We start from the raw sequence: 110,799 nt of genomic DNA, 5'->3' as shown, positions 1-110,799 counted from the left end.
GGGGGGGGGAGGGGAAAGAAAGGCTCTACACGGCTCCCCTGCTACTGACACAGCAAGACCAAGCTACAATGACCAGCGAGAGGGAGGCATAGCAAGGGTGTCAGAAGTAAGCAGGACAGGCAGGGAGTGAGCCCTCGCTGCATGAAATAGGAAGGGAGGAGAGTACGAAACAGACAGTAGCCTGTCGTTGGAAGGATTAAAACAAGTCTCAGCTTCCCCGGCCACCCATTCATAGAGTTACTATGTTTCAGGTTCCCAAAAAAAGGGGAGGGGAGAAGAGCTGGGGAGAGGAGGAGGGGTACAGTTGGGGGAGCTGGAGTGGGTACCTGTGGTGGTGGGTACTCACTGGGGGGCATTGTCACTCACTCTTACAGTGGCAGGGGAGGTGGCACAAGCCTAGGACACAGCCCCAGCCACCAATCAGTGTAACCCTACAGAACCTGCTCCACAGGGCTGAGAGCCTGGGCCTGGGTGGGCAGGATCCTGCAGCTGTGGCTTGCAGGGGACTGGACCAATCAATTGTGGATGTAGGGTCAGGACCAATCAGGAAGCAGACCAATTGGGGGTCTGGCTGAGCTGCAGCTTGTCTGCTCTATAAAAACCCTGGACATTGCCTGTTATTTGGACAGAGAAAGGCAGCTCAAAAAAAGAGACTATGTCTGGGAAAAGCCGGACATATGGGAACATGCCCCATTCAGAGCCGGAGTGAGGCAAAACAGGGCTATAGACCCACCATGACATGGGCCTCCATGTGGTCCCGCTCAACCCATTGCCCCAACCCTGCCTAAGTTATGGTTGCCAGATGTTCAGGTTTTGACCGGACCCCCCAGTCAAAAAGGGACCCTGGCGGCTCGGGTTAGCACCACCTACCTGGCGGTTAAAAGCCCAGTCAGTGGTGCTGCGGGTCTAAGGCAGGCTAGTCCCTACCTGTCCTGGCACTGCGCTGTGCCTCGGCAGCTGCCAGCAGGCCTGGCTCCTAGGCTGGGGGGGCCCATGGGGGCCCTGAGCACCAGCTCTGCACTCCCATTGGCCAGGAATCAGGACCAATGGGAGCAAGGGGGTGGTGCCTGCGTGCAAGAGCACAGTGCGAAGCCTCCTGCCTTCCCCCCCGCCCAACTAGGAGCTGGACCTGCTGGCCGCTTCTGGGGCGCAGCGCGGAGCCAGGACAGGCAGGAGGCCTGCCTTAGACCCGCTGCACCACTGACTGGGAGCCGCCTCAGGTACGTTCACGCCCCCCAAACCCCAGCCTCGAGCCCCACACCTGGAGCACCCTCCTACACCCAAACCCTTCATCCGTGGCCTCACCCCAGAACCCGTACCCCCCCTTCACCCCCAACCTGCAGCCTCCTGCAGCATGAATCCCTCGGCTCCACCCCCCCCAACCCGGAGCCCCCTCCTGAACCCCCAACTCCCTGCCCCACCCCAGAATACCCCTCCTGCACGCTGAACCCTGATTTCTGGTCCCACCCCGTTACAGCTCTCACCCCTTTGTGCATCCCAACCCCCTGCCCCAGCCCAGTGAAAGTGAGTGAGGGTGGGGGAGAGCGAGCCGGCGAGGGCGAGGGAACTTAGTGAGCGGCGGCCGGGAAGGGGGTGGAGGCTAGGGTGTTCAGTTTGGGGCAATTAGAATGTTGGCAACTCCCGCTGAAGTGGCGATGGCAGATGGCTGGCCCCCTTCTCAGAGGGGCAGGGGCAGCAGCATGGGTCCCCTTAGAATCCTGGAGCACTAACACAGGCCTTCCTCCTCTTCAGAGCATGTGGGGAGCCCCTTTTTCACTGCACAGAGGCAGAGTGGGCACCAGGAGAGGCCCCGCCCCTTACCCCACAGCTGGAGTGTCGCTGTTTTGGGCTGAGCCCACTGCACTCCCTCCCGCCACCCACACAACTCTCTGTTGGGTGGGGTTTCCCCACCCTACACAATGGGGCTGGATCTTAACACTCCCTTGAGATGCATGGGGCAGCTCACACCTGCCCACACTAGTGTTTCAGGCTCTCTGCAGACTCAGGCAGACATCAATGCCTTGCTTATGATAGCTTTACATTCCCAAGCTTCTCGCTGCAACCCTGGGGGCTAGTTTTCATTTTTACAAGGTTAGTTTCTGAGCTACTGAGCTTATCACACTACTGCAGGGGCTGGAACGCAAGCACAAACCTATACCATCTGCATATTAATCTTCTGCCTTCCTCCCCTGCCCCACCACTTCATCAGTTCTTGCCCCATTCCAGCTCAGACAATTTAGTTTTCAGCCCCCCCTTCTTCCAAACCTTCCCCCTTCTCATCCTCTACCACCAATTCTCATCCTGACCCTTCCCCAGCATTTCATTTTCTACACCTCATGCCCCTTGCATTAATTCTCAGACTCACAGACACTTAGAAGAAGTCTGCTACTCTCCTCCTCGCAGGGCTGAGGAGTTTCTGGTAGTGGCTTTTCTTCCCCAGCCCAGTGCCCAAATCTTCACTGCACTCTTCAGATTTGAGAGCAGCAGCGAGCCAGCAGGGGCAGCCTCAACCCTCAGGGTAGGAGAGAGGGTCCTGCTGGGAGCCAGACCAGGTGCTTCAGACCCAGCAAAAACAGCTGCTCCTCAGCTAGCTGCACCACCAAGAAGAGCTTCCAGCTCATGAGCAGGGGGCCGTGGAGAGAGCATTAGCTGCTCCTTGTGCTGAGGGACCAGGATGGTACACAGAACCTGGAGCAGCTCTGATTAGCTGCCCTTCCCCAGCCTTCAGCTATGCTTCATTATTGCACTAGTGTGACTCAGAAACGTACACACCGAAGTTTGTCTACCGTGCCAAAAAATAAAAATCTGGGCTTGGAGGGACTTTGTTTGCCAATGGGGAGGAGATGAAAGTAGTTTTTTATATAAAACAGAATATGCCCATCTTACACTGTTAGCATGTCACCAGAGCAGTATGATATGCAAAGCCAGTCAGACACCAGAACAATGCACAAGTCTGGGCCCCCAGCCCCTCTCTGCCCCGTATGGCTTGCTGCACTATCCTCTTACTCATTAAGGACGCCAGTTGTACAGCTGCTCCACCTGCAGAATGGCTGCAGCATTGGTCCCATAACCAGAGTAGAAGGCTTTTTGTCCCTTCTGCTTGGCTTTCCAGCTTCCCTGACTCCTTAAGGATCAGCTCCCTTTCCAACAGGTACAGGGAAATAGAACATTCTGGTCAGACACCTTCCCTGGGCCACTGCCCACCAACAGCACAACTGTTCCCTGGCCTGGCTCAGGAACTGAACTGAAATCATTCGGCTCATTACACCTAAGCTGCTGCTCCAAACTTGGGCAGAGAAGAGGAATATGTGCAGTTCCAATAGCTCCTTCCTTTTCTCCAGTAGCCACGCTGCCCTTTGGCAAGCCACGTGGAGGCCAATGGGAGCTGCGGGGGTGGTGCTTCCAGAGCCTGCACCCCTTTCCGCACTCCCAACCCCCTGCCCCAGCCCGGAGCCCCTCCCACACCCTGAACCCCTCATTTCTGGTCCCACCCCTAGTTGGAGCCCTCACCCTCACCCTCTCCCACACCCCAACCCTCTGCCCCAGCCTGGTGAAAGTGAGTGAGGGTGGGGGACAGCAAATGATGGAGGAAGGGGGAAATGGAGTGAGTGGGGAGCAGGACAAGGGTGTTCGGGTTTCTGCAATTAGGAAGTTGGCAATCCTACCCGTGGACCTACAGCCAGGACCTTATTCTGCTGCTCTGACTGCACTGCAGCGTCCCAGCTCAACAGGGAGTGAGCCACTCATCTACACTGGCCCTTATCTCACGCTCACACTGGTGGTACCTGAGTGCCTCTATACTACATGCAGTGTCCACAGCACAGCCATCGCATTTCACAGCCCAAAGTGAGTCTCCACCTGCCCTCTCTTTCCCTCCCGCCTTGCCCTCACTGTGAGCCACCTCCCAGTGTTGCCAAATCACATCCCAGGAAGCTTGCTTAGCACAATCACCGTGACAAACCTGGCACTCAATCAAAAAGATGTCTGGAGGCTCCTCTAGATCTGAAATGACTTGTTGGCGACTCCAGTTTCCTGCTCCTGGAACTCACTGAGGGTAAATTTGAGAGTTACAAGGTAATCCAGACTGCCTTGAAGTTTTTTGTAGAAATATATATCAAATAAATGTTCTGGGATTCTCTTAAAAAAAACCAAACCTGTCATGGAACCCAGAGCAACTTCCTATTAGCTATAGCTGCTGGGGTGGAGCTGCATGCTCACCATTCTGTCTGAGATAGGGGGACAAAGCCTGCTCAGGAGAGTGTGTTTGTTTTATTAATAATCTAGCTGTAGCCAGAAGGCTAAGTATAGTTGTCATGATCGGTGCTAGCGGTAACATTGAGCTTCGTTCATAAAAACCCTGGCTTGCAGTGGCTGAAAGCTACCTAGAAAAATGAAGAAATGTGTGTGATACTTCCTTTATGTGCAGAGTCCCGGACACAAATATAACTGGATCAGAGCTGTTCCTAGAGAATGATGACAGCTAAATGTGTCTAGTATGGAAACCCCATCACCATGAAACGGGATGAAGAATCTTGTTCGCTAAATGTCTGGAATGTTAAAAGGCATCAGAAGACAGAAACAATAACATAGCCAGATGGAAAAGGTTGCTCATATAATGACCAGGTTTATCTGTTTGGAAAACAGCTACTCAAAGACTTCAGAAGAGATTGCTGCTGTCTGAGATAACTGAGGTAGATTATTGCCTCCAGCAGCATCCGCCGCAACAGCTTTTCTATCAGTTCATGGAGCATGGAACAAATCCTCACAGAAAGCTCTACACAATTGCCACCAAGGTTAATCAACAGCAGGACAAAATCTCAGTGTAAAGTCATAAAGGTGCTAGCTCTTCAGTCAGACGACTGAACTGGGATCTGCTTCCTCTGCAGTAGCTTCTAAAGAAACAAGACTATTTTCCCTCTGCCAGTGCAGTATTTCCACGGAGACCAGACAAAGCTTTTTGATTCTTATGAAAACAACAAGAGCACAAGTTTAGAGCCTCCTTTTGAAAATGTGGTCCCTGAGCCTTAAACAGACAGAGACCTAACTACCACAGGGGCCTGCTCTGGCTTGATCTGCTGGTACTCCTTGGTGATACAATTATAGAATCATAGAATATCAGGGTTGGAGGGACCTCAGGAGGTCATCTAGTCCAACCCCCTGCTCAAAGCAGGACCGATCCCCAATTAAATCATCCCAGCCAGGGCTTTGTCAAGCCTGACCTTAAAAACCTCAAAGGAAGGAGATTCCACCATCTTCTTAGGTAACGCATTCCAGTGTTTCACCACCCTCCTAGTGAAAAAGTTTTTTCTAATATCCAACCTAAACCGCCCGCACTGCAACTTGAGACCATTACTCCTTCTATCATCTGCTACCACTGAGACCAGTCTAGATCCATCCTCTTTGGAACCCCCTTTCAGGTAGTTGAAAGCAGCTATCAAATCCCCCCTCATTCTTCTCTTCCGCAGACTAAACAATCCCAGTTCCCTCAGTCTCTCCTCATAAGTCATGTGTTCCAGTCCCCTAATCATTTTTGTGGTCCTCTGCTGGACGTTTTCCAATTTTTCCACATCCTTCTTTTAGTGTGGGGCCCAAAACTGGACACAGTACTCCAGATGAGGCCTCACCAATGTCGAATAGAGGGGAATGATCACGTCCCTTGATCTGCTAGCAATGCCCCTACTTATACAGCCCAAAATGCTGTTAGCCTTCCTGGCAACAAGGGCACACTGTTGACTCATATCCAGCTTCTCATCCACTGTAACCCCTAGGTCCTTTTCTGCAGAACTGCTGCCTAACCACTCAGTCCCTAGTCTGTAGCAGTGCATGGGATTTTTCCGTCCTAAGTGCAGGACTCTGCACTTGTCCTTGTTGAACCTCATCAGATTTCTTTTGGCCCAATCCTCTAATTTGTCCAGGTCCCTCTGTATCCTATCCTTACCCTGCAGCGTATCTACCACTCCTCCCAGTTGAGTGACACCTGCAAACTTGCTGAGGGTGCAATCCACGCCATCCTCCAGATCATTAATGAAGATATTGAACAAAACCAGCCACAGAACTGACTCTTGGGGCACTCCGCTAGATACCGGCTGCCAACTAGACATGGAGCCATTGTTCACTACCTGTTGAGCCCGATGATCTAGCCAGCTTTCTATCCACCTCATAGTCCATTCATCCAGCCTATACTTCTTTACCTCGCTGGCAAGAATACTGTGGGAGACCGTATCAAAAGCCTTGCTAAAGTCAAGGAATAACACGTTCACTGCTTTCCTCTCATCCACAGAGCCATTTATCTCGTCATAGTAGGCAATTAGATTAGTCAGGCATGACTTGCCCTTGGTGAATCCATGCTGACTGTTCCTGATCACTTTCTTCTCCTCTAAGTGCTTCAGAATTGATTCCTTGAGGACCTGCTCCATGATTTTTCCAGGGACTGAGGTGAGGCTGACTGGCCTGTAGTTCCCAGGATCCTCCTTCTTCCCTTTTTTAAAGATGGGCACTACATTAGCCTTTTTCCAGTTATCTGGGACTTCCCCCGAGCGCCATGAGTTTTCAAAGATAATAGCCAATGGCTCTGCAATCACATCCGCCAACTCCTTTAGCACTCTCGGATGCAGCGCATCCGGCCCCATGGACTTGTGCTTGTCCAGCTTCTCTAAATAGTCCCAAACCACTTCTTTCTCCACAGAGGGCTGGTCACCTCCTCCCCATGCTGTGCTGCCCAGTGCAGTAGTCTGGGAGCTGACCTTGTTCGTGAAGACAGAGGCAAAAAAAATCATTGAGTACATTAGCTTTTTCCATATCCTCTGTCACTAGGTTGCCTCCCTCATTCAATAAGGGGTCCACACTTTCCTTGACTTTCTTCGTGTTGCTAACATACCTGAAGAAACCCTTCTTGTTACTCTTAACATCTCTTGCTATCTGCAACTCCAAGTGTCAAAGAATCAGCTTCCCTTCGACAAACCTGTATTTACAGTGGTGGCCACAAGAGGGTGGAATGAGACACCATGGGTGTTTTGTTTTAATCAGGCCATCCCCATCTCCCTGAATAGGAAAGCTGCAAAGAGTTTTTTCCGTGGCCACTCTGGTGCCCTAAGGAATTGCACAGCTTGTGGGCCTATGTTCGTTTTTAATGATTTTATGTTTTGGGATTAATGTTATTCTAGCGTAGTGTATGGCTCCCTGAGCATTTTGGCAGGGGAACATGGGCTGTCTGGGGACAAGATTATGCCATGGCTAAGGAACAGGGAGTAGTCAGCAGCTGACGGTGCTGTTCCCAGCTCCATCCTTGGTTCTCCATGTGCCCTTGGACAAGTCACAAACTTTCTGCACTGTATTTATCCCAGCTGTAACAGGTTGGATAAATGACGCATCCTACTTGTTAGATCATTTTGATATCTACAGCTGAAAAGCACTATTGCAAGTGTTCGCTGCTGTTACCAATATAAATAATTATTGCAAATAGGCAGCGGGTTTAAAACAAAGATGAGGAAGTATTTCTTCACACAATACAGCGTCAGCCTGTGGAACTTGTTGCCAGGGGACGTTGTGAAGGTCAAAAGTATAACTGAGTTCAAAAAAGTATTAAAGTCAATGGAGGATATGTCCATCAAGGGCAAGTAGCCAAGACAATCGGGTGTAACCCCATGATCTGGGTGTCCCTAAACCTCTGACTGCCAGAAGCTGGAACTAGACAATAGGGGAGGAATCACTCAATAATTGCCCTGTTCTATTCATTCCCTCTAAAGCCTCTGGCAGCGGCCACTATCAGAAGACATTGGCTTAGATGGACTATTGGTCTAACTCCAAATGGCCATTCTTAAGTTCTTATAAGTAAAAGAAAATTAAACAGCCAACACTGGGATAAACTAAAATAAACGTAAACTCTAAAATACCTCCCCCTGCCATCACTGTAAATTTTGCCTGAATCTTTTTCAGCAATCGCTCCATTGATTAGAATAGAAATACACAGATTACTTGATTCTTTGAAAAAACCATGCAATTTAATCTTTTCAGTGCCTCATAAATCGCACCCTGTAATTAGAGATAGGAGATAAATAGCAGAGGTACAGGAGTACTGTAGTACTTTTAAATTAAGTGTGTCCTTGACAGTGTCACCTGTGCATTTATATAATGATTATGCAGCATTAATATGAGCAAGCAGATACAAGGAGAAAATAATAAAAGCTAGGTTGTATTTTTTCTTTCTATCCCATAATAATATGTCAACAGAGGAATGTGCATGTGAATAGCAAACAGAATCAAATGTATGCTGAGCAGTGCAAGATCCATCTAGCTTACTGTATTAAAAGTAAGGGAAGGCAATATCCGGTCACATATCCTGCAGCAATGTGACCGATAAATGAGTTACAAGTGTGTAAAAAAAATTCACAAACCTCCATTAGGAATAGATTTAAAGGCTCAGTTAGTCCTGTCAGGGATCACAACGCTGGCAGTTACTTCATGGGTATTTATTTTCTTAGCTTTCAGAAATAAGAAACATTCACTCCCAACTGGAAGAATGACTGGGGGAGGAGAGAGAGTACCCTGCAAGATTAACTAGCAACAACTACTCACACTTAACTGTAGCTAGCGCTTTAACTTCTAAAATAACCCTTGTGACATTCCTGCAAGATGGGTAGGGATTATTTCATAGCTGGGGAAGCTGAAGACTTGCCCAAAGGCAAAAGAGGAAATAGGAGTCCGTGTCAGGTTGGAATTAGAACTCCAGCATTCCTCATTCATAGCTCAGACCATTAGGCTACACCTCTCCCAAAGGATGTTGAAAAACTGGAGAGACTGCAGAAGAGAGCCACAAAAATGGCTCAAGGGCAGAAAAATGCCTAGTAGTAAGAGACTGCTCAATTTGTTTAGTTTTTCAAAAGAATATTGAGAGGTCACTTGATTGCAGCGTATAAATACCTCCACAGGGAACAAATACTAGATATTAAAGGGCCCTTCAATCCAGTGGAGAAAGGCATAACAAGAACCAATGGCTTGAACATAAAGCCAGACACATTTAAATGAGAAAGTAGGCATGAATTATTAATAGTGAGAGTGATTAACCAACTGGAACAAACTACCAAGGGAAGGGGTGGATTCTCCATCTCTTGGAGTCTTCAAATCCAGTTTGGATGTGCTTTTCTGGAAAAAATGCTTTAGTCAGACAAGTTGTTGGCTCAGTATAGGGGTAAATGGGTAAAATTTAATGGCCTGTATTATACAGAGAGTCAAACTAGATGACCTCATCATCTCTTCAGGCCTTAAGCTTTATAATCTAAGAAGGGTCTCTAGGAGACGTGCACTGCCTGTGAATGGTAGAGCACTAAGCCCATTCCAGAAGACAGAATATTGTTCCTGATCATTCACAACACTCTGTAGTTTGGGAGAACCCGATCATTTTGCCAGAATTCACTGAGCTTTGGCGGGATTTAAGGTGGCCTCCAATAAGCGTTTGACTCTTGCACTGTTAGAGAAAAGAATTTTGTTAGTCTATACAAAACTTTAAAGCTCAATTCCTACAGTTCCCCCTTTTGACACAAGCAGTTAGAAATATTCAGGGTCTTGTGGGTTGTTTCTGTTAGGAGGAGAAACTGATGACGGAGTCTGATTGCCCCAAAGAAATACCTAAAAATGTACATAAAATCCTGTTTCCCCAAACACAGTAGGAATCAAACAACAGGAGAGAATTTCTCTGTGTGTTTCTGTGGTGTTTGTCTCTCGCTCTTGTGTACACACACAAACACACTTGCTCAAACAATAACCAGCCTCATGCATGTGCATTCAGCCCCCAATTTATCCCTTCCACTTACATAGCTCAGATTCTTAACTAGCCTTACGTGTGGTCTGTGTTTTGGGTGATTGTTTCAGCTCTCTAGACTATTCCATAAAAGAAGCTTAGCTGCTTTTTATATTTATCCTAAATAATGGTTGGCTCTTGTGCCCACTCGTTTCAACACGGTTTCACCCAACCCCCATGATAACACCACAAATATGTTTATAGTGATCTTTCCCTTCCACTTTTTTAAAGGAAGCACTAGTTTTTAGTACTAGACTGGAAATAGATTCTAAGCTGCAATGGTGTGAATTTGCTAGTCAAGAATCACTTAAAACAGCATCCCCATTTTTAGAGACTAGGTGGGGACTGTCCCAGGAAAGTGATGCAGCAGTCTGACATACTCCACAATAGTAACCATACAGTTGTCCACAGCAAGAATTCACATTTTGGAAGCCAAACCAAACTAATTCAAGAAATGTATTTCCAGACTAAATTTCACCACATTCCCAGAGAAGATGGCTCCATCCAACCCTGGGTAGCTTACTTAATGCAGCAAAAAAAACTTCGGACAGCTTTATCAGCCCCATATCAACCAGCACCCACCATCACAGCTGCCACCACACCAACATGCTAGCACACAGGTATTTACTATTACACCATTAGTCTCCTTTGTCCTGAAAGACTTTTTGACAGGACCAGATGGGGATTTGAGACTAGATGATGCTGTCACTGCTGTGGCTGGGTTCTGAGCAATTCCTGAGATATGAAATTAAGGTTTCTGATATATTCTGATATGTCCATTTCCTCCCATCTTATTACTCCTCTTTCTTTTCATCCTCTGTTTTGGTTAAGCCAGTTGGCACAAATCTAGACTTGCAATGCTTTGCTCTGTCCAGGCTGGCAAGCTAATATGTTTGCAGTGTGTTGTGCCTGTGGTTTACCAACAGTTTACCAACTACACACATCAAAGAAAAAAGCAACTTTTCCCTTTCTTCCCCTCTTCCTCTCATCTGTGCTACACCTCAGCTTTGTGTGCCTGAAGAAACCAGATAGAACTGTCTCAGATGAAGCTGAGCACTATCACCTAAAACTGACATTTTCTTCTCCTCAGGAAAGGCACTTGTCACCGGAGAGACTTCAGACAAAATGGATCCCCTTTGAAAGATTCCATGCCACTAAAGAGAAGAATACGGCAGTTTGATAAAATTAAGATTTATTAATTTTTTTGTTTTAAATATGTTGACTCTTCCACTGCCACTGTCTCCATTTCCTAACCTTCCTGCTGCTCTCCTTATCCTGAGCTGTTTGGGAATGTTTTCTCTCTCTCTTTATATATATATATATATATACACATACACACAGAGAGAGAAACTATATTGCCAAAAGCACTTTTATGCAGACAACAGTATATCTACAGTTACTCTAAGGCTTATACCAGCATAGACATGTCATAGAAAGGTAGGGCTGGAAGGGATCTCGAGAGGTCATCTAGTCCAGGTCCTTGCACTGAGGCAGGACCAAGTAAACCTAGACCATCCCTGATAGATGTTTGTCCATTTTGTTTTTAATCTCCAACAATGGGAATTCCACAACCTCCTTTGGAAACCTATTCCAGAGCTTAAATACCCTTATAGTTGGAAGGTTTTCCTAATATCTAAACTAATTCGCCCTTGCTGTGTATTAGACCAATGACTTCTAGTCCTACCTTCCATGAACATGGAAAACAATTGACCATCATCCTCTTTATAATAGCCCTTAACATATTTGAAGACTTATCAGGTCCCCTCTCAGTCTTCTTTTATCAAGACTAAACATGCCCCGGTTATTGTTTTGTTTTTTACATTTCCTCATACGTCAGGTTTTCTAAACCTTTTATCATTGCCATTGCTCTCCTATGGACTCTCTCCAGTTGTCCACAACCTTCCTAAAATGTGGTGCCCAGAACTGAATACTTTGTACTCCAGCTGAGGCTTCTCCAGTGCTGAGTACAGGAGGACAATTACCTCCCTTGTCTTAAATACAACATTCCTGTTTATACTCACCAGAATTACATTAGCCTTTTTTGCAACTGCATCACATTGTTGACACGTTTTCACTTTCTGATCCCCTATAACCCCCAATCCTTTTCAGCAGTACTACTGCCTAGCCAGTTATTCCCCATTTTGTAGTTGTGCATTTGCTTTTTCCTTCCTGAGTGTAGCACTTTGCACTTGTTTTTATTGAATTTCCTCTCGTTGATTTCAGACCAATGCTCCAATTTGTCAGTTATTTTGAATTCTAATCCTGTCCTCCAAAATGCTAGCAACCCCTTCCAGCTTGATATCATCCACAAATTTTAAAAGCATACTCTCCACTCTATTATCCAACTCATTATTGAAAATATTGAATAGCACCGGACCCAGAACAGATTCATGCAGGACCCCACTAGGTACATCCTACCAGTTTGACAGCATTCTGGGGAATAAATCACAGCCCTAATCAGCAGAGCTATGCTGGTATAAGTTTTAAGTGTAGACGAGACCTAGTGTAGAGGCAGCTATGCTGGCAAAAAAGTGCTTTTGCCAGTATAGATTATTCCAGTCTGACAAGCAAAATAAGCAAAAGTACTTATATGTCAGTATAACTGTATCTACACTACGGCTTTTGCTGCCAGAGCTATGTAGCAAATAAATAAATAAATAAATAAATAAATAAATAAAAGCATTATAATGCATCTGACATAGCTATGCCAGCAAAATTTAAGGTTAGATCTGGTCTTAGTCATTGGCAATAACCCCCAAAATGCAAATTACTATTAATGTTGTTTCAGAGTAGCAGCCGTGTTTTCTTTCTTTATCCACAAAAAGAAAAGGAGTACTTGTGGCACCTTAGAGACTAACAAATTTATTTGAGCATAAGCTTTCGTGAGCTACAGCTCACTTCATCGGATGCATGCAGTGAAAAATACAGTGGGGAGATTTTATATACACAGAGAACATGAAACAACGGGTGTTACCATACACACTGTAACAAGAGTGATCAGGTAAGGTGAGATATTACCAGGAGAGAAAAAAACCGTTTTGCAGTGATAATAAGGTGGGCCATTTCCAGCAATTAACAAGAATGTGTGAGGAACAGTAAGGGGGGGAAATAAACATGGGGAAATAGTTTTACTTTGTGTAATGACACATTCACTCCCAGTCTTTATTCAAGCCTAAGTTAATGGTGTCCAGTTTGCAAATTAATTCCAATTCAGCAGTCTCTTGTTGGAGTCTGTTTTTGAAGTTTTTTTGTTGAAGAATTGTCACTTTTGGGTCTGATAGTGTGGCTGATGTGATTAGGTCCTATGATGGTGTCCCCTGAAGAGATATGTGGACACAGTTGGCAACGGGCTTTGTTGCAAGGATAGGTTCCTAGGTTAGTGTTTTTGTTGTGTGGTGTGTGGTTGCTGGTGAGTATTTGCTTCAGGTTTGGGGGCTGTCTGTAAGCAAGGACTGGCCTGTCTCCCAAGGTCTAAGAGAGTGATGGGTCGTCCTTCAGGATAGGTTGTAGATCCTTGATGATGCGTTGGAGAGGTTTTAGTTGGGGGCTGAAGGTGATGGCTAGTGGCGTTCTGTTATTTTCTTTGTTGGGCCTGTCCTGTAGTAGGTAACTTCTGGGTACTCTTCTGGCTCTGTCAATGTGTTTCTCCACTTCTGCAGGTGGGTATTGTAGTTGTAAGAATGCTTGATAGAGATCTTGTAGGTGTTTGTCTCTGTCTGAGGGGTGGGAGCAAATGCAGTTGTATCGTAGAGCTTGGCTGTAGACAATGGATCATGTGGTGTGGTCTGGATGGAAGCTGGAGGCATGTAGATACGTATAGCTGTCAGTAGGATTCCGGTATAGGGTGGTGTTTATGTGACCATGGCTTATTAGCACTGTAGTGTCCAGGAAGTGGATCTCTTGTGTGGACTGGTCCAGGCTGAGGTTGATGGTGGGATGGAAATTGTTGAAATCATGGTGGAATTCCTCAAGGGCTTCTTTTCCATGGGTCCAGATGATGAAGATGTCATCAATGTAGTGCAAGTAGAGTAGGGGCATTAGGGGACAAGAGCTGAGGAAGCATTGTTCTAAGTCAGCCATAAAATGTTGGCATACTGTGGGGCCATGCGGGTACCCATAGCAGTGCCGCTGATTTGAAGGTATACATTGTCCCCAAATGTGAAATAGTTGTGGGTGAGGACAAAGTCACAAAGTTCAGCCACCAGGTTTGCCGTGACATTAACGGGAATACTGTTTCTGATGGCTTGTAGTCCATCTTTGTGTGGAATGTTGGTGTAGAGGGCTTCTACATCCATAGTGGCTAGGATGGTGTTTTCAGGAAGATCACCGAGGGACTGTAGTTTCCTCAGGAAGTCAGTGGTGTCTTGAAGATAGCTGGGAGTGCTGAAAGCGTAGGGCCTGAGGAGGGAGTCTACATAGCCAGACAATCCTGCTGTCAGGGTGCCAATGCCTGAGATGATGGAACGTCTAGGATTTCCAGGTTTATGGATATTGGGTAGGAGATAGAATACCCCTTATCGGAGTTATAGGGGTGTGTCTGTGTGGATTTGTTTTGTGCTTTTTCAGGGAGTTTCTGGAGCAGATGATGTAGTTTCTTTTGGTAACCCTCAGTGGGATCAGAGGGTAATGGCTTGTAGAATGTGGTGTTGGAGAGCTGCCTAGCAGCCTCTTGTTCATATTCCGACCTATTCATGATGAGGACAGCACCTCCTTTGTCAGTCTTTTTGATTATGATGTCAGAGTTGTTTTTGAGGCTGTGGATGGCATTGTGTTCTGCACAGCTGAGGTTATGGGGCAAGTGATGCTGCTTTTCAAAAAAAAACTTCAAAAACAGACTCCAACAAGAGACTGCTGAATTGGAATTAATTTGCAAACTGGACACCATTAACTTAGGCTTGAATAAAGACTGGGAGTGGATGTGTCATTACACAAAGTAAAACTATTTCCCCATGTTTATCCCCCCCACTGTTCCTCACACGTTCTTGTCAACTGCTGGAAATGGCCCACCTTGATTATCACTACAAAAGCTTTTTTTTCTCTCCTGCTGGTAATAGCTCACCTTACCTGATCACTCTCATTACAGTGTGTATGGTAACACCCATTGTTTCATGTTCTCTGTGTATATAAAATCTCCCCACTGTATTTTCCATGCATCCGATGAAGTGAGCTGTAGCTCACGAAAGCTTATGCTCAAATAAATTTGTTAGTCTCTAAGGTGCCACAAGTCCTCCTTTTCTTTTTGTTAATGTTGTGGCAGTAGAAAACTAACTAACAGGGTTAATTAAAAATTATCCTAAAAATCCTGCCACTAAAGCTTTACATAGAGCACTAAAAGGCCCGTACTCTTTTTGTTGTAAACAGGAAACTGGCAGATGTACAATTAAAATAAAGTTTGCAGTGTGTGATGTACAGTAAGTTTGATTCCATTTCTAAGTGAGGGCATTGTCCCCCCTCCTGGAGCTGCAAAGCAGGGGACTACAACTGCCATCAGGCCCTTCCCCACTGCACTTTCCTTTCCCCTGGTCGGGTAAGAAGGGGAAAGATCCTCTTGAACTTCCAAAGCCAGAGCCTTGGAAGTTTAAACAGCAGCCACATGACAAGCAGAGAACTGGAAAGAAACTGGAAGCAGGAACAGATGCAGAGCTGCACGTGGAACAGGCTGTGACTGCCGGACATTACAACTAGGCAGGTCTGTGTGGGACTTACAGGGGCCCAGCAACTGCTGGGCAGGGAGCCAGAGCCGAGAGGCCCCAGTGAGAGACAATACATGAGCCTGGCCTGGAAACCTGCAAGCACTTATTTGCTAGAAATAAAGACTGAGCTGGAGATGGCACCCCAGGCACTAGGGCTGAAGAGCCCTGACTCTGGATTGGACTGGCCCTGTCACCAAACGAGAGCTGCTATTGCTCACTTTGAACTGCAATTGTTGAAGCCTCTGTACCTAGGGTATCTGCAATCTGTCCCTTTCCTGCCATCCTTAGTAAAAACCTTTCCCTTAGCCATGAGTTTGGGTGGTTATTGGGACTCACCAGGTCTACCTCTTACAAGGCCTCGCTGCTGAAGCACCCACAGTGCTTGCCTCTGAGACGTGGTACACTGGGAATGCTACTGGCACCCTAGGGGCTTGGGGTACAGAGTAACTCCAATAATAGCAACAACATAAATACAACATATACTGCATACATTTTGAAAACACTTTCTATTAGCATTCATTCTTTACAGCCTGCCCCAGGAAACAAAAACAGCAGATTTCTACCTGTATCACAAAAATATTTTGGATCAAAATATAATTTCATATTTTACAACAGTGTTTGTTTGAGCTGTAACTTTCAGTAAATTGGCAATAATGTACATTCTATTAGCACAATTAAAAACATTAGCATATGCATTTCACACAGCCTATCAACACCAACTATCTCAGGTGCAAAAGCTTGTTAATTTTCAAAACTAAAGTATTATGCTATGTTTAGATCTCACTCTATTTTTATAATAGTGTTCTGTTTGTTTAAAAATTAAAATCTGGTTGCTGTCCCGTCATGGCACAAGATACTATAGATGCTCTCTTCACAGAAGAGTGCTAAATCACCATTTACAAATAAATATCAAAAGCAAAAAAATTCCATCTGTACTATACCCTGATTACAGAGGAGGAGCTGAATCAGTCTGCAGGAGCACAGTGCAGATGTTGCGCAAGACTTAGGGGAGAGGTGTCCAATCTTGGACCATTGAAGGGCCATTTGGGCAATTTTCAAGAAGTCTGAGAGCTGCTCCTAATGTCCATAAAATGAAGTAGACTGCTGAGTCTATACCCTGGCACGTGCTCTACCAAATCAACCTGTAGTTTGCCTGGGCCACCGCTCCATGTTAAAGGTGCGGAATTAATTCACTCAGATTTGTACAGTGTTCTGAAAAGGTAAAGCACTTTATAAGTGCTTATTTGGTCTTATTTGGCCAAGAACTTCCCTTTGGTCACTCCTATCTTATTTAAAAAGAGATTGCTCAGTTTTAAAACAGCCTGTACATGTACTGAAGTAGATAGGATATTGTGGAAAATATTTCTGCACATATTTATATTGAATCCATGAGGTCAGTGTTCTTCAGGGGTATTTAAAGTCAGTTTTGAAAGTAAGAGCACAAAAGGCTGTATTATTTCCACAGGTGCTAGCAGCATTATTGTATGGGATAATGTTTCTCTTACGTCACTGTAATGAATCCCTGATTTACTTACCCTAGATAATCAGTAAGCACCATTAGAAAACTCAACATTTGCCACTCACCAACTACAATATCTCCTAATCTAAGTATTGGAAGAACCTGCAATGGTTGCAGATATTTGATCAGCTCATTTGGTTTAATGGTGCTCAGCCTCTACTGATTTCAGGGGTGCAAATTTTCACTATGGTGATTTTTAAAATGGTCATCACAGCATGGTCATCTGGCAAAACGCCAACCTAACCATGGAACTCTAAACAATCCTATGCTTAGAATCATAGAATATCAGGGTTGGAAGGGACCTCAGGAGGTCATCTAGTCCAACTCCCAGCTCATATCCACCTTATAGTCCATTCATCCAGCCCATACTTCTTTAACTTGCTGGCAAGAATACTGTGGGAGACCGTGTCAAAAGCTTTGCTAAAGTCAAGGAACAACACATCCACTGCTTTCCCTTCATCCACAGAACCAGTTATCTCGTCATAGAAGGCAATTAGATTAGTCAGGCATGACATGCCCTTGGTGAATCCATGCTGACTGTTCCTGATCACTTTCCTCCCCAATAAGTGCTTCAGAATTGATTCCTTGAGGACCTGCTCCATGATTTTTCCAGGGACTGAGGTGAGGCTGACTGGCCTGTAATTCCCAGGATCCTCCTTCTTCCCTTTTTTAAAGATGAGCAGGACATTAGCCTTTTTCCAGTCGTCCGGGACTTCCCCCGATGGCCATGAGTTTTGAAAGATAATGGCCAATGGCTCTGCAATCACATCCGCCAACTCCTTTAGCACTCTCAGATGCAACGCATCCGGCTCCATGGACTTGTGCATGTCCAGCTTTTCTAAATAGTCCCGAACCACTTCTTTCTCCACAGAGGGCTGGTTACCTCCTCCCCATGCTGTGCTGCCCAGTGCAATAGTCTGGGAGCTGACCTTGTTCGTGAAGACAGAGGGGAAAAAAACATTGAGTACATTAGCTTTTTCCACATCCTCTGTCACTAGGTAGCCTCCCTCATTCAGTAAGGGGCCCACACTTTCCTTGACTTTCTTCCTGTTGCTAACATACCTAAAGAAACCCTTCTTGTTTCTCTTAACATCTCTTGTTAGCTGCAACTGCAGGTGTGATTTGGCCTTCCTGATTTCACTCCTGCATCCCTGAGCAATATTTTTATACTCATCCTTGGTCATTTGTCCAATCTTCCACTTCTTGTAAGCTGGACTTAGTCCAGTCCACACCAAACACATTTATCCTATCACTACTTGTGAGAAGACTTTATACATTCTTACTATGTCTAGTCCATCCTAAATGTCTTGCTCTGTATAAATGCAGTTTAGGAATTAGGTTGTTTTTTTTTATAGTGCAGGTGTTATTACACTTTGGTGCAATCAGTGACGCAGATAAGGGGAACAGACATGTCCCCTGCCATCTTTTTGCGACTCTGTTTATGTCCCCCTCGATGTGAATGCAGCTTTCATGCCTTCTCACTTCTGGCCTCCCACTGCCCCCAACATTTCAAAATGTGGCTTCACAAATGACTAGCTCAAGATAGTAACGCATTGATCATTCCTAGGTAGTGAAATAGCTGCATGATAAATACACATTTTAAATAGCCACCCAATGGGGAAGAGAGTAAGAATATAAAATACTTGTTTTGGATTAGGATTTTCAGAGGTACTCAGCATACGCACACACACAATGCAGTCAGTGAGAGCTGCACGTGCTCATCGACTCTAAAAATCAGGCCCAGTATTTATTATTCTAGCATAGTTATAGAAAGGAAAATTAGCACATCGATATATTTGGCCATGTATATATTAAATATTGTCCTTCTCACCATCAGCTGAGTTTTCCACCTGACACCATGAAATAAGCTATATGTTAAATATGTAAATAGGTGACTCTTTACAATGACATGGAGAAATCTATATAGCTCTCCATATATTCAGCAAGAACCATCTCTTTGTATTGCAGTCCATGCAGTGCCATATGGCAGCAGGTAAACGTAGAAACAACACACAGTAAAATTTTAAAATATATTCTCCTTCAGCAAACTTTTCCAAGCTAATATACATTTTCTATACTTTATCACCTACACAGAATTTGTCACCTGAATCCTCATAGCAAAATATATATATATATATAAGTGCAAATGGAGACTATTGTAAGTCTGAAACTAAAATACAAACATATTAATCACTATGATTGAACAATAACTATTTTCTATTTCTGTACATAACCTAAATAGGAAAGAAATGTAATCTAGTTTGCAAATGAAAGTAGGCATGTTTCACATATAAATTTACAGTAGATAAACATTCACATTCAATACAGCAACATCAGCTTCTGCTAGATAAACTACTTATAATTGACACAGAGCATATTAGATTAAAAAATACTCCAGTGATGAACATAACTCATGTGGCAAAACGGAAATAGAAGCATAAACGCATCTGACGACAATGCAAACACGGAGATAGAGAAAACAATCACTGTTCTGCATTATGCACAGTGGGCTCCTAATATACTGATTCATAAGTCAGATAGGCAAAATTACCTTAGGGCTTTTCCAGTCTCTAATTTCTATGATTCTATTAAGAAACAATGTTGCTTTTTGTGTGTGTGTGTACTAATTTATTCCATTGAAAGAGAAGGGAAAGTCGCTCATTTCTAGATCTGAGTGCTATCAACACCTGATCCAATTCCCATTACAATCCATGGAAAAGACTCCAATGGGAGTTGGGTCAAGCTCTTAGAGAATAGATAAGTGAGCTTCAAAAGCAAGGGGTGCAAGACTTAAATCCTTGGCAAACAAGGCAGCAGGTTGCCAGGGTAGAAGTGTGAAATTTAAAGGCTTAAAGCCTCCAGACCCAACATAATTCAAACTCAAACAAAGCCCTTCCTCAAATCATTCCACAGTTTGCTAACCAATGGGAACCTGGGAAATGGTTAATTGCCAGTTTTGTTTTTTAACGTTGGGGGAAGGCGCACAAGTAGGAGGAAAAGGTTCTTGTTACTAGGTGGTGGCATGGGAACATACTGCATTTGCCCCCTGCACCCCCAAAAGACATACCTTTGCTGTGCTTGATAACAGGAAAATGTAAGTGCAGTTCTCCCATTTGTCAACTGGGAGCACCCCATAGCCTTCACAGTTACTACTCTCCCACTTCACCAAACAAAAGACCCTTTAATCCTCTTTAACTCTCCCTTATCTCCAAGGCATGAACCCTACCCCCAGTGCTTAATTTGTAATGGAAGAGGTGCGGGGGCTCAAGCAATTAGGTGCCAGGGTTCAAGCAATTTTTTTTACTTTCATAACTGACGCAGCAAGCCAAGAGCTGGCGGGGCTATGAACTGCCACACCTAGAGGTGCTGAGGCTCAGCCCTGGCATAAATTAAACACTGCCTATCCTCTTGCCAGGAACCACCTTTACGGCCCTCTAGACATGAGTCAATTCCCCTTGCTGCTGTTTCCCGTTGGATTCTTCAGGTTAGACACAGCAAGGCGGAGCTGGATCATGCTCCACAGCTTGGAGCCAGGGCAGTAGACTGGCAAGGTGACAGCACCAATGGAGACAGAGCAGGCAGGGAGTGTGGGTCCAGCAGCCTCCTTTGCAGTTAAGTGATTTACCCAAAGTCACCAGCACAGCAGGGGAAAAAATCCCAATCTCTTCACTCCCTGTCCTCTGCTTTAACAAGAAGACTCTCCTTTCCCTTTTGGTACAAATAGTTGTTGAGTCTCTACTTTCCTGATCATTTAAATTATGTGTTTGTTTTGTATCAGGTGCCATAACACCTGGTTTGGGGAGATAGTTTCTTTTGTTTCCCATCAATCTTTCACCCTGAGAACTCCACACCTGTATTTTTCCACTACTCTAGGTCTTAAAATAAAACCAAAACCAATTTACATCTAAGTTAACACCTTTGTTTGTGTCTCCACCATCAGGCTAATTGTAGGCCTTTTTTAAAAATACCCTTAGAATCATAGAATCTCAGGGTTGAAAGGGACCTCAGGAGGTCATCTAGTCCAACCCCCTGCTCAAAGCAGGACCAAACCCCAATTTTTGCCCCAGATCCCTAAATGGCCCCCTCAAGGATTGAACTCACAACCCTGGGTTTAGCAGGCCAATGCTCAAACCACTGAGCTAACCCTCCCCCCCAAAGTGGAAAATATCTGCCCAAATAAAGGGCCTCAATCAAAGTCCTGAGATAAATTTGATGACAACAATCAAGGATCTGTCATAAACCAAAGGTATTAAAACACAGAGAAGGATTTCAGGGCCCTATGTTCACAATCCATTTTCAACTTCAGTGCTTCACAGTATTACACAGTGCAAATGGTTCCCTAGTATTGAAGTGATTACAACCTTGTGTGCCATTATTTCAGAATTCCCAAGGGAATGCAGACGGAGCAGTAGCGAGTGCCGTATGCGAAGGGGCAGCACTATTTATACCTTCTTTCAACCCTCCTAGAGTAGTAAATAATGAAGAATACAGTAACAATAAAAGCAAAAAATATAAAAGATATAAAAGCTAATAAAGATTTTCTGGTTTGGAAAAAGTTGCATTCAGGGCACAAGACAAGCATTTCTGGACACAGTCTATCAGGAGTTTCTGAACTGGGAAAACCATTATTGTCAATTATCTCTCTGTAATGTTTCATGGAAGGCTTCGGCTCATACTGATTAGCAATGTAACGATAGAGGCCATATTTGGGAGCAGTCCTGTCATTGAAAGAATAGACAAAATATCCCCGTAGATTGACATTATCCAGGGTGTATGCTGCAAAAGAAAACAAAGGGGAGGGGAAAGGAAAATAAATCAGTTATTAATTTATTTAAGAACAATGCTGTGTTCTACTGTATGTTGCTGAGGAAGTTCAAAGCCAAACCCAGATTTGAACTCATCTTCATAGAGAGGGAAGATAGATATGCATACGTACATTAAGAGGTTATCATTAAAAAGTGAGCATTTGATGACAATTACCATACAGCGTGATCACCACACAATTTTTCCTTTTAATTAAAATATATATGGTCACTCTGGGGTAATGGTTGGCCTATTAATGCAGGTATGGATCTGTTTGTATAAAACAAACAGTAGTATACCCATGCACAGACATAAACTTATAGTATAAAATATAATTTGTATGGTCAATGAATACATCTTCATTCAAGGGAGTGAAACCTAGGACATGGAATCCATCACAGAATGCAGCCAGTGAAATTATCTTTTTAAAGGCATGACAAAAGCAGTTTTCATAATTTTCTGCCTGATATGTTGTTTGGGGGTTGGGATTTTTAAAATTTTCTCTGCTTACCCATGCCCCCAGCAGTGAAGATAAATATGGTGAACACAATCAAGCTCTTTACACAGTGCTTCCAAATGGCAAAAGGGGAGCGTCACATTAATCACTCCTGCTTGTGGCACCAGGAGAGCATACACACTAACATGACAGGTTTCGGAGTAGCAGCCGTGTTAGTCTGTATTCGCAAAAAGAACAGGAGTACTTGTGGCACCTTAGAGACTAACCGATTTATTTGAGCATGAGTTTTCGTGAGCTACAGCTCACTTCATCGGATGCAACATGAGGGGAAGGGTGGAGTTGGAATAGTCAATGTAACCTTCCTCAACTGGTATATCCTGCTCCATAACATCAGAAATCATTCCAGGACATGCTATGTGTATCAACCCCATCTCCTCATATTGCCCTGTGATTTTGGACTGAGGTGACCTGAGTCATTAACTGAGTCAGTAAGGTACTTAAGCACAAGTCTAGCTTTAAACACATGAGCAGACCCACTGAAGTCAAGTTAGGCATGTGCTTAAGTACCCTGCTGAATCAGGACCTGACACACATGGACTATTCAGCTGACATCATCTCACAGTGTATCTCAACTCTCAGAAGTAAAGTTATGCATGTGCACAAGTGTTTGCAGGACAAGGCTCTTACTGAAACATACAGGCTTCTTGGCAGCAGGCTGTGCAGCTGGCAAGGAGAGTCAGACTGGAGTGAGGCAATTAGTAAGGCTGGTATGTAACGCTGGCAGTAAATTGCCCCTTAGCACAGGCCCCATAAACCCCTAATCTGCCTCTGGCCTCCTTGACCCTGGTTCCAGCCCCCCTGACCTCCTACCAACCAGTGGGGAATTCACTTGGCAGCTTCCCTATACCCAGCGTGTGGCTCCCACTCTGCATTTTGCATCCCAATGACGATGGATCTCAAAGGCGGGGAAGCAGCTGGCTGCAGCTCATAACCTATGAGTCACATAGGCTATGAGCTGCAGACCGCTGCTTCCCCACCTTTGAGATCCTACTTCCACAGAAGGTGGAACTTGAGTACAAACCTCTCGTGCCTTATGTGATGCCTGCGGTATCTCCATATAACTCTGCAAGGGGGAACATACAACCTAGAAACCCATATAATACAGTAACCACAACACCACATCTCATCTGCCTAAGGGAAATGAAATCCACTGGAAATACCTCAGGCATGTAGCTCTTGGAGGCATGATCTGGTGCAATATTTAACATAAGAACAGCTGTACTGGGTCAGACCAAAGGTCCATCCAGCCCAGTAGCCTGTCTACCGACAGTGGCCAATGCCAGGTACCCCAGAGGGAGTGAAACCTAACAAATAATGATCAAGTGATCTCTCTCCTGCAGTCCATCTCCACCCTCTGACAAACAGAGGCTAAGGACACCATTCCTTACTCATCCTGGCTAATAGCCATTAATGCACTTAACCTCCATGAATTTTATCCAGTTCTCTTTTAAACCCTGTTATAGTCCTAGCCTTCACAACCTCCTCAGGCAAGGAGTTCCACAGGTTGACTGTGCACTGAGTGAAGAAGAACTTCCTTTTATTTGTTTTAAACCTGCTACCCATTATCTTCATTTGGTGGCCCCTAGTTCTTATATTATGGGAACAAGTAAATAACTTTTCCTTATTCACTTTCTCCACACCACTCATGATTTTATATTACCTCTATCATATCCCCCCTTAGTCTCCTCTTTGCCAAGCTGAAAAGTCCTAGCCTCTTTAATCTCTCCGCATATGGGACCCGTTCCAAACCCCAATCATTTTAGTTGCCCTTTTCTGAACCTTTTCTAATGCCAGTATATCTTTTTTGAGATAAGGGGACCACATCTGTACGCAGTATTCAAGATGTGGGAGTACCATGGATTTATATAAGGGTAATAAGTTATTCTCCGTCTTATTCTCGATCCCTTTTTTAATGATTCCTAACATCCCGTTTCCATTTTTGACTGCCGCTGCACACTGCGTGGACGTCTTCAGAGAACTATCCACGATGACTCCAAGATCTTTCTCCTGATTAGTTGTAGCTAAATTAGCCCCCATCATATTGTATGTATAGTTGGGGTTACTTTTTCCAATGTGCATTACTTTACATTTATCCACATTAAATTTCATTTGCCATTTTGTTGCCCAATCACTTAGTTTTGTGAGAACTAAGTTTTGTTATGTTTTGTGCTGTTTGTACGAGAGTATTCTCCATCCCGATGTGCTGTTCACAGGCTGCACTGTGTCACTCCTTACAAACACAGCCGTGTCCTTCAGTGATCACCGGGAGGAGCTTGCCCATTTACAGTGGCAAGCCTCTGATATAGGCCTGTGGGAGGACGGCAGGGGGGTCAAGCAATCCACTGGAAATAGTAGAGGTTTAGCTGTGGTGGGGCAACTTAGAACAACATATAAAAGCAGGACAAATGGAGCAGTATTTAATTTAGCTGGGAGAGGAAAAAGCTATTCCTGAAACACTGCGCCGATTGTCTGATGAATTTGGTTACTTTACCTGAAGCAGATATTTTAGAATACTGTGTCTCAAATAAAAAATATTTTGCTTTTTATTCAGATCAACAGTAAGAATATTATTTTCTACTTGATACAGCAAGATCAAACCCAAGGCCGATTTGGCAGCTCCCTAGGAACCAGAACCCGTGGTGCGTAGAAAGGGAGAAAATGCAGTCTCCCTCACTATTGATACGGGAGCGTGGCCAACAGACCCTACAAATCCCCATATGCAATCTATTGTGAGCCATGCTTCTTCACAGACCACACCTGCTTATTTAAAAGGAGGTTAGTCACAGACTGTCTATTAGAAATCTATGGGCTGAATTTGGATCATGAGATGTATCTTGTCCACCCTGCGATACAAAGGCAGTAATTTAGCCGAAAAAAAAATGCTTAGTAGATAGATGACTAGTTTCTGGATTGATTTGTATCATCAAGCCCATTCAATCATGCTAAATTTAGCCCTGTAAATATATTCCCAGGTGACAGACTGATTTCCAGGCTCACTAGACTAAGCAATCCAAACATATGGAAGAAAACAATAAACACTACAAAACCTCAAAAATCACAATTTAAATTTAAGAAGCATCTTCTAGTTTTCTGAACACATGACTGAGAGCTAGTAACTCCTGAATTCTCTTCCTGGCTCTGAGAATAACACTCTCTGTGGCCTTGGGCAAGGTGCTTAACCCCTTTGTCCTAGTTTCCCCATCTGTAAAATAAGGTAGCAATATTTACCTGAGGGCTGTTATAAGAATTAATTAGCTCTGTTTGTAAACCTCTGAGGATTAAATAATGCTACACAAGTGGTAAGTATTATTATTTATCTCACAGAGATGTGCTTACACATAGTACAAGACACAGAAAAACATAGCCCCCACCTCAAGAATCTTAGGGCCAGATTTTAAAAAGTATTTAGATGCCTAGCAGGCTTTTCAAAATCATCTATAGGCTAAATGCACAAAAGGAATCATAGAATCATAGAATATCAGGGTTGGAAGGGACCCCAGAAGGTCATCTAGTCCAACCCCCTGCTCAAAGCAGGACCAATTCCCAGTTAAATCATCCCAGCCAGGGCTTTGTCAAGCCTGACCTTAAAAACCTCTAAGGAAGGAGATTCTACCACCTCCCTATGTAACGCATTCCAGTGTTTCACCACCCTCTTAGTGAAAAAGTTTTTCCTAATATCCAATCTAAACCTCCCCCACCGCAACTTGAGACCATTACTCCTCGTTCTGTCATCTGCTACCATTGAGAACAGTCTAGAGCCATCCTCTTTGGAACCCCCTTTCAGGTAGTTGAAAGCAGCTATCAAAGCCCCCCTCATTCTTCTCTTCTGCAGGCTAAACAATCCCAGCTCCCTCAGCCTCTCCTCATAAGTCATGTGTTCCAGTCCCCTAATCATTTTTGTTGCCCTTCGCTGGACTCTGTCCAATTTATCCACATCCTTCTTGAAGTGTGGGGCCCAAAACTGGACACAGTACTCTAGATGAGGCCTCACCAATGTCGAATAGAGGGGAACGATCACGTCCCTCGATCTGCTCGCTATGCCCCTACTTATACATCCCAAAATGCCATTGGCCTTCTTGGCAACAAGGGCACACTGCTGACTCATATCCAGCTTCTCGTCCACTGTCACCCCTAGGTCCTTTTCCGCAGGAGTTAGACACTAGAACAGGGACTTAGGCACTTAGGTCCTTTTGTGCATTCATGACTAGGTGCCTAAAACTCATGATTTCAATGGATATTAAGTGCGTAGATGCTTTTAAAAATCCCACTATGCCAGGGGTGGGCAAACTTTTGGCCTGAGGGCCACATCGGGGTGCGAAACTATATGTAGGGAAGCCTGTGCCTCCGAAACAGCATGGCCCCACCCCCCTATTTGCCCCCTCCCACTTCCCGTCCCCTGACTGCCCCCTCCTGGGACCCCCCGCCCCAAACTGAGCCCCCCCCCCCCGGGATTCCACCCCCTATCCAACCCCCCCCCCCCGCTCTCTGTCCCCTGACTTCCCTGACCTATCCAACCCTGCCCTGTTCCCCGACCCCTGACCATCCCAGAACCACCGCCGCCCCTAACAGCCCCCTGTCCCCTGACTGCCCCCCGGGACCTGCTACCCAACCCTCCCGCCCCACCGCTGCATGCACCACCACTGCCCCCTTACCATGCCCCTCAGAGCAGTAATAGCTTGTAGCCCCGCTGCCCATGTGACGTCATAACTGCGTGGGAGGGGAAACAACAGAGGAGGGGCGGATGGTGAGCCTCCTCAACTGGGAGCTCAGGGTCTGGGCAGGACAGTCCCATGGGCCAGATGTGGCCCGCGGGCCGTAGTTTGCCCACCTCTGCAGTAGGCACCTAAATACCTTTAAAAATCTGGTTCCTACCTCATGGAAGCACCACGAGTTTTGGAGGGCTCTGAATGAGGAAGAGTAAGGGAATGTCTACACTGCAATCAGCATGGTACCAAAGCCACAACAACACGAACTTCAGTGTGGTCTAGCTGTCCAAATAAGTACCCAGGGTCCCAGGCAGGATCCTACAGCCCACGCTGCTATGGCTTCACTGCAGCTAGTACACACACTTGCTACATTAAAAGCTAGCTCAGGTATGTCTAAACATGGTGCAATCACATCTCCTCCTGTAGTGCAAACATACGCTGAGAACTCATTTCAAGCGTATGGACAGTGTGGAAGAAAACATGAGATTCATAGGCTTTATGGTCAGAAGGGATCATCATTCTCATCTAGTCTGATCTCCTGTACATTGCAGGCCACAGAACCTCACCCACCCACTCCTGAAATAGACCCCCTAACCTCTGGCTTAGTGAGAGAAGTCCTCAGATCATGATTGAAAGACTTCAAGCTACAGAGAATTCACCATTTACACTAGTTTAAACCTGCACTGGACCCGTGCCCCTATGGTGACCAGGTGTCCCTATTTTATAGGGACAATCCCGATTTTTGGGTCTTTTTCTTATATAGGCTCCTATTACCCCCACCCCCATCCCGATTTTTCACACTTGCTGTCTGGTCACCCTACGTGCCCCATACTGCAGAGGAAGGCGAAAAAAACCCAGGGTCTCTGCCAGTTTGACTGGGGGTGGGGAGGAAATTCCTTCCCAACCCCAAATATGGCAATCAATTAAGACCCTGAAGTGTGGGCAAGACCCACCAAGCAGATACCTGGGAAAGAATTCTCTGCAGTAACTCAGAGCTCTCCAAACCTAGTGTCCCATCTCTGGCCGTTGAGGATTTTTGCTACTGGCAGCCATTGATGGGCCACATGCTATTGTAGGCAGTCCCATCATATCATCTCCTCCATAAACTTATCAAGCTCAATCTTGAAGCCAGTTAGGTTTTTTGCCTCCACTTCTCTCTTAGGGTGGATGTGTGAAAGCAAGTGTAAGGTATTTATGGCAAGGGCAAGTTTTAACTTAATACAGAGAGCAAGGGGAGCTAATACAGAGATGTGAAAATGGGGCTTCTGTGTTGTGACTGGAAAGATAATGTGTGTTCTGGAGGGACAGTGGGAGTGATACCCTACATGACACAATCACATGAAGAGATAAGGGAATGCGCAAGTGTTTTAGCCAGCAGCAAAGACAGGACAGACCGAATTTTTATAAATTGTGGAAGATGTCGTGGCAAGACTTGGTGATGGCCTAAATAGGCAGGGAGAAGGAGGAGGAGGAATTAAAAGTGACCCCAAGATTGAAAGCATGAATGACAGGCAGGATGATGGTGTTGTCAGCAATCACAGAGAAAGTATTAAGAGTTTGGTTTTGGCCATGCTTAGCTTGAATTGAAGACAGGCCACCCAAGATGGTGTGCTGGAGAGACAGTCAGATATGTAGCACTGGTCAGAAATAGTACGCAGAGGTAGACTGGTGAATTGGTGTGAGGAGAGGACATCACCCATGAATAAGGTGCAGGGAGAAAAGGAAGGGACTGTGGACTGAGGCCCGTGGTACTCAAACACAGAGGGGAAAGAGGAAGAAGCACCAAAAGAGATGATGAAAGGAGTAGTCGAGGGGTGGGGAGGAGGGTAGGAATCTCATGAGCAGATTTTGAAGCTATTCACACCAGTTATTTAAAGATATATTTTTCCTCTTCTGCTTTATTAAGAACATGTGGAAGTAGTTCTGTCTTCCTACTGCTTAACAACAACAGTAGATTTATGTACCATAGAATAAGTTATCCATTATAAACTACAGCATAACTACATGTTAGATGCTGTTAGATGCCAATTTTTTTTCCCAGTCATATGCTTTGCCAAAATTTATGCTAGTACTTTCAGTGTATAAACTTTTCATGGATTCCTTACCTTTTAAAGCTTCATTGATATAATTTTGTATATAATATACTCTCAGTTTATCTTGAACCATATTCTGATCATCATCAATTCCATTGGCTATAATATAAACTGGGACATCCCCATACTTGGATTTAACCCACTTGAGCATTTTGCGCAATCCCCAGGGCACCACTGCAGCTCTGCTTGGGGAGTTCAGCCATGTGATGTCTTTTATCATTTGAACTTGAAGATAGTGATCATACTTCAGTGCATCTTCTTTTTCCCAGTCCACAAGAACAGTAGTGTAATGACTTAAGGCAAAAAAATCAAATGAGCCTTGGATTAATTTCTTTTCTTCTTCAGAGAAATAAGGCAAGTGAAAATTGTATAAATCAATGCTGTTTCTTTGGTGAAGCCATTCTCTCATCACATGTGGATAGTCACCATTCCCAAAGATGGGCTCAGCAAGCCAGCCAATGTCAAATTCTAGAACTCTATCAGCAACTTCTTGGTCATTTTTGGAAAAAGGACAGGCTGGCTCTACCCAATCAGCTTGCAGAGCTATAGATATTTTACCTTTCTGAAATCTTCTAAATTCTTTGTCATACAGGTGCCAGGCTTTAGCATGGGCTTTCAACAGATTATGCCCTGCAGAATATGTCAGGTTCCTCACATAGGGTTCATTCATTGTAATCCAAAATTTGACATGGTGGCCAAGAGTTTTGAAGCAGAGCTTGGCATATTCAACAAAGGCTTGAACTGTCTCTGGGTTCTCCCAGGCTCCATATTTGGCTAGCACAACCGGAAGCCCTTGGTTCTCAGCCATAGGTTGCCATAAAGCTACAACAGGAGTTATATTAACTCTGAGAAGTTCACTAACAAAACACTGATAATAGTGCAGGAATGTGTGGTTGATTTGAGACAGGTTACCCAAAGGGAGAATCAAAGACCATTTCAAAGAAAAATGAAAATGTGTGACATGCATTTCCTGCAGCAACGAGATCTGGAGTCTGATGGCAGCAAAGTCAACACAGTGACGCTTACGTTTTGGGGTAACAACTCCATCAACTTTAATAAGCTTCTTCGTGTGGTGAACATCCCACACATATACATTAGTGTCAAGGAATTGGGAGGGGGTTGTGTCTACCTAAGAAGGGAAAAGAAACACACAAGATTCAAATTGTCAGTTCTGATTATACAGAAAATTCATAACCATCAGACAAGGTTTATGAAAAGATAATTATAAGTAGACTATTTCTTTTAATTGATGCTGCCTCCTAAGATGAACACATTTTTCCTTTCAGCATCTCCCTCATACATCTCTAATTAGGGTGACTAGGTGTCCCATTTTTAAAGGGACAGTCCAGTTTTAGGGGACTATTTCTTATATAGGCGCCTATTACCCCTCACCCCGTCCCGTTTTTTTACAGTGGCTATTTGGTAACCCTATCTCTGATGCCATCTCTGACTCATATGAATGAATGCATCTTAATATTGTAAGGTCAGAAAATGCCAAATATATGTAGCACCTTCACCCTACTTTTATAAAAGGCAGTGTACTAGTGTATGCCTTCTGTTTACACTCTCCCCACAACACTCAGTTCTGTGAGGGAAATCAGGGGCTGCTTAGGGACAAAAAAGCAAATCCAGAGAAGCAAAAATACAGCAAAGTGTGTATTTTTAAAATTTTTTTAAAATTTTTCATTTTTAAAATAATTTCTTTAAAGTTTAAAAGGCTATATTTTAGGGCTACTTGTACACTATAAATTACCATAAATAAGCCTTCCTTTTTCCTCTAAAGCGGAACAAAATAAGTAATAAATGAAACATGAAGAATTAAACAGTTTCCTTATTGGAACCTGTGATAAAAGAGAAATATGTCTCTGAGCTTGATTTTCAGCATGAATACAATTGATGGGAAAGAATTTTGCTTCTTGCTAAAGAAATGTCCTTTAACTGCACTAGCATATTGAACTAAAAAGTGTCATTCCTTCGCTTTGATGACATGAAATTGGTTAAGATAGCATGCTGTTTATTTCTGAGTCATATTTTTGCTCTGATATCAGAGTCATACCAACGTGCATCTCTCCAACAATAAGCAAATTTTCAACAAATCTTTTGGGCTTGAGAGCTAGAGAATACCTGTATTACCCACTGAAATCAATGAGAGATATAGATGCTCAGAGTCTCGCAACATCACATCTTTATTTTTTAATAAATACCATGATAATACAAAGGACTCTAAAGGGAGGGAAAGAGTTACTTAGAAGGTTTTATGATGTGTATTATTTTTTTCTCCTTCCTAGTCCAGTTTGCCTTTCAAAGGAAAGACCCAAACTATTGGACACAGTTCCTACATATACATCTGTCTATGTCCACTATTTTTCTTCTTAAATTAAGCCTCTGAGCCTAAGTTTCCCTGTTGGACCTTTTGTTTCAAAAGCAGGGTCAGCCTAAACCCACTGTTGAGCCTGTAACTGAGACTGTAAAATTGTGCAGAGCAGCTGCAGATCACTTGCTGTTTTCTCTGGAGAGGTCAGTGTTGTGCTTACAGAGGAAAGCAATAAAAAACAGCATGTCAGAGGGAAATTGCTTTTCTGGAGAATTGTTCCTTGTAGATTACTAAAGCATGCATTTCCACTAATACTGTGGGAATGCTATCAGAAATGTTTTTCCACTGTGATACATCTACAAATCATTCTACCTCAGCCTTACAGCACAAAATGTTTGAATATCCTTTTGAAGTGAAAATATCCAGAGTCTGAAGGGTTTTTTTAAGTGTCTTGAACTAACAGACTCAGTAACTTGACAGCTGTTATTGATCCCAAAGGTAGCAGTGCCATTTCCAGTCTCAATTTATTTGAGACCAGAAGGACAAGGATTGCTGAATTTTCTTAAAAATCAATGCATCAGGTAAGGAGGTTGTAATGTTTCTCAATAGTGTGAAGTTAGAGCTTACTTTTAGGATAAGAAACAAAAAAAAGCTATGCTCCAGCTCATAGGTGCTGGAACTAGGGGTGCTGCTGCACCCCCTGGCTTGAAGTGGGTTCCATTATACACAGGGTTTACAGTTGGTCCAATGGCTCTTAGTACTCCCACTATAAAAATTGTTCCAGAACCCCTGCTCCAGCCTTCAGAAAGTTTCTGTCTTTGTGGAAAATCTAAATTAAAAATTTTGCTCTTGGATCCAATCGGAGAGCTGAATTTTACATTACATCTTTATTGTGGCTACAGGAGCCCTGAAGACAAAACAGTATCTGAGAATTATACAGTCACATTTTCAAAGACACCACAACCTGTCTATAATTTTTGCATGTGAAATGAAGGCTTTAATCATGAAGGGTTGTCAGAGGAAACAGATCTAGCTGGAGAAAAGAAGTGAAAGCTAAGAAGAGGGACTCAGGTTGGTTGCTACAAGTGGGCAGTGATGCCGCAGAGACAGAGGCAACACTGCACTGCCTGGCAAATGAGGAGCAGAGCAGAATTGTCCATTCCTGTTTCAAAGGTATTTTCCTGTACACTCTCTGCTTTTTTTTAGCACATAATGTCACTAACAATGATGCTGTAATGCACATGCAGAAAACATGAACACATTGGGAACAGAACTGAGCAAATAACAGACTTTTCAGTTTGGGGGCTAACCAAAAAAACCCAACCTATCGGGCCGGGGGGAGGGGGAAGCCTGGTTCAATTAAAATCAAAACAATTTTTTTTCAAAATTAAAAAAAAAATCCAACCTCCCACCCCCCCAAAAACCTCTTAAGTTGACTTTAAACAATTTATTTTTGTTTTTTCAATTTGTTTTGGTCATTTTCAGGTGTGGTTTTTTTAACTGGGCAAATTTGAAAACAAGATTCCACTTTGAAACAAAAAGTTAAAATGAAATGATTCAATGTTATTGAACCAAAAGATTTTCACTTTTTAATTTTTTTTCCCATTTTTGGGGTGTGTGTGTGCGGGCAAACTATTCACCAGATTTGACCAAGATTTGCAAATAGTTAGTTTCACAGCCCTGAAAAATGCATTTTTCTGTAAAATTCCTAATTGCCAAAAAAAAGTGAGCGCAGCTCTAATTAGGAATGGCCTTTAGAAAACATGCGTAATGATGGTTTCATGACTTTTAGCATTTCCAAATGCAAGGGTATATTTAAATAAATTTCTTGCCATTAAAAGGAATCGATTTGGATCACAACAACCGCATATGCTGCTGTTAAAACTATGGAGATAAAAATGCCACTTGCAATATTTGCCATTTTCATATATTAGTACCTTTGTGTGGAAGTGTTGAATTTAGTAGATAATTATCTTCCAAAATGAATTTGAAAAAGAATGTATTTTTGTTAACTGAACACATAGTAAGTGATCTAGGAAGATGTACATTAGATCACATTTTCTGTTTTTTGTTTATGTGGTGTTTGTTTTTAGAAAGTCTGTTATTTATGATATTTAAATTTGGATCCACTTTCATGGTCACATTTAGGATGCCTGGTGAAAGCTGGGAAGATATTCTGTAAAATGTGCAGCTTTAATAAATTGGTGTTCCCACTACATCATTATGGTAACAGACCTTATATCACCCAAGTTACAATGATTATATACTTGCATAATACAATTATTATATACTTAAAGAACAGTTTGGTTGGAGCATCTATTGACTTTGTCATCAGCCTTACCTGAATGTAGTTATCAACAATTCCCCAAGCAAAGTCGCAGGGAAATTTCCCATCTATGGGTTCATTCTCAGGCAAAGGCGGGAAGCCATTTTTCTCTATTAGCTTTTGGTAGAACAAAGCTGAAGACTTTGGCAAAAACTTCTTGTCATGGCTTTGAAAATCAACATAAAATAATCCACGTCTAATGCTGTATCCTCTATGCCATTCAAAGCCATCCATGAGGGACCAAACGGTGTACCCAAAGACATCAACTTCATCATATCTGATGGCTGAGAAGAAAAAAAACCAAGATGACCTCATATTGTTCATTTTTTCCAGATAGAGTATACCATTTAAAAAAACGATTCTAGTATTTGAGCAATGCAGCAGGATAAATAAATGTCTTAAGGCTTGATTCAAATTCCATTCAGTGGAACTCCTTCAATTTACTTCAATGGGCTTTGGATCCAACTCTTACAGTTTACATCCAAGAAGTTATATAGAAACAAAAAAGTTACTCTGAAGCAATTATCATGAAAAATTTAACACAACTTTTTGGTGTTTTTAGGGATTTGCATTAACTATCCAAGCAATGCAGGTGGCAGTGATAATGCTGATGAGACTTTATTCATTTGATTTTGCACACCCCCTCACATCTGTGATGAGAATACTATTTTCTGGTATAAATATCTGGCACTTATTAACCCTCATACCTAAAGTAGGTGGAAAGCCTGTTACAGATGTAAGGGTCGTACCAGCATTACTATTGTTGTGACAAGTTCCACTGTGTGATTTAATCTGAGGTTTACAAATGGTTTGCATTTCTATAGATATTAAACACTTAGAATCAGCAAAATGTTCTTAGAGAGGGTCCCGATTCAACAAAGTTCTTAAGTGTGTGTGTTTAATTTTAAGCACATAGTTAAATCTATTCCTTTTTAGCAAAGCATTTAAGCACATTTTAAAGTGCTTTGTTAAACTGGGGCCTGTATCAGTATCCAGCACAATTTAGCTTCATCACTCACCACCTTATGTAAACACAAATTGGATACCTATTGAACTTAACATTACACAGCCTAGTTACACTGCCAACATTTAGAATCATAGAATCATAGAATATCAGGGTTGGAAGGGACCCCAGAAGGTCATCTAGTCCAACCCCCTGCTCAAAGCAGGACCAATTCCCAGTTAAATACTCCCAGCCAGGGCTTTGTCAAGCCTGACCTTAAAAACCTCTAAGGAAGGAGATTCTACCACCTCCCTAGGTACACATTGATTTTACACAATCAAATGTCAAAGTGTTCATATTTCCTAGTTTTACAAATGTATCTCACTACAATCAGATATGAGGGGCCAAACTGATTCCTGATGTAGCACCGTTTGAACCAATTAAACCAATGGAATTATAAAAGAGATTAATTCAGCTGTCTCTTTAATTTGCCATGATAAACTCACAAAGAAACTAGAATATTTCTTTCCCTAAAGATTAGTTCTTTTCTGTTTGACAAACACTGATTTTTTTTAAAAAGCCCTCCACATTTACACAACACTTGCTGCTCTAACAGAGTAAAGAATGACCTTGAGCGGATCACTGCGGACTACGTGGCTCTGGGAAGAAGGATAAAGGAGTTGGAGGCGCAAGTGGTGTTCTCGTCCATCCTTCCCATGGAAGGAAAAGGCCTGGGTAGGGACCGTCGAATCGTCGAAGTCAATGAATGGCTACGCAGGTGGTGTCGGAGAGAAGGCTTTGGATTCTTTGACCATGGGATGGTGTTCCATGAAGGAGGAGTGCTGGGCAGAGACGGGCTCCATCTTACGAAGAGAGGGAAGAGCATCTTTGCCAGCAGGCTGGCTAACCTAGTGAGGAGGGCTTTAAACTAGGTTCACCGGGGGAAGGAGACCAAAGCCCTGAGGTAAGTGGGAAAGCAGGATACCGGGAGGAAGCACAGGCAGGAATGTCTGTGAGGGGAGGGCTCCTGCCTCATACTGGGAATGAGGGGCGATCAACAGGTTATCTCAAGTGCTTATATATGAATGCACAAAGCCTTGGAAACAAGCAGGGAGAACTGGAGGTCCTGGTGATGTCAAGGAACTATGACGTGATTGGAATAACAGAGACTTGGTGGGATAACTCACATGACTGGAGTACTGTCATGGATGGTTATAAACTGTTCAGGAAGGACAGGCAGGGCAGAAAAGGTGGGGGAGCAGCACTGTATGTAAGGGAGCAGTATGACTGCTCAGAGCTCCGGTACGAAACTGTAGAAAAACCTGAGTGTCTCTGGATTAAGTTTAGAAGTGTGTGCAACAAGAGTGATGTAGTGGTGGGAGTCTGCTATAGACCACCGGACCAGGGGGATGAGGTAGATGAGGCTTTCTTCCGGCAGCTCACGGAAGCTACTAGATCGCATGCCCTGATTCTCATGGGTGACTTTAATTTTCCTGATATCTGCTGGGAGAGCAATACAGCGGTGCATAGACAATCCAGGAAGTTTTTGGAAAGCGTAGGGGACAATTTCCTGGCGCAAGTGCTACAGGAGCCAACTAGGGGGGGCACTTTTCTTGACCTGCTGCTCACAAACCGGGTAGAATTAGTGGGGGAAGCAAAAGTGGATGGGAATCTGGGAGGCAGTGACCATGAGTTGGTTGAGTTCAGGATCCTGACGCAGGGAAGAAAGGTAAGCAGCAGGATACGGACCCTGGACTTCAGGAAAGCAGACTTCGACTCCCTCAGGGAACGGATGGCCAGGATCCCCTGGGGGACTAACATGAAGGGGAAAGGAGTCCAGGAGAGCTGGCTGTATTTCAAGGAATCCCTGTTGAGGTTACAGGGACAAACCATCCCGATGAGTCAAAAGAATAGTAAATATGGCAGGCGACCAGCTTGGCTTAATGGTGAAATCCTAGCAGATCTTAAACATAAAAAAGAAGCTTACAAGAAGTGGAAGGTTGGACATATGACCAGGGAAGAGTATAAAAATATTGCTCGGGCATGTAGGAATGATATCAGGAGGGCCAAATCGCACCTGGAGCTGCAGCTAGCAAGAGATGTCAAGAGTAACAAGAAGGGTTTCTTCAGGTATGTTGGCAACAAGAAGAAAGCCAAGGAAAGCGTGGGCCCCTTACTGAATGAGGGAGGCAACCTAGTGACAGAGGATGTGGAAAAAGCTAATGTACTCAATGCTTTTTTTGCCTCTGTCTTCACTAACAAGGTCAGCTCCTAGACTGCTGCGCTGGGCATCACAAAATGGGGAAGAGATGGCCAGCCCTCTGTGGAGATAGAGGTGGTTAGGGACTATTTAGAAAAGCTGGACGTGCACAAGTCCATGGGGCCAGACGAGTTGCATCCGAGAGTGCTGAAGGAATTGGCGGCTGTGATTGCAGAGCCATTGGCCATTATCTTTGAAAACTCGTGGCGAACGGGGGAAGTCCCGGATGACTGGAAAAAGGCTAATGTAGTGCCCATCTTTAAAAAAGGGAAGGAGGAGGATCCTGGGAACTACAGGCCAGTCAGCCTCACCTCAGTCCCTGGAAAAATCATGGAGCAGGTCCTCAAAGAATCAATCCTGAAGCACTTGCATGAGAGGAAAGTGATCAGGAACAGCCAGCATGGATTCACCAAGGGAAGGTCATGCCTGACTAATCTAATCGCCTTTTATGATGAGATTACTGGTTCTGTGGATGAAGGGAAAGCAGTGGATGTATTGTTTCTTGACTTTAGCAAAGCTTTTGACACGGTCTCCCACAGTATTCTTGTCAGCAAGTTAAGGAAGTATGGGCTGGATGAATGCACTATAAGGTGGGTAGAAAGCTGGCTAGATTGTTGGGCTCAACGGATAGTGATCAATGGCTCCATGTCTAATTGGCAGCCGGTGTCAAGTGGAGTGCCCCAGGGGTCGGTCCTGGGGCCGGTTTTGTTCAATATCTTCATAAATGATCTGGAGGATGGTGTAGATTGCACTCTCAGCAAATTTGCGGATGATACTAAACTGGGAGGAGTGGTAGATACGCTGGAGGGCAGGGATAGGATACAGAAGGACCTAGACAAATTGGAGGATTGGGCCAAAAGAAATCAGATGAGGTTCAATAAGGATAAGTGCAGGGTCCTGCACTTAGGACGGAAGAATCCAATGCACCGCTACAGACTAGGGACCGAATGGCTAGGCAGCAGTTCTGCGGAAAAGGACCTAGGGGTGACAGTGGACGAGAAGCTGGATATGAGTCAGCAGTGTGCCCTTGTTGCCAAGAAGGCCAATGGCATTTTGGGATGTATAAGTAGGGCAATAGCGAGCAGATCGAGGGACGTGATCGTTCCCCTCTATTCGACATTGGTGAGGCCTCATCTGGAGTACTGTGTCCAGTTTTGGGCCCCACACTACAAGAAGGATGTGGATAAATTGGAGAGAGTCCAGCGAAGGGCAACAAAAATGATTAGGGGACTGGAACACATGAGTTATGAGGAGAGGCTGAGGGAGCTGGGATTGTTTAGCCTGCAGAAGAGAAGAATGAGGGGGGCTTTGATAGCTGCTTTCAACTACCTGAAAGGGGGTTCCAAAGAGGATGGCTCTAGACTGTTCTCAATGGTAGCAGATGACAGAACGAGGAGTAATGGTCTCAAGTTGCAGTGGGGGAGGTTTAGATTGGATATTAGGAAAAACTTTTTCACTATGAGGGTGGTGAAACACTGGAATGCGTTACATAGGGAGGTGGTAGAATCTCCTTCCTTAGAGGTTTTTAAGGTCAGGCTTGACAAAGCCCTGGCTGGGATGATTTAACTGGGAATTGGTCCTGCTTCGAGCAGGGGGTTGGACTAGATGACCTTCTGGGGTCCCTTCCAACCCTGATATTCTATGATTCTATGATTCTATAAAAGTCAGGGTGGAGTCACGTTAACTAGCATCAGCAAAAATTTCTCTTAGACTAGCATTACACTCCTGCTGCATGTCAGCAGAGAGAGCTTCTACATTGCTTTTCCGGCACACCAAAAATTCTCCTAAAATCCCTCCTTAAAAGTTTGGTGACTTGTGCCATGTTCCCTGTGAGAAGTGAGTTAAAAAAATTTGGAAGCAGGAAGAAATTCTCAAATACAATGTAAGCATCAAGCAGTGCACATGCCTTATCGAGTAACCACATGACTTATTTGTATTACTTTTATCTTCTTTCATACTTTCCCCTGCCCCCATGTACAATCTTCAGGGCAGGAACTATATCTTTACTTGTTTCTGTAAAGGGTTGAGCAAATTTTTGGCATTCCAAAATAATAATACTTCTTGTTATTTATTATGGATTTCTTGGTGACCGAGTGGCAAATTGAAAGGGAAAATATAGTCTATAATTTAATATGTTGCCAGTAAGCCCTAGTCACACTGAGAGTGCAGATCTATGTATATATATCAATAATTTTATTAAACTGAATAAACAACACCTTTTTGTTAACAAGAATATGACTATGTAGTTTCCATATAATGCCACATACACCTCTAACACATTGTACATGCAATAATTAATAACTCTAGTACACACTATCCCCCAGATTTTAGATACAACATTGGCTTGCATGTTAATTCAACTTTTAGTTTAGATGTAATAGTGAGGTGTTTGCAAAAGCAGCTGAAACAAATGTAGTAATTCCAGGATCTTTTATCCCGGTTGAGAGGCAAATTGAAATCATCTGCACTATACCATTAAAGGAAAATTCCATTGTAACATGAAAGTTATTTAACCTGAATGAATAGTTTAATTCAGCTACTAATATTGTAAAAACCCTTGAAGCATATAACAGAGAAATAAACCAATTATGACAAGTTTTGTAGTAATAGAAAGTACAGTATAATAAAAATAATCATTAAGGAGGAAACAGGGAACAGTTATCCCAAAAACTTGTTGTTGAGAAGCCGGACTGAAAAAACCTACAGTACTTTGCCATTAAAGAAGTATTAGAAAATGGGACGGGTCAATGTTATAAAGTAAGTTGGGGGGGGGTGTCATTTTTTTAATTCTAGGTTAACAATTGGTAAAAAAAATTAGTTAAAATAAAATAATTTTACTTAAAACTTCAAAGGCCTGATTCTCAGACCAGTGTAAATCAGGATTAATTCCACTGAAGTCCACAGAATTAAACTTATGTAAGAGCAGAATCAGGCTCTAAAACTACAGGAGAACCCCATTTATCCAAGCCTCCATTATTTGGCTTTCCATATTAAGCAAACAACCAGCACACACACAGGATCATTGCAAAGCATTAAAATGTAGCCTCCTTCTTTATTTATAGCGTACACAAACTGTTACTTCTAGGAAACAGTACAATACCAGCTTTTTAAAATGCAAAAACGATAAACTGAAGCAACTCAAAAATAGTACAGTATTGCTGTTGTTGCAACTTAAAACTATCATTTCTGCATTCTTAGAAACTGGATCTTTTTACTAGAAGTAACGGTTCATGTACGCTGTAAATAAAGAAGGGGGATATGTTTTAATGCTTTTCCAGGAGGGGTCAGCTAGTTTAAAGCAACTCTGCATTTTAAAATAATGGTTAGAAAGCTCTTTGCCCATTCTCTGGATTATCCAAATTTTTGATTATCCGGGGTGTGTGTGTGTATATGTGTGTGTGTGTGTGTACACAGGTTTCAGAGTAACAGCCGTGTTAGTCTGTATTCGCAAAAAGAAAAGGAGTACTTGTGGCACCTTAGAGACTAACCAATTTATTAGAGCATAAGCTTTCGTGAGCTACAGCTCACTTCCTCAGATGTACACACACTCTTATTCAGCTAACATATTAAAACTCATCACTGGAGTTTTCCTGTAATGATTCCAAGCAAATCCCATTGATAACTAAACAAACAGCACTTCCTCTTACTGAAATCAATACAAGTTTTGCCACTGGCTTCAAGGAGAGCAGGACCAGACGAACAAAATCCCATCCATATCTCACTCATTAAAAGACTCTTGTCAACCAGTGATAAAAATGAACCTAACTAACTGATTTGAAGTCTCATTTCATAGCAAAAGTCTAGGTAAACATTAAAGACCAAAATTAAGTTTTGGAGCATTTGTTTAATGAGCTTTAGTGGGATAATTTCCATAAGTTTTGTCAGGAGAATAATATTAATTTGTCAACAGAGCTACCTTTTAAAGTTTCCATAATGAACTTCTTGAGATAATAAATATATTTGGCATCATCTCGCTTGGTACTACCAGACACAAACCAGCTGTTCTCCACAATGAATATTTTGGGCTTGTTATATTCACGGCTTATCCAATAAAGGAGCTGCCTCAGGCTTAGTGATTCCACCTGATGGAACTTCATCTGAGAATCCAAGAGCTGGAAACTCAGTGTTGCTCCAAAAGAAAGAGCAAAAAAGTCAGCTGTTCCCTTGATGTACTTCTTCTCTGCGTCACTGAATTCAGGCAGCAGAGATGAGAGGTTATTTTTCATGCTCTGAGGGTAATCACCATCAATAAATATGGGTTTAGCAAACCAGCCCAGCACAAAGTCAAGGGATTTTTGACATTCTTGTATGTCTTGTTCAGTCATAGCTTGAGGTTTTATCCAGTGGGAGCTGAGGGCAATGGACACTTGGCCTCCTTGAGTTGGACGAAAATGATCATTGTAGAGATGCCAGACTTTGGCGTGGGCCTGTTGAGAAGAAAGACTACAATGAATGCATCAGAAATTCTGTCTTGAATAACAGAAATGCAATAGCATATTCACTCACTAATGTTCCGATTTGACTAGCATTGCCTTATCCTCACATCCTTTGGCTAAGTCTTATTCCCTTCTCAGTGATTTATGATTGCTAACTTCTATTATGCTAATCAGAGTAGATAATATTACACTGATCCAAGAAGAGCTTGTTTTAGAAAAGCAGCAAGATCTGCTTAATTTGGTGTATATTCCATGCACTGAATATAATGCTGGTTTTTCTGATCTTTTGAAAAATAGTGTTTTAATTTTACAGTGAAACCTGGCTTTGTACTTACCTACTGGTATGAGTGAAACTTAGGCTTTTGGTTTGAACACACATAAAAGAGAAAGATCATTTTCTCTGATATCATTACTTTTTAAAGTTTTGCTGGTTTTAAATTTTATTAAATTGGTAACAAATTACACCTTACAGTATTATTGGCATCATGAGATTTCAAATAGTTAAAAAGTAAGAGCACATTTTAAAAATGTATTTGAAAAAACATGTTTCAGATTGTATTTTACATTACAGGAGTCTTAGCTTGTTTATCACTGTTTTAGATTAGATGTGTAGAAATTGTCAAAAATTACATTATTACGTTTTTAGACAGTTACAAAGAAAGGCAAAACTAGAAAAAAAGCTATGGTAACTTCTTATCTGGAACTGCGGAAAAAATCTGGAGGTCATACATTTAGCGGTTAGAGCTGGGACTGGTGGTCAAGAGAATGACTTCAAAACTCTGCCATCTCTGTCCTGTATAAAATCTTTTAAAATCTTTTATTTCTTTAATTTATAAATGAATGAATAAATTAAATCTGACTTTTCTTGTTCAAAATAAACTGGAGTTTTCAAACAGATTCTGAATCATAAGGTCTGATTTAAAACTACGCATAGAATCACGAGGATTTGGAAGAAGGATAGACATGAGCAGGAAGAGAAGCCAGTGCCCCTTCACACCGATTATAAATGGGTTTAAGGCTACTAAATCCAGATTGTCAGGAATCTCATAACCCCCACATCTCAACCCCAGCCCTCAAACACACACAGAGACACACCCATTCTCTCTCTGCACCAACCTATTCAAAGCCAAGTAGGAGCCCCATTCTACAACATGCAGGAAATGCAGAGACATCCACGTATAGCCACTGTTTCCAGCCCTTCCTCAAGATTTAAATGATACAGAAGGCCTTGCATCTCCATCCTGATAAATGTATCACTGATACATTGATAATTGCTTCTCAGTTTCATTTTAATCCAGAATTATCATTCACAGCTTCCAGTTGCAATGAAATGCCAGATTTATTAAGAATTAATTGTTTACATGTCAGATTGTCATCTCTATTGCCGTAAGAGATAAATTTATAAAACATGATTAACTACTGAGGAAAAATTGAAAATTGAGAAATAGTAACTCTACTTCAAAACCTCACATACAGACATGATATCTGAATTGCAGACTCACAAGACAATTTTGCCATATTTTGTAACCCCATCCTGCTGACAAAAGGAGAAAACAAAGAAAATACCATGGTGTCCCGCTGTCTGGAGTGGCTCACTACCATGAGCCTCTCAGGGTAGACTGTCAAAAACTGGGCAGACACCCCATACTGATGGTATGTTCTATAATTAGATTTCCCCAACCCAGTAACAAATGTGAACTCCTGGATCACTATAATAGTCTTAACACGGAGTTCCACACAGTCCCTTTAGGCTCTCCAGTCTATTTTGCCACCCAGGCAAGATGGACTATGTGATAAATGGCCACTTACATCAAAAATGATAAAATATTCAGGTTACACCTGTTCCAAGTGACCAGTCACTCACCCGGGTTGATTTGCATCCTAGATCTCACACCAAAGACAATGCTAGGAGCCAAGTCTATAGTAAACTAACTAAAGGTTTATTAGCTAAGAAAAACAAATGAGAGTTACTGAGAGGTTAAAGCAGGTAAAATATATATGTACATGTGAGTCACAGTCTATAACAGTGGTTCTCAACCTGTAGCCCCCAGGCTGCTTGCAGCCCAATGAGCACACAGCTGTGGCCCATGTGACATCCTAAGGGTCACAAAGATCCTATATGTATTGTGTAGATACGACCCACATAACACAGAGGACAGCCCACAATGTAAACAGGTTGAGAACCACTGGTTTATAATTTCAAAAGGCAGCAGAGATGTAATCTGCCAGTTTCCCAAAAGTCTTTTAGGGCTACCCAGAGTAACTCCAGGGATCTCCATCTTCTTTTCTGTCATTTTTCCCTGTTAGAATCCAAACAAAATAATTTTTCATGTGTCCATATTTATAGCTTCTTTTCACAGAAACTAAGCTGACAGGACAGCCTCCAGTGTGTCCTTTCTTTCATGATGGGGAAAGAGGAATGTACTTAGAGACTTTGATCTCACACACAATGACCATATGCTTTCCATGCACAGGAATTTGTACCTTCCTGTTAAAGTTCTTCATTTGCATTACACAAGGGTTTTTTCTCATTTGATGGGTTACTTAGTTACAGGGGTATATACAATGCAAATGTTTGCTATTACATTGTAACAGGGTACAGATAAGAGAAAACAATGCTTGCAACATTCCCCCAGTTTTTCATGAAGTTTAAACACAAAACACATTCTTATACATTTTAACATCTACTTTGAATTATACTAACACACAAGCAAACTGGCTTGTATTACCTCCTCCATAAATCCCCCTACGTTTCCTCATAATAGTGGTATCTATTCTCCCCATGTGACTCATGACCCCCATCCCACATCCCTGACCAGACACCTGGAGACACTCACCATGCATGCTCCCAAAGATACATGACTTCTCTATGTCAACGGAGACCCATTTCACAATCCATGTTCAAAATACCTGTATCCCCGTACGTGCTGTCCTTCTGTGTAACACTGTCCCCTCCAAGGTTGTACAGGGAGTGACCCAATATGTCCTGATCCTTTCCCTCTAGGGGAGCAAAACAAATGCCTCCTTCAGATAAGCACCAATTCCAGAGGTGCTCCAAGGCTCAAGCTCCCAACAGAAAAAAATAGGGGGTGCTCTGAACCCACAGAGCCAGATTAATCTTTTGTGGGCCCCAGCCTCACCCCCCCCACTCCACTTGTGTTCTGCTCCAAGGCCCCACACCCACTCGGCTTCTTCTCCCCGAGGCCCAGTCCCCACTCAGCCTCTTCTCCTCCAGGCCCTGCCCACACTGCACCCCAAGGCTCAGGCCCCAACCCTGCTCAGACCCTTCCCCAAAGGCCCTGCCCACCACTTGCATGGGGGAGGGAGGGGCAGAGAGGAGGTACTGGCAAAACCAAAAGTCAGCACCTGTGGTCCTGCATCTTCATATCCACCTATCTCAAAACAAAGCCAAAGAGGTAGGGACTTCTTCCAGCTCAATCCTTTCTTCATAGTAAAGAGGGGAAACAGGCGCTGGACAGTTCACCACTGGTGAAAAAGAAAGTACAACAATGGCCAGCCACTAACATTTTGAAAAAGTTGCATTTATACAACAAATGCCTGCCTTCCACAGTTTGCCTGGGTAAAAGGAATGAGACTGTTTTTGTGGCCAAAAATCCTGACACAGAAAATAACATGCCATACATTCATTCTAATGATTATGGACGGAGTGCCAATCAACATTACTGGAGTATTTGGGAATAGTTTGGTGTATGGAACTTTGGAATTTCTGTAATTAAAGGCTTCTGGAGATAAAGCTGCAGGAGGCCAGCCACAGAGCAGAGACAGCTGGTAGTAAATGTCTATTTGTTCCTTTGTCCTTATTTGACCTCTGAACTCCTGATAGTGTAGCAATGGCAAGCAAAAACTAACCTATGGTTCATGCAATTCAGTTCACGGTTGAATGCAATTAAGACCACCAAAAGCCACTATTTACTTGTATTAACTGATACTTCTACTGAGCCTGGTTTGCCTAGGCATTTTCGAGCTGGTTGCGCAGCTTGGCATGAGCTTGGGTTGATCTGGAATGGGCAGTGATCACACCTTTTATATTTTGGCTTGGAAGGAGGTGCCTCACTAAAATGGACTTGTTACAAACTGGCCCCCTGACCCCCTGTACAGTCACCAGTCTGTTGCAAGTGGACCCAATCGCTGGGTTCCATATGCTTTCAAGCCACCTGAGTCTGGATGTAGTCTAGTCACCATTTCTTGCTCTTGGACTCTAAGGCTCACTCCCAGGTCCAAGCCTCTAGTCTGATACCTTTTTTGAGGGATGTGAAACATTCCATCCAGCCGCCCTAGACCCTGAAACCTCTGAGCCCTCCAGTTACTTTCAAACACTCCCTCAGCACCCCATCTACACTGAGGGCACTCTGAGCTTAGTAGTTTACCTCCTTCAGGGACAACATGGCAGGGCAGCAAGGAATATGGGGTTAGCAGGGGAATTTCTTAACTACAGTCACTTTACTCTTAAAGTAGTTGAGAGTTACAGCTCTTTGAAAATAACAAAAGCCCTGAGACACACCCTCCCTTAATCTGAGCTCACCCCTTCTTGTGCACCTGTGGTTCATCAGTGTTTCAGGCATGGCAGAGCCCCTCCTGTCCTCTCTCTCCATCTCCTGCCAGTCCTTACATAGAATCAGAAACGTAGGGCTGGAAGGAATCTCAAGAAGTCATCAAGTCCAGCCCCCCTGCACTGTGGCAGTATCAAGCTTAACTACCTTTATAGTAGTAAGGAAGTTTTTCCTAATATTTAATCTAAATCTAAATCTCCCTTGCTGCAGATTCATCCCATTACTTCCTATCCTACCTTCAGTGGACATAGACAACAATTGATCACAGTCTTCTTTATAACAGCCCTTAACATATTTGAAGACTTATCAGGTCCTCCCGCTCAAGTCTTCTTTTCTCAAGACTAAACATGCCCAATTTTATTAACCTTTCCTCGTGGGTCTGGTTTTCTAAAAAATTTTCATTTTTGTTGCTTTCTGATGGACTCTGTCCAATCTTATCCACATTTGTGGTGCTGAGAACTGAACACAGTACTCCAGCTGAGGCCTCACCAATGCCAAGTACAGCAGGATAATTACCTCCCTTATCTTACATACAACACCCCTGATAATATATTCTAGAATGATATTAGCCCTTTTTGTAACTGCATCACACTGTTCTCTCATTCAGTTTGTGACCCACTGTAACCCCTATATCTTTTTCAGCAGTACTACCACCTAGCTAGTTATTTCCCATTTTGTATTTGTGCATTGATTTTTCTATAGCAGTTTTAGCTTGAGGAGACACCCGGTAAGGTTGGGCTTTAATTGGGTGAGCATTCCCTGTGTCAATGGAGTGGTATGCCGTTCAGTCAGTCCTGGGGTGGCTGAGAACATTGGTGCGTAGCTAGTGCATTGCTCCTGGATCTGCTGTCGCTGCATACGCCCAAGGGTCATGGAGAGGTTCACCTCTTCCACACCACCAGCAGTTTTTCCTTTGTAGTAGACACTTTTAGGCTACTTAGCGTTATCTCCTCCCTGGGCTGTAAACTGATAAACCTTTAAATTTTTGGAATAAAAGGGCTTTAGAGAATTAATATGGTACACCTTAGGCTTTTGGTTTGAGGTGGGGAATACTATGAGATAATTAACAGCTTCCAGGAGCTTTTGGACCATGAATCACCCTTTTCACGACGCTTTCATTTTATGGGCCTGGAGCGCCTTTAAGACCATGACCCGGTTTCCTACTTTGAAGGAACGCTCTCTGGCATGTTTATCATACCAGGCTTTTTGCTTTTTTAGAGCATTTTTTAGGCTTTCTTTAGCAAGGGCTAAAGAGGTTCGGAGGGTGTTTTGTAGGTTGGTTACAAAGTTCAGAATGTTAGTTCCTGGAGAAGGTGTAAACCCCTCCCATTGCTGCTTCACCAACTGTAATGGCCCCTTAACCTTGGGGCCATATACAAGTTTAAATGGTGAAAACCTTAAAATGGGATGTGGTACAGCTTTGTAGGCAAAGAGCAACTGCTGCAACACTAGATCCCAATCATTGGAGTGCTCATTTACGAATTTACATATCATGGCCCCCAAAGTTTTATTAAACTTTTTTTACCAGGCCATTTGTTTGATGGTGGTAAGGGGTGGCAACCAAGTGATTTACCCCATGAGCTTCCCAAAGGCTTTTCATGGTTCCCACCAGGAAATTAGTTCCTGCATTTGTAAGGATGTCGGAGGGCCAACCTACCCTGGCAAAAATGTTTGTTAGTGCCTGGCACACACTTTTAGCCCTGGTGTTGCTTAGAGCTACTGCTTTTGGCCATCAAGTGGCAAAATTCATGAAAGTCAGTATGTACTGCTTTTCTCTGGGTGTCTTTTTCTGAAAAGGACCCAGAATATCCACAGCTACTTGCTGAAATGGAAGCTTAATGATGGGGAGTGGCTGGAGAGGGGTTTTGACCTGGTCTTGGGTTTTTTTACTCTTTGGCACAACTTAAAAGACCAGACATAGGTAGAAACATCCTTGCCCATTCCCTCCCAGTGGAATGACTTTTCCAAATGGTTTTTGGCTTTGTTCACCCCAGCATGGCCACTAGGATGATTGTGGGCTAAGCTCAAGAGCTTTACCCAGTACTTAGTTGGAACTACCAGCTGTCTCTGAGAATGCCAGTCTTCCTGGTGTCCCCCAGAAAGAGTTTTTTGTATAAAAGTTCCCTGCCCGGGCTGCAGGGACATGGCGCCGGCCACTTCTGAGAGCGGCGCGGGGCCTGCAGCAACATGGGGGACAATCCCGCAGGCTGGATCCAAAGCCCTGAGAGACTGGATCTGGCCTGCGGGCCATAGTTTGCCCACCCCTGGTATAAAACATACTTCAGAATTTGATACAGCCATATCACACTCTATCAGAGAGTTCAGCAGAGTTATGAGATAAAATTAATTTAAGAATATATACCAGCCTGCCTACTCCCCAAGATTCCTGCCCCAAATAACCGAGACTTCCTAAGGTTTGGCATTGGCAATACACATCATTCTGTGCAATTTTGGTGTCAATCTCTAGGATTATCCTAACAATATCTATGTTATCCTTACATGGCAGATCCAGAATAAGAGTTTAGGGCCTCCTGACTCCCAGGACCATGCTTATTCCTCTAGACCAGTTGTTTCTCAACCTGGGGATAGCGATCCCCAGCGGACACGTGGGGCAGGTTCAGGGGAGTCACAAACAGGGCTGGCGTTATGGGTTAGGAAGCGGGGCAATTCCCTGGAGCCCCATGCCACAGGGGTCCCGTGAAGCTAATTTACATGTTTCAGCTCAGTGCCAGAGAGGGCTGAAGCGCAGAATCCCAAACTTAAGGTGAGGTAGGGTTGAAATTTTTTCTATTGTGGTGGGGGGGAGGTTCCACGATTTTTTTTAAAGTCCAAAGGGGGACACCAGCACAAAAAACTGGAGAAACACCTGCTCTAAGACCATGTTGTATCAATTTTAATGGTGTTTTCTGAACAAGGAACAGTGTGCTCTTCATTTCACAAATAAACTGTGCTTGCCATGCCCAAGTGACATATCTGTATTTACTCTCTATTTGCATGTTAATGAAACTCTGCATAGTAAAGTGTTACCAAAATTCATTTAGCAATACAAAGAAAAAAGATAACTGGAAAAGACATGCAAAGGATTTTGATTACTGTAAGTACATAAGGTGGGTGAAATTCTGTAGCCTGCGTTGTGCAGGAGATCAGACTAGAGGATCATAATGGTCCCTTCTGACCTAAATATCTATGAATCTTTGAATCTATATCTAAAAAAAAATTCATTATCCAATCCTAGATCAGAAGCCCCTTTGAAACGCATATACTTATCAGTATGGCTTGGGAAGGAAGAAGAAAAATGTAATCTGTGTTTTTCCTTACCATCAAAAGGAAGGATGTGCCATCTTTAGACCCAGAGTGAAGTAGGTTTTATCTATACAATCTCTGAGCTGACATAACATTCCCTCTCAGGAGAAGATGACAGCCCTAGCACAGTATAAGGGACAGATATGGCTATTAAAAAGCTACACTATTTCTTCATATTTGGAAACTGCCAACATAAAATATTCTATATGTAAATTTTAGTACCAATTTGTGAGCCCTTGTTATGGACAACATGTCAGGCATTTAAGATTTTTATTTTTCTTCTCTCTCCTATTACTTCCCATAAATATCTCTAGGTCTACTTCTTTATTAGAACAAGGTGAAGTACTTTGCACCAAACAATTACCAAACAAAATGTAGTCCCTTCTTCTAATTGCAAATATCGGAGACCAGAATTAGTTTTTTACAAGTATGTTTGGTATTTGATGAGTGTTTTATGTGAACCTATTTCAGCCTCTGACAGGGTTCTTGCAACACGTTTTTTAGTGGCCTCAGAGTGCAGCCACCAACTCTTGCTCTGACATTGACACTTTTTCCTAAAATACTTGATTAACTTTAGGAAAAACAAATAAATAGCACATAGACACATCCAAATCATTGTAATTTATTTATGTAGATTTTTTTTTGCAGACTCAATAAAAATATTACCGTGAAAAGTGGTATTTGTATGTTTGTTAATATCACTTTTCTCAGCAAGTCCCAGGACAAATTAAGCCCTTGATGGGGTCGGGGAATGGAGGCAAAGGCAATTGGGGTCCGGGGCACTGGAGGGGTGGGGATCAGCACCCAGCGTTGGTGCCTGTTGCTGTGCAGCTTGGACTACAAATCAGCACCCGGGGTCAGTGGCCAGGACTGGGGGTTGGAGCCCGCAGCAGGGGGTTGGTGCCCAGGGCCAGTGACTGCCGCTGGAGTCGGGGATCAGTGCCTGGGGCCAGCAGCTGCTGCCGGGGTCGGGCTAGAGATGGGGATTGGAGCCTGCTGCCAGGTGGCCAGGGGTTGGAGCCTATACTGAAACCCCATGGCCAAAAGCTGGGGCTGCCTGAAGCCTGCCTCCCAACCACCCCACGGCTGAAGCATGGAAGTGTTGGCTCTTCCCACTACACAGATCAGGGTTCTAGTCCCTGAAGAAGCTCACACCTGCTTTTATAAACCCCCAATGACAGAGATTCCACAACTTCCCTTGGTAACTTATTTCAACACTTCGCTATCCTTAGAGTTAGAAAGTTTTTCCTAATATTTAACCTAAATATCCCTAGCTGCAGACTAAGCCCATTACTCTTTGCCCTACCTTCATTAGACATAGAGAAGTGATCACCATCTTCTTTATAACATCCCTTTGCGTATCTGAAGACTTATCAGGTACCCTCTCAATCTTCTTTTCTCATGACTAAACATGCCCAGTTTCTTTTGTTTTTTTTAACATGCCCTCATAGATCTTGTTCTCTAAACCTCGTATCATTTTTTTGCTCTCCACTCGTCTCCAATTTGTCCATATTTTTCTTGAAGAGCGGTGCTCAAAACCAGACACAGTCACAGTACTCCAGCTGAGGCCTCACCAGTGCCAAACAGAGTGAAACAATTATCATTCATGTCTTAGATACGCCACTCCTATAAATACAACTCAGAATGGTATTTGCCTTTTTTGAAACTGAATCACATTGTTGGCTCATATGCAACATGTGATCTACAATGACCCCCAGAACCTTTTCTGTAATATTACTGCCTAGCAAGTTATTCCCCATTTTATAGTTGTCCATTTGATTTTTACTTCCTAAGCATAGTACTTTACACTGTCTTTACTGACTATGGTTAAACAGCAAAAAATAAAGATCATATAGTCCCTACTTTGTAAATGTTAATGTTTGTATTGTATATATGTGTCATGACAACATGGATTCTTCTGTTTGTATACAAAGGACTTGTTGAAATGTTCTGATTATTAAACTACCAGGTCCTTTTTAATGTAGTTGATACGAGGAAGCCAAGTTTTCAAAGAGCTGGTGTAGGAGTCGCTCCTAGAGTTATTATTTTTCCTGCACTGCAAGTACTTTCCAATTTTTTTTATTTATTAATCCAGCAGAAGTGTATTAGTGTTGCACCACTATACTGCAACAACAGCTTGAGCAGCCAAGAAAAGAAACTGTAGTAAAGTTTGACCTTAATTTGGAACAGTTTTCATCCAAATCGAGAAGTGCATACAGTGGGGCAGGACAAATGATTCGTTGGCCATATGATGGCAATAATTTTTTTTTCGAGATTTGATTCCAAAGCATACAGATTTGAAGACACTCCCGTCCTATACAAATAAAACCAAAAGCTAGTTAGCCATTTCTCTATCACCAAGCCTTGCTTAGGTTGCCAGTTTATTTATCCTAAATAGTGTTTCAAAGGTTCTGAATGGAAACTGATATTGTTTTAGGAGATGGGAACTCTTCTTAGAAATATTGTTAATTGGCTGAGGTTCAGACGTGCTGAGTCTATCCACCTATGCCACTGAACTCAATGAGAGGTAGAGGTGCTCAGCGCTTTTGAAAAATCAGACATGTGGCTTATAACTAAGGCTACGTTTTAGTCACAGGGATTTTAAATAAAAGTCATGGACAGGTCATGGGCCGTAAAGAAAAATTCATGACCCATGAGCTGTCCATGACTTTTACTAAAAATACCAGTGAATAAAACTTGGGGGGGGGGCTGCCCAGGGGCCCCACAGGTGCTGGGGGAGGGTGGCCCAGCTGCTTGGGGGGTGGGGGAGGGTGGTGGTGAATGGCAAGGACCCCCACTGGTGCTGGGGTGGGGGTTGGCAGGGCCAGCAAGCTCCCTATCTCCCCAACAGCAACAGAGCTTGGGTGTGGGAGGGGGCAGAGGGCGGCGCTTACCTGGGGGGGCTCCCTGGAAGCAGCGACATCCCTCTCGCTTAGCTGCCAGCCAATGGGAGCTGCGAAGCCAGCACTCTGGGCTGAGGCAGCGCGCAGAGCTGCCTGGCCATGCCTCTCCCTAGCAGCTGAGCAAGGGGGATGTTGTCACTTCTGGGGAGCCCCCCTGGGTAAGCACCACCCAGAGCCTACCTCACCCCATGCAGGACCCCAACCCCCGTCCCCTCCCACACCCAAACTCTGCTGCTGGGGAGCGCGGTGGCCCAAGACTGCCCCAGGAGTGGACAGTGTGACTGGCACAGAGGCTGCCTGAGCTGCCCCTCAGCCAGGCACACGGGCCGCTGCAGAAGTCACAGAAAGTCACAGAATCCATGACTTCCCTGACCTGTGACCAAGTCCTGCCTTATTTATAATACAGCAGGCCAACATGTTTCAGGTTTCCTTCTTTACTAGTCCTCCATATATGTAATCTCTTTTGGAGTTGAGTAGGCATTTATGAGAAGAGAGTGTACCTCTGCCACGAAGCCTTTACCACCAAAGAAGTTACAAAATATTATTTCAATTTTGGCTAACACTCAGAGGAATAAGTCTTTTTTTATGAAGCACGTATTGTCTGAACTCAAGGAATTGGCCGGGGGGAAAGCCTATGTTATCTGTTTAATTTACTTGAGTGGCACAATTTGTCTTTTGTGCACTTGTACAAAGTACAGTACTACGTTTTGAATTAATCAGAAAAACAGTGTGCTCCATTTGTACCTAGTAATGTGAATGGCTTTCTGTGTAAGAGTGCATATGTGCGTATACATATATCTAGTCAAAATTGGACTGTGCAGCTAAAAACTAAATATTAAACTAAGTCTGAGAGATCCCAATCCTGTCCCCATTTTCTTTCTCCTGCTGAAGCCACACAGGGCTAGCTTTAGGGCACACTCTGTTCCAGATAAGTGTTGTGATTGTTTTTTGGAGATCTTCTAAAACAGAATGAGGAAACATAAGGGGGAATGAAGATCTGAAACAAGTAGATTTTTCACAGTTTTATAGTTTATAAGGTCCTTGGCCAGCGAGTGGGGGCCATGTTGTACTCTCAGTTACACCAATGGAAATTTGACGTGAAGGAAGGCAGTAGTTTGTTGTGTATTCATGCAGCCTGAAAAACATCATGGATGCATACTGCTATGGTGCAACATGCAAATATTAAATCACACAGTACAATTATAATTTGAATAATGATAATAGAAGTTATTCAAGGATGAAGCATGGCCTAGTGAATAAAGCCCTGCACTGAAACTCCTAGCTCTGCAACAGATTTCCTGTGTGACTTTGGTTGAGTCATTTAACTTTCCTGTGTCTCTGCTCCCCATTGCATAATAGGGATAATAATGCTTCTCTACCTATATGATGCCATGAAGATAAATTCATTGAAAATATAGCACTATAGTGATGGCAGCCATATTGATACCTAGCTGGATAGGGATCTATGAATTAGCGGATGTATTAAAGGGGTAGGGTTTAAAGTGAACAATGAGATGTCTCTAATTTATGCTCAAATAAATGTGTTAGTCTCTAAGGTGCCACAAGTACTCCTTTTCTTTTTGCGGATACAGACTAACATGGCTGCTACTCTGAAACCTCTAATTTCTCAGTAATTGATTGAACTACATATCCAATAGTAACAGAAATTTTCAATGAGATTTCCTTATAAAGCAACAGCAATGTGACAGCAAGACAGTATCTGTTTTTTCCATAATTTATCTCAAAACCTAGATGTAAGCACATTTTTGGTACCTCCATGAAACTCCTTCCACAGCTGAAAGACTACTCAAGGACATCTCTGGTCTAAATACTAGAGAACAAATATCAGGGGGTAGCCGTGTTAGTCTGTATCCGCAAAAACAACAAGGAGTCTGGTGGCACCTTAAAGACTAACAGATTTATTTGGGCATAAGCTTTCGTGGGTAAAACACCACTTCTTCAGATGCATGGAGTGAAAATTACAAATGCAGGCATTATATAATGATACATGAAGGGAAGGGAGTTACCTCACAAGTGGAGAACCAGTGTTGACAGGGCCTGACATCTGAATAAATTCCTCAAGGATTCCCTAGTTGAAACAAAACTTTAGTTGCAGCAGTGATGCTGCAGCAAGCTGTTCAGCTGGTAACTCAATAACTACCTACGTGTCCATATGCCAATAAAAACCAATAGGAAGATCCGTATGGGTCAGGGCCCTGAGGGCTTAAGCAGGCAGACATGGTGCTGATCACCCCACAACAAAGCATAAAATTCACACCCCTGAGAGACATAGTTAAGGCAACCTAAGCCCTGGTACAGACACTGCTACATCAACAGAAACATTCTTCAGTTGACCTAGCTACCACCTCTCAAGGGGGTGGATTTAATACTACAGTGATGGAAAACCCATCCCGTCACTGCAGCAAGAGTCTACGCTACAGCACTAGAGCAGTCTAGCTGCAGCACTGCAGCCGTGCTGCTATAGCGTTTGCAGTGTAGACATACCCAGAGGTTTGAGCTAACAGGGAGATTAGCACTTCCACACCCATCACTCTAGAGAACCATCTGGCACCAGTTATACACTTTTCCAACAGTACACGGTCAGCCTTCTATAGACACTGTTTTGCACAGGAATCTAACTTTTATAGAAGCTAAATGCATAGGGAACAAGAAAACTAGAACTCATTTATTTCCATATTTTCTTACAGTCTTACTGGCAAGAAGGGATCCCTGGAGAAGAGGCACTTTGAAAGAGAGGACAGGCAACCTCGATTTGTAGCACAAAAATGTCTTTAAAATTCTGTTTCAATAGTATCTCACACCAGCAAGGTTCAAATGCATCTCTCTCACACACCCAAGTGGGGATAAATATTGGAGAAATAGTTGTGATTTTATGTGTATATTGTGGAAGTCTAATTTTAAAGACAGTATTGGGATGTGATTTGTAACCAAATATTACAAATATATTGGACATTTATTACCAAATGATCCACTGGTAAGCCTTTGGGGGTTTCCTACAGAAATTAATCTCTCATCCGTTAGTAGCCTCGTAGATTATTGGAAGAGAAAAAATAAACCCCCAAATTAGGGAGGAGTCACAAAATATATGGGATGTTATGGAAAAATAAATGTATCAAGTGCATTTACATAGCAAAATAAAGGATATCCTTAGCTATTTGGTTAACATTTATTAAATATTTAGGATATAATTACCAACAAAAAATAAATTTAACACATTTCTTTAAAATAATGAATATAATAGGCTAGAACTTTGGTCTGCTAATATGAGTGAAGACAACTATCTATCTATTTATATGTCAATTTAAACAAACAAACGTGTCATAGGCTGTATAGAGAGGATTGTCTTGTAACTTATAGAACCCAGTCAAACAGAAAAAATTCACAACTGTGTTGTTGCATAATAGTTCTCTAATCAAAACAGTGATAGGTTCATTTTCAATCAGTTAATATTTGTATTTCTTCTATTTGTATGGTAAATTTCTCATACTTCCTAAATAAACAGCTTTTAAATAAAAACAATGCATATGGAAAAATAATTGCTACAGACCCTGAGTGAGAAAGGGACGGTGTCTCCAACTCTCACCCACAGTCAAGGAACTGGAGTACTTGTGGCACCTTAGAGACTAACCAATTTATTTGAGCATAAGCTTTCCTGAGCTACAGCTCACTTCATCGGATGCATACTGTGGAAAGTACAGAAGATCTTTTTATACACACAGACCATGAAAAAATGGGTGTTTACCACTACAAAAGGTTTTCTCTCCCCCCACAAACCCACTCTCCTGCTGGTAATAGTTTATCTAAAGTGATCACTCTCCTTACAATGTGTATGATAATCAAGGTGGGCCATTTCCAGCACAAATCCAGGGTTTAACAAGAACGTCGGGGGGGGGGGGGTAGGAAAAAACAAGGGGAAATAGGTTACCTTGCAAAATGACTTAGCCACTCCCAGTCTCTATTCAAGCCTAAGTTAATTGTATCCAATTTGCAAATGAATTCCAATTCAACAGTCTCTCGCTGGAGTCTGGTTTTGAAGTTTTTCTGTTGTAATATTGCAACTTTCATGTCTGTAATCGCGTGACCAGAGAGATTGAAGTGTTCTCCGACTGGTTTATGAACGTTATAATTCTTGACATCTGATTTGTGTCCATTTATTCTTTTACATAGAGACTATCCAGTTTGACCAACTTACATGGCAGAGGGGCATTGCTGGCACATGATGGCATATATCACATTGGTGGATGTAGTGATAAACACCCATTTTTTCATGGTTTGTGTGTATAAAAAGATCTTCTGTACTTTCCACAGTATGCATCCGATGAAGTGAGCTGTAGCTCATGAAAGCTTATGCTCAAATAAATTGGTTAGTCTCTAAGGTGCCACAAGTACTCCTTTTCTTTTTGCGAATACAGACTAACACGGCTGTTACTCTGAAACCAGTCAAGGAACTGTGTCTTAGAATTTGTTAGCAATTAAAAATTGTGTTTGAATCAAAGTCAAACTTACTGGTTAGGGAGAGCATGATGCTTTAAACCCTGAAAGACCTTCTGCAGTGTGGGCCCGTCATCCCACTAGCAGGCCAGGAAAATAATCTAAAAGGACAAAGCACACTAACTGCATGCTAGCCTATGGCACATTACCACTCTTGCTGAAGCTAAAGTGTAATTGTACCTGGGAAAGAGAATCTCTTAGTTACTTTAATCCAGATTTTAAGGGGATCCCAACAGAAAGAATTAATCTGATAGTGTCCATATAAGAACAGCAAGAAGAATCACATCAATGACCCGATCCACAGGCTGCTGGAGCTGGTTTGGCCTCTGCAGTGAGTAGTTATCTACACACGAACTTGAACCAGTTTAGCAAGTGCAAGCAAGTGCAAACTCTCTTGTGCACACTCTTGTTTTGGTTTACCTTGAAACTGATCCGTGTCAACTTTAACTAAACTGAAATAAGATTGGAATGGAAATAAGAAAAGTGGGAGGAAAGGACAAAACTGACACATGCCAGCCTGACTGAAGGCCATGATTTAGCCCTACTAGTTATGCATTTCCTTAAATTCAAGCAAGAGGATGTTTAATCAAAAGCTAAATTTTCAGTGTTACAACAAAGGATGTCACATACCTTATGTCAACTTTAGTTCAAAGGCAACAGCACTCTGAGCAGGGTTAAAGGCTTAAGGCTTTACCAAAGGCTATTACCTTTCAGAAGCATTTTACATACTATCTTAATACAAAGGGAGTGATCTGGCTGTTAGAAGACTAAGGTAATTTTATTACATTGTGCAAACACATATCATGAAATATTCCGTATTTAAAATGTAATACCAGCTTGCAGAATCTTGTTACAGACCACATGCCAGGCACTTGAGATTTAAAACCTTTTTAATTTTCTGTTTTCTCCTTTATAACTTCCAAAATACATCTATTGCAATATCTAAGATGAATTAGATTTGAATATTCTATCTAGGAAAGGAACTGATGTGCTGAAGAAAAAAAATATTTATCTTCTAACAAAGAGAAATTGTGACAATTTGCATACTGCTTATGCTACAGAGAGGAGTGTAGTAGTCATTGATCCAAACAAAGGCCTCAGCAGGACCTGGGAGTTACTGATGATGGCACAAAAAGGACAAGAGGTTCCAGGCAGTGGTGAGCTGGAGCCGGTTCTCACCGGTTTGCTAGAATCGCTTGTTAAATTTAGAAGCCCTTTTAGAACCGGTTGTTCCACGAGGGACAACCGGTTCTAAAAGGGCTTCTAAATTTAACCGGCCAAAAGTGGCGCCTTAGGTGCCGACACCATGGGTGCTCAAGCCCTGGAGTACCGAAGGGGAAAATTTGGTGGGTGCAGAGCACCCACCGGCAGCTCCCTGGCCCACCCCAGCCCCAGCTCATCTCCACTCCACCTCCTCCCCTGAACGTGCCACCCTGCCCTGCTTCTCACGAATCAGCTGTTCGCGCAGGAAGCCAGGGCGGGCTGAGAAGCAGGCTGCAGCTTCCTGCTCAGGCCCAGGGAGGCGGAGGTGAGCTGGGGGGGGCGCGTGGAGGGCTGCCCGCGCCGCAGCAGGTGACCCGGGGGGCGGAGGGGGCGCGCAGGGGAACTGCTCCCCACCCCAGCTCACCTCCGCCACCCTCGGCCTGAGCGCGAAGCTGCCACCTGCTTCTCAGCCCTGCCCGGCTTCCTGCCGAACAGCTGATTTGCGGGAAGCCGGGGGAGGGGGTGGAGAAGCAGAGCGGGGGGGTGCATTCATCGGAGGAGGTGGAGGCAGAGTGGAGGTGATCTGGGGCCGGGCACAGGGTGGGGAGCTGCTGGTGGGTGCTCTGGACCCACCAAATTTTCCCTGTGGGTGCTCCAGCCTTGGATCACCCAGGGAGTTGGCGCCTAAGGCGCCACTTTTGATGTGATCAGTGGGGGGAGTGGCTGCTCCCCCCTAGCTACGCTCCCCCGCCCCAGGAGCCAGAGGGACCTGCCGAATGCTTCCTGGGAGCTGCCCCAGGTAAGCACCGCTGGAACTCCCCACCTCGCCCCCCGGCAGGTCCCTCTGGCTCTTAGGGGTGGGCACCCACTAGGGGTGCCCACGAGACCCTCCTACCCAATTCTGGGGGCAGTCAGGGGACAGGGGAGGGGGGTTAGATGGGGCAGGAGTCCCAGAGGGTGGGGGTGGGCAACAACCCCCTTGTGGGGTGAGGAGGGAACCCATTGTTAAGATTTTGGCAGCTCATCACTGGTTCCAGGCAATATTACTATTATAAAGTGTGCTCTCTTTTAACTGTGGGGTGAGAACAAAAGTAATCAACTGTCAATTTTTTGACTGCATTTGTTAATTTTCTTTTATGTTTAGTAAATACTTAGCACATTTTGGGCACATCTGGAAGCTGCGCCAAGTGCTTGGCACATGTGGTGGAGGGGAATCAGTAGGACAGTAGGCTACTGGAGTCCAATTATTGAACAGCGCTCTATAACTCCTCACCCATCACACTGTCACCTCTGACATCACAGGAGGAGGGAAGGATGGAAGGATCCACCCTACCTACTCACACCCTTATGCAGAGCACCCCGTAGAGCTGAGCTACACACAGCAGAAAGTTTATGCACCCCAAGGAGGTCTTCTGGAATCCTGTCCCCCTTGCAGATTGGGGCTTCACCAGCCACACGGCCCGCAGAGGACATGATTTTATTTGGGATAGTTGTGCCTACATAGCATGGGCAGAGTCTGGAGGGAGGAGCATTGCATCCCCAAACTGCAAGCCTCAGGCAGGCAGGCAGCCTGAGTGTGCAATGTAATGAGTTCTGCAGAGGAGACAAGAGACTTCTCCCAGCTTGTACCCCCTGAGGCAGGGAGTCAGAATTTTGTTTTGACAGGTTTCAGAGTAACAGCCCGGTTAGTCTGTATTCGCAAAAAGAAAAGGAGTACTTGTGGCACCTTAGAGACTAACCAATTTATTTGAGCATGAGCTTTCGTGAGCTACAGCTCACTTCATCGGATGCATATCGTGGAAACTGCAGCAGACTTTATATACACACAGAGAATATGAAACAATACCTCCTCCCACCCCACTGTCCTGCTGGTAATAGCTTATCTAAAGTGATCATCAAGTTGGGCCATTTCCAGCACAAATCCAGGTTTTCTCACCCTCCACCCCCCCCACACACAAACTCACTCTCCTGCTGGTAATAGCCCATCGTTGTCACTTTGGATGGGCTATTACCAGCAGGACAGTGAGTTTGGGGGGGGGGGTGGAGGGTGAGAAAACCTGGATTTGTGCTGGAAATGGCCCAACTTGATGATCACTTTAGATAAGCTATTACCAGCAGGACAGTGGGGTGGGAGGAGGTATTGTTTCATATTCTCTGTGTGTATATAAAGTCTGCTGCAGTTTCCACGATATGCATCCGATGAAGTGAGCTGTAGCTCACGAAAGCTCATGCTCAAATAAATTGGTTAGTCTCTAATTTTGTTTTGAGTGATTAACAAGTGATTAAGATAAGAAAGGGCTATGAGAATATTTCCTTAAGTTAAATGATCTGTTCCAAGCTTGGTGAACTGCAAAAAGTAAATACCCTAAATGACAGAAAGTAACTGTAGATTTTTCTACAATTGTTAGATTCAAGAGGTAGTAACAAAGTTACTAATATCTTTTTTGAGAAGATAACTGATTTTTTAGACAAAGGAAATGCAGCAGATCGAATCTACCTGGATGTCAGTAAGGCATCTGATACAGTTCCACATGAGAAATTATTAGTTAAATTGGAGAAGATGTGATGAATATGTGAGAACTGACAAGGAACTGGCTGAAGGGGAAACTACAATGGGTCATACTGAAAGGTGAACCGTCAGGCTGGAGGGAGGTTACTAGTGGAGTTCCTCAGGAACCAGTCTTGGGACCAATCTTATTTAACATTTTTATTACTGACCTTGGCACAAAAATTGGGAGTGTGCTGATAAAATTTGCAGATGACACAAAGTTGGGAGGTACTGCCAATACGGAGGAGGACCAGAATATCATACAAGAAGATCTGGATAACCTTGTAAACTGGAGTAATAGAAATGGGATGATATTTAATAGTGCAAAGCGAAATGTCATGCATTTAGGGACTAACAAGAATTTTTGGGATAAGCTGGGGACTTATCAGATGGAAGTGACAGAGGAAAAGAAAGACCTGGGTGTATTTGTTGATCACAGGATGACTATGAGCCATCAATGTGATGCAGCCATGAAAAAGACTAACATGGTCCTGGGGTGCATCAGTAGAGACATTTCAGGTAGAGACAGGGAAGTGTTAATATCATCTTACAAGGCACTGGTGAGACCTCATCTGGAGTACTGTGTGCACTTCTGGTCTCCCATGTTTAAAAAAGATGAATTCAAACAAACAGGTGCAGAGAAGGGCTACTATGATGTCTGAGGAATGGAAAACCTACCTTATGAGAGGAGACAAAGAGCTTGGCATGTTTAGCCTAACCAAAAATGGCTATGAGGAGATGATATTGCTCTCTATAAATACCTCAGAGGGATAAATACCAGGAAGGGAGAGGAGTTATTTAAGATAAGCACCAGTGTAGACCCCAGAACAAATGGTTATAAATTGGCCATCAACAAGTTTAGGCTTGAAATTAGGTGAAGGTTTCTAACTATCAGAGGAGTGAAGTTCTGGAGTAGCCTCCCAAGGTGAGCAGTGAGGGCAAAAAACCTAACTGGCTTCAAGACTGAGGTTGATAAGTTTATGGAGAGGATGGTATGACAGGACTGCCTACAATAGTGTGTGGCCCATCGGCGACTGCCTGTAGCAAAATCCCCAATGGCTGGAGATGGGACACTAGATGGGGAGGGCTCTGAGTTACTACAGAGAATTCTTTTCCAGGTATCTTCCTGGTGGATCTTGCCCACATGCCCAGGGTCTAACTGATCATACTAGTGGTCAGGAAGGAATTTTCCCCAGGTCAGATTGGCAGAGACCCTGGTGGGTTTTTTGCTTCCTCTGCAGCATGGGTCATGGGTCACTTGCAGGTTTAAAATAGTGTAAATGGTGAATTCTCTGTAACTTTAAGTCTTTAAACCATGAGTTGAGGACTTCAGTAACTCAGCCAGAGGCTAGTGTCTTAACAGGGCTGGCCCTGCGGGTGGGCGGTCTGGGAGGTGGCCCAGGGTGGCCCGCTAAAGGAGGGTTGGGTGCAGAGTTTGCCTGATTCCTACCTGACCTGCTGAGAGCCAGCTTGGCTGGCAGAGGCAGGGAGGTGGAGCAGCAGTATGTGGAGTGGAAGGAGGGACACGAGCTGAAGGGGGGCAGTTGGACAAAAAGCCAAACCAGGTGACTTCTCCAGAGCAGGGTTGCCCCTCCTTCCCATTGCTCCACTGCCGTCTGCAGCCACCGCTGCTCCTGTCCCCGCCCCCTGTTCCTCCCCGGAGTCCCTGGCTACTCCACTGTAGGTGTGGGTGATCGCCACATGCACCAGTGCCGGAAGTTTTTCCCTCAGTGGTATCTGGAGCGGTGCTTGCATGGCGCAGTATGAGGGGCGCTCCGACAGTAGGGAAGGAGGGGCAGGTCATGAAATGGACATGAGCAACACATCTCGAAGAACACCAGTTACCAAAAAAGGTAACTGTCTTTTCTTCTTCGAGTGTTTGCTCGTGTCCATTCCATTGTAGGGGACTCCCAAGCAGTACCACCAGAGGCAGGTAGGAGTTCATGGACATGCTGATTGCAACACAGCTCTGCCAAATCCAGCATCATCTCTTCCTTGCTGGGTGATGGCATACTGCTCATGAATGTGTGTACCGAAGACCACATCCCAGCCCTGCAGATACCCTGGATAGGGACATGCGCCAGGAAGGTCGCTGAGGACACTTGAGCCCTAGTCTGGTGGGCCTTCACTATATGTGGTGGCTCGGCCTGAGCCAGCTCATAACAGGTCCGGATGCAGGTAGTGATCCAATTTGAGATCCTCTGTGAGGACACTGGGAGACCTTTTATCCTGTCCACTGTTGCAATAAAGAGCTGGGTCGACCTGTGGAAGGGCCTAGTGCACTCCAGGTAGAACGCTAGGGTGCGCTAGACATCCAAAGTGTGTAGCCACCTCTCCTCATTGGTTGAGTGCGGCTTCAGACAGAACATCAGGAGGAAGATATCCTGATTGACATGAAAAGGGGACACCACCTTAGGCAGGAAAACCGGATGAGGTGGCAGCTGGACCTTGTCGTTGTAAAATACCATATACAGAGTCTTCAAAGCGAGGACCTTAATCTCGGATACATGCCTCGCCAAGGTAATGGCTACAAGGAAAGCAACTTTCCACGACAGATGGGAAATGGAACAAGAAGCCAGAGGCTCAAAGGGCAGGCCTGTGAACTTAGAGAGGACCAGGTTGAGGTCCCATTGGGGAACTGGTTCCCAGACCAGCGGGAAGAGCCTTTCGAGGCCCTTTAGGAACCGGATAGACATCTCTTGCGAGAACACCGATTTGCCCTGGACACACGGGTGGAAGGCTGATATGGCTGAGAAGTGCCCATTGATGGAAGAAAGCGCGAGGCCTTGGTGCTTTAGGTGGAGCAGGTAATTCAGGATGGACTGTAGAGATAACTGGGTCAGGGAGATTCTACACTCAGACGCCCAGCAAGAGAACTGCTTCCACTTTGCCCGGTAAGTCACTCTGGTGGAGGGTTTTCTGCTTTCCAAGAGAACCTGCTGTACCTGACTAGAGCAGGCCTGTTCCCTCTGGGTTTAGCCACTCAGCAGCCAAGCTGTGAGGTGACAAGAGGGAAGGTTCAGGTGCAGGACCTGACCATAGTCCTGAGAGAGTAGGTCCAGGCGGCTGGGCAGTGGCCAGCCATGGGGCAGCCATGGCCAGATCCATGAACATGCGAAACCAATGCTGGTGAGGCCACACCGGGGACTCATGCCTTATCCCTTTTGATTTTTGATGGGACCCTGCTGATCAGTGGAATCGGCAGGAACACATACATCAAATCCCCTACCCATGATAGGAGAAAGGCATCAGAGGGGGCACCGCTGCCAAGGCCTTGGAGAGAGCAGAACTGATGACACTTCCTGTTCAGTCTGGTGGCGAACAGGTACACTTGGGGAGACCCCCGCTTCTGGAAGAGTGCCCAGGCAACCTCCAAGTGGAGCAATCACTTGTGGTGAGAAAGAAAAAGGACCTGCTGAGTGTGTTCCAGACGCCGGGGAGATGCAAAGCTTCCAGGTGGATCACGTGCTGGATGCAAAAGTCCCACAGGCGGAGTGCTTCCTGACAGAGAGCCAACAAGCACGCTCCCCCTTGCCTATGGACATAGGACATCGAGGCCATGTTGTCTATCAACACCTACAGCACTTGACTGGACAACTGTGGAAGGAAGACACAGCAGGCTAGGCAGATGGCCCTGAGCTCTCTGATGTTTATATGCAGTGCCAGCTCCTCTGAAGATCATGTCCCCTGAGTCCGCAGTGTACCGAGATGTGCCCCCCAACCGAGGCCTGAGGCATCCGATATCAGGGAGACCATGGGTTGTGGACTCTCAAACGGCACTCCTTCCAGCACCCACCTTGGGTTGGTCCTACCTTTGGCAGGATTGTGACGACCTTGTCCAGGTGATCCCTAGATGGGGAATACTGTTGCTAGCCACAGTTGAAAAGGCCGCCATCTGAGCCTCACACGGTGAATGATGTAAGTGCACATTGCCATGTGACCCAGAACCAGGCCATGGTGAGTGGGTGCGTGGAAACACTGGCAATGAGATCTGACATCGTCCTGAATCTGTCCTGCAGCAGAAAAGCCCTGGCTCGGGTAGAGTCAAATACCACTCTGATAAACACTATCCTTTGGCCCTGGATCAACATTGACTTTTGTTCATTTATCAACAGGCCCAGAGCATGGCACGTGGCTTGTAGCATGGTGACGCTGCGCTGGACTTGGGTCCTAGAGCTGCCCTTGAGGAGCCAATCGCCGAGGTACGGATAAATATGCATACCCCAATGTCTGAGATAAACCGTCACCACAGACATGCACTTGGTGCTGTTGCTAGGCCAAACGGGAGCACTGCAAACTGATAGTGGGTGATCTCCACTGTGAAACGCAGAAAATGTCTGTGTGAATACTGGTGTGTGAAAGTAGGTGTCCTTCAAATCGAGAGCAGTATACCAGTGTCCCGGATCCAAAGAATGAATGATGGAGGACGTGCTCCATGAGGAGCGCTCTTAATCTTATGTCCTGCTCCTTTTTTGTCTTGAGCTTGAAGAGCTTACAAATGTGACACTTATTGCTGATGTGGGCTTCTCCCAAACACTTCAAGCAACTTTGATGAGGGTCGCTAATCAGTATAGGCTTCCGACAGCGATCACAAGGCTTAAAGCCTGGGGAGCGGGTAATGCCTCATCCCAAGTCCCGGAGGGGACTATCTAAGCTATCTACAACAACACTAACACTCTAACTGTTAAGAAGACAAAGCATTACTTATCTAACTATTTACAATACTAAGATAAAACCACTGGGTAAGTAAGTGCTTGCTGAAGCAAGGAGACATTCTAGCACCATCACTGGTGATAAGAAGGAACTGAGGGTGGGGGGAGCCGGCAGCGCCCCTTATACTGAGGCATACGTGTCACTCCAGAGGGCACCAGAGCCGGACCCCTACGGATACCACTGAGGGGGAAACTTCTGGCACTGGTTCATGTGGAGAGCACACATACCTACAATGGTACGGACATGAGCAAGCACTTGAAAAACTGTGTTTAGTTGGAAGTTTAGGTTGCAACAGGACACATTTCATCCAGCCAAAATCTTAAAAGCACAGAAATAAGAAGGTTTGTGCATTCTATAGGCCTTGCTAGAGCCCTTGGCATTAACTATATGTATGAACCAAAGGCTGTGAACCAAAGTAGTCTTGGCCTTGTCAGAACAGTAAAACACCAGGTATTGGCTAACCAAGGGAAGCACATTCCTGATGGAGAGGATGGTACAAGAACACGCACAAGTAACTACATAAACAAATTCCCAAGATATTGTACAGGAATGCATTGACCCCAACACAGAAGTAAGGGTGGCATGGTATGGTACTGCCTCCCTTACTTCTGCACTGCTGCTGGCTGGGTCTCCGGCCGCCCAGCTCTGAAGGCAGCGCAGAAGTAAGGGTGGCAATACCATGACCCCCACCCTAACATAACCTTGTGACCCCCCCTGCAACTCCCTTTTGGGTCAGGACCCCCCATTTGAGAAATGCTGGTCTCCCCCAAGAAAACTATATAATATAGGGTAAAAAGCACACAAAAGACCAGATTTCACAGGGGGAGACCAGATTTCACAGTCCGTGACGCATTTTTCATGGCTGTAAATTTGGTACAGCCCTACACATATGGCTTTTACTTCAATATCCGTCAGGTACGAAAAAAGCAATATGCACCCCTACTTCATCAAACTAGCACTCTAATGCAAAACCTTAACAATTACCTCATATGCTTTTACACCAACAGATCAGCACATCTGACTGCCACACATGCTATGCATCTGAGAAGTTATTCTCTCTTTATGGTACTGACGTCACCCAATTTGCCATCAAATCTGGCAGGTTCACTTAAGTGCACATCTTTACTGTTATGGCTAAAATACTATAAAATGTTCCATAGACAAAGACTCCCAATATTCTGGGAATCAGCAAGCGAGAAGCAACAATGTAAACAAAGGATTGGTCCCCAAGCATTGTAGACTTCTTTTTGGCAACGGGAGACAATACAGTGAAAAACTGCCAAAAGGCATGATTGTTAAATGTATTGTTTTCTCTGTAGCAATTCTTTTCTCAAACTACTTAAAGGGAATAGGACTGACCTATTTACTGCTGTTGAAAAGTGGATGGGGAGGACAGCCAGCACTGGTAAATATGGTAAGAAGTCAGGGGGTTCTAGTCCTAGGAGGAGAAAACAGTACTATGATGGAAGGGTTGTTGGTTGGTGGAGGGTAGTGGCATGTTAGCCAGGTAATGGAAAGTTGGCAGAAAGAGCATTGAGCTTGGGCTGATGCAGGAGCCAGTTGTCATTGTACATTACTGCTAGAAATGGGCAGAGAATGGTGATTCCATTTCACAGATTATTTCTAAATTAATTTTTGTACCAATTTTGAATGAATTTGAAAGTTTCAAAATTCTCTGCAAAACAAAAATTTGAAAAAAATTGCATTTCAATAATGGGAACATAGGACTGGAGAAAACCTCATGGGTCATCAAGTCCAGTTCCCTGGTGTCACAGGCAACCCCATCAGATAACCCCATTCAAATGTATCAAGCTCCATTTTAAAACCAATTAGGTTCTTTGCCCCGACTACTTCTATTGAAAGGTTGTTCTAGAAATTCATTTCTTTGATGGTAGATACATCCTTCTAATTTCCATCTTAAATTTACTCATGGCCACTTTATACCCATTTATTCTTGTGCCAGCACTGTCTTTTAGTTTAAATAGCTCTTCTCCATCCCTTTTGTTCAGCCCCATGTTTCATGTTGAAATGAAACAGTTCAACCTTTTTCAGCCCAGTACAGAAAAAACCAGTAGCAGCTAGTTTGATTGGAATTTTCACTGCATCACTTAGTCCAGGCAGGGAGAGGCCAGAGAAGGATAGGAGTACTAGTGACTGACAGATGTAAATAAAGGCCAAATAAATAAATAAATAAATAACTCCCCATAGCAGAGATGGAAGAAAGAGTGGTGGGGAGGGGGAAGGTGAAGGGGAGGTAGCTGCTTGCCACGCAACGAGGTGATGCTCAAGTATATGGGAGAACTTTGCAATAGTGACAGGTCAGTCAAAGGTGGCTGCCTGCCACCACTGTGAAGGGGGCTCCCAAGTGCACAGGGGAAAGACCCCGGAATCAGTGCCTCTGGTCCCACCTGCAAAAGAGGCACCCAGAGGTACCGTGGAATCATAGAATCATAGAATATCAGGGTTGGAAGGGACCTCAGGAGGTCATCTAGTCCAACCCCCTGCTCAAAAGCAGGACCAATTCCCAATTAAATCATCCCTGCCAGGTCTTTGTCAAGCCTGACCTTAAAAACTTCTAAGGAAGGAGATTCCACCACCTCCCTAGGCAACGCATTCCAGTGTTTCACCACCCTCCTAGTGAAAAAGTTTTTCCTAATATCCAACCTAAACCTCCCCCACCACAACTTGAGACCATTACTCCTTGTTCTGTCCTCTTCTACCACTGAGAATAGTCTAGAACCATCCTCTCTGGAACCACCTCTCAGGTAGTTGAAAGCAGCTATCAAATCCCCCCTCATTCTTCTCTTCTGCAGACTAAACAATCCCAGTTCCCTCAGCCTCTCCTCATAAGTCATGTGTTCCAGACCCCTAATCATTTTTGTTGCCCTTCGCTGGACTCTTTCCAATTTATCCACATCCTTCTTGTAGTGTGGGGCCCAAAACTGGACACAGTACTCCAGATGAGGCCTCACCAATGTCGAATAGAGGGGAACGATCACGTCCCTTGATCTGCTCGCTATGCCCCTACTTATACATCCCAAAATGCCATTGGGCTTCTTGGCAACAAGGGCACACTGCTGACTCATATCCAGCTTCTTGTCCACTGTCACCCCTAGGTCCTTTTCCGCAGAGCTGCTGCCTAGCCATTCGGTCCCTAGTCTGTAGCTGTGCATTGGGTTCTTCCGTCCTAATTGCAGGACCCTGCACTTATCCTTATTGAACCTCATCAGATTTCTTTTGGCCCAATCCTCCAATTTGTCTTGGTCCCTCTGTATCCTATCCCTGCCCTCCAGCATATCTACCACTCCTCCCAGTTTAGTATCATCCGCAAATTTGCTGAGAGTGCAATCCACACCATCCTCCAGATCATTAATGAAGATATTGAACAAAACCGGCCCCAGGACCGACCCCTGGGGCACTCCACTTGACACCGGCTGCCAACTAGACATGGAGCCATTGATCACTACCCGTTGAGCCCGACAATCTAGCCAACTTTCTACCCACCTTATAGTGCATTCATCCAGCCCATACTTCCTTAACTTGCTGACAAGAATATTGTGGGAGACCGTGTCAAAAGCTTTGCTAAAGTCAAGAAACAATACATCCACTGCTTTCCCTTCATCCACAGAACCAGTAATCTCATCATAGAAGGCAATTAGATTAGTCAGGCATGACCTTCCCTTGGTGAATCCATGCTGACTGTTCCTGATCACTTTCCTCTCATGTAAGTGCTTCAGGATTGATTCTTTGAGGACCTGTGTCAAGGTTCCTCCCCCACTCTGAACTCTAGGGTACAGATGTGGGGACCTGCATGAAAAACCTCCTAAGCTTATCTTTACCAGCTTAGGTCAAAACTTCCCCAAGGTACAAAATATTACACCCGTTATCCTTGGACTGGCCACTACCACCACCAAACTAATACTGGTTACTGGGGAAGAGCTGTTTGGACGCGTCCTTCCCCCCAAAATACTTCCCAAAACCTTGCACCCCACTTCCTGGACAAGGTTTGGTAAAAAGCCTCACCAATTTGCATAGGTGACCACAGACCCAAACCCTTGGATCTGAGAACAATGAAAAAGCATTCAGTGTTTTACAAGAAGACTTTTAATAAAAAATAGAAGTAAATAGAAATAAAGAAATCCCCCCTGTAAAATCAGGATGGTAGATATCTTACAGGGTAATTAGATTCAAAAACATAGAGAACCCCTCTAGGCAAAACCTTAAGTTACAAAAAAGATACACAGACAGAAATAGTTATTCTATTCAGCACAATTCTTTTCTCAGCCATTTAAAGAAATCATAATCTAACACATACCTAGCTAGATTACTTACTAAAAGTTCTAAGACTCCATTCCTGTTCTGTCCCTGGCCAAGACGACTACAGACAGACACAGACCCTTTGTTTCTCTCCCTCCTCCCAGCTTTTGAAAGTATCTTGTCTCCTCATTGGTCATTTTGGTCAGGTGCCAGCGAGGTTACCTTTAGCTTCTTAACCCTTTACAGGTGAGAGGAGCTTTCCCCTGGCCAGGAGGGATTTCAAAGGGGTTTACCCTTCCCTTTATATTTATGACACGCCCCCCAAATCTCAGCTAGGGTGAAACACTGGCTGGGATTTCTTCCTGGAGCTCTAGGAAAACAGAGTTAATAAGACACATGCATCTCTAAATATACTACCAGTACATAAAGACTAACAATATTTTCCACATCTCAAGGACGATTTTAACCAGTTGATTCTGGGAAACTTTCATGGGAGAGTGCATCAGCCACTTTGTTAGAAGCTCCTGAGATGTGTTGGATGTCGAAATCAAAATCTTGGAGAGCTAAACTCCACCGAAGAAGTTTTTTGTTAGTTTCCTTGACAGTGTGAAGCCACTTCAGTGCAGCATGGTCGGTTTGCAGGTGGAAACGCCGTCCCCAAACATATGGGCGTAGCTTTTCCAGAGCGTAGACAATGGCATAACATTCTTTTTCAGTGACTGACCAGTTGCTTTCCCTCTCAGACAGTTTTTTGCTGAGAAACACTACAGGGTGGAATTCTTGATCAGGTCCTTTCTGCATTAAAACTGCTCCCACACCACGCTCGGACGCATCTGTGGTTACTAGGAATGGTTTGTCAAAGTCTGGGGCCCTTAGTACAGGGTCAGACATGAGTGTCGCTTTAAGCTTGTTAAAGGCCTTCTGACACTTTCCGGTCCACTGAACAGCATTTGGCTGTTTCTTTTTGGTTAGGTCTGTCAGTGGGGCAGCGATTTGGCTGTAGTGCGGTACAAATTGTCTGTAATAACCAGCCAAGCCTAAGAAGGATTGAACCTGTTTCTTTGACTTTGGGACAGGCCACTTTTGGATAGCATCCACTTTGGCCTGTAGGGGGCTGATAGTTCCTTGACCCACCTGGTGTCCAAGGTAAGTCACTCTGTTTAGGCCTATTTGACACTTCTTAGCCTTAACAGTTAGTCCTGCCTCCCTTATGCGCTCAAGGACTTTTTGTAGATGTTCCAGGTGGTCTGCCCAGGAATCCGAAAATATGGCCACATCGTCAAGGTAGGCGACTGCATATTCTCCTAATCCCGCTAGGAGACCATCTACAAGTCTTTGGAAAGTGGCGGGTGCATTTCGCAGCCCGAAAGGGAGTACATTAAATTCATACAGCCCGAGATGTGTGATGAAGGCTGACCTTTCCTTGGCAGATTCATCTAGCGGTACCTGCCAGTACCCCTTGGTTAAGTCCAAGGTAGAGATGAACTGGGCCCGTCCCAGTTTCTCTAATAGTTCATCTGTGCGTGGCATTGGATAGTTGTCTGAGCGAGTTACAGCATTTAGCTTACGGTAGTCCACACAAAAACGTATTTCCCCATCTGGTTTGGGAACTAGAACCACTGGAGATGCCCATGCACTTTCAGAGGGGCGGATTACACCCATCTGTAACATATCCTGGATCTCCCGTTCTATAGCAGTTTTAGCTTGAGGAGACACCCGGTAAGGTTGAACCCTAATTGGGTGAGCATTACCTGTGTCAATGGAGTGGTATGCCCGTTCAGTCAGTCCTGGGGTAGCTGAGAACGTTGGCGCGTAGCTAGTGCACAGCTCCTGGATCTGCTGTCGCTGCATACGCCCAAGGGTCATGGAGAGGTTCACCTCTTCCACACCACCAGCACATTTCCCTTCGTAGTAGACACCTTTGGGCCACTCAGCGTCGTCTCCTCCCTGGGCTGTAAACTGACAAACCTTTAATTCTCTGGAATAAAAGGGCTTTAGAGAATTAATATGGTACACCTTAGGCTTTCGGTTGGAGGTGGGGAATGCTATGAGATAATTAACAGCTCCCAGCTGCTCCTGGACCATGAATGGCCCTTCCCACGATGCTTCCATTTTATGGGCCTGGAGCGCCTTTAAGACCATGACCTGGTCTCCTACTTTGAAGGAACGCTCTCTGGCATGTTTATCATACCAGGCTTTTTGCTCTTTTTGAGCATCCTGTAAGTTTTCTCTAGCAAGGGCTAAAGAGGTTCGGAGGGTGTTTTGTAGGTTGGTTACAAAGTCCAGAATGTTAGTTCCTGGAGAAGGTGTAAATCCCTCCCATTTCTGCTTCACCAACTGCAATGGCCCTTTAACCTCACGGCCATATACAAGTTCAAATGGGGAAAACCCTAAACTGGGATGTGGTACAGCTCTGTAGGCAAAGAGCAACTGCTGCAATACTAGGTCCCAATCATTGGAGTGCTCATTTACGAATTTATGTATCATGGCCCCCAAAGTTCCATTAAACTTCTCCACCATGCCATTTGTTTGATGATGGTAAGGAGTGGCAACCAAGTGATTTACCCCATGAGCTTCCCAAAGGTTTTTCATAGTTCCTGCCAGGAAATTAGTCCCTGCATCTGTGAGGATGTCGGAGGGCCAACCTACCCTGGCAAAAATGTCTGCTAGTGCCTGGCACACACTTTTAGCCCTGGTGTTGCTTAGAGCTACTGCTTCCGGCCATCAGGTGGCAAAATCCATGGAAGTCAGTATGTACTGCTTTCCTCTGGGTGTCTTTTTCAGAAAAGGACCCAGAATATCCACAGCTACTCGCTGAAATGGAACTTCAATGATGGGGAGTGGTTGTAGAGGGGCTTTGACCTGGTCTTGGGGTTTTCCCACTCTTTGGCACACCTCACAAGACTGGACATAGGTAGAAACATCCTTGCCCATTCCCTCCCAGTGGAATGACCCCCCCAAACGGTCTTTGGTCCTGTTCACCTCAGCATGGCCACTAGGGTGATCGTGGGCTAAGCTCAAGAGCTTGGCCCGGTATTTAGTTGGAACTACCAACTGTCTCTGAGGATGCCAGTCTTCCTGGTGTCCACCAGAAAGAGTTTCCTTGTATAGAAGTCCTCTTTCTACAACAAACCTGGATCGATTAGAAGAGCTGAGAGGCGGCGGGTTGCTCCGTGCCGCCGTCCAAGCTCTCTGGAGGCTTTCATCTGCTTCCTGTTCGGTCTGGAACTGTTCCCTTGATGCTGGGGACATCAGTTCCTCATTGGATTGTGGACCTAGGCTTGGTCCCTCTGGAAGCGATATAGGGGATGGAGCTGTTTCTGTTGACTGTGAACCGCTCTCCGCTGGTGCACTATGTTGGGATTCAGGCTCCGGCTGAGCCTCTTGTGTAGGGTTATCGGCTGCTGCCAGTTCAGGTTCGGTGGGGCCCTCTGGTGTTGAGGTTGCAAGTACTGGATTCAGTGCTGGCACGGGGTCTGGTGTTGGTTGTTTGGCTGGTTCCGGTTCTGGGACTGGTTCTGTCTGGGTCTCTGGGACTGGATCCACTACTGCTGTTGTAGACATTGGCCTGGGGTCCGGGTCCATCACCTCTGACTGGGTCCTGATAGAAGTTTCCGGAACAGAGCTAGGCCTCACGGCTTGTTTAGCCTGGCTGCGGGTGACCATTCCCACCCTCTTGGCCTGCTTCACATGATTGGCCAAGTCTCCCCCCAACAGCATGGGGATGGGATAATCATCATAGACTGCAAAAGTCCACATTCCTGACCAGCCCTTGTACTGGACAGGCAACTTGGCTGTAGGCAAATTGAAAGAGTTGGACTTGAAGGGTTGAATCGTCACTTGGATCTCTGGGTTGATTAAATTGGGGTCCACTAAGGAAGCATGGATAGCTGACACTTGTGCTCCGGTGTCCCTCCACGCGGTGACCTTCTTCCCGCCCACACTCACAGTTTCCCTCCGCTCCAAGGGTATCTGGGAGGTATCTGGGCCTGTGGACCTCTGGTGTGATTCCGGTGCAATGAACTGTAATCTGTTGGGGTTCTTGGGGCAGTTGGCCTTTACAAGCCCCAGCTCGTTACACTTAAAACATCGTCCAGCTGACGGGTCACTGGGGCGAGGAGGGTTGCTGGAGAACGGGGTGGTGGGACGATAAGGGGTCTGGAGGGTTCTTTGGGAGGTAGGTGGGGCTTTGGGTGGCCCCCGGTAATAGGGTGTGGTCTGGGGTGGTCCCTTCTGGTCTCCGCTCCAACTGCGACCAGTTTTCTTCTTCTCTGCCACCTCCACCCATCTGGCTCCAATCTCTCCTGCCTCAATTACAGTTTTGGGTTTCCCATCTAGGATGTATCTTTCTATTTCCTCAGGAACACCCTCTAAGAATTGTTCCATTTGCATTAGGAAGGGCAAATTTACTGGAGATTCAACACTTGCTCCTGATATCCAGGCATCCCAATGTTTTACAATGTGGTAGGCATGTCGGGTAAATGACATGTCTGGTTTCCACCTTAGGGCTCTGAACCTCCGACGAGACTGCTCGGGTGTTATCCCCATTCTGACTCTCGCCTTGGATTTAAACAGTTCATACTTGTTCATGTGTTCTTTAGGTATTTCAGCTGCCACCTCAGCTAAGGGTCCACTGAGCTGCGGCCTCAGCTCTACCATGTATTGGTCAGTAGAGATGTTGTACCCAAGGCAGGCCCTTTCGGAGTTTTCTAAGAAGGCCTCAGTATCATCACCTGCCTTGTAGGTGGGGAACTTTCTGGGATGGGAAGTGGTACCTGGAGAAGGATTGCTAGGGTTTGTTGGTATATTCTGCTGGGCCTTTATCCTCTCCATCTCCTCCACATGCTTCCTCTCTTTTTCCTTCTCCTCCTCCACATGCTTCCTCTCTTTTTCCCTCTCCTCCTCCACATGCTTCCTTGCCTCCATTTCCCTCTTGTGGGCAGCCTCTTGGTGTTGTTCTGCCTCCCTTTCTTGTTCCTTCTTCAGCTGCATGAGTTCTATCTGTCTTTCATGTTCCCTTTGTTTTTCCTCAGCCTGAAATTTGGCTAATTCCAGCTGTAGTCGAGCTGAGGATTTGGCCATTCTAACCTCTCTGTTTTTAACTAACTTTACACCCGAGGTTTAGAAATAAACAAACAAAACTTGGCTGTAAAATTTTGCTGTGCTGGAATAGAATACCTATTCTCTGATAGTGATTGTCAGCCTACAGAAAAAGACAATTCCCTTGTCTCTGCTCTGGGCCCAAATTAAAGCAAAAAACCTCCAACTACTTGGAAACCTGCTTACCCAGCCCAAAGAAAAAAAAAATTTCTTTTCAAACCTGTGCTCCTTGTAAAACAAAAAAAAAAATCAAAATCCTAAAAAAAACCCTGCCACTTTTGTCTCCAGGCAAATGGGTAGAGCACACACCCCTCCCCCCCATTTACTTTTAGGAAGAAAAGAAAAAAAAACCTCTGGGTTGGAAGACTGTGAATTTCCCTGCAGGAGTTAAGTACCCTGCCTCCAGGCAAAGAAAACCTGCAATTCACAAGATAATCCTCTTTTGTCTCTGCTTGGCCACAAAGCAGAGAGAAACCAAGCTGCTTTCAGTTTCAAAGCTGCTTTCTAGACTTTCTTTCCAAAGAAAAAAAAATTTCCTTTTTAAAATCTGTATTTCTAGTTCAAAAAATCTCAACTGGATCTGAAATGATTTCAGGTTAATCCCACCACTGTGCCACCATGTCAAGGTTCCTCCCCCACTCTGAACTCTAGGGTACAGATGTGGGGACCTGCATGAAAAACCTCCTAAGCTTATCTTTACCAGCTTAGGTCAAAACTTCCCCAAGGTACAAAATATTACACCCGTTATCCTTGGACTGGCCACTACCACCACCAAACTAATACTGGTTACTGGGGAAGAGCTGTTTGGACGCGTCCTTCCCCCCAAAATACTTCCCAAAACCTTGCACCCCACTTCCTGGACAAGGTTTGGTAAAAAGCCTCACCAATTTGCATAGGTGACCACAGACCCAAACCCTTGGATCTGAGAACAATGAAAAAGCATTCAGTGTTTTACAAGAAGACTTTTAATAAAAAATAGAAGTAAATAGAAATAAAGAAATCCCCCCTGTAAAATCAGGATGGTAGATATCTTACAGGGTAATTAGATTCAAAAACATAGAGAACCCCTCTAGGCAAAACCTTAAGTTACAAAAAAGATACACAGACAGAAATAGTTATTCTATTCAGCACAATTCTTTTCTCAGCCATTTAAAGAAATCATAATCTAACACATACCTAGCTAGATTACTTACTAAAAGTTCTAAGACTCCATTCCTGTTCTGTCCCTGGCCAAGACGACTACAGACAGACACAGACCCTTTGTTTCTCTCCCTCCTCCCAGCTTTTGAAAGTATCTTGTCTCCTCATTGGTCATTTTGGTCAGGTGCCAGCGAGGTTACCTTTAGCTTCTTAACCCTTTACAGGTGAGAGGAGCTTTCCCCTGGCCAGGAGGGATTTCAAAGGGGTTTACCCTTCCCTTTATATTTATGACAACCTGCTCCATGATTTTTCCAGGGACTGAGGTGAGGCTGACTGGCCTGTAGTTCCCAGGATCCTCCTTCTTCCCTTTCTCCAAGGACCCCACTAGGATCCTCTGATGTGCAGATCAGACTTAGAGGATCCAGTGGTCCCTTCTGGCCTTAATCTCTATGACTCTGAGTAGGCCTATGACATTCCCTGTCAAGAGACTCATGCACCTGCTGGAGACTGTTGGGTTTGTTGCACAAAAGTAGTGCTCCAAGTACATATTTGATGGTGGGCAGGAGAAATGGGTAACAGCCAGCTGATGGAACGACTGGCCATACACCCTTCCTTAGTTGCTAATAATGAAGAGGGTCTGAGTTAGGCATACCAGCATCGTATCTTGTAAATATTCCTCCACCATCCTCTCTGCTGCAGCAGCATCAGGCTTCTGCTCCTCAAGATGGGAAGAAACAATGTGACAACTTCTAATCCCCCAACCTCTGCCAAAAGGACGACGACGACCTTTTGCTCTCTCCCTTGGTAGAACCCATGTCGTACTGCCCTCTGCTAGTGTTGCCTCCTGGTGGTGACAGTGTCTTGAATCACCCCATCAATGACATTAGCCACCATGTCTTTTAGGGTGTGACTACCTTACAGTCAGAGGTGTGACTGCAGCACATGTAGAATAAATAAAAGCTAACACAACAATTATCAATGATGCCATGGCAGCAAGGGTGGCAGCACAAGCTGTTTTTCCACCTGGAGCATGCCTGCCTCCCTGTTCTCTGATGAGAGGAAGGAAGGCAGGCATAGTACTTTTGAATCAACAGTCTAGATATGTTGCTATCCAGTTATGCTCCTTCTCCCAGATGTCTAAGAGATGGTGATTTCCCAGAAGAAAAGACCACGACTCCCACCAGGGATTCCCCACTCTGTTTCTGGAACATGCGTCTCAGTTCTCTCTCCAGCAGACACAGCAAGGGAATTACTTGGTTGATCCCTGTGGTCTCAAAATGTCATAGGAGGTTGGTTAACTTCTTCATGAGGAGCCGGTGGGTGAAGTTTGGAGGCTGGTGTTCATCTGTACATTCCTGGGCCCACAGAGCTGGAATCCTACCATTGCTTTTCTCTGCTCATACAGACTTTCCATCCTGTAAAAGGTGGAGAGCCACCTGCTCACCACCTCCTACTTCAACTGGTGGCAGTTTGAGTGACTCCTGTAGCTCTCTAAATTTGTAGTGCACTTAGACTAGCTGAAGTGGCCACAGAGCTTCCTGGCCATTGACAGCAGTACCTGCAGCCTTGTATCACACCCCTCCCAGGAATTCCCTCACAACGAGACTGAGGCAGTGAGCAAGACAAGGGACAAGCTGGAAGCAATCATCACACTCTGCCTTTGTGATGTCTACTCCATTGTCCATTGCCAGAAACCCAGCAGAGAGGTCCAGAGGCTTTAGCCACTTGGTGACAGCACACCTTCTCTAAGATGTTTCTGGAGGTGTGCTGTTTTTCAAGGCCCCACATGCAAAGCATTGTGGGCTGTTGACTGAGGGTATACATATTGCAAATGCTGTTGCTAATCAATCTGCTGCTGCTCACCCAGTAGATCATAAACAGTCATGCAGTCACTATCTGATCACTGGTACACATGTTCATGGGCAGATGCGCCCTTCCACCTTCAGTTACCCAGTCAACCCTACTTCACTTCTCACAGCAGTACACAGACCTGGAAATGCATTTTTAGGAAAAGAGGAGTGTCTAAGGTTCTGCCATCTGCAGACAGCTGCAGCCATAAGGTGTCTGCAGCCCTCATCCTCCACATGGGAGAAAGGAAATATGTCCACAGCAGCATCCATACACATTCTGTAACCAGTGTCACAACGCTAGGGTGGCTGCAATCATATTTTTGCCCCTTCTGAACACTCTCTCCTAAGCTGTCAAAATCATGGAAATCACAGGTTGCGCCAGCCTCTGCTCCGTAGAAGACCCAGTGCCTGGCTGTTTCTCTCCGAAGCTAACCTATTTCAGTATGTGTGCTCTGTGATTGAGTTCCATGTGTGCCAGCATGCCTGATGTCCCCAGCCTTTGTGGTGACAGCCCAGCCTGAACCAATGTCTGCATAATTGGCAAATGGCACTGATACTCTCTCCAGTATCAACTTTGAAGTGTTTGCAAACCCAGGAGGATATCTATTTAGTGCATTTTTCAGGAGAGATTTGGGGGATTGTAGCTGGCGACAGTTGCTGCTAAGTTACATGCTGCCTAGGAGCACTGCCTTCCCCTCTACTGTTCCCACCAAAAACCACGGCCAGCAGAGATGGAGTCAGTGGTTGTCCTCTCATCTGGGAGCTGTGACTATAAACCACATCCTTTCCAGAAAGGAATGAGTGGGAGCAGTGGAGCTAAGCTTAAGAGGAAGCTAATGGTCTCTGAGCATAGCTTGCTGGTGGTCAGCCTCCCGATCAGAACCTGCAACCTGCTAAACTAACTGGAGATACACTAACCTCCTCCACCTCCTAGTATTGCTACGTCCCTCAGCCTGACTGGTCAATTGTGCCTCAGGGAAATATTCCTTTTCAGAGGAGCTGTCTGCCTGGGGCAAAGTGGATTCTGCTAATTCCTATTCCTTATGAGATTCTGGTTTCACTCCCTGGGGTTCATGCTGCAGAGCTTCCACAACCCTTTCTCCACTGAGAAAGCCAGAAGTCATCTTTCTTTTTCCCAACCCTGAACTGCTCCATGGAAGAACATTGCTTCCGAGCAGCTGCGCACTGTTTTGAGACAGGCATTCTGAGAGGGATGGCACAAGTTCACCACTGCTCATCCTACAAGCAGTTTCTGAAAATGTTTTTGCCCTCAAACTATTGCTGTTTTAAAATTCCTCTTTTCATCTTGGAGGATAGGATGATGGGGGAATGAAGGCAGGCAGGCTCCTGAGGTGAAATAAATAATTGAATAATTACGGTCTCACACAGCAGTCATGCCACCAGCCAGCAGCTACAGAGGTGAGTTAGACAGTACCTACTATGCCAGAGGAATTCTATCCCGACAGTCCTCAGTCTGCTACATTTCTTTCACTAAAGAATAAGATGCATCAGTCTGCAACTTCAAGCAAACAAAGTAAACAGTCCTGCTGCAGCAACTCACACTGGAACTTCACATGGGTAAACTGAACAAATGTGAAACAATGTGTTCTCACTCAAGGAAGGAACACACAAGGCAACATGTGCCTCTGCCATGTACATTGGGCAAACTGGGACAGTCTCTACATAAAAGAAGAAATGGACACAAATCAGATGTCAAGAATTATAACATTCATAAACCAGTTGGAGAACACTTCAATCTCTCTGGTCACTCGATTTCTGATCTCAAAGTGACTATCCTTCAACAAAAAAAACTTCGAAAACAGACTTCAATGAGAGACTGCTGAATTGGAATTAATTTGCAAATTGCAATTAACTTAGGCTTGAATAGAAACTGGGAATGGTTGATTCATTGTAAAAAGTAACCTATTTCCCCTTGTTTATTCCCGCCCCCCACTGTTCCTCAGACGTTCTTGTTAAACCCTGGATTTGTGCTGGAAATGGCCCACCTTGATTACCATACACATTGTATGGCGAGTGATCACTTTAGATAAGCTATTACTAGCAGGAGGGGGGGGGGGGGGAGAGAAAACATTTTGTAGTGATAAGCACCCATTTTTTCCATGGTCTGTGTGTATAAAAACATCTTCAGTATTTTCCACAGTATGCATCCGATGAAGTGAGCTGTAGCTCAGGAAAGCTTATGCTCAAATAAATTGGTTAGTCTCTAGGGTGCCACAAGTACTCCTTTTCTTTTTGCGAATACAGACTAACACAGCTGTTACTCTGAAACATGCGAACAGAGTGACTGACACACTACATTGTAATGGAATTTTTCAACAACAAGGTGAAATAAAACAGGAAACTCAGAATGAAATTCTAAAGTTGGAACAAAACAAAGTGGTAAAGTCAATGCAACTAAGTTTTTAAATTTCACTTTATTCCAAATTTTTGTCAAAATTGAAATGTCTCTGTGAAATGTTTTGATTTCAACAAATCAGAAAATTTTGATGAAAAAGATCAATCACAATTTTTTCAACCAGCTCTAATTCCTATATATCATTTTGGGAGGAGAGGAAGTGTCAGGAATCTGAGCAAGGGGTAGCTGATCTGATAAAGGGCACCCTGAGCCCTCATGGATGCAGTTAACGCAGCTAATTGGACAGAGGTCATTGGTTCTGCCAGACTAATTAACATCAGGGAGGCCAATAGCAACATTCCAGATGCTTTGGGACCAGGAAACCTGAAGATGGAGCCAGCCTCACCTGTGCCTTAATTAATTAATTGTTTCTCTGTCTGTGGGACCAGGACTAACTGGGGGTCAGGTGATAGTTTAATGAAAAGCTGGGTCTCATAGGAGAGCGGAGAGAGATCTGTCTGGGGAGTGGGCAGGCTTCTGTGGACGGCCCTGAGCCATTGTCATCAATCAGGTGGGTACCCCAGGAAAACCAGTGCTCTATGGCAGAGCAGTGAGAAACCTCAGGGAGAAGCTGGGTTTCTGTAGAAGGTCTTGGAGTAGCGTCTTGAAGAAATATGGAAGTCTGGGATCTATCCCAGAGCCAGGAAGGTAGCCGAGAAGGTAGTCCAGACTGTGAGAGGGACTCCAGCGGAGTCCAAAGCAAGGTAGAAAGACCCTTTCGTCTGTTTAGAACTACTGTTACCCTGAAAAGGGACTGAGAGTGACCCAGACAGAGGACTGAGCCATATGAATCTCAGAGAGAAAACCTGGGTGAGGAGAACTTGAAGCAGGAAGTGCCTGCAGTGCCATGTACAGCCAGCAGGTGATGCTAAAGGACACCCATTGCCCACTACTTACCCCCAGAGAAAGTTCCCTTCACACTCAACACAACAGAAGGGGAGCAGAGACCTCTCAGGAAGTTGGATTATCTCCACTGACAGTAGAAGCCCTCCTGTTGGTGTAGACAGCATCTTCACTGAAGCACTGCAGCTGTGCCACTGCAGCCTTTGAAGTATAGACAAGCCCTTAGGCTCCTTTGAAAAATCCCAAAGGCCAAATACCTATGTGCTCATATATTTTGATGAGGTGAATAGACTTACCATTTGATGACACATCATATGCCATTTACCCTTTTCTTATGGCTGGAGGGTGGAGTCCCCCTTCAGGGAGGCTAGCCCCTGACTCTTCCCCTTCCACCTATCTCCCCACCACCACCACCGGAGGAGCTCTGGGCTGGCCAGAGAACCAAGCACCCCCCCCCCCCCCCCACCTGCCCGGAGGAGACCCAAGCCAGCTGCACCATTCCCCTTCAGACCCCAAAACTGCCATGGGGAAAAGCGTCTCTGACTCTCTCCAGAAGAAGCTTTTGCTATGCCTCATTCAGGTTCCGGGGCGGCCGAGGAGGCGGTATTTGCTACTCAGATTCCTGTGTTCATCAGTAATCTCTCTCTCTTCAGGGAGATTATTTATGAAGCCGAGAAGCTGAGTACCAAATACCACCTCCTCAGATGCCCCAGAACTTGCATGGGGCATAATAAAACAAAAACTTCCCCCACAAACCCCGCAACTGGGGTTCCGGCAGCAGAGCCTCCCCATGCCTATTATACCCACTACCTATGCCTGTTCTGTTTTTCAGATTGTTTGGATCTCCCTCCCTTTCTCAGAGTCTTGAACTGGCAATGATGAATATGATCAATCACATCTCTGCAATCCAGATCAAGTGCAAAAATCTGAATCTTGGCCTTTAGCTCCACCACCTACACTGAAGCTCATTAAATGATGAGTCAGACTCACCAGAATCATAAGATTATCTTCAAAATCTTATGATTTGTAAGCCAAAGTCATGGTGGGGTTTGCCAGCTTTCTGATATTTTTTTTGCCTTTGGGGAAGGCCAATTGCCCCGAATTCCATTTTAGGTTCAAATGTCAAGCTTTAAAAACACATCACACAAATGCAGGCCTCCTTGTTTGCGACTCAGAGGGGAATCCACTTACCAACACATACTTCTAAGTCTGCCTCCTCCACTCTACTTTCTCCTGACTCCTCATAGGATCAGGTCCTGTTTCCTAACACATTCCTCATGCCGTTTTCCTCACAGTCTCACTATCAGCACCTCTGCATGCTTCTGTCCCCTGCCTGGCTTTCACATGGCCACCAAGAGGCCACCATTTTGTAAATAATGAGAGATGCTGGCCACTTTAGCTCAGGGCAGCCTCACTGTCACCTACAAAAGGTTAAAGGGATAGGGGGACCATCTTGCTGAGGGCAGCCTGTTGCTATGTTTATAGTTGAATAAGATATAAAATACGATGCCAACAATACAGTAAAGTACATTATCATGATAAAGGGCCCAATCCAACATTAATTTAAGTTAATGGGTTTCTGGAATTGACCTTTTTGTAGAGAAAATTAAATTGAAATCTAAGTAAGAGGATACTCATCTGACTACACAATGTATTTCAAACCAACTTTCTCAAAAGAGAACCAATAATTGGCATGGGACTGGTGTTTGCAAATACTTGTGGCTTAAGACAACACAATCAGAATAATGAATCAGTGACCAGGTTCGAGAGTTACTGGGGCTGCTTTTAAAATGAGAATTTTTAAAAATGCTAAAAGTTAAACAAATTAGGTACACTTTGCCCTTAGCTCTGGACAACAACTGATTTAATGGAGCTGCTAAATACACAGAGCAATAACTGAAAAAGAGAGCTGATTAAAAAATAGCTCTGAAAATTACCGTGGACTTTTATCAGATAATACCATTGACTAGCTACCAAAACCAGATTACCTTTTGCTGTTTTCTTGAGAAGGAAATGAATATTCTTATCTATTCAACTGTAAAAGCAAACATTCTATATTGGGATGGACATGTAATGAGTCTAGTGGTGCCAAAGTTTCCTAACCTTTGCTAAGGACATTAAGCTGTAAATAGATTTCTAGGTTGACTTTTGGACTTACAAAATAGCAAGGCATTTCCAGAAAATAATCTCGCCTGGCTGATTTTAAACTGTCCTGTTGCTCTGTGCTGTGGTGGTAAATTGGAGTAAAACATAAGTCCAAGATCAATGGCTATGACAGCCTTAAAATTGGAGAAATGATTGTCTCAATTTCAGGGAATGCTGGGAGTCTCAAAATTAATTTATGTTCACTAGAGCTGGTTGAAAATTTTTTCAACAAAACACTCTTCCATTGGAAAAACATAATTCATTGAAATGCGGAAACCTGTTGATTTTGACAAATTTCCATCAGAAACCTGCCTGATTTCCTGACAGCTTTTGGACCTCCTCTGCAGCCCACCTAGGAGGCTGCCACAGAGCCAGAACCCCCAGGCTCCCCAGTTTGAAAGCCAGCTAGCTCTCTGGTAGTCAGGCAGCTGGGGGACCCAGCTGGCATGGGAGGTGGGAAGCTGTTGGAGCCCCAGCCAGGTGGCATGCTGCAGATCTGGGGTTTCCGGCTCCCAACCTCCAAGCCTCCTGACTCAGTCCAGGGATCCCGGGGCTTCTAGGCTCACTGTTTGCCTGCCTGTTTTGAAATGATCAAACAACATTTTTTTTTCAAATAAATGTTTTTAATAATCTTTGTTGCACAGAGAATTTATAAATTTTTGGTTTTGTCTGAATTGAAACAAAAACAGATTTTGAAATGCTCCATGAAACTGAATTACAGCTGGGCAGAGAATGGCAATACACATAGAAATGAAGAGCCATGGGTTTTGCATGTCAGAGAGGCAATGTACTTCAATTTGGGCAAATTCAGAAATGCTGGAAGGTAGTTATCAAGGAGCAGTGCTGGACCAAGTTATGCCAGTTAAAATTCAAAATATCTCCATTGACATCAGTGCAGATATACTGTGTAAAACTGGTGTTAAGCGGGAAGAGAATCAGTTCCAGAGTCTGACCCACAGTATTTAATTTACAATTCTTTTGCCCACCCACAGAATGCTGAATCAGTGCAAGTTATACTACGTTACCAATTATGGGTGAGATTCACCAGCATCGTCTGGCTGCTTTGAGCTGCTCAGACAACACAAAGCAGCCATAAATCTGGTTTAAAAGGCAAATTAAGCCTTTCTTACGACTGTCTTGCCCTGCTGAAGCAGTGTGAGGTGCCTCGAGCATGCCCATAAATCTGATCCCCATATCCAGTTTTATGACCAAATTAAATCAATGACTAATGTACATCATCTTTGAATTTCGCTCATTGAATCCAACTCCTACTGATGGTACCCTACCTCTCACCAGCCTACCCTATCCCTGCAAGAAAAAAAATACTCTCAACACCGGTTATCTGCACACGTATTATTTTGGCCATATTTCAGGTTAGTGAGAAGCAATAGTTGAAGCCAGGGGAAATTCACCTTTTGTTTTTCGTTGTAGATAGATTTGTGAAAGGAAGATTTTATAACTCAGTGAAAACTTTATAACTTTACTGAAGGAGTTAGTGTTGTAAAGAACACCGAGGGCCAGATTCTGCAAGTTACACCAGTATAAATCCAGAAGGACTCCTATGAGTCCATCAGTGTCTCTGGGCCCAATTGTGATTTCATTTCCACCAAAGCAAAAAAGACATTAGAATCAGGCCTCCATAGGTTTAAATCCTGAGTAGGAGATAAGGACACCAAATGTCTTTTACCCCAGAGTTCCTGTATAGCTTTCTGCTAAGACGTGCTGAATAGAGATTGCTCTTCTCTTCGTCATAGCTCACACAGCTTTGCTGTCTTCAGTCAAGAAGTAAAGGCAGGAATTACAAAATTATAAATGCTATCAAATTAAGCTATCAATTTCACCCTTTAAAAACTGAAGTTGGTTTTTATTCCAAACACCCAGACAAAAGTACGGTTAGGGATTATTCCCACCCTTTACCTGGAATACTAGGGAAAATTTGTGAAAATAAGGAGAAATGTAAAAATAAAAATTTGTACAACTATAGAGTAGAACTGTGCATCTCATGAGGTATTTAAGGAGCACTCTGTAGAAGTATTCAAGTCAAGAAAGCAGCCACTCCTGCAGCCCTTAATCATAACAGCAGGCCCACAGCCCCACTATTTCCAATGGGACTACTCCTGTGAATAAGGGCTGTGGGACTGGGCACTGGATCTTGATCAAATCCCACTGAAATTAGTGGGAGTCTTTCCATTGACTCCAGTGGGTTTTGAATCAGGCCCTCAAAAGTACAATTATAAAGAAGTAAAGGTTCTGAGCTACTTGATTGAAGTGTAAGTACCAAGAGCAGGGCCGGTGCAAGGATATTTTGCGCCCTAGGCAAAACTTCCACCTTGTGCCCCCTCTCCTCTGTCGTCCGTCCCCCCCCCAGACTCGCACACAATTGACACAAAGTATTAGCAAAATAATGCAGCAGCAATTGCCAGAGTCTTAGATCTGAAACAACTCAACAAAAATAGTTTGCCTCAGTCGACAATCTCCAAAAACTAGTAAACATAGCACTATAACCAGCCTGTCAGGCTGCGCGTGACGAGGAAAATGACGTCATTGCCACTTTGTACCGTAGTGAAGCAGTACGCTTGTCCCACCCACCCCAGACACTCTCCCCAGATCACAGCCCTCCCCAGAGGCCCCCAGCACACAACCCCCCTGTCTCCCCCCGGAGCCTGGCAAGGCACACAGCGTCCCCCCCACATCCGCCTAAAACCCGGACCAGGGCACTCCACCTCACTCCACAGCCCCCTCCCCAGCTGGCTTGGCCCGCTGGTTCCCCACCTTGCCCCCAAAGCCTAGTCCAGCACACAAAGAGCCCCCCAGCCAGGCACACAGCCCCCCCACTTCACAGCGCCCAGCCAGACATGCAGCCCCCCTCCGCCTTCTCCCGCCCCGGCACACAGCACTCCCCCTCCACTTTCTCCCCCCCAGCCCTGCTCAGCAGACAGCACCCTCCCCCAGCACACACACACCCCAGCCCTGCCTGGCACATAGCTGAGTCCTGCTCCCGTCTCCAGAGCATGGCATGCAGCCCCCTCCAGCCCAGCTCACCCGCGCCTCAGGCTGGCTCACGGGACCCTGGCCCCGACTCCAGAGCTTGGCATACAGCCTCCCCACCCTCTCATTTCTCCCCCCGGCCAGCCACGCCACACCGCCCCTCCTCCCAGAGCTTGGCACACAGAGTCTCCCCCCCCCTCCCCCCGAACCCACAGCACCAGCAGGCCCCTGCCTCCCCACCACAGGGCAGAGCCCCCCGGGCAGCCCATGGAGCCCCCTTCCGGCAGCCCAAGCCTTCCTCCTTGCCCCACCCCCTCAGCCCTGGTGCCCAATGCTCCCTCCCCGCCGCCCACCTCACCTCCTCAGGTCCGGTGGAGCCGGGGCTGGCCAGGGGGCTGGCACCTGTAGGGGGAGAGGTGGAGGCAGAGCGATCAGCGCGGGGGGGGGGGCGCGACCCCAAGCCCACACCCTTCCGCCTGGCCACCTCCTACCTGTGAGCTCATCGCCGCTCATCCCACCGGAGCCCTTTTTGGCGCCCCCAAATCTTGATGCCCTAAGCAGCTGCCTAGTTCGCCTAGTGGTTACACCGGCCCTGACCAAGAGGTCCTTACCACTCTATCATCTTCTATTAGATTAACATAGAAAAGGGTATCAACAAAGAGCAAACACCTTTTGACTTTCAGTCCTTCAGTGCCGAGTAAAGTTTTAGGAAGGATTCTTTTGGTGACTATCCAAATGCCCTTTATCTTTATTAAACTGCAGTTAACCAATAGTTCACTATCTTCCTGGCAGTGAGCAGAAAATATCCTATCCAATATGTACCAATGTCAAACTAGAACTTTGATCTTAAATAAAAATATTGGCACTGCTTACAGAGGAAAGCAACAACAGAGAATTTACACATTGAGTTTGAATAGCATTTCCTTTTATCTCTTCAAGTTCTGATCAAGACATAATATGCCTACAGTTGAATGACATCCATTTAGAGCCTAAACTTATCACTCTTACACACCTTGAATAGCATCTTACTTCACAAGTAGCCCTAAGTAGTAGAGTAAAGTTAGCAATTGTGGTACAACTGGGACTTTATTTACTCAGACTGAGTATTTGAAAACAACTCATTCTGTGAATGTACTGTGCAATCATATGCTTGGAGGACAAAATGGGATTACTTTCATCCTTTCTGCACCAGGTATTTACAGTTGATTTTTATAAAAATACAGCCAACCCAAGAATTCCTGCCTTTTGTTTTAGCACAGTTTACAACTGAACTCTTACTTTTTGTTTTTAATTTTTTTCATTCATGATAAAAGCTTCAAAGAGTCTCTCACCTCACAAATGGTAGAATTTGTGATTATATCAGAACCACCTACATCAAGAAGATTACATTATAGGAAATCATGATGTCTAGTCTGAATTCTCTATACTGGTTTAATTATACTTGTTCACCATCTCTGACACTTTAAAGCCACATGACTCAAAAGATGAGTGATTAATTTCCATTGAAATAAAATATTTGCAAACAAATACTATCCAAGAAGAGGAGAGGAAAAGATATTAAAAGCTAGAAATTAGATAATTTCTTATTTGTTTCCATTTCCATTGTAACTGGTAATATTTAAAAAAAAAGGAAGGGGAAAATCTGCATGATGTGACAAAACAGGATTATTTACAGTTGCTCCTTGTTAAAAAAAAATCTGTTAGATGTATTTCTACAATAACTATCAGGTGTATTCACCTCTAACTGGGCCAAGTTCTGCTTTCAGCTATTTCAGAATAAATAGATCAATTGACTTCAATGGACCTACTCTGCATTTCCAAGTGAAAACAATGTGGTGCACCGACTATGCATTATTCTTATTTAATATAAAGGAGGTAGTGTGCATGCACTGAGAGGAGAAAGTTCCTAGATTTAGAATTGTTCACACTTTTTAGGGTTTAGTGTTCAATGGTCAAACCCCAAAAGGTCAACACCTAAGCACAGTATTTATCCAGGAAAAGGAGAGGAAAGTCAGCATCCTGTCTGTGACGTGACTGGTTTCTAGGCAGCAGCTCCTCTCCACTTCTTAAAGAAATAAATGTGTTCTTTGATTTCTGAAAAAAATGCAGTTTATATTGTGCAAATTGGCCCAAGTTCAATGCACAAACAATTCACTTGGATCAAGAAACAGAAAAAATGTATTTGCAGAAACAGATCATTTCTCTGATTCTTTGAGGAGAAAGGGGACCGGCCACCAATACTCTAGTCACTCAGTAAGGGGACACGAACTCTTCTCTTCCCTATCTGAAGGATAGTGTTGCCCCTTTTCAATTCGAGGGGCTCGTCAAACTTCAGGCCCTTGAAGGTGTTCCAAATGGAAGTATAAACTGATAATGGAATCTTATATTTTCTTGGATGCAATCTTGTTTATTTACAAGGAATGTACAAGGTCCTGCTTCTCCAAATGCAGGAGGAACTAGAATAAAAACAATAGCTTCTTAGGCCTAGTCTACACTAGAAAATTAGGTTGGTTTAACTATGGCAGTCAGAGACAGAGCTGGCACTAGGCATAAGCAGACTAAGTAATTGCTTAGGGCCGCGAGCAGCTCAAAGGGCCCCACGTTCGCTTTTTTATTATGTGTTGTGAGTGGCGCCCCCCCGAGTTTCCCGCTTAGGGCCTCCAATGAGCTAGCACCACCTCTGATCAGAGATGTGAAAAATCCACACCCCTGAGTGGCACTGTTTAGATGACCTCAGTCCTCATGTAGACAGCGCTAAGTCGACAGAAGAATTCTTCTACAAACATAGCTAATGCCTCTTGGGCAAGTGGATTACCTACGCTGACAGGATAATCTCTCCTGTCAGCGTAGGTAGTGTTTACACTGAATCACTACAATGGCGCAGCTGTGCCACTGTGAAGTTTTAAGTATAGACATGCCCTTAGTTTACAGTCCCAAGCCTCCTGAGTCAACACTAGACCCAAAAACCCTCTCTCTAGCTTTTTTCCAGGGTCATACACCATGCTCACAGGCTGTTGCTTGGATTTTTTGCTTCTTACCTCTGAGTCTGTCTCTGTTCTGACTGTCTTCGTTTCTGTATCTGCACCCCAGTTTCTCTCTCTCTCTCTCACTCACACACACACACACACACACAGTGGAAACCTCCGGCTACACATGCTGGTTTGTCAGGTGTGGTCCCTTAACCGTCTCTTACAACGATCTGAAGTGAAGGGCGCATTCACACATCAGTTTTAACAAGGTTCTAATGCGGCCCATAACAAGATTTAACCCAGCTCATAAAAACAGGATGCATCCTACATTTGTCAACTTTCTACCATTCTGTTTTCTGACTGTAGACTTGAGCGGGTGTCAACTTCTATGGATTCAACCTGTTCTATTCAACTTCTTTTGTTAATAAAAAGGCACATAATTGTACCTATTTCTTACCCAGTTTTGGAGTCTGAGACCAGTCAAAAACAAAGCGTTAGCTTAAGAAAAATATTCATTTTCCCCAGTACCCTAAAACTAAGGGCCAGATCTTCAGCTGGTGTAAATCAGCATAGCTGCATTGACTTCAGTAGAACTATCCAGTGGTTTGTTTCCTACATACACTCACAGAACAAAAATAATCTCAACTATACTCACCTACATTATACATCTTCCTTACTATTTATTAGTCATACAAAATGTGCCTTATTTTATCAATTCAGAATTTGAAATGAGGCTACCACAAAGAGCTCTGTAACTAGTGAGTGGACATTTATAGAACACGTTATGACGCTTTCCAGCAGTACCCGGGGTTGTGAGGCACCTTGCTAATACCTGCCCTTAACGTGAGGAAGCTATAACTGTACCTTCTGCTGGTCAGCTCTCCAACTCTACCTGACAAGGCAACACAAGCATGCACCTCTAGGCCTAGGCAGGCCCCACTGTCTTTCTACACGTTAGCAATAGGTACACTGCAATCTCCAAGCTCTCTGAGCGTATCCCTGGAGGGCCCAGCCCCTGGTCCACTGGACACCCACAGAATTCCCAGATCCACCGTTCCCAAAGGAGTAGTACACCCCTGCTTACCAGATTCACCTCAGGATCACAGCTCCGTTCAACTCACAGCACTTAGATTTGTTAATAGTGAAATCAAGTATAAGTTTATTTAACAAAACACAGAGACTGACGTAATAACAAGTAGAAGTATTGGAAACAAATAGTTACATATAAAATAAAATCATAACATGCATTCCAGAACCTAGACTTAATTAACTAGATACTTTCATGTCTTGTAGAGTAATGTTCACCCAAAGTCTTTTCAGTGTTTTACAGTCTAGCTGGGACCCTTCTTTCATATGACAAATACGCTGTTAGCTTGTCTCCTCAGTGAAGGATACTGTGTTTTTCTGTGCATTTCCTGACGTACCAGACTAATCCTTTGATCTTAGTCATAAACAGGATACTCCTCTGCTATTATTTTTCTTCCTGTAGATTTTCTCTCTTGTAGATTTTGCAATTTTTTTGACTGACTTTTAGCTTAGTGTGCATATAAGCTTCCATTGTGAGACATACAATGCACAATACCCATGTGGCCAGACAGAGAATTAAGCATCTGTTACCTCCTGCCTGAAAGGAACATGTCCAAGTATGTCACTTCCCAGATACCTGCCTTAACTCCCAGACCTTAAGAATATACTTTTTTTAGTATAGCTACATAATTTCTGAAATATTATCCATACATACATTTCACAATGATAAGGATGACCAGTGGGCTACGGACTCTCAGTAGAGACCTCACATGCCAACCTTTGGTTATGCAGCTATTTCACTCAAGGAATCCCTGTAAAAATCTTTGTACCCCTCTGTGCCCTCTGGCAGTTGGCACTGAGAAGTCCCTGTGTCGCGCGTGCTTATATTTCTATCCAAAATTAGCACCTGTGCACATGCAGTTTCACTAGCAAGCACTTTAACATTTTCAACAGGTGGTGCTATTGGACAAATCCTACAAAGGTGACTTCTATAGGAGATGAAGTTGCCTCAGCACTTCACAGGAAGCTCACAGCATTTTGCAGGATTGGGCTCTAAATCATGAGAACTACTGTGCACCTAAAAGAGAGCACAAGAAGTGGTAGGTTGGCCAGGGGTTATGACAATAAGCATTCAAGTGACTATGCAACATGATTAGGCACATCTTTAGGCACCTAAATTTAAGCAACGTATTTATGCTTGCAAGTATTCATGATGTATTTTAAAAGTTCTCCATTTATAATGTTTCATTCCACAATTCCTACATGTCAAAGTATGGAACCATATACTGGATTTTCAACATTATAAACATTTTTTTTAAATTGTCACCTTTGCACTAAAGTTCAAAAATTGAAAAATGTTAATCGCAAAGCAGAAAAAACAGTGACTACATAAATTAAAAAGTTGAAAAAAAAAGAAAAGAAAGAAAGGTAGCACATATAACAGTTAAAAATGAACACACAACCAGACACATTCAGACCCAGGTAAATGCACAAAATTCCACTGACTTGTTTATACCAACCCTGAATTTGACTCGCATTCTAATTATTATCTGATTACTTATTTAGATAATAAATAACTTGTCCTCAGAAGGAGTTCAAAATCCACATTAGTATCTGTGGGATTTAAAGGATTTGAGGGACATGAATTAATACTTTATGGTAATCAACATTCTGTAAAATGCATCAGTATAAAGACTTGCGCAAGCTTCTTTTTGCTCATAAAGGTCTTTGTTTGAATAAAAGCAAAAAAGAAGCTAGAAACTCTGTACATATTGTAAATTAGGGGATAAATGTGAAAGGACATATATATTGGAGAGGTAGGGTGTTCATCTGTTGATAGGCAAAGAGTTGAGAACAAAGGAGTTTTTCTGAAGATATTCAGCAAGCTTGATTTCACTGGGACAAGTAAGGAAGGAGAGGTAGTAGCGGAGAGACTCAGGAGGTCAGTCCGTGGAGACAGATCAGATGACATGCTGGGACCAGGGGAACTGGGACCAGTGGGGGAGAGAGACTGGGAACAAGGAAGAGAACTGGTAATGGCTGGACATTGGACTGGGAGCAGAGTAACTGGGAATGGAAGCAGGAGGGGAGCCTGGCACTCGGACAGGAAGACTAAGGGGGAGACTAGCGTGGGCTGGGCAAGGAGACTTGGATTGGGATGAGAAGCCTGAGGAGTGGAGATCTGGACTAGAGTGAGGAGCTGGGTTGTGGGTAGAGACAAGACTGACACAAGGATAAACTGGACTGGATGGGGCAGAAGGGGTCAGATTTCAAGGTAACAGACAAAATAATCTGTGTCACTAGCAGTGCTTAATTTATGCCGAGGCTTGCTAGGGCTGAGCCCCGGCACCTCTAGGCTTGGCAGTTCATAGCCTCAGCAACTCTGGGCTTGCCGTGTCAGTTATGAAAGTAAAAAAAAATTGCTTGAGCTCTGGCACAAGTTACATTACAAATTAAGTACTGGCCACTAGTCAAAGCCTGGAATGAAACCCAAGATTCTTGAATCTCACCACTGCTCTGCTGTCAGCAAATATCCATGAAAACTACCGAAGAAGTGCATGTCTCATCCTCATCTAGTGCTGGTCCACAATGAGGATGACAACCTATCAATGTTACTCAGTTAATCAGTGACTCTGTTAGCTCAAGTGGCAGTGGTGTGTGTGTGGATTTAAAATCCCCTGCTGATGATCCACGTGGGTGTCAATGTGATGTTACATGATGGAGTTTGGGGACGGGAGGAGTGCTTCAGTTTGCTTTAAAAAAAAATTAGAATTTTACACACACCTGTAACAAAAACTGTGTTAAAAGAACATTATTAAGGTTGCAAAATAAAGCACTCAAAAGTTTTGAAATGCCTGTGCAACTTTAATTCAGTCCCCTTATGAGTATACATTATCATATGTTTTTTAAAATCACATACTATTATTTTCTACAGGACCTTTGCCTCATTCAGTGCACTGAATGGGATGGTGCTGCCACACATCTTCCAACTATTGCAACAGGGGGGTGGTTTATTCACAACCCTAAGCAACATAAATTATGCCTGCATAGGCTATTGTGTAGACATAGCGCTAGCTACTATAACACAGGGAGGTGGAGTTCCTTCAGCGATGGAAAAAACACTTATGTCGCTGTAGTCTCTGTCTACGCTATGGTACCATAGCTATTCTGCTGTAGCACCTGTAAAGTAGACATGGCCTAACACAAAAGAGGCACAAGTACTGAAGGGAAAACAGAAATTTTCTTTGTATCCAAAGATTAATATTAATTTGTGCTAGGTACAATGAACTTTGTACTTTGTCAGTGAAATTAAGACAAAATTTGTAGGTACTTTTCTGAACTCTGATTGGCAAATTGCAAGTGCTTCTGCCAGATACAAAAATTCACAAATATGACCCAACAGGTAAACTATACAACTGGCCATTTGTATAACTGGTTAGGAAATGATTTTTTCTTGTTCAATATTGTCACAAAAATGCAGGTGAGAAATAAAAAAAAACAAATCTCCATTTTGTTAAAGTTTTGTCCGGTCAAGAAAACATTCTGATGGAAAATTTTCAACTAGCTCTGTCATCTACATTAATCTATGAAAATATTTTTCTCAGAAATATTTTACCACTATACCAAATATTTCCACTGAATCTTTAAAAGGAGATGCTACAAGTCAACATATCTGGATGATTCAATTAACACAATTACACAGATAGAATTGAGTCTACAGATCTTTTGGATCACAATATGTAACTGTTCTACAGTGTATTAATGAATGAAATAATGTGAGGCTTAGTTTAATTTATTTTCACGAGTTAGGGTGGACCGTAAATGCAAAGTGCATCCACAAGTTGCTGTGTATAGACATCGTTAACTAACGAAAAGATAGCGTATTACCCAGCTCAATGTAATACGATATATATTTACACAGTACCAAGTCATGTTTTATCTTAATTTACTATTTTATTTCAGTTTTGTAAGAGGCTTTTGCTACACGTTATTTGAGTGGAGAAGACAACTACATCATTCCATCAGGCAGACATACGGCGCTGAAACTTTTTTTAATATTGCAGATGGCATAGTCTGAATTTGCAGATTTACTATAGTGGCAATGTTAGCAAGGATGCCAAATGTATTTCATCTTCTCTGGTGGATGGCAATGAATTCACAAAGTCTGTGCACCACACAAAAGTTCAGAGGTGGATAGACATTGGGAAGATGAACATTATCTGCAAGCAATCTACAAATATGTAGAACTCCACCTCATCTCCTTTGCCTGTCTCTGAATCCCATTCATCTACTCTAGAAAATATCCCCTCTGTCTCAGTAAATCCCAGTGTAAGATATTTACAGATTTCCCCCAACCGTTCTTAGGGTAGGCGTACATCGTTTGCAATGCTCGTCCTGGGAGCCTCCTTTCTTCCACGTTTCTTCGACCGGCAACTCCTGCCAGGCATTTCCCAACTTGGCCAAGCCCCCGTATCACTGCCAGTGGAAATCTGCACTAACAAATCTGACTGTGTAAACCCCAGCTCCTGAGCCGATTCCTCGTTGTGTGCGAGAGACAGCCCCTTTTCCCTCTCTTCCCCTCCACTACCCACTCACCCCCCGCTTCTCTCCCCTGTCCAGCCACCGCTCCTTCCCAGCTGCGGGAGGGATTTTCTCTCCTCTCCAGCTCAGAGGCGGGCTAGGAGAGGAGACTGCGGCGCTTTCGCCTTCTCCCTCCATCCCCACTTGTGGGGCAAACTCCTTGGGCGGCCATCCAGCTCTGCACCCCTCGCTGGGAGTGGGCAGCACCCCGCCCCGCCCCATCCCTCCCTCGGCGTCTCCTCCCCTCCCCTCCATCCCCTGCCCGCCGGGCGCCCAGCCCGTACCTGCAGGAGGTTGTGCGCCGCCCTGTAGCCCAGCGGCGGGCCGCCCTTGACGCCCGGGGGCAGCCTGCCGGTGGCGTAGCCGTGCCAGGCCACCACGTAGGGGTTGTCCATGGTGAGCCAGTAGCGCACCTGGCCGCCGAAGTGCCTGAAGCAGAGCTCGGCGTAGTCCCGGAACAGCTCGGCCAGGGCCGGGCTGGCCCAGCCCCCGTAGGCGTCCTGCAGGCGCTGCGGCAGGTCCCAGTGGTAGAGGGTCACCACGGGCTCCACGCCCCGCTGGCGCAGGCGGGCCAGCAGGCGGCCGTAGTGCGCCAGGCCGGCGGGGCTGGGCGGCGCGGTGCCGTTGGGCAGCAGGCGCGCCCAGGCCAGCGAGAAGCGGTAGTGGGAGACGCCCAGGCGCCGCAGCCCCTCCGCGTCGCGGAAGAGGTTGTTGTAGCTGTCGCTGGCCACGTCCCCGCCGGCGGGCGCCGGGGGCTGGCGGGCGCCGGGCGGCGCCGCCCGGTGCGCGAAGGTGTCCCACACCGAGGCGCCTTTGCCGCCCTGGCGCCAGCCCCCCTCGGCCTGGTACGCGGCGCTGCCCGCCCCCCACAGGAAGCCCGCGGGGAAGGCGTCGTAGAGGAAGAGCTCGTCCTCCGGGTAGGGCCGGCGGGCGAAGCGAGCCCAGGTGCCCGCGCCTTGCCCGGGCTCCCCGCGCAGCCGGCGGCCGCCCAGCAGGCAGAGCAGCAGCAGCAGCAGCAGGCGGCGGCGGCGCGGGGCCGCAGGTGACATGCTGCCGGGAGGGCGGAGAGGGGACGCGTGTGAGCGCCTGGCTCCCGCCCCGCAGCCCCCTTTATCCCCTCCCCGCCCCGCGGGTGGGCACGGCCATTAATCATTACCTAGGTGCTCAGCGCCCTTCGGCGGCCTCGGCCGGGGGGGGGGGGGCGAGCTGGGTGCCCGGGGGGCCGCCGGGCTTCGCCGTGACTGGGGGGGGGGGGTCCCAGGGTGCGCGGCCCGCGCTGCCAGAACAGGGAAGGGGACGGGGAGCAGCTGCCCCCTAGGCTCCAACTCTTCTCCCCTGAGAAGCAGCGCGTCGGTTTGTCTCTTTCCCTCCCCTGCACCTGGAGCAAAGACCCACCAGCGCTTCAGAGACAAACGCTGCGGGACCCATGGCACAGGGCGGTTATGGCCTGGGTACCTAAAACGCCCTGTGCTGCCTCACTTTAAGCCCGCGCCTTTGAAAACGAGCCCTGTGCTGCTGCCGCCTTGCTCCGCTCCCTTCTCTGGAGAGAGCCATTTAAAACCACCTCTGGGTGTTTTCTGTGAACCGATTACATGAATGATTGCTGGAGCGCAAAGGCAGGTGAGAAATAACCTCCGGCTCCTGCGGAGCAGTATGGCATACTGTACTGGGGAAGGAATCTCTCTGCACCCTCACGCATGAGCCCAAATCTGACTGGGGAGACACTTATTTCTGTAAGGAAATATTGTAAGGAGAGTGATCACTTTAGATAAGCTATTACCAACAGGAGAGTGGGGGTGGGGGGGTGGGGAGAAAACCTGGATTTGTGCTGGAAATGGCCCAACTTGATCATCATACACATTGTAAGGAGAGTGATCACTTTAGATAAGCTCTTACCAGCAGGAGAGTGGGGTGGGAGGAGGTATTTTTTCATGCTTTGTGTGTATAAAAAGATCTTCTACACTTTCCACAGTATGCATCCCATGAAGTGAGCTATAGCTCAGGAAAGCTTATGCTCAAATAAATTGGTTAGTCTCTAAGGTACCACAAGTACTCCTTTTCTTTTTGCGAATACAGACTAACATGGCTGTTACTCTGAAACTTATTTCTGTGTTATCAGCCCCAGGCTTGGGATGTGACAACGAGCACGCTTTTAAATGCAAAGCACTGATGCAGAATGGGTTTATTGGACAGAAGTGATGAGTTTCACCAACTATAAAAGTCAAAATAAAACAGTCTTCAAGAAACTTTTTAACAGGCGTCTAAATGTCAACTCTTCCAGAGCTCTTGAGACAAATGTATGATTAAATTGCCTTTCATGGTCATTTTTCCACCTGTGCGCATGGACAATTAGGAAAGAAAGGAGGAAAGTACAATACCATCCTTTAATCTTAGTTCCAACAGTGGAAAAAACTGACTGTGACGAATTAAATGTTGGCATGTATTTAAGACTAGCGTATGCTGCTAACTGGAAGGCTGTACTTTGACTCGTTAGGACCACAAGCTAGAATCATACCGACAATCACAGACAATAGAAATGGAAATGACTTATAATGCCCTGGAGTTACAACCCCCTTGCAGTACATTTACATACAGCACTTTGTCTAGCAGTTTTAAATGTCAGAGGCACAGCGGCATTAACATCCTATAGAAAATTACCCTAAAATAAATGTATCCCACGTTTTTCATGGTACAATATCGAGAGTCATCACAGCTGCGATCATTCCATTCATGCAATAAAAAATTAATTGACCAAAAACTCTACACTCTCACGCAGGCGTATACTAGTTTCTGGGTGGCCACCCACAGGCAATATCCTATTTTCCTTTCTGGAGGGGAAGACTATGGTATATGGTTGTTTGCTGCATGCAAAAACGTTTCAATTAGAAATGCCTCACAGATCTTCACAGGGCAAAATCCATCAAGCAGTGTATTTAAGTTTAATGATTTTAGTCACTCCCTTTAATTGCTTGTGTGAATGTGATATGTGGACTGTTTCTAAAGGTCAGGTTTCAAATGGCTACTCTTCTTATCTCATTTAAACCAAAAAAATCCGACTAGAGCAGTCAAATAAAAAATGTTGAAAAGGCCAGTATTTAAAATTCAAATATTGGGGCATCTAAAAGCAATATGCATCCGCTAGAGAGGCTGATAACTAAAGATAGATGTTCCCAGGAGATAAAGTTATTATTTAACCAAAGAATGAAAGTATTATGATAATTTAACTATTTTTAGAAAAATAATCATCTGCAGGGGGGGAAAGGCAAGTAATTGCTTATAATTCATTGTATCTTAAGCAGCAATTGCTGCTGAAGCTGGAGGTTTTACTTATTTTTCAGGTTGGGTCTAACCTTTCACAAGCACGACAGACCATTTTACTTGGCTTTTGATAGTGTTCCATCTTTTTCCCCTTTGCACTGATTAGACTTGAAAGGGTTTGTTTTCTTTGTTTTTTAAATATAGGAACCCACATTTGTCATACTGGATCATACTACTTCTCCATTAATTCTGACTAATTTATTCTTCTGTCAGATGGCTAGAGCTTTAAGTTGATGGCTGTACAACGGCAGACTGTACCCGTTAATGCTGTGTGCAGGAAATTTATTAAATGGAAGCAAATAAGAGTGTAGGTAGGGGTTGATACTGTGATGGTGGTTAATCAGCTGCAAGGGGTGTATTTCCAGGCTGATAACCAGACAGTAGCAGTACAATCTGATCAGCTGAATAAATTTGACTCCAGTTCAATTAAATACAGCAACAATTGTGGTTCAAACGGGGCAATACAAAACAATTCTGGGTTTGTGCTGAGTAGCACCTAAAAGGTTTAATCAGTGGCTCCAGCAATAAATTAGGACTGGACACCAATGAAACATTTCAGTGCAAAGAGCAGTTTAATTTTTCTGGTACTGTACTGTGAAAATACCTTGTTTGTTGGAAGAAGAAAAGGAGTACTTGTGGCACCTTAGAGACTAACCAATTTATTAGAGCATAAGCTTTCGTGAGCTACAGCTCACTTCATCAGATGCATATCGTGGAAACTGCAGCAGACTTGTGTATATATAAAGTCTGCTGCAGTTTCCACGATATGCATCTGATGAAGTGAGCTGTAGCTCACGAAAGCTTATGCTCTAATAAATTGGTTAGTCTCTAAGGTGCCACAAGTACTCCTTTTCTTTTTGCGAATACAGACTAACACGGCTGTTACTCTGAAACTTGTTTGTTGGGTGGTCTATAAGTTTTGCATTACTTTTAAACATGCTCTTTTGTATAACATGCCATGTTGCTGTTCTCTGTTTTTTCCTATGAGTTTACTGTTTAAGGAAGAGAAACATATGATAACTATCACTGATATTAAAGGTAGTGACCAGAAGCTCCAGTTATACTTGGGCCCTTTGTGCTGCACAAACACATGGTAAGAAACAGTTCCTATTCTGAAGAACTTACACCTCAGAACTGCCACAGACTTCACTGTGTAATGAGTGTAGAATGAAGTTCATTCAGCTACTGATCAAGGTTCTTAAATCTATCTAGTTTATCCCATACCATGATATCGGAGTACCTCACAATGTTTTTAATTTATTTATCCTCACACCATCGCTGTGTTACCACTTAAACAGTTTTGCATTTCTTAAATAGAAGATTTGTAAGTCATCTTTGTAACTAAACTGTGCTCAGTGGTAAAAGTAAATCAAAATAGGAAAGGGAACTCACGTGTTTTGGAGGGTGTTGTGTCTGGTCATGACATCAGATCATCTTGAGGTGTGGGATGCAGCAAGAAGAGGAGACTGCGGAGAAGAGAAGAAATGTATCTTTAACAAACAAGCCCACAGCCATCTAGGTAAAGGTGTGGAGCTGTGCAATAGCGCATCTCTGAAGCTCCCCACTCCCTTTCCAATAAATCCCATTGTATATATTTAACCAGGAAGGAGACTCTGAACTGATATAGAAAAAAATACAAATGGGGGAGGGGAGGGGTTTCCCTTGGAGAATTTTTAAATATCGGATACAACATTTTTGAAGATGTTTCACGAGAGCACTTTTATGAAAAAGGCAACACATCTCATATAGTTCCAATGACAACTATATATTCTGTTAAAAAAAAAACCAACAGTGAGTTTTCACCACTAACATCAAGGCTCCTGTCAGTCATGCACACTTAAAAATAAAAACCATGACAGGTGTTAGTAGAAATGAAGAACAGAGACAAAAAAACAGGGAAGGTTATCCTGCTAGTCTGTGCATACAATACTGGGCTCATTCCCATCCACAACTAGATCTCTCAACCCCCTTCCTCTTTCTTGGTCATGTCCCCTGAAAGCTAAGTTAACGGTTACATATTTCATTGTAATATTTTGACACAAGACTTTCTATATAACAGTGCCTTTTTTAAAAGCTTTCATTGTCTCCCAGATTTTCTCTTTTCTTTTCCTTCAATTCATTCCTTTTCCCCTCTCTTACTCCTATATTTGTCTTTCTCTTTTCATTAATCTTTAGTTTTCTCTATAATTAACTATTAGTTCCCCCATGCTTTTTCTATTGGGCTAGTCCTCTTCCTCCACCTCTTTTATCTTAATTTCCTTCATTCCCCCCACCATCCTCTCAATTCACACACACATATATATCCAGTTCATCTCACCCCCTTCCCATGACTCACAAGCAGGGTGTGAGAATGGAATATTTGGAGTGAACACAGTTCTCTCGATCACTCTCCCATTCTTAGCTTCCCATCTTCTCCTTCCACCCCCTGTTCCTATCTTCTGTCAGGCCACATCCTACTTCCATCTTCAAGTCTCTTGCTCCAATCTCTTACATTTTCCCCCAGTCACTCCTATTTGATTCCATCTCCACAAAGGATGAAAGAACTGACATGGCTGTTTTATTGCCTCTAGGATCTAGCTAGGTCTATCTTTTCTTCCAGAGAAGAAGGTAAGGCAGTATCAAAATGTGTCCCCTTCCTATGCTCTGGCCCTGAATGGGTGAGGAAGTCAACAGAGGAACAGATCTTCCTCTAGAGAACAGAAGATTGGTAGAGAACTTTTCCTGACTCGGACATCTTGTCTTCTCCTGTCAGGTTCAGCTACTATTCCATCTATTGGCAGGAAGGCTGAGGACCTCAGAAGCTCTAGCACCTCCTTATGCTACTAGTTCAGATTCCTTCAGAGGCCTCACTTCACCAGCCAAAGAAGATGGGAAACTCTGTGGGACAAAGTCCCAGTAAGAGGGAGAATGAAATGAGCTCTCAGTTTGCTTTTAATAGAGCAAACTGTATTCTGCCATTCTCCCGTTTAATTTCAGGTTGAGTTGCGCCACCAACATTTTGAAACCAGTTAGGTTTGGTCCCCAAATACTACTACAAAAGCTTGATTGTGTGCCACTGATTCAGTTTAGAAGTGACAACACTCTAAAAGTACCTAAGGTGACCTTTCATATAAGAACAGCATCCTTATTTCAGGTATACCTGAAACACTTCAATTCACTGTTGACAGTCCTAATCTTTCAATACTGCTGGCCAGGTGCCATGTCTACTATGATAAGTAAGATCCACAAGGTTTAAATGAATAGATAATGTTGTCTGTCTTAGTTACTATTAAAATGAATGCAATGTAGAGTTTTCAATATAATTTATGTCTGTAAAATTCTGTCCAGACAAACAGTCTATAGATCACTTTCTGCAAGGAGACTGATGAGAACTGCTCTTGCTGAAGTTACACAGCAGGACAAGTAACTGCTAGGAAAATTCATATTTATACTGAGGAACTGAATGATAACATAGGTCAAGTACTTGTTTCTTGCTGGGTACAGCTCATGCAAATATTGGTCCAATTTACTATGAAAGGAAGATTTGGTTCAGCAGGAATAAGTATGGTTTTAAAATATAGTAGCATTGTGTGTATTGCTGCAGTAAATGTTCCATTCACGTTTTCCTTCTTAATGAAACTACATTCAGGGAATTATGTAATTTTAAATTAAATTGGGCTGACACTTCGTAAACATCTAATTTTAAACTATAATGCACTGCACCTTAATACATGTACAAAGAATTTGTATGGCTACACATACAAACATAAAATCATTATATTCATTATATCTTGTTAGGCACTCAATGGCCTGAAGGCATATGGTGCCCGCTAATAAATATAATTCTTGTATTACATGAAATATTTTAAACCATTTTGATTGATTATCAAAAACTATATTTGAGTCTGAAACAGAATGAAGTACAGTAGCTACTATCCAGCATAATTCTGTAAATCAAGACCTTGCAAAAGCAAGGGCAGAACAGAAGAGGAACCTCGTAGTAAGACTGTCCTCTTCATGCATTCTGTTGCTATCAATCCCATTCAGATCTGATATTCCACCATCATTGCTACAATTATCTGTCCTCTTCTTTCATCTGTTGCAACTCTGTGAAGTATAGTGACTTGTGGGGATAACAGGGAGGGGCTGTGGAGGATCACTACATCGAAGGCTGTAGATACCAGGTGGCTGTAATGTTCTAACAATTCATGAACATCCTGCCCGTATCTGATTATTAGTCCCCTTTACCCAGCAGTGAAGTCTAGAAATCTTTGGTATCTATATGCCTGTTAGCAAACCAGTATATTTGGTCTGCCTTTGCAATAGGTGGGAGAGAAGACCCAAATCTTGGTTGCATGAAGTGATGACTGGAACTTGGTAGAGGCATATTTGGTACACCCTTAGTCTCAAAACGCAAGCAGAGGATTAAGTGTCTTGCAGTTCTGTGCAGGTTCAACTGTGGTGCTAAGATCAGCAGGGAGAGGGAATTGGGCAACAGTTTTATTTCCTTGTCAATATTCGCCAACTCTGGACAAAGATGCTGTCTAAATCCTGCAGCATGGTAGAAGAGGACACTTCCACAAAAATAAACCTTTCATTTAAAGTGAGATAAAATAGAAGGATGCATGTTCTAGATGTAAGATACTCAGTTTAATATTTGACAAGACAAACCTTTTAAAATTTTTCCAAGATTTCCAGACTTACAGTAAATGCATCTACCATTGAGCTAAACCACCTAAATCTAACACCTACTAGGTGTCAAACTTTTAATTAAATGCTCTTTTATATATGCCCAAAATATAATCTGTGCAGGAAGTTAGCTTGAAAAATGCACTGCATTCTGTATGACTGAGTTTTATATTTGCACAGATTTATGGAAGAATGTATCCTTTAACAGTTATAGTGTAGGTATTGCTCATCTGAGTCTAAATGAAAAAAATAAGTTATATTTCTCTTTGAGGACAAATACTTTCACATAAATACAGTACACCCACAGAGAGAAAGATGGACCATGATGAAAAGCAGACCATTCGAAACTCGCTTCATAGGAGACAAGATCAAGATGTCTCTTGAATTTAAGAAGTTTGTTACCGTTACTCATTGTAGAGAAACCCATACATTTGGTGAACATAGAGAAAGGATTCATTATTGCCACAAAGAAAAGGAGTACTCCTTTTCTTTTTGCAAATACAGACTAACATGGTTGCTACTCTGAAACCTGTCATTATTGCCACACTTACTGTCAAGGTAACAAAGAATCAAGATTTTTCTATAAGATTTTTCTATCTTTCATGTACCAAGAAGTACAAGAGATTTTTTTATTGACTTAACTAAGCATCTATAGAACATGCCTTTAAAGTGGATTTTCACATGTGCAATTCATGGCCATACATAATGATTGATTGATATTACTCTTTTCAGTATTAACTTTGTGACCTGGTAGCAGATACCCAGCAAAGTTAATTTTGTCTTTTATGATTAACTTTGCACTTGAACTCATGTGGCCAGATCATCAGCTGATGTAAATAAGCATAGGTACATTGAAGTCAATAGAGGTACACTCATTTACTCTATCTGAGGATCTTGGCCGTGTGTCTTTTTATTATTTCTGTTTTTGGTTCTCCTTCAAACTTATATTTCATTAAGGATTTAAAAAGCTGATCAACTTATTAAACATTTTTACATGTTTAGCACACCCTTCTACATTCTATACCCATCAGCATAGTACCTGTGCATCTAACACATTTTCCAGAATTTGAGATTATCATGCTTTTCAGCTGCTCCAAATATTCTTTCTTTAAAGTAAAATGAAATGTAGCATTGATATTTGAAGGTCCTCCAAACAACAATAAAACACAGAAGAGTAAATAATGAGGTTCTTTGAGATGTGTGGTCCCTATTTGTATTCCACTGTGGGTATGTATAGATGAATAGACTGCCCATAATTCCAGAATATTAATGTGCATCCAGTTCTCTCGGGGTATACAAGTCCTTTTGGCATGTGTCTGTCCATGCGGGCTCCCCAGCCAAAAAGGGAGACATCTGTAATGATTGTATTGTCTGGTAAGGGGAAAAGGAAGGGAATGCCCACACATACTTGATGGGGATCTTTCCACCAGAGTAGGGATGATGTTACCTTGGTGGGAACTGTTACTATGATGTTCATGAACCGTTTGTGGGTGAGTACACTCTTTGAAGCCATGCCTGTTGGCAACAAATGTGGAGTCTGGCAAATTGTGTAACATAAGTGCATGAGGCCATATGTCCCAGGAGAGAAAACAAGTCCTGATTGGTGTTCCAGGGTTGTGCATGAATTGATCTATTATTGTCCATTGCTTGGAATCTTTCCATCAGTAGAAAAACTCCTGCTGTGACTGAATTTAGGGTTGCTCTGATGAAGTCTATAGTCTGTGTTGGAGTGAGACTTTTCAAAGTTTACGATGATCCCTAGGGAAGAGAGGAGATGAAGCATTAATGAAATCAACTCGTAGGCTTCTTGATGTGTCTTGACAATGAGAAGCCAATCGGTGAGATAGAAGAAGCTGGTGAAGTTGTCAGGTCTGATATGGGCTGCTATGACCAGGAAGACATTGGAAAAGACCATATAATCTCTATGGATAGAAATTCCATGCTTGAATGATGACTATAACTGAAGGAATATACTACTGACCACCTGATCAGGGGGGTAACAGTGATTGTGAAATGCTCAGGGAGATTAGAGAGGCTATAAAAACAGAAAACCCAATAATAATGGGGGATTTCAACTATCGCCATATTGACTGGGAACATGTCACCTCAGGACAGGATGCAAAGATAAAATTTCTGGACACCATTAATAACTGCTTTTTGGAGGAGCTTGTCCTGGAAACAACAAGACGGGGAGGAGCAGTTCTTGATTTAGTCTTAAGTGGCATACAGGATCTGGTCCAAGAAGTGAATATAGCTGAACAGCTAAGTAATAGCAATCAAACTGTAATTAAATATAAAATCCTTTTGGTGGGGGAGGGGGAATACCACAGAAAACCCCCCACAATAGCATTTAATTTCAAAAAAGGGAACTACACAAAAATGAGGAGGCTTGTTAAACAGAAATTAAAAGGAACAGTCACAAGTATGAAATGCCTGCAAACTGCATGGAAACTTTTTAAAAACACCATAATAGAGGTTAAAATTATATGAATACTTCCCGCGTTGTTCCCCCCCTGTCATAAATATAAAGGGAAGGGTAAACCCCTTTGAAATCCCTCCTGGCCAGGGGAAAGCTCCTCTCACCTGTAAAGGGTTAAGAAGCTAAAGGTAACCTCGCTGGCACCTGACCAAAATGACCAATGAGGAGACAAGATACTTTCAAAAGCTGGGAGGAGGGAGAGAAACAAAGGGTCTGTGTCTGTCTGTAGTTGTCTTTACTGGGGATAGACCAGAAATGGAGTCTTAGAGCTTTTAGTAAGTAATCTAGCTAGGTATGTGTTAGATTATGATTTCTTTAAATGGCTGAGAAAAGAATTGTGCTGAATAGAATAACTATTTCTGTCTGTGTATCTTTTTTGTAACTTAAGGTTTTGCCTAGAGGGGTTCTCTATGTTTTTGAATCTAATTACCCTGTAAGATATCTACCATCCTGATTTTACAGGGGGGATTTCTTTATTTCTATTTACTTCTATTTTTATTAAAAGTCTTCTTGTAAGAAAACTGAATGCTTTTTCATTGTTCTCAGATCCAAGGGTTTGGGTCTGTGGTCACCTATGCGAATTGGTGAGGCTTTTTATCCAACATTTCCCAGGAAAGTGGGGGTGCAAGTGTTGGGAGGATTGTTCATTGTTCTTAAGATCCAAGGGTCTGGGTCTGTAGTCACCTAGGCAAATTGGTGAGGCTTTTTACCAAACCTTGTCCAGGAAGTGGGGTGCAAGGTTTTGGGAAGTATTTTGGGGGGAAGGATGCGTCCAAACAGCTCTTCCCCAGTAACCAGTATTAGTTTGGTGGTGGTAGCGGCCAGTCCAAGGACAACGGGTGGAATATTTTGTACCTTGGGGAAGTTTTGACCTAAGCTGGTAAAGATAAGCTTAGGAGGTTTTTCATGCAGGTCCCCACATCTGTACCCTAGAGTTCAGAGTGGGGGAGGAACCTTGACACCCCCCACACACACACACACACACAGGAACACACAAACACTAAGAGGACCAAAAAATGCCAGCATGGCTGAATAAAAGAGGTGGTTAGAGACAAAATGACATCCTTTAAAAATTGGAATTCAAATTCTACTGAGCAAAACAGAAAGGAACAAACTCTGGCAAGTCAAGTGTAAAACTATAATTAGGCAGGCCAAAACAGAATTTGAAGGTTAACTAGCAAAAGACAAAAACAAAAAGCAAATAATAATAATAATTAAGTACATCAGAAAAAAGAAGCCTGACAAATACACTGTGGGGTCACTGTAAGATCAAGCTGGCAAAGGAGCACTCAAGGAAGACAAGGCTGTTGCAGAGAAGCTAAATGAATTCTTTCTATCAGTCTTCAGTACAGAACTTGAGATGGAGATTCCCACACCTTAGCCATTATTTTTAAGTGACAAAACTGAAGAAATGTTCCAGATTAGGGTATCAGTAGAGGAGTTTTTGGAACAGATTGGTAAATTAAACAGTAATAAGTTACCAGGACCAGATGGTACTCACCCAAGAATTCTGAAGGAACTCAAATATGAAACGTTAGAACTACTAATTGTGGTATGTAACCTATCCCTTAGATTAGCCTCTGTACCTGATGACTAGAAGATAGCTAATGTGGCCCCAATTTTTTTTAAAAAGGCTCTAGAGGCAATCTTGGCAATTCCAGGCTGGTAAACCTAATTTCAGTAGCAGGCAAATTGGTAGAAACTATCATAAAGAACACAATTATCAGACACATAGATGAACACTATATGTTGGGGAAGAGACCACACGGCTTTTTGTAAAGGGAAATTATGCCTCCACAATATATTGCAATTCTGTGAGGGGCTCAACAGCCATGTGGACAAGAGAGATCCAGTCGATACATTGTACTTGGACTTTTGGAAAACTTTTGACAAAGTCCCTCACCAAAGCAAAGTAAGCTGTCATAGGATAAGAGGAAAGGTCTTTTCATGGATCAGTAACTGGTTAAAAGACAGGAAACAAAGGATAGAAATAAACAATCAATCATTTTCAGACTGGACAGAGATAAATAGCAGGGTCCCCTAAGAATCCGTGCTGGGACCAGTGCTGTTCAACATATTCATAAATGATCTGGAAAAGGAGTAAACCGTGACATGTCAAAGTTTGCAGATGATACAAAATTACACAGGATAGTTAAGTCCAAAGCAGACTGTGAAGAGTTACAAAGGGAATCTCACAAAACTGGATGACTGGGCAAGAAAACAGAAGATGAAATTTAATGTTGATAAGTGCAAAGTAATACACATTGGTAAATATAATCCCAACTATACATACAAAAAGAAGGGATCTAAATTAGCTGTTACCACTCAAGAAAGAGATTGTGGAGTCATCATGGATAGTTATCTGAAAACATCTGCTTTACGTGCAGTGAGAGTCAAAAAAAAAAAAGTAACAGAATGTTAGTAATCATTAGGAAAGGGATAAATAATAAAACAGAAAATATCATAATGCCACCACATAAATCCATGATGTGCCCACATCTGGAATTCTGCGTTCAGTTCTGGTTGCCCCATTTCAAAAAAGGTATATTAGAATTGGAAAGTTACAAAGGTGGGCAACAAAAATGATTAGAGCTATGGAACAGCTTCCAGATGAGGAGAGGTTAAAAAGACTGGGACTGTTCAGCTTGGAAAAGAGATGACTGACAGGAGATATGATAGAAGTGTATAAAATCATAAATGGTGTTGAGTAAGTGAAAAGGGAAGTGTTATTTACCCCTTCTCATAACATACAAACCAGGGGTCACCCAATGAAATTAATAGGCAGCAGGTTTAAAATGAGATAAGGAAGTACTTCTTCACACAATGCACAGTCAACCTGTGGAACTCATTGCCGGGATGCTGTAAAGGCCAAAAAAATAACTGGGTTCAAAAAAGAATTAGTTAAGTTCACGGAGGATAGGTCCATCAATGACTATTTGCTAAGGTGGTCAGGGACACACCCCCATGCTGTGGGTGTCCCTAAACCTCTGACTGCCAGAAGCTGGGACTGGAGGGGAAGGGTGAGGATAGGTCACTAGATAAACTGCCCTATTCTGTTCATTCCCTCTGAAGCATATGGCAGTGGCCACTGTTGGAAGACAAGCTACTGAGCTAGATGAACCATTAGTCTGTCCCAGTATGGCCATTCTTTTGTTTTTATGTTCTTATGGCCCCTTCCTCCACACCAACCAACATTAAGTCTATCCCCCACTTCCATTCCCACTATTACCCCACTTCTTGCTGAGGTCACTTTCTCCCTTGGATTTTATCATCATATCTTGCTGCCTTTTCAGATCTTCTTTCAGCTTACCTGATGAATAGTTGATAACAATCTCTGTTGGATCAGTACAATCCCAGGTTTGCAACACCCATCTCATGGAACTAGAGTCCTGGTCAATGCCTCATTACTGTGACATCTAGTAGGGTCCTTACTGTGTTCCCTACCCTCACCCAGCACTGGAGGAAGGGCAAGTCTTTGAGCAGCCACCACATTTATGGGCTGATCTACACACAATGTACACAACTAGATTAGTTTAGAAATGGATATTGTTAAATTGGTATAACTGGTATAAAGGTGCTTATATCAGAAGAACTCATTTCTGTATATTTTGTGGAATAAGGTCTACTGATGATAGAACTTTTATATTAGTATAACTGTCCAAAGTAGGGGATTGCATTAGTTTAACGATAGCCATTTTAAACCAACATAATTAAATTGGTACAAAATTTTTTTTTAGATGAGCCTTGTATTCAGAACAGGAGGAACGGGCAATGGTGAGATCATAGCAACTTTTGAAGCCTTGTAAATCACAGTTTGCTCATCATGAGATTCCAGATGAGTTAATAACACATAATGGCTCACAATTCACATGTGGCTCATTTTGGCGATTCTTATTGATATATCAGATCAAGCATACTACATCAGGCCTTTACTATGCACAATCACGTGGGTTAGGAGACAAGTCAGAACAAACAGCAAAGCACAGAAGAGAACAAACCAACCCAAGGAGGATACTAGCTCTTTTTCTTCAGGACATTTAGGATGCTACTGATTTTGCACCTGTACTGACAGATGTAACACAAGCCCATTTAGTCACTGACAGTAAAGGAGCACCAAACAGAGACTTCAGGTAGCAGAGCCACCTCAGTGGCTGAAAAGGGCAATGCTGATAGCACTGTTTTAAGAACAAAAAGTAGCCATGTGCTCAGAAATTATTACAGTTCAGACACAGCAGTTACTGACTGGTTGTATAGGTTTGTAACTGTTGTTAGGTATTATATTATACTTGCATTTTATATATTTTATGCTTGAAAAGAGAAGTTGTAATTAGCCACTGACCCTGTGTTGAGCCAGGAGCATGGTCCTTGGTAACCCAGTCACAGGACAAGTGAAGGATTCAAAACATTCCATTGTGACCTTCCTGATTGTGAAGTTCCTGACTAACAGCAAATCTTCATCCACAATTTCCCCAGCATCCCTGATAAACACATGCACACCATGTCCAAATTCTGCAATCATAAGGAGTAACTCCCCTGAATTCAGTGGAGTTATTCCATGTTTACTATGAACTGAGAATTTGGCCTCTGACCTTGCCAAATTACCTGTTCTCAGCCCCCAATATACACATACACACACACACACACACACACACACACAGCTAGTATGACAAAGGAATGTGAAGCAGGTGGAGGTGGGAAGGTTGTACATGTTGTCTTGGGTCTTGTAGCTAGTAGGCAGTGGAGAAAGGGATTTGAATGATTGTAGAGGCCCAGCTTTGCTAGAAACGGACCTGAGACTGATAATGAAGAAGAAAATATCCTGCTCCAGAAACCATGATCTTGATCAAGTCTTCTGCTTTTAAAAGCTTCAGGCCTTAATAGATGACCTGTTCAACTTAGATTTAGTTTGCTCAGATCGATAGCTCCTTGGGGCAGATCTTTGTACACATCTTTGCATTATGCGTGTGAATAGTGCCTAGTACAACAGGGTTTCAATCCCTAGCTTATGGCCATAAGGGACCTATAGGTTAATGCAATACAAATAATATATAATATTTATAGCTCTTCCCCTGAGTTGTGGCATAAGTCTCCTCCCTTTTCTCTCCCAGGTGCTTAGAATTGCTAATGTTTGCAGTGGCTTGTAGGTCCTCAAGTCTTTATCTTGGTGCCTGGTTCTTTTATTCACGGTGACCCCTCACTGGGCCTGATATTGGGTGCTGTCCTTTGAGAAATCGCTGATAATACTACTACTGGAAAGTAGTGTAAAGCCCAGGGGCCAATAAAATAAACAAAACAAACTTTGGCAAAGGAATGACACATCAATAATAATAGTATAACAAAGTGAGGAACTTTATGAGAACATGAAAATAGGATTTGAGGAAGGAAGGGGTTAAGGCTATCTAATAATTAACCAATATTTATAAATAAGCTAATTCTCCAGCTCCTCACATTCAGACTTTTCCCCTGAGTGGGGCTGGGTCCTCTCCTGACTTCAACCAACTCACTGGTTTCCTTGGTCTGGAATCCTTCTGGGATCTCATCTGGTCAAAACTGTCTCTAGATCCTAGTCACTGCAGTGCTGGAGCTGCCTGATTCCTCCAAGGAGAGTCTTAGGGGGTACAAACTCCCTTCAGGGAAGTAGTAATTTAGCAGAGCCTCCCTGAGCCACGTTGTCTCTCTCTTAGGGTATGTCTACCTTGCAATTAAACACACATGGCTGGCCTGTGCCAGGTGGCGCAGGCTATGGGGCTGTTTAATTGCAGTGTAGATGTTCAGGCTCGGGATGGAACCCAGGCTCTAGGACTCTGCAAGATGGGAAGATCCCCACATCTACACTGCAATTAAACATCCCCTTAGGTTG

At 44.0% G+C, this 110,799-nt stretch overlaps 1 protein-coding gene across 2 annotated transcripts; it reads right to left on the bottom strand.

Annotated features, from left to right (window-relative positions):
• Positions 1 to 15,980: 15,980 nt before the first annotated feature.
• Positions 15,981 to 95,551, bottom strand: KL (klotho). 2 transcript variants are annotated; one of them, XM_073341681.1, is made up of 5 exons: positions 94,759 to 95,551; positions 40,887 to 41,397; positions 33,783 to 34,051; positions 29,140 to 30,256; positions 15,981 to 17,937 (listed from the first exon to the last, which is right to left on the bottom strand). In XM_073341681.1, exons 1-5 carry the CDS (start codon positions 95,521 to 95,523, stop codon positions 17,888 to 17,890), a joined length of 2,712 nt encoding a protein of 903 aa, XP_073197782.1. In that variant the 5' UTR covers positions 95,524 to 95,551; the 3' UTR covers positions 15,981 to 17,887. The 2 variants fall into 2 exon arrangements, with proteins under 2 accessions (XP_073197782.1, XP_073197772.1); XM_073341671.1 differs by lacking the exon at positions 15,981 to 17,937 and adding an exon at positions 19,025 to 21,784 and having other exon boundaries at positions 94,759 to 95,550.
• Between the last annotated feature and the right edge of the window lie 15,248 nt (positions 95,552 to 110,799).

Source organism: Lepidochelys kempii, chromosome 1 (assembly GCF_965140265.1).
Source record: "Lepidochelys kempii isolate rLepKem1 chromosome 1, rLepKem1.hap2, whole genome shotgun sequence".
Lineage (NCBI taxonomy): Eukaryota > Metazoa > Chordata > Testudines > Cheloniidae > Lepidochelys > Lepidochelys kempii.
Note: the sequence above shows the minus strand (reverse complement) of the source record. Positions and strands in the feature narration are given on the sequence as shown.

Excerpts from the sequence above, each read along its gene's own strand:
- KL (XM_073341671.1), bottom strand. The coding sequence starts at position 95,523 with ATGTCACCTGCGGCCCCGCGCCGCCGCCGCCTGCTGCTGCTGCTGCTG. Across the intron at positions 41,398-94,758 it reads CGGCGCACAACCTCCTGCAG|GCCCACGCCAAAGTCTGGCA; the intron begins GTACGGGCTGGG and ends TCTTCTCAACAG. Across the intron at positions 21,785-29,139 it reads TATCAATGAAGCTTTAAAAG|CATACACCCTGGATAATGTC; the intron begins GTAAGGAATCCA and ends TTTCTTTTGCAG.